The sequence below is a fragment of the Kogia breviceps genome, chromosome 4, assembly GCF_026419965.1.
Source record: "Kogia breviceps isolate mKogBre1 chromosome 4, mKogBre1 haplotype 1, whole genome shotgun sequence".
NCBI lineage: Eukaryota > Metazoa > Chordata > Mammalia > Artiodactyla > Physeteridae > Kogia > Kogia breviceps.
Genome location: NC_081313.1, coordinates 47,121,180 through 47,252,536, shown reverse-complemented (window position 1 = coordinate 47,252,536; position 131,357 = coordinate 47,121,180). Strand labels below are relative to the sequence as shown.

The 131,357-nt window shown below is 38.8% G+C and overlaps 1 protein-coding gene across 1 annotated transcript; it reads left to right on the top strand.

Moving 5' to 3' along the window:
• Positions 1-10,437: 10,437 nt before the first annotated feature.
• Positions 10,438-91,172, top strand: DEPDC1B (DEP domain containing 1B). Its single transcript, XM_059060972.2, has 11 exons — positions 10,438-10,841; positions 20,499-20,764; positions 43,423-43,558; positions 47,671-47,798; positions 49,360-49,490; positions 51,767-51,814; positions 55,896-56,036; positions 72,025-72,191; positions 74,888-75,064; positions 85,557-85,742; positions 90,166-91,172. The coding sequence occupies exons 1-11, from the start codon at positions 10,794-10,796 to the stop codon at positions 90,325-90,327; spliced, it is 1,590 nt and encodes a 529-aa protein (XP_058916955.1). The 5' UTR covers positions 10,438-10,793; the 3' UTR covers positions 90,328-91,172.
• The last annotated feature ends 40,185 nt before the right edge of the window (positions 91,173-131,357 follow it).

Below are 131,357 nucleotides of genomic sequence, written 5' to 3'. Positions count from 1 at the left end.
ACTCACTGTTCAGAGAGGTTTCCAGGCCAGAAATATTCCTGTAGGGCAGTGGTTCTCAAGGTACATTGTACATCAGAATTGGAGATCCTACGTCCAGGCCATACCTCAGTATAATTAAATCACAATCCGTGGAGATGGAACCCGGGCAGCAGGAATTTTCGAAGCTCTGCAAGTGATTCCAGTGTGCAGACAAGTTTGAGAGCCATGGCTCTCAGGAAGTTTCTCCTTGGAGAAATACGATTAAGAAAGGAATAAGTCTTCACTCTCAATATCAGTCAGGGAGGGCCCCCAGGTTGTGATAGGATGCAAGCTCAGAAGGAAAAACAAGCTCCTAGGGGCTTTAGAAAATAAAGATAGAAAACTCTTCCCATCCAGCCATCCAGCTCCTACCCAACCGTAGTGTCTGTCCTTGCCACAGTATTGCAAAACCTTCTTAGTTCTAGCAGCTGTTTTGTAGGTCTCAAAGGATTTTCTACGTAGGCTATCATGCTGTCTGCAAATAAAGATGGTTTTACTTATTCTTTCTGATTTGGATGCTTTTTCTTTCTTTTTTTTGCCTCATTGTACTAGCTAGCCAGTACAATGTTGAATAGAAATGATGAGAGCAGATATCCTTGCCTCGTTGCTGATCTTAGGGAGAAAGTATTCAGTCTTTCATCAGATACGACGTTACCTGAGGATTTTCATAGATTCTTTTTTTAAAAATTAATTAATTTATATTTTTGGCTGCATTGGGTCTTTGTTGCCGTGCATGGGCTTTCTCTAGTTGTGGCGAGTGGGGGCTACTCTTCGTTGTGGTGCGTGGGCTTCTCATTGCGGTGGCTTCTCTTGTTGCGGAGCATGGGTCCTAGGCGCACAGAAGTTGTGGCTTGCAGGCTCTAGAGCACCGGATCAGTAGTTGTGGTGCACGGGCTTAGTTGCTCCGTGGCACGTGGGAGTCTTCCTGGACCAGGGGTCGAACCCGTGTCCCCTGCATTGGCAGGTGGATTCTCAACCACTGTGCCACGAGGGAAGTCCCCTATCTTTGACTTTTCAGAGATAGCTGGATAAGGAAATGTAGTCAAGCGGGTTTGAATGTCTAGAAAGTCTCTCTTTAATTAAAATTTTTTTTTTATTTTGCCATATTACATACAGTAAGATGTATTTTTTTCAATGCTTTTCTTTTTTAAAAAAATTTATTTTATTTATTTATTTTTGGCGGCAATGGGTCTTCGTTGCTGTGCACGGGCTTTCTGTAGTTGAGGAGAGCAGGGGCTACTCTTCATTGCAGTGAGCGGGCTTCTCATTTCGGTGCCTTCTCTTGTTGCGGCGCACGGGCTCTAGAGCACAGGCTCAGTAGTTGTGGTGCACAGGCTTAGTTGCTCTGTGGCATATGGGATCTTCCCAGACCAGGGCTCGAACCTGTGTCCCCTGCATTGGCAGGCAGATTCTTAACCACTGCATCACCAGGGAAGCCCCTCTCTTTCATTTTAAATGAAAACCCACAAAAATCCACAAATGGTATATCAAGCTTGAAACCGAATGCTGTGTTTTTGTTCACTAAATAAAATCCTTTCATCACCTCCCCCCTCCACTTTTTATAGTTGGCTTTTGGGTTACAACGTAGATGGACTAAATTCCTGGTAATTTGTGAGTTGGCTCTTGTTCCCTCTTTAGTCTGGGGTAAACTCTTGCTTGTTTCTTTTTTTTTCTTACATAGTAGAAGATCCATACCAGTTATCTTTAGGCAGGTGGAGACTGGAGGTCTGCTCAGGTCCTGGTCATGTTTTGTTTCTTAATTGGGGTGCTGGATACAAGGATGTGTTCAGTTAGTGAAATTTTCTCAAACCCTATACAGATAATGAGTGCTTTTCTCCATATGTTATAACCCAATAAAAAGTTGAAAGAAAGAAAAGAAAAAGATCTGTGTCAGAAATAAGCAAAGGAAAATATAAAGTGTAAAGTAATCATCAGTAAGGACAAAATGCTTAAAATAACTTTGTTTTTTATATCCAAGCCAGTTTCAATTACTTGCCTCTGAAAGAAAATAAGGGTGGCAGTGTGGTAGGCGAACACAATAACCACTGTTGCCTTTGTTAGCCCTTCAAGATAGCCCAACACATAACAGACACCCTTCCCCAGCTCACAGACCTTCCTTGTTCCCCAACTGCTGTTACCTCACAATCTCATTTTCATCCTGCTCTGGCTTCGTGCTGCCGCCCACTGTCCCACTTCTGACTCTCTGGGCTCTTGTGTTTGTTTGTGGTCCATGGGCCTTGGCTCCCAGGGTCCTCTGCTGCTGCTGCCAGGAGTAGGAGATTCCCTGTTAAGTATCTTACCTCTGCCCTGGGCACCTTACTACTTACAAGTGTCTGGCTGTTAGACCAGGCAGCAGTGTTTTCTAAAAGATCTGCACATTCTTCTCCTCCCCCACTTTTTTTTTTTTTTGTAAATTGAATTCTTTGGGGGCTATCCTAAGTATATTTGCTATTTCAGGGACCATTTGTGATGAATCTTTTAAAAGTGCGGATAATTTGATCCTACCTTTAGATTTTTCTTAAAACTGAGCTTAGGGGCTATGGGTCAGACAACTGATGTACTGATACTAGAATTTATCATTTAACTATTGGTTCGCTACCTGAAAGTTCAATAACATGTAATGATTTGTACTTCTGCTGAGGTGAAAACTTGAATCTTGAGCCTTTGACAGTGAAATAGAGGAGAAAGTCTTTGATGAATGCCCAAAGGTGAAGCCTCTAGGGAGGGAACCAAGAGAGTGGTGTAATCCCCTAACTGAGCTCTCCCTGGCCCAGGCCAGGCTGAGTAATCACAGAAGATGAAGTGCCCAGAGTGGGCAGACAAGCCTAGACTCAGAGGTGAAGCAGCAGGTTTGTTGTTGTTTTTTTTAAGAGCTAGCTAGAACAGTTACTTCTCACTACTATCTTATTCTATTTAACTTTACACACACTTCTTTGTATGGAAACAAGAACTACACATCTAAGAAATATTCTATACCCCGCAACAAAGTGGATATTGTGAAAGTTTATCAAAAAGATAATGTTAATTTTAAGATGTTTGGTGACAACAGGAGGATAGTTCAAAAATAATTTAATTTGTTGTACAACAAATGGCTGCTCTGTTAAAGTGTTTGGTCTTTATAAAGATAAATGAGACATATAATTTTTTAGACTGTCATGGGGCAAGGCAAATTTAAATTTACCTTATAAGAACCAACAGAAGTTTTCTATTGAAGCAGCAGGTTTGAGGGCCAGAGAAACTTGTCAGTCAGGGTAGTAAGCTAAAGGGCTGAAATGGGACAGTGAAGGCCTCTGTTCTTCTCTCTATATTCTTCCTTCCTCAAAGTCCTCATTTATCTGTAGGTCTTCAACTTCCCCAACTCTACCCTGCCCTCTTCATCTAATATTTTCAACGATGGGTCACCTCTATTTGGATGTTTCACTGTTAGTCAAAGGCTGCATATCCAAATTCCAACTTCTTTTGGCTTTTAGCATTTATGAGGAATAAATCCATTGACTTGGGTAATTCTGAAATACAACTATAGCATAATATTGTCCCCATAAGATACATAAACATAAACAGTAGAGAATATAAAAGTCACATTGGACATGAGATCCTAGGGGTTGGCTAGGCTCATGTACAAGCTGGATGACATTCTCTTGCATACCAGCCTCCAGGGTGGGAGTTTTAAAGTTTTGCCTTATCAAAATTAGAAATATGGGGCTTCCCTGGTGGCGCAGTGGTTGAGAGTCCGCCTGCCGATGCAGGGGACATGGGTTCGTGCCCTGGTCTGGGAAGATCCCACATGCCGCGGAGCGGCTGGGCCCGTGAGCCATGGCTGCTGAGCCTGCGCGTCCGGAGCCTGTGCTCCGCAATGGGAGAGGCCGCAACAGTAAGAGGCCCGTGTACCGCAAAAAAAAAAAAAAAAAAAAAAAAAAAAAAAAAAAATTAGAAATATGTACATGGATCTCTGGAGTTGCTAGTAGGGAGTCAAAACCATAAATCACCCGTGGAATCTGTACCCAGGATTTTATTTTATTGCATGCGGGTCTTTCACTGTTGGGGCCTCTCCCGTTGCGGAGCATAGGCTCCAGACACGCAGCCTCAGCGGCCATGGCTCACGGGTCCAGCCGCTCCGCGGCATATGGAATCTTCCCCGACCGGGGTACGAACCCGTGTCCCCTGCATCGGCAGGCGGATTCTCAACCACTGCGCCACCAGGGAAGCCCGGTACCTAGGATTTTAAACAAGCTACCTTGATGATTCTTGTTTCTAGGATCTTCCTCCTCGAATCCTATGTTCCTTGGCCAGACAAATGTTCGTTTAAAAAAATTTTTTTTCTATCATATCTCTTTCTTAGATGTAGAGAATTATACTTAGTCATAGCAACACAGAGGCATGGCTATGATATGCCAGAAACTGAACTTGTGTCCAAATATGAGAAACCATTCAGTTAGGTCCTTGCTAAAGATTTTCTTATGCTAACTTCAAACTATAATGGTGTGATTGTGAGGTGGCAGGAAGTCTGTGTGCATGTGTGTGTGTGTGCACGTGTGTGTGTTTGTATGTGCATGATTATAACACAAGGCATGGGGTATGGATTGTATTGGGTTGGCCAAAAAATTCGTTCGGGTTTTTCTGTAACATCTTATGGAAAAAAACCGAACAAACTTTTTGGCCAACCCAATATCTTCCCAGACTCAAACGGGAGAAGCAAGAATGGATAATCCTTTAACAATAAGACCTACCAGAATAGTAGGTTCGGCAGCAAATTGTATAGGTTAAATTGAAAATATAAAAGTTAGCTATTATATTGTAGAGTACATACCTATAAGAAATACACATAGATAAAATGAATTGAATCGAACTTTAGGAGATGAATAACTTTTTTTTTTTTTTTTCGGTTGATCTGGGTCTTAGTTGCGGCAGGTGGGCTCCTTAGTTGTAGCACGAGGGCTCCCCAGTTGTGACATGTGAACTCTTAGTTGAAGCATGCATGTGGGAGCTAGTTCCCGGACCAGGGATTGAACCCGGGCCCCCTGCAGTGGGAGCATGGAGTCTTATCCACTGCGCCACCACGGAAGTCCCGAGATAACTTTTTGAAACTTAGTTTCACTTGCTCATTCATTTATTCATTCAACAAATATTTGTGAAATGTCACTATGTGCCAAGCACTGTACCAACCAAATTTATTTATTTTTCCTGCAAGTGTATTGCAACAATATCCTTAACTGGTTTTCCTGCTTCCACTCCATACCTACACCCATTCCAGTCCATTATCCACACAATGGCAAGAGTGCTTCTTAAAAAACCCTATTTAAGATCTTGACACACTCAAAACTTTTTAATACATTTGCAACAAATGCAGAGTAAAATCCAAATCCTGTGGCTCATAATGTGGCCTCAGAAGCCCCTTTCCACTCTGTATTCAACCCCATCTCCTCCTCTCTCCCTTTCACGCACCCCATTCCAGTAACACTGGCCCCCTTCCCGTATTCCCTGGACGTGGCAAGTATGTGTCCACCTCAGGCTTTCACATGGGCTGTTGCTCCACTGGCTTGGAAGTTCCTCCCTTCGACAGCTACCCCTCTATTCCACTCAGATTGTCTACCCAATGTCACTTCATCAGAGAGAACTTTCCTGACCACGTGAGCCAAAATAGCATCCACTCCCTCCACCCTCCTCTCTTTCTTCTACTTTTCTTCCCAGCACCCAATTACCACCTGATATATTATATATATTTTTATGTATAGTTAGCGTGTCATCCCTTTCCCCACTAGGATGTCAGCTTCTGGAAATGAGAACTTTGTTTTATTTACTTCAGTATTTCAGTGATTGAAACAGTGCCTGGAACATAGTCGGTACTCATACATACTTGTTGAATAAATTAATGAATGAATATAAATTCTCCATTTCTTTGGGACATTTATTTTTTAAATACTGAAATAAAAATATTATTCAACAGTTTCAATGAAATAGTATGGTTTTATGTTTTCCATATATATTTTGTTGTTGTTGTGGTTTTCCATATATTTTTATCATTTCTTCTTCACCCATACCCCAAAGAATATGATGTCCCTATTAGTGAATAGGGTTAATACAAGCTCTGGGGGAACATATCCTAATAGAACAGTGACAGTACAGACCAATAGCCATGGAAATCAAGTCACAGATATTAAAACTTTTAAGAACCTTGGCAAATAGTCTTGATGGCTTAAATGCCAACAAACACAACTGAATGTAGTTGTACTACAATCTGAAAGGCTCAAGGTGAATGTAGGAACTCAGTGACTTGGGTTTCAGCAGAGGAGTTCTTTCAAAATTACCCATCCAACCGGCTGGGAGACCCTTCAGGCAGCAGCGGAACTGCATGTAGCAGTCAGGAATCCTCTGGGGAGTGAGGGCACCAGTCCTAACTGTTCCCTACTGGGCATGATTGAGAAACACAGCTTCCAACCCCACAATATACTTGAGGCCTATGGTGCTTTCTTGCACCATAGCTTGGAATTTCCTAATATCAGTGACAAGTCAGGTGGTGATGGTGAAACTGCCCATTCTCAATGTGCTAACACTCACTTTATAAAGATGTTCTGAGGCTGAGGCAAAGCTTCTACAGGATCCTGATGGCCTTACACTTATATATGCCAAGAAGAGTGTGAACAGCAATCTATTAAAATTGCTTCCATTGTGAATGTGGAAATAAATTTGAATTATTTAATTGAGACATAACTGAGAGTTCAACTTTCTTGGGGGGTAGTAATCTGAGTAAATACGTATTTCATATGAAATCAATCCCAATGAATACAAACATAGTAACAAGCCAAACTATAATCAGAGGGTTGAAGAGAACTCAAGCGTTTTGTGAAACTCAAGTTTTGTGTTTTGTTTTTTTTTTTGCGGTATGCGGGCCTCTCACTGTTGTGGCCTCTCCCGTTGTGGAGCACTGGCTCCGGACACGCAGGCTCAGCGGCCATGGCTCACGGACCCAGCTGCTCCGCGGCATGTGGGATCTTCCCAGACCGGGGCACGAATCCGTGTCCCCTGCATTGGCAGGCAGACTCTCAACCACTGCGCCACCAGGGAAGCCCGAAACTCAAGTTTTTTACTCAGGTTTTTATGAAACTCATTCCTAGGAATGATCATTTGGATAAACTTATGAAAGGTTTCTATCCTTCTCCCCCCTCCTGAAATGTGACTTTGCATAAATATAAATGTGAAATTCTACTTTACATTTGGAAGTTATCCTTTTTGATTTGTGAAGGCATTAGTAAAAACCAACCAACCAAGCAATCAAACCAAAGCAAACCAAACTCCACAGGCTTTGGCAGCAGAAGGTATAGGTTCAGTTCCAAGTTGTCAATTACTGGCTGTGGGACACTTAACCTCTCTAGTTAAGCAAGTCACTTAGTCTCTGAAGTTTAGCTTCCTCAACAGTAGGATGGGATTATCCATATTTGCATATCCATATGGTTCGGAGGATCAAATGAGATAATGTGACAAAGCTTTGCAAGCAGCTTTACTACTGTAAGGATTGTAATTTATTTCTTAGAAGTGGTGGGTAACTCTTTCCAAAAAGGAACTAAGTCAACTTATGATGTATTTATATAATACCATAGAATACATAGAAAATAAATGTAGAAAAATGAAATAATGCACCATTATATTCTATATAGTTGTGAATCTATCAAACAAAAAGAATAAACTAGCATTTTTTTGTGCTTATTCAACTGGGGTGCCTATGGATTTGGAAGGAAGATTGTGGTATGCTCAGGCATGGAAAGCCAGAGGATAAACTGTGGAATCTCCCTCCTGCTTCAATTTTACTTAAGTAAGTTAAAACATTTTTACATTAAAGCAGTTATATATTAATTTTTTAAATTGAGTGTTTACTATGTATCAGATACTGTTTTTGGAACTGGGGTACAGTGGGAAACAAGAGGTCCTTGATCTCATGGAGTTCATAGTCTAGACAGATTCACAACTGGTTCACAACTGGATCAGGGCCAATACTCTTTATTCTGCTGAAATGAAATTCATAGGTAACCAACCTACACATAATTAAAATTAACATTTTTTTAATATAATGGTGAAATAAAAAGGACATAATTCATAAAAAAGCAATATTCATTTCAAAATTTAAATAAATACCTAAGCATGATTAAGTCAGCTAGATATAATGAGATAGGCAAGTACTTGCATCTACTTATAAAAATTAATTTAGGGGACTTCCCTGGTGGCACAGTGGTTAAGAATCCGCCTGCCAATGCAGGGAACACGGGTTCGAGCCCTGATCCAGGAAGATCCCACATGGTGCAGAGCAACTAAGCCCGTGAGCCACAACTACTGAGCCTGTGCTCTACAGCCCACGTGCCGCAACTACTGAAGCCCGCACACCTAGAGCCTATGCTCTGCAACAAAAGCCACCGCAATGAAAAGCCTGCACACCACAACGAAGAGTAGCCCCCACTCGCCACAACTAGAGAAAGGCCGCGCGCAGCAACGAAGCCCCAACACAGCCAAAAGTAAATAAATAAATAAAATAAATTAAAAAAAATTAATTTGGATTAAAGAGAAGTAAAGATAAAGTTAACTGAATATTCTTGTCATTCTTCCTTTATATTTGATATTTTGAAATAAAGACTAAATAAGTATACAGCACCTTTATGCATAATTCCCATGAATTCAAGAGTTGCAGATACAGAATGACACAGATACATGTCTCAAATACCATTAGTTGCGTTGCCATTACTGATGCTCTTGTGACATGGCGAGCAACTTTTGGTACAATCCCAAATGGGACAGGGTATGATATTCCTGGAAACTTCAGTGCGTACTCTAGCCTGCCAAAACTACTTTTTATTTTACATGTAAAACAGAGTTAGGTTCTAGGCTCAGATAATAACAAACAGGTTATTCACTTACCTGAACGTCCAGTGGACAATAAAAAGGCATGTAGAACATGGGCCAATTGTAGGTTGTGTGGCCTGACTTAAGCACCAGAAGACATCTAGCTCCCCTGGCCCCTGCCCACAGAATACCAGTACTGGCCTTCCCACCTTTTAGAAGATCAGAAAACAACCTCAATGCCCAAATGCCCCAAATGCTCCCAGAAGCTGGAACCCCTTCATTTGACAACCATCATTGTAGAAGTAGAAGAGAAGAAAATAAGTAATTCTAGTTACAGGTAAGTGCTCAGAAGGAAATAAAACAGTGCAAGAGTAGGGTGGGCGTGTCAGGCTTCTCTATACAGGAAGGTCAAGGAAGGCTTTTCCAAGGTTGGCAGCATTATGAACTGAGACCTGAATGGTGAGATGGAGATGGCCTTGCAAAGAGCTGAGGAAAGAACATTCCCAGCAGGGGGAACCAAGCGGACTGTGAGGTTTGAATGGAAAGAGGACCACTGTGGCTGAAACATAGGTCAGAAAGGTAGAAAGCACTGGCATTTTAGGGCAGAGAGAAGGTGAGAAATTTCCCAGTTGATTTTTGTGATGCTGAAAGACTGGTAGATGATCAGCTGTCTAATTTAAACTACATTTACAAAGACTGTCTTTGTGGCCTCTGATATGTAAATTATTGGGAGATATGCCTTTCCAGAAAAAGGAACTATCTTGTCTTTGGCTCATGACCAACTCTTGGGAGAATGCTCAGGAAGCAGGGCATGATGTCTTGTATCAGATCACAGTTCTACCACTGTGGCAGGTGCTGACAATTCCCAGATGGACAAGGCTCTGAAATTTCTCCTTCTGTCTCTTGTGCCCCATTGGTCCCTTGCCAAGGACAAGCAATATTTCTTCCATGGAGTTTAGAGGTCCAAAAAAGAGAAAAAGTTCTGATAAGGATTGGAAGTAAAAAAATATCTTTATTGCTTTTTTCTGATTACAAAAGTAATACATATGTATCATCTCAGGAATTTTTGGGGCTTTCTAAAATGCAGCTAAATATATATCTAAGGCAGCAAATGCAGGAAGAGTATTAACAAGGGGTGGGAATCTAATCCTTTCCTTATCTCTTACTTATGATATCTCATCCTGAATGATTGTTGAGGTGATGAGATTTGAGCTTTGAACTTGTAGGCGTAGAGTGGTGACCTCATTTATCCTTTTGAACAATGGCAAATCAGACCATCAATTCCTAGGGGTAAAATTCTGAGCAGCAAAATGAACTCAGAGCCCTGTGGCATAGGACTGAAAATTTCAGATCCAAAAAACAAAGAACTCAAATTCCAGGAAAAGACTACTCTATCAAAAGAACAACACAGGAAGCTGAATGGGGCTCTTTTCCAGCTCTTTATTGTTCTTACACGCTGTCGACACTCCTGTGGCCAAGGGCTCTTATCTAGTTTTTACATGTCCCACCACTTGAAGAGGCTGTCCCCTCGCTTCCTTTCACTACCCACTTCTCCCAGTCTTCGCCGCACCACCAGGTTCACGGTGCACTTGGAAGGGCGGACAGGGATTTGCCTCTCCAGTCCAACCGGCTTTCGGTCACTGAATTACACACGTTCATCGACCCTTCTGCGGAGACTGCTTGCGTGTGCGCGGGGTGGGCGAGGATGGACCGCGGACTCTACCCCTGATGGTTGTGAACCTATTGCCGCTCCGCAGCAGGAGGTCTCGGAGGAGACATTCACCGCCCGCTCCGTGGGGCCCCGGCGGCCCCGCCCCGCAGTTCCCGTCACGTGCCGCCGCACCGCCCAATCAGCGCCTGCAGCGCGTGGGCTCGGGATTCAAACTGCGGCGCCTCGGACTCTCCGAGTTCAGCGTTGGTGTGGCCGCGGCCGCCGCTGCGTGCGGGCCATGGAGCACCGCATCGTGGGGCCCGGGCCATACCGGGCCACCAAGCTGGTGAGTGTGCATGCCGGGATCTGGGCGAAGCGAGGCCCCGGCCTGAGTGCCGACTGCGTACTCGTCAGTCCTTGCTTCTCCAGGGCAGGCCGGGCCCGGGTCTGGAGGCGGGACGTGTTTCGGGTCGGGCGGCGGTATTCTGGACGACGCTCAAAGAAAGGCTAACCGGGCCTGGGGCCCAGCCCGTCCAGGGTGGGCGCAGCTTCTATCCCGAGACTTTGTTTGGGTTCTCGCCAATCAACGGCGCTTCCCTGTTTAAAGCGCCCGGAAGACCAGGGTGACACCCCTCTCTCCTGTACTCCGGAATCCAACGCCCCAGTCCGTAACTTTAGGGCCACCCGCTGCCTGGAGCGTGTCTCCGTCTCGAGTGTCACTTGTGGTGACACTTGAGGTTCTTTCTAACGGTGCCCAGAACAGAGGTGGATCGCCCTGGCCACGTTTCAGGCTCCTGACGTTTCTTTTTCTGTGAGCACCGACCTAAATGAGGAGAGTGGGCCCGGACTTACGGTTTGAAAGAGCATTTGCAGACCGTGGTCCAGGGTGCTGCCTGTTTTCCTGGGAGAAGAGCTTTGGTAATCCGAGTTCTGAGGCGTACTTGATTTCTTTGTGACCTGGAGCAAGTGATTTTAGCGATTTCGTAATGGAGTAAGTGGCGATAATTTGGTAATGTCTAGAGCAAGTTTTAGACAACTTTCTATGAAAGCTTAAAGGTGATTTGGGAGGAAAGGACTGCTCTCCTTGTTCTGTCAACACTTCTGGCCACAGCTAACTTGGGAATTAGGCTCATTGTTCTATGCACCCTAAGGGATATCCAGGAAAAGATGAGAACAGGATGGAAGGAGTTATTGCACTAATCTTTGCAAACAATGCCCTACAGACACCCATAATGATTCAGTCATTGAAAAAAAATTCAACACATATAAATTTAGGTTTTCCTTTGGACCTGCCTCTAAGAGGTATGGATGCTGGTAGCAGGGAACAAATGGGATTTTAAAAAACCTCTTTTCATATCTGCTTCCACTTCACAGTTGCCTCTACCACTTGAAACCATCTGGGGTCAAGGCTATTGGTAGGTACATCTTTAAGGATGAGATACAGTTGTGCTTTATCAGGGACTTTCAAAAACTTTACTATTCTTTGTGGAGGGAAAATAACACTCCCCTACTGCCAATTTATTCACAGCACTAATGCAGGGGAAATAGAGAGAGACTCTGGATCTTGGGGTAACCAGTTCTCATTCTTCCAGCTTTAGACTAAAAAAATAAATTACATGATAATTGGAACTGTTTTTTAATCTCACTCACAGAATTGTGTGAAGTACCACTTTTTTATAGATGTACAGTGCCTATGTGAAAGGCATTCTTGATTCTGAGTCACATTAAAATATTATCAAAGGAATTTACAAAGAAAAGTACCCTGTTCTTCAGAAGTCTTCAGTCCCCAAGAAGTGATATTCAAGTCAGATTTAGCCAAGACGGATCAAGTTAAGTAGGAAATTAAATATGTGAATAATTAATGAAAATACCTAAATATCACCAGAATTTCCTATGTAGTCAATTCAGTTCTCAACTTTATTCTATTTGAGAATCTTGATCGTAAACTAAGATTTTTGAAAACACAGAAAACAATAGCCTTTTTTTTTTTTAAGTGAGTATTACTGATTTAGCAGTGATCTCCGTAGTCATTACAGGTACTTTCCCCTCATTGTAAAATCTGTTTCGCTGAACATAATTCAGTTGTGCTTTACAGCTTTCATCAGTTAAATCATACAGTTTGTGATTAGTCCTCTCTTTACTTACCTGCCTCAGCTCACCTTTCCTCCCTGGCTCCCAGCTTAGCATTTCCATCTTCTCCCAACATCATCCTCAACCTAATCTTCAGTAAAAGCTTGGGAAAAACCTATTGGTACACAAAGAGCAGGCGTTTACTTCCTTCTTTCATGGCTCACTATACTTTCTCAAACCATGTACAGCTCCATTTTCTAAGACACCAAAGTCTTATCTGAAAATAGCATTTTATGGACTAGGTAAATTTCTATGCCCAAAATAAAATGACAGACTCTGTAAGTCAATTCATGGTGAATATGGAAGCTAATTAGCAACTAATTAGCAGCCAAAAATAAATAAATTAATTAATTAAAAAAAAGAAATAATGAGGAGAAAGAAAATTGCTTTTTCTGAAAACTGCTTAAATCTACTGATCCTTTCTTTGAACTTAATTCTGAGTTGTCTGTATCTTCTGATGCAACTAGTAAACTTTAAGACTTACAGCCATCATTGAATCTGAGAGTTTGAATGGACTCTAAAGATTATCTAGTCCAATTCCCTCATTTTATTGAGGCGTAAAGGGGTGAACTGACTTGATCAAGTTCACACTGCCAGTATGTGGCAAGTACATCTAGATCTAGCATTTGTTAGCCTCTGAAGTCCCTGGCCAGGTGCTATATTATAGCACTACTATCATAATATTTTTGATATTAAGAAGTAAAGAAATGAAATAAATATTCAAGAGAAAAGAATAGGAAGCACATTTCAACACTCAGTATTTGTCATGTTGTTAAGCAAAAAACAGTTGTATGTTTTTTAAATATAAATTTATTTTTATTTATTTTTATCTTTGGCTGTGTTGGGTCTTTGTTGCTGCATGCAGACTTTCTCTAGTTGCAACGAGCGGGGGCTCCTCTTCCTTGAGGTGCGTGGGCTTCTCATTCTCTTGTTGCGGAGCACCGACTCTAGGTGCACGGGCTTCAGTAGTTGTGGCACGTGGACTCGGCAGTTGTGACTTGCGGGCTTTAGAGGGCAGGCTCAGTAGTTGTGGAGCACAGGCTTAGTTGCTCCACGGCATGTGGGATCTTCCTGGACTAGGGCTCGAACCCGTGTCCCCTGCATTGGCAGGCGGATTCTTAACTACTGTGCCACCAGGGAAGCCCCGGTTGTATGATTCTTTATGCCTTAAACTAGGGGTTTGAAATAAACAAAAAATGTTTTTTAATCACAAAACAAATCTGTTTTGTCCCTTTGCTATAAAGATTCTCTCGTAATATGTCATTGAAACAATCACATTCTCAAGCTCTATCTAGTTCTTTGTTGACGTAGGATATTTTCTTTCTAAATGTTACTGAGGATAATGAGTTATTTTAAAGATAATTTTTTCTTTCTTGGCAGAGTAGCCAAATAACCACTGAATTATATTTGGAAATACATGGGAACAGAGATCACGGTCCTTGCTAGGTTTTGAAAATCTAAAGTGTCTCATGGATTGAGTAAATATCCTAATGTTAAATGCTATTAAAAATCAAAATAAATAAATTCAAAATTCTTTTTATGAGTTTTTCTAAAAAAGAGATATGAGTCTTTGATAAGGATGTCTTCTTAGAAAATTTCTGGGTAAAATGAAAACTAGCTATCACCAGAATAGCTAAAAAACCAATCAGAATCCTAATAGATTTTTTTCCCCCCGTGTGGGGATGCATTGAGTAGAAAGCTCATACAGAAGAGTAAAAATGGAGGAATTAAAAGGTTTTTAAAAAGATGACTATAGATGACTTTGACCTACCAGAAATTTAAATTTATTATTAATAGACTGTAATCACACCATTGTATTATTGTTCAGGAATAGACAAATAGCTCAGTGGGATTAAAAAAAAAAAAGAGTTTCAAAACAGAATCAAGGACTTCCCTGGTGGTGCAGTGGTTAAGAATTTGCCTGCCAGTGCAGGCGAGCCCGGGTTTGAGCCCTGGTCTGGGAAGATACCACATGCCGCAGAGCAACTAAGCCTGTGCGCCACAACTGCTGAGCCTGCGCTCTAGAGCTCATGAGCCACAGCTACTGAACCCGCGTGCCACAACTACTGAAGCCTGCGCACCTAGAGCCTGTGCTCTGCAACAAGAGAAGCCACCACAATGAGAAGCCCATACACCACAACAAAGAATAGCCCCTGCTCACCACAACTAGAGAAATCCCGTGTGCAACAATGAAGACCCAATGCAGCCAAAATAAAAAAATTAATTAAAAAAACAAAAAAACCAAAATAAAAAGTTAAAAAATTAAAAAAAATAATACAGTAAAACATTAACAGTTTCAAAGTTTGTTCATAGCTGGCTATTAAAAAAAAAAAGAAACAGAATCAAGAAAGGTAGTATGTAAGGTAGCTTACTATTACAGTTTAGTGAGAGAAGGGTAGCATAATTGACTCCATTTGGGAGAAAATAGAGTTGGAGATCTCCCCACAACATAAAAAATTTCAGTTGAAGGGGCTTTCCTGGTGGCGCAGTGGTTGACAGTCTGCCTGCCGATGCAGGGGACACGGGTTTGTGCCCCGGTCCGGGAAGATCCCACATGCCGCGGAGCGGCTAGGCCTGTGAGCCATGGCCGCTGAGCCTGCGCGTCCGGAGCCTGTGCTCCGCAACAGGAGAGGCCACAACAGTGAGAGGCCACAACAGTGAGAGGCCCGTGTACCGCAAAAAAAAAAGAAAAAAAAAAAATTCGGTTGAAGATTCAAATATTAAAATCCCTATAAAATATTAAAAGAAAAATTTGATAAATATTTTTAATATCTCAGGATAGGGAAACTTTCCTAATTGAGGAAGTAAACCCTGAAGCTATAAAGATAAGAAGATATATTTGTTTTCTTAAAACAATATAATCATCAGCAAAACCTTTATATAGCTAGAGACCAAATAAACAAATTGATAAGTCAGGGGAAAACATTTCTAATATATTTGAAAAAGGATTAATATTCCCTATTTATATTCATTCAATACATATTTATTAAATACATGTACTGTATGTCAGGCACTGTCCTCAGTTGTGGGGATGCTGAACTGAGCAAAATAGAGTAACTTTCCTGACTTCTATGCACTTAGATTCAAATTCTAGATTTTTTTTTTTTTTTTTTTTGCGGTACGCGGGCCTCTCACTCTTGTGGCCTCTCCCATTGCCCATCGCGGAGCACAGGCTCAGAGTTCATGGCTCACGGGCCTAAACGCTCCTCGGCATGTGGGATCTTCTTGGACCAGGGAACGAACCCGTGTCCCTTGCATCGGCAGGCAGACTCTCAACCACTGCGCCACCAGGGAAGCCCCAAATTCTAGATTTAAACAGTTCTTAAAATTAAGTAAAAGATAGAGAAAGATAACCCAGAAGAAAAATGGCAAGTCTCAAATGAAGAAATAAAAATGACTGAAGATAAAGTCAGGAAAATACAAACAAAATATAAAGATACCATTTCTTGTATATAGATTGGCAGACAAAAGAATGATAATATCTAGGAATGGCCAGAGATAAGGCAGCAGGCACATACAGCATTGCTGGGAGTGTGAATTGCTACAACTGGTTTAAATAAGCTGATACCCTTTAGAAATTTGTTCTATCAAAAATAAATAAAAGGATTGATACGGTAGGTTATCTAAACAAGGATATACTTGTGAAAGAACAAACTGGAAACAGCTGCATGCCCATTAGTTGGAAAATGGTTGAAAAAATTATGGAACTCATTCATTCATAAAATGGGCTATATCTATAGGTACTGACACAAAGATATCCTGGTATGTTTAATGCAAAAGCAAGTTGTAGGATAATATGTACAATATGGTTGATCTCATTTCTTCCAAAAGGAAGCAAACAGCGACAGTGATAATAAACAATATGTACATACAAAGGGAAGGATTCTATATATGTGTGTGTATGATTAATAGATATGTGGGATTGGAGAGAGACAGGGAAGACTCTTTTGTATATATTTCTGCATTTAATTTGTTACAGTGTGCATTCTGTAATTAAAGTGACAGTAGAGGAACTGCTAACCAGCTTGAGTCAAATAACAGGCATATTTACTTATATTTTGAAATATTGGGTCCCAGAGAGCCATATCTTCATTCTTTTATTAAGTAATGCATAAAGTACTATGCATTAAGTTTATCAATCAACCTAAAATAAATAAAACTCTTTTTTATTAACTCTTCTTTCCTCCCCATCTCCCAACATATATTAATCAGGACTGAAATGCAAGCTTGGTGTCAGCAGAGAATTGAAAAAAAGACCCAAACAACCAATGTTTAAAAATATGTGGAAATTGCTTAAAGCTGTGTTGAAGTTCGTAGGTTCTTGTTATAATGAAATGACCACTCGAGAAGGAGAGCATAGAGCAGGTTTCCAGATCTTATTATGAGACTAAATACCTGAGTGACATGTGCCAACTTGCCTGTCCTCTTTGGATCTTGATTTTGCCCCAAAGTTTCCTTCTAGCTCCAGAATAGATTGAACCTGTAATTTGTTTTAAGAGATTATCCTGGGAATTTTATCAACGTTCATGGGCTCTTCCTGGGCTCTCTTTCTGCTGTTCATTATTTCATTCTAGCTAGTTGGCCCTGCTTCTCCTCTGTTTACATTCAAGTCCCTCTTTCATCCACTCACTTCATTTCTTCTTCGGCTACCCTCCTTAATCTCTTCCACATTCAGTTTACCAGCACAATCAGCTAGTTCATATTTATCAACTTTCAGGTTGGTAATTTAAAATTGTGGATTGTTCTCAGGAGGATTTTAATATATGAGCGTGTGTGTGTGTATGTATATGTGTGTTTTGTTTTTAGCCCTTTATTCTGCATAACATGTACAGAAAACACACAAATTATAGGTGTACAACTCAATGCATTTTTACAATGTGAGTGCCCTATTTAACCAATGCCCAGATCAAGAAATATGACATTACCAGCAGCCCAGATGTCTCTCTGCCCCTCCCAGTCTCTACCTCCATACAAATTAACCACTATTTTGATTTCTAATACCAGGGATTAGCTTTTGTCTGCTTTTAAACTTTATGTAAATACAATCATATAGTACTTTTCATATCTGGCCTTCTTATATCAATTATATTTTACCGATGTTATTCATCTATGTTATTGCATGTAGCAGTAGTTCATTCTCATTGCTGTGCAGCATTCCACTGCATGAATCAATTTGTTTATCTGTTCTTATGTTGATGGATATTTGGGTTATTTTTGTCTATTAAGATAGTGCTATTATTGGGCTTCCCTGGTGGTGCAGTGGTTAAGAATCTGCCTGCCAATGCAGGGGACATGGGTTCGAGCCCTGGTCTGGGAAGATCCCACGTGCCGCGGAGCGGCTAGGCCCGTGAGCCACAACTACTGAGCCTGCGCATCTGGAGCCTGTGCTCCGCAACGGGAGAGGCCACGACAGTGAGAGGCCCGCGCACCGCCATGAAGAGTGGCCCCTGCTTGCCGCAACTGGAGAAAGCCCTCGCACAGAAACGAAGACCCAACACAGCCAAAAATAAATAAATAAATAAATAAATAAATAGTGCTATTAACAAATAGGGTGGCTTTTGGTGAACATATTTCTGTGGTGGCATATATACTTAAGAATGGAATTGCTGGGTTATACAGTGTGCATATAATTTCCAGTTGTTCCACATTCCCTTGGTAACAGTATTGCTTGTCTTTTTCATTTTAGCCATTCTGTTGGCATGTAGTGGTGTTGCATTATAGATTTCTTTTGCATTTCACTGCTAATTAATGAGATTGAATATCTGCATACGTTATGGTAAATTTGGAGGTTCTTTTATGTGAAGTGCCTGTTTAAGTGTTTTTCCATTTTTCTGTGGAGTGTCTGTCCTTTCTTGATTTGAATTTTTTGTTTTGTTTTAGAAATTCTGGTTATAGGTTATCTTACTCTACAGCTTGTATTGTTTTTGTGTGTGGTTTTAAGAAAGTTAAAAAAAAAAGTTTAAATCTGCACCAACTTAATTTGGGGCATGGCTTATAGTAGTGTCAAATGAAGTAGAAAGATTGATATGCATAGGACAAAAAGACGTTTGAGTTTGGCCAGGAGAAAGACATGACTGGGAGTCAAAGTTGAATTAAGCTTCATGAAGTTAGGGGGTAGTTAAAAAAAAAAATAATAAGGAAAGTGAAAGACCAGTTAGGCGTTTGCCTGTTGAGTACCAACTGTGTGTTTGTTGTGCCTGGTGCTGCACATCCAGGGTGCCTGCTGGCACAGACCCTACCTGGGCACTTGAAGCACCTGGTGTTGTATACTCAGGAATGATTACTGTGGCTGAGAAAGTTAGCCATCAAAGGGAGAAGAGAAATGGGACAAGAGGTGCAGAGGTGATTGGGCAGTAGAGCATATGAAGAGAAAACTAGAAGAAGAGGCCTGGTTGGAAGAGAAGACAAGGAACCAGTGTTGGGAAAAATAAAAAGAATATGCTGAGGTCAGAACTATCACTGAAAGAAAAAGGTGAAATCAGAAGAGCTGATTTCAGTAGGAAAGTAGGTGAAAAATAAGGTTCAGAGTCTGTAAAGTGATAGACTTGAAAGAGGAGCATGAGAGGAGAGAGAATGGTTATGAGAGTAAGACTGAGTTTTGGGGACTTTTAGGAGGAATGATGGGAAGATGAGGGTCTAAGAAAATGTTGGAGTAATTATGCAGGAAGAGCACCATATGTGAACATTTCATTTAATTTAGGGATGGCTGATGATGGCTTGGATGTCTAGATTTTTTTAAAAAAATTAATTAATTTACTTATTTTTGGCTGTGTTGGGTCTTCGTTGCTGCGCGCTGGCTTTCTCTGGTTGCGGTGAGCGGGAGCTACTCTTTGTTGTGGTGCACGGACTTCTCATTCGGTGGCTTCTCTTGTTGTGGAGCACGGGCTCTAGGCACGAGGGCTTCAGTAGTTGCAGCATGCAGGCTCAGTAGTTGTGGTTCCTGGGCTCTAGAGCACAGGCTCAGGAGTTGTGGCACAAGGGCTTAGTTGCTCTGCAGCATGTGGGATCTTCCCGGACCAGTTAGATTTTTTTAAAATAGGAAAATATAATGCAGAATTTTAAAACATGCTTTGACACCAGACACTGTATTTTGTGCATCTCCCTTTTCCTCTCCCCATACAGTGCCTTTCGTGTAACGAACAGTAAATACTTTCTGAATGAGATAAACTCGTATTATACATAGGGCTGTAAGAAGTGAATTATGCATATTGAGCTCAGTTTTACCATTATTTTTGTTCATGTTTCTCATTAATGTAAAAATCCGTTAAGTTCACATCATTGGACAACTTAATGGCAACATCTCCAGTAAATATTTATTGCATGAATAAATGCATTTGTAAAAGTTACTTTCTCTTTAGTGTGTAAAGGTTGCAAATACAAAAAAATTTCAAGGCTTCGTCTGTTATTAAGGCAGTCTTTTATTTATTTATTTTTATTTTAAAAATTTTATTTATTTTTGGCTGTGTTGGGTCTTCATTGCTGCACATGGGCTTTCTCTAGTTGCGGCGAGAGGGGGCTACTCTTTGTTGCGATGCACGGGCTTCTCGTTGCGGTGGCTTCTCATTGCCGAGCATGGGCTCTAGGCACGCGGGCTTCAGTAGCTGTGGCTCGTGGGCTCTAGACAACAGGCTCAGTAGTTGTGGTGCATGGGCTTAGTTGCTCTGCAGCATGTGGGATCTTCCCCGACCAGAGCTCGAACCTGTGTCCCCTGCATTGGCAGACGGATTCTTAACCATTGTGCTACCAGGGAAGTCCCCTTAAGGCAGTCTTTTAAATGGAAAAAATGCATTCATTGCCTTAAATATTTGGGGTGTAATAACCTTGTAAAAAACTCAATTGATCACTAAATGCATTCCTCTCTTTTTGCCCCTAGTGGAATGAAACAGTCGAGCTTTTTCGCACCAAGATGCCGTTACGGAAACATCGCTGTCGTTTCAAAAGTTATGAACGTTGCTTCACAGCGGCTGAAGCTGTGGATTGGCTACACGAGCTGTTGAGGCACAGCCAAAACTTTGGCCCCGAAGTGACCCGCAAACAGACGGTCCAGCTGCTAAAAAAATTCCTGAAGAATCACGTTATTGAAGACATCAAGGGAAAATGGGGCCAGGAAGACTTTGAAGACAACCGTCACTTGTACAGGTAATGGCAACAAGTCAGCCCTGAAGGGGAGGAGTTTGGGGAGGACCAGTGGATCTGGTCAGTCTATTGAAACTTCCTCATGTGAAAGAACTTACTTGTCCGTGGGCATGATGCTTCTACTTGTGATTTGTTGGGTGGAGAACTGAATCTGCTGCTACAGTAAAATTGATTGCAGTTTTTCTTGGTGCTCTTTTCTTCATAGAGCACCCCTTAAGTAGTCTTTTGTTGCAGTGGCTTTTCAGTAAGGAAGACTTCTTGTGCCTTTTGCACACTGGGAGGATGGCTATAGTAGCTTAGTCCGTCTCCTGAGGAACCTGAAAGGGTGAAACAGTAGTTCTGGCTTGCACCTTTCTGAGCAGTGTGAAGGTGTGTGTTGTTCAGGGAGTTAGTGGCAGAGGCGTCTGATCTTTAAGTGGAGCTCAGGTCTATAATGAAGAGTTGTACTAGAATTCCCCGATGTCTCAGATTAACCCTGCAGTGCATGTCTGCTTTTCCCTAAACATTTTTGCTCATGTTTTAGTGCTGTTTTATGATTGCTCACTTACTACCCAATAATCTGAGGGCAAGGATGTCTCTCTGCTGACACTTCTGTCCTCACTGCATGCTAGACTGTTTCATTGCTGGAGGTGGAGGAGACCTGCCTAGCATTCAGGGAATGGGAGAATACTAAAGAGGAATGAAGTCACACGAGTCCAGAAAAGAGGAATTGTTGAGCTATCTACAGAGAGGGCTACCAAAGTGCTAAAACCTGAGAGGTATTAAATGAAGAAACAAAGATGATGGGCCCTTAATAATTGCTGCCTTTTACTCCAACAGAAGAATAAGGAATTCTCTTACAGCACATTCAGTGAGGCATTTTGGGGCCACTGGGACCCCTGGGTTTGAGCAGAGAAAACGTGGCTGTTTCCTATCTGAGTCATTTCTTTGGTTCCTTTGGGGACTAGCAGCTGAGAAAGTCTGCAGAGCAAGGTGAGGGTGGTCACCAGCACCAAGGCTAAGGCCAGACAACTTTGTATGTTTAGGATCTAACTTCGTCATGGAATTTCATCAGCAACCTCCCTCTTCTAGATGTCAAGATTGTCAGCTGGGCAATTAATTGTCTCTCCATTTGGCAGTTATTTCTGGCTTGCTGATCCAACTTTTAATTAGGATCTTGGGTGATTTTAGTGTGTTCTGAGACCATAGTGCTTATTAGTATCAGGTAGTGGAAACTCTATCCTTTGTTCCACATGCCATACTTCATTGGGGATTCTTTTTTTTTTTTTTTTTTTTTTAAATTGCCTATGTTTTTTTAATTGAAGTATAAGTTGATTTACAATATTATATTAGTTTCAGATGTACAGCATCTTACTAAGTTCTTACTTAGAGTTTTCTTAGACCTTAGTTGTAAGGTCTAAGAAAGGAACTGATGCCAACAACACCTGTGATGTGCCAGACTCATTGCATAGTCGTCATTGAACTCAGCACCTGTAGATAGATGTTGGCGGTATTATCTTGATCTTAAAGATTAGGAAATTAATGAGGCCAAAGTTACTGACTTGTCCAAAGTTACTCAGGTAGTAAGAGTCAGGATTTAAACTGAGGTCTCTATCTCTGAAGCCTGTGTTTTTGTGGCGTGTCAGACTGCCTCCATTGCCACGGCATGAGGTTGACTAGCTTATTAAATAAACTAATGACTGAATGAGTAAACAGAATCATAAACAAGAAATATTTAGTGTAGTCAACACACGTTCATATATTCACAGAATTCCAGTAATGTATTAAGTACTATGTAATAAATATTAAATGATCAGCTGTCTTCTCAAATAAAGGAGGTAAGGTAAACATAAGCAGCTTAAACACTTACATAAATATAGCAGGGGATAGGTGGTCTTCTGGGTCTGTGAATTACAGAAAGGCATAGTTAGAGAAAGCAACATGAAATATAAAGACTCTTAGAGTATTTTTTTTTCTTTTTCTTTTTTTTTTTTTGCGGTACGCGGGCCTCTCACTGTTGTGGCCTCTCCCGTTGTGGAGCACAGGCTCCAGACGCGCAGGCTCAGCGGTCATGGCTCATAGGCCCAGCTGCTCCGCGGCATGTGGGATCCTCCCGGACCAGGGCACGAAGCCGTGTCCTCTGCATCGGCAAGAGGACTCTCAACCACTGCGCCACCAGGGAAGCCCGAGTATTTTTTAAAGACAGAAATTACACGCACACACACACACACACACACACACACACACACACACACACAGGAGAATTTTATAACAGAAATGATGAGTGAAGCTTTTATTTTGGAATGTGTCAAATCTTATTTTTAGTTTAAAACCATGTCATATTTGCTGTGTGACTGCATTTACATTTGTTAACTATGATTTTATTTTTCAAGAATCCAAGAGTTAAGTATAGAAAGTAGGGGGAAATAGTGAATTTTTGTGTGTAAGAAAGGAAAGTAAGATCCTAATATCTGAATGTCCCTAACAGAGGAGATTTTGTAGAGAAGGTCCCAGAGCTATTTACTGAACCACTCTTTGCTGTTAGTAACATGGGTGACTAGAAAGAGAGCTGGACTGGCTGCTGGTGGAGACAATTTTAGATTTCACTAAAGGGTCCTCATAGTCGAGCCATATGCTGTCATCTGTGTCTAACAAAGCTTCGTGGCCCCAGACTTTGGATGAAGAGAACCAGTGATACTACCTTGTATTTTTATAAGAAATTTCAGTTTATGAAGCAATTCTTTATGTTCTCATTTGATCTTTGTGACAACCCCATACGGTAGACAGGGTGGATAGTTCATCCTCAGAGAACTAGACAGTTGTCTCTTTGAAACCTCTAAACAAAACATCAGTAAATTCCATGGTGATCATTGAATCAGCCCATTTATATATGGGAACAGACAGTTACATAGGATTATTTAAACCTAATGAAGTGGGTTATATAGAAATAGAAGTGTGTATTATGATCTTTGCTTGTTTTGGACTATTAAATGAGGAAAGTGTTTGGCCTATTTTAGATCTTTAGCAGGACGGGTCCTTGGTCTGGAGCCTCCACTGGGCCCTTGCCCTGTTCTTACTACTGATGCTAGCTCTGGTATGCAGTTGTAACCAAGGTGTTCATGGCTTACAGATAGAAATTCACTGGCTCAGGTGTAGTGCTTGTGATCTAATGTGCAGGGAACCATTTTCTTTTTATTTTCCTACTCCCTTCCTTTTTTTCTTTCCTTCTCTATTTCTTTCTCTGTTTATACCACTTTATGTGTATGACTGGCATGTTCCCACTTCTTTCCCCTTTTCTTTTTCTTCTACTTCATTTCTCTCTCCTTTTCTTTCTGTCTTTTCCCTCATATTTGCTTTTTTTCTGGCTTAATTCCAGAATGTTTAATTTGAACCTAAAATTTGTTATGTAGATTTTGTCAGCTTTCTTGAAAGTGACTTTCACTGTTCTTTGTTTAAAAAGCAGGAGTCATGCTACCCAGTTTTAAGACTTACTCTATAAAATCACAGTAATGAAGACGGGTGTTGGTGAAGGGCTCTATGGACGCTTGGGTCAGTGGAACAGAACAGAGTCCAGAAACACACACAAACATGGCCAGTTGGTTTTTTTTTTTTTTTTTTTTTTTTTTTTTTTCGGTACACGGGCCTCTCACTGTTGTGGCCTCTCCCGTTGTGGAGCACAGGCTCCGGGTGCACAGGCTCAGTGGCCATGGCTCACGGGCCCAGCCGCTCCGCGGCATGTGGGATCTTCCCGGACCGGGGCACGAACCCGTGTCCCCTGCATCGGCAGGCGGACTCTCAACCACTGCGCCACCAGGGAAACCCTGGCCAGTTGATTTTTGATGAAGATGTAAAGGTAACTTAAAGGAAAAAGATTAGTCTTTTTGGCAAATGATGTTGGAACAATTGGAAGGCAGCTATGCTTGCCACTATACCACCAGCGCTCACAATGTCGGTACAGTTGGACATCTATTTATCTACATACCAAAAAATGAACCTCAACCTCAACCTAATTTTTTTAATACAGAAATTCATTCATTCATTCAATTCAATATAAATTGAATTCAATATAAAACTAAAATTTTTAGAAAAACAGGAGAAAATATGCCCTGGGGTTAGGCAAGGAGATTTTAGACATGACACCAAAAGCATGATTAATAAAAGAAAAACATTATAAATTGGACTTCATCAAAATTAAAAACTTTTTGCTGTGTGAAAGGCACTGTTAAGAGGATGAGAGGACAAGCGAATGTTGGGGAGAAAATATTTGTAAATCACATATATGACAGTGAACTGGTATCAAGAATATATCAAGAATTCACAAAACTCAACTGTAAGAAAACAAACTCAACAAATAATAGATTTGAAAAGACACTTCGTCAAAGATATAAAGATGCTTCATCAAAGATATACAGACAGCAGATAAGCACTTGAAAAGATGTTTAACATCATTAGCAGTAGGGAAATGCAAATTAAAACCATGGTGAGATACCACTACATATCTAGTAGAATGGCTAAAATAAGAATACTAATGATGCCAAAATCAAGAGAGGATGCAGAGCAATTGGAAATCTCCTCTATTGATGGTGGGAAGCCTAGATTGGTAGTCATTTTGGAAAACAGTTTGGCAGTCTCTTTTAAAATTAAACATGTACTTACATATGACTTCGTATTCCTGCTCCTGGGCTTTTACCCTGGAGAAATGAAAACTTATGTTCACACAAAAACTTGTATGTGAATATATATTTTTTAACATCTTTATTGGAGTATAATTGCTTTACACTGTTGTGTTAGTTTCTGCTGTATAACAAAGTGAATCAGCCATATGTATACATATATCACCATATCCCCTCCCTCTTGCATCTCCCTCCCACTCTCCCTATCCCACCCCTCTAGGTGGTCACAAAGCACCGAGCTGATCTCCCTGTGCTATGTGGCTGCTTCCCACTAGCTAGCTATTTTACATTTGGTAGTGTATATATATGTAAATGCTATCATCTCACTTCGTCCCAGCTTACCCTTCCGTACCTGAATATTTATAGCAGCTCTGTTAATTCAAATGTTCCTATGGGTGAATGGATAAACACTGAACGTGTATATGGAACGCTTCTGTGCGTATCCAGTGCAGTGGGAGGTGTGACTAAGAGCAGGAGGGAGGTTTTTTGTGAATAATTGAACTGTTCTGTTTGCTGATTGTGATGGTGGTTTTAAAAAGTGTATATGTGTGTAAAAATTGATAGAGCAGTACACACACACACACACACACACTCACACACAAAAGAAATAAAGAATCAATTTTACTATATGCTAATAACATTTTTTTAATGCTGGAGATTTGAAAAGTCTCTATTTGTACCTCTAGTGAAAGAAATCCAAATTTACATTGATTGAGGTATATGGCCCTTTAGTCATTTTTTGTGGCTCTGGGAAAAAGTCTTTATTATTAATTACCCTATAGGTCTTTTGAAGGGGCCAATAGGAACTTCTTCAAGTTAATGGACTATTGGCTCCCTCTAGTGGACACCTTTTGTTTTTATAGTAAAGCTTAAAATTGTGATTGTGAGTTTTGTTTTTCTTTTCTGTACATATAGTTATGCATTCAGGACATACCTAACTTTTTCTTAATTTTTTTGATAGTTCTAGTGTACATCATTTGTCTGCTAGTTTTTTTCAAATTGTTGCAGATCTCCAAAAAAATTTCCAATGTGTTTATTGAAAAAAATCCGTGTGTAAGTGGACCCACGCAGTTCAAACCCATGTTGTTCAAGGGTCAACTGTGATATAGATCATGTGGGCATCAATCAGTTCTTCTCAGTTAATCCTAAAACTGTAACTTTCTGAGAAGAGTGGGAACTTGCCTTGAGTTGCAGTTTATAAGACTAGACTTATAAAAGTCGTTGAAAGATGCCTGATACATAGCATGCACTTACATTGTTTGAATTGATTTGAAGTCATCACACAGAAAGGAGTACAAATTAATAGAAGATTCTGTTAGTTCCGGTCCTCTGAGAAGAGAAGGAGATGCCAGGAAGGGACTAGATGTGCAGGCATTATAATGCCAGGGTTGGTCAGGGGAGTGGGGCACCTGGAAAGGATAACGGAAGGCAAGAGGAGTTGAGGTGAGCCTTCAGACTGTGATGCAGATCTGACCTCTGTGGAAAGCAGAGAAGGAAAGAGGAATCGGGAAGGAAGAGCCTAAGCCCACAGGGTGCAATTCTGAGAAGGTCTTGGCCGGGCCGATGTGATGGGGAAGCCTTGGGCAAAGGTTGCCAGCTGGAGGAGTCCTGTGTCTTCTGGTGAGATTGGCCTGGCTCCATACCCGCACTGTGCTCACTGATGTGCTGGAAGCATCCTGGGAGAAGCGTGAAATGTGCGGCAGCTAGAGGCTGGAGGCTGTCCTGGAGGCTGCTGCTCTTGAAGGGAGATATGAGCCGTGCACCTCCATGGCTGGCACTGTCCATTTCTGGTGCTGCACAGATCTGCCTCTCCACATGTGTTTATAGGCCTTTCTTCCTGGGGCAAAATCTAGGAGATGGAAATTACTAGGAAGAATACGTTCTCTGCTGCTATAGCTGATCTCATGGATGCAACTGGTGCTGATTCTTTCCCTTCTCCACTCTCCATTGTAGATTCTCCCACCATCAGCTGTCATGTTGGCAGACTTTGGGTGTATTACCTAGCAGTGTGACCCAGAAGTTCATTCTGAGAATCTGGACCCTTGATAAACGTGCACTTCTCAGGTGTGATGTTTGTGCACATGCCCATTCACGGTACAGTAGGGCAAGGGAGTACAAGAGGTGTGTGGGTATTCATTCCTTCCTGCCCCCGGGGGCTGAGAGCAGCCCTGCCTTGTCCTGCTGGTCAGGATCAGTTACCCCTGCTATGACAGGGGTTCCTATTCTTGCCTGTTGCTCCCTGCTATGACTCCTGGCAAGAGTACTTACTTCTCTTTGGGGGACAGAACTTCTAACTGCAGAGCTCAGGGTTGTAGGGATGGGAAGCACAAAGTCCCCCAGTGGGTCACTGGGAGGGATGGTAAGAAGGGCTACTCCTACTTCCACCCCTTGGTCCCAGGATGTGTATTCATGTGTATATTGGACCCAGCACTGCATAAAGCCCTCTGACTTAATTCATACAGTATTCCATTGTCCTCTATGTCCACCTTGTCTCCAGTACCGTCTCAATTATAGTAGGTTTATAATAAATCTTGAATTCAGATAATGACCCCTAACTTCTTTTTTTTTTTCCAAAATTGTTTTGGCTATTCTAGTTCTTTGGCCTTTTCATATAAATTTTAGAATCAACTTGTTTATTTCTATAAAAATTTCTTTTGAGATTTGGAATGAAATTGTGTGGAATCCATAGATCAGCTTGGGAATATTTGAAAACAAAATTGAACCTTCCAAATCATCATGGTGTATCTCTCAGTTAATTTAGGTTTTAAATCTCTCAGCAGTGTTTGTAGCTTTAAGTATAAAGATTCTGCACAAGTTTTGGAGATTTAGGTCTAAGTAGTTCATGTTTTTGGCGCTATTGTAAATGGTGGTAGTTTTCCCTATAGATCTTGTGCATTTCTTTTATTTTTTTGTCATAGGTATTTAATATATTTTATTTTGTTGTAAATGGAATTTATTTTCTAAGTAGTTATTCCTGATCTAAAGTAGGAAGTCTTTCAGATCAGATCATACATATCTCTCCCCTTCTTGAAAATACTCATTTGATTCTTTACTCATAGAGGAATCTTTATTCATACAGAATACAGAATGATTCTGAGCTTGTAGTTCAAAGAGTTCCTTAGTTTATCAAGTAACTTTTTCCAGTTTCATCTATCATTGTCCTTCCCTCAAATACTTTTAGTTCCTGATACACCCTTAAGCAGTATTGTGAGATGTAATCATTGGCAGTTTTTCAGCACTTAAGTGACACAGTACTATATACCACTATTGGGCTCGAAAAATATGTTGAATGGGTTTACAGAGCATACTGAAACCCAGAAAAATACTATAAATTTGCCTAACCCATGGGTTTCTGGGAAACAGTGGTCTCAGAGAGATCAGCTCCTATAATAATCACTACTGGATTGCTTTTTTTAATACAAAGGCTTTAGGCTACTAAGGCAAAGAGGCAGGGTGGTAAAAGCTGTAGATGCTGCAAATTTCTACAGATGCTAAAGGAAAAATTTAAGTATATATTGTGGAAAGGACTTTAAGTCATTCCGTCCTCTGTCATTTATGAGTGAAATTTATTAAGATTTATAAACTTTGTTTTCCTAGGGATTTAGATGCCCTAGAATATTTTTATTGATTGATTAGGTAATGAATTCTGGTTTGTTTCAAGTATATTCATCAAAGGATAGTAGCTTCGGTATGGATTATTATTTTTTTTTATTTTTTTAAATATTTTTGCGGTACGCGGGCCTCTCACTGTTGTGGCCTCTCCCGTTGCGGAGCACAGGCTCCGGACGCGCAGGCTCAGCGGCCATGGCTCACGGGCCCAGCCGCTCCACGGCATGTGGGATCCTCCCAGACCGGGGCACAAACCCGCGTCCCCTGCATCGGCAGGCGGACTCTCAACCACTGCGCCACCAGGGAAGCCCTGGATTATTTTTTAATTGCTTTTTTCCAACCAGTATTTTGCAACAGAGGTGGCAGTAGGAGACCTGGGTTGTTTTGTTGAATGATTAGCTGTGGCCAATTCCTTTACTGGCCTCAGATTTTTCAGTGTGCAAATGTGGAGTTTGTGCTAGATCATTCAAAGGGGACTTTATAATTTTGGAATTCATGATCATGTTGGGATTAAATGTATAGTTGGTGTTTATTTATTTATTTTTTGGCCATGCCTTGCATCCTGAAGGATCCCAGCTCCCCAATTAGGGCAGCGAACCCGGGCCCTTGGCAATGAAAGCAAGGAGTCCCAACCACTGGGCCGCCGGGGAATTCCCTATAGTTTTTAAAGACAAATGTTGCCCACTAGAGAGAGCTCTGCTCTATTTGAATGTCCTCAATCTTGAGAAATACATTTTTCATGCAAGAGTGTATAAACTATATTTGAACAATTTATATAGGAATAATAAAGCAAACACTTTACCCACAATTTATTTCTTCTCTGGAGAGGTCATCAATATCCTGACCTCATTTGTTAATGTGTTAATTATTTCCTTGCTTTTCTTTATTGTTTTAACACTTAGATTTGTATCCTTAAACAATATACTAGGGCTTCCCTGGTGGCGTGGTGGTTGAGAGTCCGCCTGCCGATGCAGGGGACACGGGTTTGTGCCCCGGTCCGGGAGGATCCCACGTGCTGCGGAGCGGCTGGGCCCGTGCATTCGGAGCCTGTGCTCCGCAATGGAAGAGGCCACAGCAGTGAGAGGCCCGCGTACCACAAACAAAAAAAAAACCACAATATGCTATTTTTGTTTGAAATATTTTTCTTTGTTTTGAACTTTATATTAAAGATATCAGGGCTTCCCTGGTGGCGCAGTGGTTGGGAATCTGCCTGCCGATGCAGGGGACACCGGTTCGTGACCCGGTCCGGGAAGATCCCACATGCTGCGGAGCGGCTGGGCCCGTGAGCCATGGCCGCTGAGCCTGCGCGTCCGGAGCCTGTGCTCTGCAACGGGAGGGGCCACAAAAGTGAGAGGCCCACGTACCATTAAAAAAAATTAAAAAAAAAAAAAAAAAGATATCAAAGAGTGTATGTTCTCTGACTTATTCTTTTGTTGCTCGTGATTTTTGAGATTTCATCCGTGTTGGTGTGTTTAATTATAGTCGTGGAATTTCCTCAGCTATATTATGTTCTATTATATTGATATAATCTCTGTAATCTGTCTCTTCTCCTGTCAGTAGAGATTTGGGTTGCTTTCAGTTTTTTGCTATTATAAACAATGCTGCCATCCATTTATGAACATGAATCCTTTGCACATGTGTGTTTCTTTAGGTTACCCAAAGTTAACCGAGGAATGGAATTAGTATACAGGATATGCGTATGTTCATACGTGCATGTTCAACTTTACTAGGTCATGCCAGCTGTTTTCCGTAGTGAATATGCAAATTTTTATTTCAGTAATAGAAAATATTTGATATTGACTGACTATACCTTTTGCCGATCTGTGAAATGATCTTTTATTGTGATGTTATTTTGAATTTCTTTGATTGCTAATGAGATTAAGTATCTTTTTTTTTAAATTGAAGTATAGTTGATTTACAATATTGTGTTAGTATCAGGTGTACAACAAAATGACTTGGTTTCATATATTCTTTATTTTTTGATTCTTTTCCATTATAGGTTATTTCAAGATATTGAATGTAGTTCCCTGTCCTATACAGTAAATTCCTGTTGTTTATTTTGTACGTGGTCATGTGTATCTGTTAATCCCACACTCCTAATTTATCCTCCCCCACTCCGAGATTAAGTATCTTTTTATATGTTTATTTATCATTCCTGATTCCACACCTGGAAGTGCCTGCTTCATGTCTTTGTCTTCTCTATAGGATTTTTTTTCTTATAAATCCTTAGCAGTTTTAAAAAATATTCTGGATATTAATTCTTTGTCAATTATATAGATTACAAAATCTCACTTTTTTTTCCACCTTATGGTGTCTTGATGAACAGAAAAGTTTTTAATTGTGATGTAAGTGAATGTATCAGGCTTTCTTTTTATACCATGTGGTTTTTATGTCTTGCTTAAAAAAATTCCTTTATTGCCCAAGGTCAGAGAGATATTTTCTTATATTGTGCCCTGAGTTTTATGGTTTTCCCATGATTCTTATTCATAGTGTGATTTTGGGATTGTTCTGGTTTTCTACTGCTGAAAAACAATTTACCCCAAACTTTAGTGGCTGAAAGCAACCATTTTATTTAGCTCATGGTTTTTGTGTCAAGAATTTAGAAAAAGCTCAGCTGGCAGTTTGCCCCTTACCCACAAGGCATTAGTTGGGCTAGAAAATTCACTTCCAAGACGGCTTCTTTCTCTGCTCACAATAGTGGTGTCTTTGTGCTTCCTGGCTCCTTTCTCTTTCTACCTGAGCTTTTATCCTCTAGGGCATCTCCCATGGCTTGTGCTTCTTGCAGCATGATGGGCTTAGGGTAGTTGCTATTCTTATGGGGTTGTTGGCTTCTAAGAGATATGTTCCAAGAATGAACATCCCAAGAGCAAGTATTTACAATAGGCAAGAAGAGGAAACTGCCAGGCAGCTAAGATCTATGCCTGGAGTTGGCAAAGTGTCCCTTCCGCTTATTCTATTTATTCAAAAGAATCACGGAGCTCACTCACGTTCAAAGGAGTAGAGATATAATCTCGTCCTGTTGATGGGGAGTGTTAAAGTCACATTGTGGAAGAGGCATAAAGAATGGGAGATACTGTTGTGGCCATCCTTGAAAAATACAATCTGACCACAATAACATTCGTTTGCAAACTATATTCACCCCCTTCCTCAAGACTCCCAAAATTCATCCTGTTATGGCATCACATACAGGAATCAGTAGCCCATACATTTCACTTCTGAAATGCAGTTGTGGGACTTCCCTGGTGGCGCAGTGGTTAAGAATCCTCCTGCCAATGCAGGGGACACAGGTTCAAGCCCTGGTCTGGGAAGATCCCACATGTTGTGGAGCAGCTAAGCCCATGCGCCACAACTACTGAGCCTGCGCTCTAGAGCCCGCGAGCCATCGCTAGTGAGCCCACGCCCCACAACTACTGAAGCCCGTGCACCTAGAGCCCGTGCTCCGCAACAAAGAGAAGCCACTGCAATGAGAAGCCTGCACACTGCAACGAAGAGTAGCCTCCACGCAGCAACGAAGACCCAACGCAGCCAAAAAGGAATAAATAAATAAATTTAATAAATTAGGCGGAAGCCATTTGATGCCTAAAAAAAAAAAAAGTAAATTAAAAAAAATGCAGTTGAACATACGTCTGCCATTCCTTGATTAGGTCACAGTTCTGCTTCCTGGGAGTGATTCTATGTGTTTCCTGCCTACACCCTCGTACTCTTAGCTCTAATTTCTGAGTCATTCTGGCCCATGACTGCAGTGGAAAGCTTTTTCAGATGCTTCCTGATTATAGAAGCTTGAGATTCTTGACTGTTCTTTTAATTTTGAATTGTTTCTTTTTTAGTCCAAGTGGCTGGTGATTCTGTTAGTACTATTATCTTTTAAATGCTGTAGCTTTTCTATGAATTTCATTCTGCTTTAATCCATTAGATAAAAGTCACACTCATAAATCTCTTTGAGATAGACTCTCCCCTGCCTTGGGCTGTTGTAAATATGCTGTGGTAAAACACTCTTAAGATTCTTAAAGTACTGCTCTATAAGGTACTACCTTAAATCTTCCTGAAGTTATAGCAAAAGTTTTATAGCCACACACTTGTGACTACTCTGAGACAGTAGTTTACTAGAAACATCTTGAATTTGATATTTGTTATAAGACCATTTTTACTTTGAGAACCTTTTGCTGGGAGAGATCAAGGATGAGAAATAGCTTTGTTTTCGAATCATTCAAGTCACGACTCCTTTATATTGCCTCTAAATTCTGCTTAAAAACTAAAATGTTCCTTCTTCAGTTTCTCTCTCTCTGTCTGTATCTTGTTATCAAGGCTAAAATAAACAAGTCAGCACTTTGAACATTCATCCTGGAAAACTCCTTAGATCCACCTTTTGTATTTTCCTTGTTACTGAAGGTGCCAGTTTTAACTGAACTTTATGCCACTATGTAACATGGGTCTTTCTCCGTCTTTCCGTAACAACTTCCTCTCTGTTCTTCCAGCCTCCACTAACAGGTCTCTCTGAGCTCCTTCAGACCTCCACTCACTGCCTGGCCCTGATGCCACACACTTCTGTTCCGGTTATCTACTGTTGTGTAACAAAGCTATGCCCAAACCTAGTAGCCTAAAACAATCATTGTAATTGTTACATAATTTTTTGGGTTGGGAATTTGGAAGGACTTAGCTGGGCATCAGCTGAGGCTGCTGAGGCTGAGGAATTCACCTCCATGATAACTTCTTCATCCACAAGTCTGGAACTTTGGTGCTCCTTGACCTCAATTTCTTTCCACACACTAGGGCCTCTTCCTGTTGCTTAGGCATCTCACAGCATGCTGGGCTCTGGGTAGTCGCACTTCTTACATGATGACTGGTTTCCAAGAGGGAGCTTTGCAAGAATGAATGACACAAGAGCAAGAGTTCCAAGAGGCAGGAAGAAAGTTTCAGGCTAGTTAAAGGCTAGTGCCCAGAGCTGCCACACTGTCACTTCTGCCATCTTCTGTTTATCAAATCAGTTAGAGAGGGCTCACCCTAACTCAGCACGTGTAGGTGGGAGGTAATGTTGCAAAACATCTTTGGAAGTGCAGTCTGCCACAGGGATGCAATATCACCATTCCCAAATGGATAACCAATTGGATCAGAATTCTTCAATGAACAGTCTGTACTTTTTCATTGATCTGTAATGTCTGTTCTGTCATAAATCAGGTTTCTAAACGTGTGTATTTGTTTTAGATTGCCTGTTTTTTACTCATGGTTTACAACTGGGGGCCATTCTGCAGGGGACAATATTTGGAGACATTTTTGGTTGTCACGCTTGGGAGAACATGCTGCTAGCATCTAGTGGATCTGCAGAATGTGCAGAACTGCCTCCCATGACAAAGAATTATACAGCCCAAATGTCAATAATTCTGAGTTGAGAAATCATGGTCCATGCCACCAGTATCATCCTACCGTATTATCTTAGCTTAATATCTGGTACAGTAAGTCACCTCACTTTGCTTTTCTTCTTTAAGAATATCTTGATTATATTTGGTCCCTTGCATTTCCGTATAAATTTTAGAAACAGTTTATCATGTGTCATGGAAAACCTTACATTTTGACTGGAATTTCGTTGTAACTGTATATCTTCATGATGAAAATTGACATTTTATGATATTGAATCTTCTTATTCACTAACATGATATCTCTATCAATTTAGTTCTTTGATGCCTTTTAATAAAACTTTATAATTTTCTTTTTAAAGGGCTTGCAAATCTTTTGTGCAAGATTTGCTCCCTTGGCCAGGTAGCTGCTGGGCTTTTAATAAGATGTGTTCCTCTTTTGGGCCTTAATTCCCCTAAGTGAAAAATATGATATTTGGAATAGAGATGACATGATTAAAATGTTAGAAATTGAAAACTGTCAATGCACAAAAATACAGGTAGTCCTCTAGAGGGCGCTCTTCTGCATTTCATCGCAGGTCAGGTTGCCAGTAGGCTGTGAAGATACCGCATCAGTACTGACAGCTGCAGGTGTTATAGCACAGACCTCATCTTATCAGGGCAGAGGAAAAAAGTGACTCCCTAGTATCTCATTAATCACAGTTCTCTACATAAGAAATTCTGCTTTGGTCTTTGGAAGATATTACTTGTTTCTGGGTATGGGAATACAAGAAACATATTTTGAAGCTAGGAGGAAATTTATGGATCATCCAATTTAGTCCCTTCATTTAACAAGTAAAAAAGCTATGATTTAGAGACGCTTTCAATTTCCAAAGGACAAACAGTTTGTGAGAGAGCCAAGGCTGGAACTCAGGTCCATACTTTTCACACTATAGTTGAAGGAATAGGGAAAAGAAGTAAGCAGTGGGTATTAGTGATGGGGTGGGGGTAGGGATTATGTTTAATTTTTAAAGGATTGAGAGATGGGTGGTCTATGAATTCATGAAATTATATGCAATATTGTATATGTGAATGTGAGAGTGCATGTGTGTATGCGAGTGAGTGTGTATGTGTGTGCATACACTTGCTATACTTTGGCTGGAAATAGGACTTTTGCTGTGATTGTTGGCTTCTAAGAAATAGGATTGGATTTTGGTAAGCCAGCCTTTACTTACAAAATAGAATAACTTTCACTGACTTCAGAGATGCATTTAATTTATAGTTTGGAATCATTTGGAAATACCTGCATTGGTAACTTGAGTACCAGAAATTTAAGCTGTCTTTCAGTTTATTTATCCTTAATTTGATTTAATGATTTCAAGACCTCTTTTTTTTCTTACTGACTCAAAACTGACTTTTCAAGTAGAGTGCAGTTATTGAGTGTTCTTTTCAGAGAAGATGAAACTGAACTTCTCTGTTAGTCATCCTTTTTGAAGTGTATTGTGACTGTTTTTGCAATGTTTCTCCATAGTTCTCTTATTATTTATGATTCTTCTGATTCACCTCAATACAAACTTTCCTTGTAAACAGTAGACATTTTAAAATTCTTTATTTCTGCAGTTGCCTTATGAATAAGATCTTTATAGTTTATTTGGATTATTTTTTTATGGATATCATGGACAAGATTTTAAGCCTTTATTTCGGCTTAAATAAATAAAAAATGAAGATAAAAAGTCATTACCTACTAACTTCTATGTCTACTTTTTAATTTATTTTATTTTATTTTTGGCTGCATTGGGTCTTAGTTGCAGCACTCAGGATCTTTGTTGTGACATGTGGGATCTTTCATTGCGATGCCTGGGCTCTCAGTTGTGGTGTACGGGCATCTCTCTAGTTGTGGTGCGCGGGCTCAGTAGTTGCAGTGCACGGGCACTCTAGTTGTGGCGTGAGGGTTCTGTAGTTGCAGAATGCAGGCTTTCTAGTTGTGGCTTGTATGCCTCAGTAGTTGTGGTGTGTGGGCTTAGTTGCCCCACAGCATGTGGGATCTTAGTTCCCTGACCGGGGATCGAACTTGCATCCCCTGTATTGGAAGGCGGATTCTTAACCACTGGACCACCAGGGAAGTCCCTATGTCAACCTTAAGAACTAGAGTTCTTGCATTACTTTTTCAGTGCAATGCAATATATGCTTCTCTAGCAAGCTAACAGAAAAAGATGCTCTGAGAAAAATATGTATTTAATTGCCTCTATTGTTCTTTAGACTTCTATGTATTCATCCAAGGAATGATGATGTTGATTCCCAGGGGGAATAAAAACAGAAAGGAGTAAAAGGGCAGAATAAGGATATTGGGAAGCTTTATATCTCCTCCAAGAAGGATTTTTAGACCGAAGCTTCAGTCTCATTGTGAGGTGTTGGATATTCAAGGAAAGGAGGATTAATCTTTATTAGAAATAGTTATGAAAATGAATTTTAGGCCAAATGATTTTTGTGCTAATGTTAGTTTCCACAACAAGTATTAGTGAAGATTCATCTGTCAGTAATTTCCATTTGCATACTTACCACCTAAAAATTTCAGCAGGAGTTATGAGGCAGTAAGGATTTTGAGCTGGGTGAAAGAAATGGCTTACCCTAGCATCCCATTAAGAGCATGTTTAATCATGAAAATCAAGTGACAGACCAAGGTTTATTTATTTATTTATTTAAAAATGCATCACATGCTTGATTCCTGTTTTTCTTCATAAGTATTATTTAATGGGCATAATGAATGCATGTTTTTATTAAAAAATTTTTTTGAAGTTTTTTACTTCTTTAACATCTTTATTGCAGTATAATTGCTTTAAAATGGTGTGTTAGTTTCTGCTGTATAAAAAAGTGAATCAGCTACACATATACATATATCCCCATATCTCTTCCCTCTTGTGTCTCCCTCCCACCCTCCCTATCCCACCCCTCTAGGTGGACACAAAGCACTGAGCTGATCTCCCTGTGCTATGCAGCTGCTTCCCACTAGCTATCTATTTTACATTTGGTAGTGTATATATGTCATGTCACTCTCTCACTTCGTCCTAGCTTACCCTCCCCCCCACTGTGTCCTCAAGTCCATTCTCTATATCTGCATCTTTATTCCTGTCCTGCCCTTAGATTCTTCAGAACCCTTTTTTTTTTTTTTTTTTTAGATTCCATATATATGTGTTAGAATATGGTATTTGTTTTTCTCTTTCTGATTTACTTCACTCTGCATGACAGTCTCATGGTCCATCCACCTCACTACAAATAACTCAATTTCGTTTCTTTTTATGGCTGAGTAACATTCCATTGTATATATGTGCCACATCTTTATCCATTCATCTGTTGATGGACACTTAGGTTGCTTCCATGTCATGGCTATTGTAAATAGAGCTGCAGTGAACATTGTGGTACATGACTCTTTTTGAATTATGGTTTTCTCAGGATATATGCCCAGTAGTGGGATTGCTGGGTCATATGGTAGTTCTATTTTTAGTTTTTTGAGAAACCTCCATACTCTTCTCCATAGTGGCTGCATCAATTTACATTCCCACCAACAGTGCAAGAGGGTTCCCCTTTCTCCACACCGTCTCCAGCATTTCTTGTTTATAGACTTTTTCATGATGGCCGTTTTGACCAGTGTGAGGTGATCCTCACTGTAGTTTTGATTTGCATTTGTCTAATGATTAGTGATGTTGAGCATCCTTTCATGTGTTTGTTGGCCATCTGTATATCTTCTTTGGAGAAATTGCTATTTAGGTCTTCTGCCCATTTTTGGATTGGGTTGTTTGTTTTTCTGATATTGAGCTGCACGAGCTGCTTGTATATTTTGGAGATTAATCCTTTGTCAGTTGCTTCGTTTGCAAATATTTTCTCTCATTCTGAGGGTTATCTTTTCGTCTCGTTTATGGTTTCCTTTGCTGTGCAAAAGCTTTTAAGTTTCATTAGGTCCCATTTTTTAATTTTTGTTTTTATTTCCATTTCTCTAGGAGGTGGGTCAAAAAGGATCTTGCTGTGATTTATGTCACAGAGTGTTCTGCCTATGTTTTCCTCTAAGACTTTTATAGTATCTGGCTTTACATTTAGGTCTTTAATCCATTTTGAGTTTATTTTCATGTATGGTGTTAGGGAGTGCTCTAATTTCATTCTTTTGCATGTAGCTGCCCAGTTTTCCCAGCACCACTTATAGAAGAGGCTGTCTTCTCCATTGTATATTCTTGCCTCCTTTATCAAAGATAAGGTGACCATATGTGTGTGGGCTTATCGCTGGGCTTTCTATTCTGTTCCATTGGTCTATATTTCTGTTTTTCTGCCAATACCCTACTGTCTTGATTACTGTGGCTTTGTAGTATAGCCTGAAGTCCGGGAGCCTAATTCCTCCATCTCTGTTTTTCTTTCTCAAGATTGCTTTGGCTCTTCAGGGTCTTTAGTATTTCCATACAAATTGTGAATTTTTTTTGTTCTAGTTGTGTGAAAAATGCCATTGGTAATTTGATAGGGATTGCATTGAATCTGTAGATTGCTTTGGATAGTATAGTCATTTTCACAATGTTGATTCTTCCAATCCAAGAACATGGTACATCTCTCCATCTGTTTGTATCATCTTTAATTTCTTTCATCAGTGTCTCATAGTTTTTTGCAGACAGATCTTTTGTCTCCTTAGGTAGGTTTATTCATAGGTATTTTATTCTTTTTGTTGTAATGGTAAATGAGAGTGTTTCCTAAATTTCTCTTTCAAAAATTTTATCATTAGTGTATAGGAATGCAAGAGGTTTCGGTGCATTAATTTTGTATCCTGCTACTTTACCAAATTCATTGATTAACTCTAATAGTTTTCTGGTAGCATCTTTAGGATTCTCTATGTATAATATCATGTCATCTGCAAAGAGTGACAGTTTTAATTCTTCTTTTCCAATTTGGATTCCTTTTATTTCTTTTTCTTCTCGGATTGCTGTGGCTAAAACTTCCAAAACTATGTTGAATAAGAGTGGTGAGAGTGGGCAACCTTGTCTTGTTCCTGATCTTAGTGGAAATGGTTTCAGTTTTTCACCATTGAGAATGGTGTTGGCTGTGGGTTTGTCATATATGGCCTTTATTATATTGAAGTAACTTCCCTCTATGCCTACTTTCTGGAGGGTTTTTATCATAACTGGGTGTTGGCTTTGTCGAACGCTTTTTCTACATCTATTGAGATGATCATATGGTTTTTCTCCTTCAATTTGTTAGTATGGTTTAAAACATTGATTGATTTGCGTATGTTGAGAATGCTTGCATTCCTGGGATAAACCCCACTTGATCATGGTGTATGATCCTTTTAATATGCTGTTTGATTCTGTTGTATAGTATTGTTTTGAGGATTTTTGCATCTATGTTCATCAGTGATATTGGCCTGTAGTTTTCTTTTTTTTGTGACATATTTGTCTGGTTCTGGTATCAGGGTGATGGTGGCCTCGCAGGTTGAGTTTGGGAGTGTTTCTCCCTCTGCTATATTTTGGAAGACTTTGGGAAGGATAGGTGTTAGCTCTTCTCTAAATGTTTGATATTATTCTCCAGTGAAGCCATCTGGTCCTGGGCTTTTGTTTGTTGGAAGATTTTTTTTTTTTTTTTTTTTTGTGGTACGTGGGCCTCTCACTGTTGTGGCCTCTCCCGTTGCGGGGCACAGGCTCCGGACGCGCAGGCTCAGCGGCCATGGCTCATGGGCCCAGCCGCTCCGCGGCATGTGGGATCTTCCCGGACCGGGGCACGAACCCGTATCCCCTGCATCGGCAGGCGGATTCTCAACCACTGCGCCACCAGGGAAGCCCTGTTGGAAGATTTTTAATCATAGTTACAACTTTAGGTCTTGTGATTGGTCTGTATATATTTTATATTTCTTCCTGGTTCAGTCTCGGAAGGTTGTGCTTTTCTAAGAATTTTTCCATTTCTTCCAGGTTGTGCATTTTGTTGGCATATAGTAATTTATGGGCTTGTAATAATCTCTTATGGTCCTTTGTATTTCTGCAGTGTCAGTTGTTACTTCTCCTTTTCTATTTCTAATTCTATTGATTTGAGTCTTCTCCCTTTTTTTCTTGATGAATCTGGCTAATGGTTTATCCATTTTTTTTTTATGTGCTCAAAGAACCAGCTTTTAGTTTTATTGATCTTTGCTATTGTTTCCTTCATTTCATTTTTGTTTGTTTCTGATCTGATCTTTATGCTTTCTTTCCTTCTGCTAACTTTGGGGTTTTTTTGTTCTTCTTTCTCTAATTGCTTCAGGTGTAAGGTTAGGTTATTTATTTGAGATGTTTCTTGTTTCTTCAGGTAGGAGTGTATTGCTTTCAACTTCCCTCTTAGAACTACTTTTGCATCATCCCATAGGTTTTGGGTTGTCATGTTTTTATTGTCATTTGTTTCTGGGTATTTTTTGATTTCCTCTTTGATTTCTTCAGTGATCTCTTGGTTATTAAGTAGTGTATTGTTTAGCCTCCATGTTTGTATATTTTACAGAATTTTTCCTGTAACTGATATCTAGTCTCATAGCGTTGTGGTTCAAAAAGATACTTGATATGATTTCAATTTTCTTAAATTTACCAAGGCTTTTTTGTGACCCAAGATATCATCTATCCTGGAGAATGTTCCATGAGCACTTGAGAAGAAAGTGTAATCTGCTGTTTTTGGATGGAGCGTCCTATAAATATCAATTAAGTCCATCTTGTTTAATGTATCATTTAAAGCTTGTGTTTCCTTATTTAGTTTCATTTTGGATGATCTGTCCATTGGTGAAAGTGGGGTGTTAAAGTCCCCTCTTCCTATAGTGTTATTGTTGATTTCCCCTCTTATGGCTGTTAGCATTTGCCTTGCGTATTGAGGTGCTCCTATGTTGGGTGCATAAATATTTACAATTGTTATATCTTTTTTGTTGAATTGATCCCTTGATCATTATGTAGTGTCCTTCTTTGTCTCTTGTACTAGTCTTTATTTTAAAGTCTGTTTTGTCTGATATGAGAATTGCTACTCCAGCTTTCTTTTGATTTACATTTGCATGGAATATCTTTCCATTCCCTCACTTTCAGTCTGTATGTGTCCCTAGGTCTGAAGTGGGTCTCTTGTAGACAGCATATTTATGGATCTTGTTTATGTATCTATTCAGCCAGTCTGTGTCTTTTGTTTGGAGCATTTACTCCATTTACAATTAAGGTAATTATCAATATATATGTTCCTATTACCATTTCCTTAATTTTTTTGGGTTTGTTCTTGTAGGTCTTTTCCTTCTCTTGTGTTTCCTGCGTAGAGAAGTTCCTTTAACATTTGTTGTAAAGCTGGTTTTGTGTTGCTGAATTCTCTTTGCTTCTGGTTGTCTGTAAAGGTTTTAATTTCTCCATCGAATCTGAATGAGATCCTTGCTGGGTAGAGTAATCTTGGTTGTAGGTTTTTTCCTTTCATCACTTTAATTATGTCCTGCTACTCCCTTCTGGTTTGCAGAGTTTCTGCTGAAAGATCAGCTGTTAGCCTTATGGGGATTCCCTTGTATGTTATTTGTTGCTTTTCCCTTGCTGCTTTTAATATGTTTTCTTTGTATTTAATTTTTGATAGTTGATTAGTATGTGTCTTGGCTTGTTTCTCCTTGGATTTTTCCTGTTTGGGACTGTCTGTACTTCCTGGACTTGATTGACTATTTCCTTTCCCATGTTAAGGAAGTTTTCAACTATAATCTCTTCAAATATTTTCTCAGTCACTTTTTTTTCCTCTTCTTCTTCTGGGACCCCTGTAACTCGAATGTTGGTGCATTTAATGTTGTCCCAGAGGTCTCTGAGATTGTCCTCAATTCTTTTCATTCTTTTTTCTTTATTCTTCTCTGTGGTAATTATTTCCACTATTTTATCTTCCAGGTCACTTATCCGTTCTTCTGCCACAGTTATTCTGCTATTGATTCTTTCTAGAGAATTTTTAATTTCATTTATTGTGTTGTTCATCATTGTTTGTTTGCTCTTTAGTTCTTCTAGGTCCTTGTTAAACGTTTCTTGTATTTTCTCCATTCTATTTCCAAGATTTTGGATCATCTTTACTATCATTACTCTGAATTATTTTTCAGGTAGACTGCCTATTTCCTCTTCATTTGTTTGGTCTGGTGGGTTTTTACCTTGCTCCTTCATCTGCTGTGTGTTTCTCTGTCTTCTCATTTCGCTTAACTTCTTGTGTTTGGAGTCTCTTTTTTGCAGCCTGCAGGTTCATAGTTCCCATTGTTTTTGGTGTCTGCTCTCATTGGGTAAGGTTGGTTCAGTGGGTTGTATAGGCTTCCTGGTGGAGGAGACTGGTGCCTGTGTTTTGGTGGACAAGGCTTGATCTTCTTCCTCTGGTGGGCAGGACCACATCCAGTGGTGTGTTTTGGGGTGTCTGTGAATTTATTATGATTTTAGGCAGCCTCTCTGGTCATGGGTGAGGTTGTGTTCCTGTCTTGCTACATGTTTGGCATAGGGTGTCCAGCACTGTATCTTGCTGGTCATTGAGTGGAGCTGGGTCTTAATGTTGTGATGGAGATCTCTGGGAGAGATTTCTCCATTTGATACTACGTGGGGCCAGGAGGTCTCTGGTGGACCAATGTCCTGAGCTCGGCTCTCCCACGTCAGAGGCTCAGGCCTGACACCTGGCCAGAGCACCAAGACCCTGTCAGCCACAGGGCTCCAGGAGTCATCGTCATAACAGCCCTTCACTCCCCCACAGCAGACTCAGCGGCCGTACAGACAGTACACTTCAAATTGCCAATCTGGCAGACTGCCTGCAGAATCATTCCTCCTCCACCTTGTTCCACTTGCGGGGAGCTGGCAGACCCAACCTGGCCAAGAAGACGAGGAAAAGGTGTGGGGTCTACGTGCCCTGCAAGAGACTCATCAGCTGTGGCCGAATGAATGCTTTTAGAAAATCATACATTGTTGGGTACTATTAGCCGTATGTAATGATTTAAGTATGAATTCATTACCTGAAGTTTGGAATTATATAAACTCTCAGGGATAAAAGAAGTGGGGACTATTGTTAAAATATCTGTGTTTCCCACTGACTGCAATAATATTTTCTTCTTGGTTTTTAGATTTCCTCCTTCCTCACCCCTGAGACCATATCCAAAGAGGCCCCCATATCAAAAGGATGTTATTAAATTTCCAGAATGGAACGATCCCCCACCAGGCACTTCACAAGAGAATATCCCAGTGAGGCCAGTTGTGATGGTAAGTGCCATTATAGAAGCTGGAGGACTAGCAGAGGGAAAGATAAGAAATAGTCTGTGAACCATCAGGCTTAGTCCAGTTTTTCTGTCGGTCCCTTGGAAACAGTGATCTGAAAGCCCTTTGAAACAATATCTTATCCGTTAATAGCTGAGAGACTAGTAACACAGGAAGAGTGGCTTTTGCATTTTTTCACTCTTGCCTGTTGACACTGTGACTGAATATATGGTAGCTGTTTTCATATGTTTAGACTGAGCAGTTTTCTCTTAAAACTCCCTTACCATTTCCTTTTCCTTTCTATTCTATAATTTTCCTCTTCTCCCTCTTTCTCTTCTCTTCCTGAACTTTGTTATAATTATTGCCATTTGAAAGTGTGAAGTTTGGGGCATGGAAGATTGTGGAGTGAGTCCTGAGACAATGTGAGCAAAGGTAGGTTTTGCTAGTTTTGGGAAACCTAAGCACATTGTAGAATAAACTACCTTTTTTGGGGTGTACTTTTTCCTTGAAACATCCTCAGTAGAAAACTATTAAGATTGCCATAATGCTAAAAAAAAATAAAATGCAGACAAAAATTTTATACGGCAGTTTTTAAGAATTGTACTAAGACCAATGTTTTAAGTTAATCTAGTCTTATAGGACTGGATGTTCAGTTCATACGTTTGCAAAGATATGTTGTAAACATTTTTAGGCAATGTGATTGAAAGAGAAAAATTTTTTAAAAATAGGTTATATCGTATCTCAGTTTGGAGAGAATAATTAAGCAGCTTAGGCTTTATCAAAAATAATTCAAGAAGAAGAGTGGCACCAGTGACACAAATGGGGACTCCATATGAACTTGCAGATTTGTCAGGGACAGTGATGAATGTAGTTTTAAATATGTTTGATGAGAAAGGTGGGTTGTATTAAATGGAAGTATCTAACAGGAAGATGGAGATAAAAGCTCTGGCACTTAGATGAGAGTCATATTTGAAAGGCATTAACATTCATTCAACAAAGATTTGTTAATTGTCTACTGTGTGCCATGCATCCTGCCAGGTTCTACAGATGCAGTTGTATGTAATACGGTTTTTCCTCCAAAAGGGCTCATAGTCTAGTGAAGTATTCAATACGATGATAGATTATTAGAAAGCAAAGTGGAACTACTCTGAAAAAGTGAGCACAAAGGGTATTTGAGGACTATTTAATTCATTACTAATGAGGAGAACTTAATTAAGGTCTAGCTGATAGTTCCTGTACTTAAGAAAGTTAAAATATCAGCTCCATGAAATCAGGTTCATTTTTTTTAACATTTGTGTTTAAACACCTAATATGACCCCATCAGTAGAGTGGTTATTCAACAGACGTTTTTTCATTATAATGTCATCCGGTATTGTTTATACAAAAGAGGTAAAAATCCCATATTAAACTAATGTGTATTTATGTCATCGATATAATAACTTCCCTTTTTTGTTCTTTTTGGTTCTGTGAACCTTTAGGAAGACCAGCTGCTCATTAGCACACTTTCATGCACCAATGAAGAAGACAGTGTCGTCTCTCTTCTCTCTTCTGTTTTCAGTTTCTAATTTTTCATCAGCCCTGAAGTGGTGGTATACCAGTGTGTCAGATTCATCAAACATTTCCCCCACAGCTTGTCATGTCGCTGGTCGTCTGTATGTATATTTCTGATAATGTTGCTCTTGCCTTTTCTTGTACTTCCCCCTAAATCAAGTGGTGGAGGTTTGAGCTCCTCACTTGCTACAGTTCCTCTAAAGCTTGGGCTGTCCAGAGGAAGAGGACTGTCCAGAGGAAGAATGGCAGAGCAGGATCTGTTTCCCCAGTTAGGCCTTATGCAGGTTTTAGGTTGATGAGGTTCGTAGTCAATAGAGAAACAGTCCATCTTTCTTAAAGGACCTGAGCTCGTATTCATTTCTTCTATTTTACTTGCCCTCTTTGTATCTCTGCCTCCACTTTGCTTGTTCGTTTTTGTTTTTGTTCTGTCCTATCCTCTCTGTTGCATAGCCGTTTTATAGAATAAAATGAAGTGAGGCAAATAAAATGATTTGTTGTGTTTGCTGAGGGGCAGTGTAATGTGGAGAGTACAAGTGTGAGCTCTGGAGACAGACTGCTGGATTTGAATCTTGGCTCCTTCATTTACTAGCTGTGCGATCTTGTTTCTCTGTTTTATTCACGTGTCTGTGTCTAAGTTTTCTTTTTGGTGAAAGTGGAATGAAAACACTCCCCTGGGGTAAGGTCATAATGAGAGTCAAGTGACTTCCTATCTATAAAGTGTTTAGAAGGTGCCTGACACACAGGTTTTCAGAAACTGTTAACTGCTATTGCTGTTATTAACAGAATTGTTCATAGGTAGAGACAAAAGAAAAAACAGTTACTCATAATATCATCCAGAGAGAATTAAAATTAACATTTTTGTTGTGTTTTATTTTTTTCACGTATGTTTTTAACAACAAAATGAGATCGTGCCGTTTTGTTTTGGTAGTCTATATTCTTCACTTAGAACAGTGTATTGTGTCCATTTCTTCATGTTATTCAACATTCAACATCATTTTTAATATCTTCATCATGTCTATAAAGGATTATGGTTTATTTATCCAGTTCTTTACTGTTAGATATGTACCACGTTTTCAGCTTTTTCAGTATGCGTGTAAACAATGCAATGAACAGTATCTTTACAGATAAATAGTTCTTTCTTTCTTTTTTTTTTTTTTCTTGTTCTGGAGAGCTCACAATCTTCTCCACCTATAATCTTCAAAAGCCTTCTGAATACAAAGATAAAGGGCTCAAGGGATTCCCTCTGGATTCAAAGGAAGAGTCTCTTCTTCTTCCTGCTTTGATTGAAGACAAGCAGTTCACAGCCCAACCACAGTCCAAACACAACCGGTCTTGCAAAGCAATCTGCGGTAGATACCTTTTCCCCTGCCAGTTCTCGTGGAAAAGGAAGAAGCTGGGCTTCAGGAGCGCTGGCTGAAGCACTAGCGGGGGCAGGAAGCTCTAGGGCATGCTCATCAGCTGACTCGGGGTGACCCGTGCCATGGTGGGGGGGGGGTCTCAACCTCCCCGCGAGGCTCCTTTCCCGAATCTGACAAGTCTTTTTGCTCTGCAGAGGACTTCGTTCGCCAGGTCCGCCATTTTCTAGTTATTTCTTTAAGATAACTTTTAGAAGTGAATTTGCTAGGCAAATGCAACAACTGATATTCCTGCCTGTAAAAGAGAACACCAAATTTGGATACTTAAAAAAAAAAAGTCACAAATCCATGTGACCTTCAAGTTTCTTTTGTAGTTCAGTAATTCTCCAAAAACGAAACCAAAACCACATGAAAAAACAACTTTCCAGTTCATTTTTTCCAATTAATAAGATTTTTTTATGACACTTCTGCAAAAAACTATTATAAAAACCCTTTGTAGGTGATTTCTTATATGTTTTGCCTTTAAAAGTTAATACTTCCTCCCTGTGATTACCAAAAGGAAGTTTTAAGATTTCTGTCTAGTAGCCTAAATGTGAGAAGGGAAGTGCTAAGAATGTTGAAGCGCTAAAACTGTGTGACTTTGAGCAAATTACTTAACCTCTCTGGGCTTTAGTTTTTCTTCCTGGCCATCTCCAGCTGTCCTTGTGGAGCCCTTTATTTCCTGCCTTCTTCAGATGCCTAAGATCTGGGGCCTTCTATCTAACATTGTACTTATTTGATCTTTCCTTATAAAAAACAGAGAATTCTTGAAAGTAATAGACTTTAATGTTATTTTAAACAATCACTTAATTTGGGCAGTGTGTGAATTTGGATAGATATTCCTCAATATTAATTAATTTGAATTAATGAAATTTTATTTTACTGCTACTTCACTGATTAGTTGGAACTTCCACAGGGAAAAATGGCTAATGTCATGCTTATTGCCATAGTTCTTTTACAATTCTTGAATATTCATTTATGATATGACCTGATCTTTGAGTCATACTTTATTACTCTGCAGTCCATGCAAATAAAGTTAATGTTTCAAATTATTATTTTAAAACAAGTTTAAAATAACCAAATCAAATAAATTTCTCATAAAATCATACCTCTGTCTATTGAAATACTTATTCTCTCTCTTTCTGTCTTACTCTCCTCCCCCACCCCAATTAGAATTCTGAGATGTGGTACAAGCGTCACAGCATTGCTATTGGAGAGGTGCCGGCTTGCCGACTTGTCTACCGCAGACAGCTGACAGAGGCCAATGTAGAAGAGATATGGAAGACTATGACATTATCATAGTACGTGCATTTGGTATTAATGAGAACTTTAAGTATTTTTCTTTTTTTTTTTTTCTGTTTTGCTTCTCTACTACTCTCTGCATATTTAATTTTCTGAAACTGTATAAAACTCAAATTTGATTGCATTATTTGCAGCTATCCTGCTTAGCAAACATAATTTAACTGAATTCTGGGAATTTTCTATTGTCATTTATATACTAGTTAAGAATAGAACTTTAAAAGTTCTTTTTTTTTTTTGCCACTGGTCCAAAATTACCTGATGGTTAATTATTTTTATTTTTGTTTTTTTAAATTTAACTATAGTTGATTTACAATATTGTGTTAGTTTCAGGTGTACAGCTTCAGATTCTTTTCCATTATAGGTTATTACAAGATATTGAATATAGTTCCATGTGCTGTACAGTAAATCCTTGCTGGTTATCTATTTTATATATAGTGGTGTGTATCTGTTAATCTCATACTCCTAATTTATCCCTCCCCCTCCCCTTTACCCTTTGGTAACCATAAATTTGTTTCTATGTCTGTGAGTCTATTTCTGTTCTGTAAATAAGTTGATTTCTATTATTTTTTTAGATTCCACATATAAGTGATATCATATAATATTTGTCTTTTTCTGTCTCACTCACTTCACTTAGTATGATAAACTCTAGGTCCATCCATGTTGCTGCAGATGGCAATATTTCATTCTTTCTTATGGCTGAGTAATATTCCATTGTGTATATGTACCATATCTTTATCCATTCATCTGTCGATGGACACTTAGGTTGCTTGCATGTCTGGGCTATTGTAAATAGTGCTGCAGTGAACCTTGGGGTGCATATATCTTTTTGAATTAGAGTTTTCATCTTTTCCGGATATATGCCCAGGAGTAGGATTGCTGGATCATATGGTAGCTCTATTTCTATTTTTTTAAGGAACTTCCAGACTGTTTTCCATAGTGGCTGCACCAATTTATATTCCCACTAACCGTGTAGGAGGGCTCCCTTTTCTCCACACCCTCTCCAGCATTTATTATTTGCAGACTTTTTGATGATAGACATTCTGACCGGTGTGAGGTGGTAACTCATAGTTTTGATTTGTATTTCTCTAATATTTAGTGATGTAAAAGTCTAAACTTTCTAGTTACACTGAAATCTTAAGCTTAATGAAACATGTAATGGAAAATTTGGTCTCCTAGATATTTGATGTACAATAGGTAATTAAAGTTAACAGTGTCATAGCAAGTTTTTTTTTTTTAATTCGTATAAAGATGTACTCACAGCAGTTTCTCATCATTGGGTAAGCTAGTTTTTGTTACTATAATATTTTACTTAGAAAGTAATTTTCTTGACGTTCAGTGTGTTGTGTTTTTAAATTAGTGAAGTACTATGTTAATAACAAAATGATCTCTTTTAAGTTTGTTTTATATATGCAATGTCTAGCCTTTTTGCCCCACAAAGATTGTGTGAAATGTACGAAAACAGCACATTCTAAAGATTGATCTTTTACAGTGCCAGTTCTTGGGCAGGTAATGTCTTTTAAGAAGTAACTAATTAATTTAATCATTATTTATCTTTTTTAGTTTACAGAAAATCCTTGGCCTGGATTCCTTAGAAGAAGTTTTAGACGTTACACTTGTCAACTCCAAGTTCATCATCCATAATGTATATAGTGTGAGCAAGCAGGGAGTTGTTATCCTTGATGACAAGTCAAGTAAGTGCATAAAAGCCATTTTGTTCCCGGTTGACCCAGTACATTGGCTGTACAGGTCCATCAGCTTCTATTTGACCCTTTCCTAAACCTTACATATGTTTACCCCCTCATTACATATAGCCTTAGCTCACTTCCAAAGACCTTTAAACTAATTGTTTGGAGTCAGGAAATGTCATAGAAAGATGAATACCCCGGAGTGAAAGCCTCAGCAAGATCCATCCAGATGCTAGTTCAGTGTTAGCCACACAGGGCATTAAGTGGTTCTTTATCATCCCCAGAAAATCCCTGAGAAGTGAGTAAGTTTAATGCCTAACAGAAAGCTTGAGTCAGTTTTTACGTGAGTTCTAGGGTCTGACTGATTTTTTTAGAGCTCTCACTGACCTTTTCGTTATGGTGTCTCTGTGTCAGATTTTCTGGGATAGTCTTGGTTTATATCATTTTTGTTTCCTTTTTAATAAAGGTAGCTTTCCAGATGTTGAAGGTGATTTAATTTTTTAATACTTTTTCCTCCAAACCAGTTTAAAAAAAATTGGGAAAAAAGACATTTAGCAGCCACCTATCCTGGTTTTTATTAGGAAAAATAAGGTCCTAGTAACTGTAGTGAGCCAGAATCCCCAAACTGATTTAAAAACTTCCCCTGGATAAAGGATAGACCAGAATTGGATGGACTCTTCTTTTACTTCAAACACTTGATCCTAGGAATTAGCTGGAGCTAGAATGACATTTCGATGTGGGAAGATGGTATAGTACTTTTGTAAATTATTATTAAATGTAGGGCTGGAGGCTCCTGGGCAGCAAACAAACCTGGCCTAGAAGGAGCCTGAGCAGTGAGAGAGGAAGAGGTTTTTCTAGGCCATGTTTCCTGACATGAGCAGAATGTGTCTTTGAAACCTGAAACACTTCCCCTTTAAAGCCCCTCTATCAGGAATGAAGAACATTAGGAAACAGAAATAAACAGATTTGTGACTTCATGAGTTGTCAGGTTAATATCAACATATAAAATTAAATTACATAGAATGAGGGGGGTATTGTTGCCTTTGAAGTACATCTAAAATCCTTCCACATTCTCTGAGTACGGCAAACAGGAATACTTTCAGCTACCAGTTGGATGATCAGTTGTCTTTTTAAAAAAAAAAATTATTTATTTAATTAATTTTTAACTTTTGGCTGTGTTGGGTCTTCGTTGCTGCACGCCGGCTTTCTCTAGTTGTGGTGAGCGGGGCCTACTCTTCATTGCGGTGTGCATGCTTCTCATTGCAGTGGCTTCTCTTGTTGCAGAGCATGGGCTCTAGGTGTGCAGGCTTCAGTAGTTGTGGCACGTGGACTCAGTAGTTGTGGCTCACGAGCTCTAGAGCGCAGGCTCAGTAGTTGTGAAGCACAGGCTTAGTTGCTCTGCGGCATGTGGGATCTTCCCCGACCAGGGCTTAAACCTGTGTCCCCTGCATTGGCAGGCAGATTCTTAACCACTGCACCACCAGGGAAGCCCTGATCAGTTGTCTTTTATTTTATTAAGTACATTCTTCAGAAAGAAGAGAGCACTTTACAAGCCTCAGGTTCATTAGCTCTAATACAAGTCAACCAACCAGTGTCTTTGCAGTTTCACAGACAGTGGAGAAGGTGAGAAGTGGAAGCATGAGTGATGGCCTCGCTCATCAGATGTCTGTGGCAGGGCCAGGGGAAGAGACCCTGTACCAAATGGCTCAGCTGGGTTTTTTTGTAGCAATGCTAGTGATTATTATTTTAAGGCTGTCCTAATAACCTATATTGATATGTCAGTGGAACTTTCTTACCTTAAAACATTTTGAAAATTGAAACATGTAAAATGATACTTATATTGGACATCGGACATACAGAGTTTAACTTGTTTTTTTTAAGTTATCTGGTGAACTGGTTTCATAAATGCATTTGATGACTCATACTTTTGCTTTTTATGTTTTTTTCTTCTCTTTCTAAAATTCTTAGGATTATTGATTTGTTTGTTAGTGTGTTTCTTTGGAACAAACTATCAAATTTCTTCTTTTCCCTAAAACTTATACAAGTGCATCTTGTCTTTAGATAAATTTATAGTTATGGTTTATATAATCACGTGCTGTAACATCGCTGCTAAGGAAAAATTATCTTTTAAATGTTCTGATACATAAGCAGGTGATTTGTGATTAGCAGGTATGTTTCATATTACTTGGGCAAGTATCATTCTTATGATACCAAGTGTGTATATAATCCCTTGAGTTATATGTAATGGAATAAAACATCTTTTTATTTTCCTTTTTCTGCAGAAGAACTTCCTCACTGGGTACTGTCAGCTATGAAGTGTTTGGCAAATTGTAAGTACTAAGTACCTGCCATTTTTATGAAATTAACAGAAATTCGTGCCCTAAATTTGAAAATTTTTTTGCTCAATGCCCTGAACATTGATTTGAGACCTTTGAGACTGGCAGTTAATTGTTTGGGGATTACTGTGCTTTTAATGATAAATTTGTGACTTAGTGAAAGGGCTGAGTTACAGAGTATTTTTAAAGGGGTTTTGTGCTTCCATTTGCTTGTGGATATAATCACACTAAAGATAAGGTCCATACTGCTGCTTCTGAATGCTTCATCACAGGAAAGAATAATTAGTAATATTGAATGCAATATTGTAATAGATAAACGCCTGTTAACAGTTTATAGGTTTTTATTCCTAAAACCTAAATTTTTATTCCAAAACATGTATTCCTAAGTATGCCTTATATTTACCTCATCAGTTTACTCAGCAGATCCTGTTTCCCATTGGCTTTTTATAGGGCAGTGGTTTAAGTTGGAGAGAAATGTTTTAGAAAACTAATCTAACTGGTATGCAGCATGGTTTGGAAGGAGAAGAACATGCATGCAGAGAAACAGAAAAGGCCATTTCAGCAATTTGGCTGTAAAATGAGGGGTCTGGACCACGGCGGTCCCTCTGAAGTTTTTCATAGGCATATGAAATCTCCTTCACTGGATATCACAGGCACTGTGAAGAAATGTTATTATGGTATCTCATTAACACTACTATTTTTCTGGGATTTTCAGAAGGCTTAACCCAAAGAAGGGATTCTAATGGTTAATGGCTTAACCCAAACAAGTGATTTTAATGAGAAAAATTCTGGTTATTTTAGCTGACTGATAATGGTGATATTTGTTCTATAGGGTCTTCTGAATCTCAAAGATCACCTCAGAGAGGTGGTCTCTTTCTTCCCTTTTGGGTAAGACTAGCATGTACAGAGATGCGTGTATAAATTCTTGAATTAGTAGCCTCTGAATTATTAATTCCGCTGAAGTTAGTTTTGTTTGATTATAGAATGAAACTAAAATAACTGTTCAGCTCACTGTGGGTGATCTCAGTGGTAATATATAGAAAATGATTATATACTACATCCTAAATATAAATAGCAATGTTAGTTTGTGAGAAGCCCAAAGTTCTCTGTGTTTAACTATTAAGATTTTCATAGGTTTTTGGTTCATGTTTTGGAACCCTCTGAGATGTAGAGTCCTTTGGTTTTTAGTTTGGGGGAGTGCTTTTTATTCTTGCTCAGTCATTTGAGGTAAATTAATCTAAATTATATCTTTGGCCAGAATGACGAAATAGAAGGTATAAATGGGTTAAATGACCCATTTATGAATTTTTGGAAAACCAAGGATTTTGGAAATTGATCGACTGGGAATGAACAGAGGAAGCCAGTATAACAAGTCTAGGCTATAATACGTTGTAAAGTGTATATTAATGTGTGGTTATGATGTTGAATTCTCAATGGTGATCAAAATGTAATGAAGAGTATAATTTTCCCTCAAGCAAGATATTTATACATAATGCCACAAAACTTCTGCAGAAAGGTTAGAGTAACTGGAATTATCAGTGGAGAGGAAAGATGTGAGGATCGACTAAGTAATGTTCTCCACATTAATATTATGTTAGGTGGAAACTCTTGGGAACAGGGATACCTCTCACATGTACCAAGTGCAGTGCTTTACAGATGGCTGGCACAATCAAAACGTGCTTGTTTACATGTTAAAGAAAAAAAGGTGGCCAAAGGGCGAGGTCAACCTTTTGAATAGTTTTATAAAATTATTAGTTTTTCCAAATTCTCATTGGCCTCCCCAAATCTACTTTGAGTCTTATCAAAGTCATGGTCTGTTCCTTATCCTTCTTATCCTTAATGAGTCTAGGTTCCTATTATAGTCCTCTAATAGGGAACAGAAAGGATAGGCTGGTTATATGAGATTTTGAAGGCCCTGTGCCTCTTTTTCTGTAGTTTTACTGCTCATCTCTTCCCTTTGGGCCCATCTGCATTTATTGCAGACCATTGTCCTGGGTGCTTTCATTTTTGGCCAGCCTCATGGTGGGCCACAGAATGAGGGACTGATGCTAAATAAGTACAAAACCAGGTTAACTGTTTTTCTTCCTTGTGCACGTAGATTGCAAGAATCCAATAAAAAGTGGATGTAAACAGTTCTTTTCCAAAGTCTTTCAGGAATAACATTTATAAAAACTAGATTAAAAAAATATTCTGAAATACAACATGATAGAGAAACAAAAGATCTTAGAACTATGGCCTCCTCTCATGGGGCTTGCCATGCACTGGCATTTTTAGGGAAACCTTTTTTGGGCTTGTTTTTGCATATTTTTACCAAGAATGATGAAGTGTTCACAAAGGGGTACAACTGCTTAGAATGAACTGCATATTATTCTGGGAGGGAGTAATTCAAGGCAATGTGTATTGCTTGCTGAGACATATCCCACTATTTCAACTGACTAAGCTTGGGATATTATAGAGGAGGAAGCAAGTAAAAATGGCTATGTTTGCTGCTAGATTAACGAGGTACCACACATATAGATATTTAATAATTTTCATTATTTTAGTCAATTTTAGAACATTAAAAGGTAAGAGAATTTTAAAGGAGACCAACGAAAAGCTGTTTCCACAATGTCCCAATGGCCTTGAAATGTGAAGACCCACAATACTTAACTGTTCTTTTTTTGTTTGATACTTTCTCTTTAGTTACAGTGATTCTGTAGGAAGAATTTCCTTTCAATTTTTACTGGCTTCTCCGGCTGTCCTGAGAGTAGAGATCTGTTCCGGCACAGTTGTTAGTCTTGTGTTCTGCTGGCCCAGAAATGGCCAATCCATTTGCGTCCCTTTCTTCCACACTGTGATGGAAATAGACAAGGCTGGCCAAGCAGCTCCTCATGGACCACTTACCATTTCCCTCAGGCATGGGCAGATCCAGTTCTTCTCTCCACTTGGCGATGTAAATCTTGCCATCTGTGTATGGATTGTTGGGGGCATTTGCTGCCAGCTCTATAGAGAGCTAAGAGTTTCTTGTTTCTCTTTGGTCCCTGATACAAGGGGATCTCTGCCTCACTTGTTCCAGGCTTCTTGGTTCCTAGGTTGTTCCACGTTTCTTAGAGTTACTTTGCAATATGACTCTGCTTGATAAACTATCTTTTTTATTTTTAAACTTGTTTTTAGCAGAAACATCAGTTTTTTTCTGCTTTGGTGTTATTTTCTATTATAATTTTGTTTAATAAAAATTCATTCAATGCCACTAATCACTCAAAAGCATTGTTGGGTAAATAAAACCTAGCCTCTTAGATCAAAGAATTCAATAGGAATTTAGAGGTCATTTTATCCAGTCTCCCATAGTCTTTGTTTGAGCAGCTTAAAAATTTTTTATAAACTGTCTTTTGATGGTTGGTGATCAAATGGAGAGTTTTATAATCAGAATGAATTTAAGCCACAATGTAAAATCTCCTTTTCAGAATATCTTCAGGAAAAAGTATACATTCTTATTAGTCTAAAATAGTTTAGAGGCAGAAATTATTTCATTCAACTCTGAATCTTGAATTTTATAATATAGCAATGATGAAATAATGAAAAGATCAAAAAATTGCATTATAGCTTATCTATTACATATATGAGGTAATTACTGTGTTGGTTAACTGTGTCAAGACTAGGAAAATATCTGGACTTCCCTGGTGGTACAGCGGTTAGGACTGCATGCTTTCACTGCAGGGAGCATGGGTTCCATCCCTGGTCGGGGAACTAAGATCCCATATTCCGTGTGGCGAAAAAAGACTAGGAGAAATATTGACTATTTCGAAGAGAATTATCACTATTTACATTTAATAAAAATGCCTTTCAGAAGGTCATAAAAGAGTTGGTTTCTTTGAAAATGGAAATAAGCCAGTGATTTTCCTCATTGTTTTATAATAGATTTCAATTTAGACATAAAGTATATTTGTATAAGCAAAATGTATCGTATCAGTTTTCTCCTTGAAAACTTTTCTGATCTTAAGTATCTGTACACACCACACCTGTGCACAGAGACTAATACTTAGAGATGATTGCCCCATTAATGTTTCTCTTTCTTTCTCTTTCCCTTTTTTAACAGGGCCTAATTGTTCAGATTTGAAGCAGCCTATGTATTTAGGATTTGAAAAAGATGTCTTTAAAACTATAGCTGATTACTATGGTCACTTGAAAGAGCCTTTGCTTACGTTTCACCTTTTTGATGCCTTTGTCAGTGTATTAGGTAAGTTGGAATATAATGAGCGTATATCTTCACTACTGATATGGAATCATTTCATTTTTCACTATCTTGAGACTTCCATTAGCCCAACTTCCATAGCTCTTTTGAAATAAAAACAGATGGGATGCTTGCTTAGTTGGAGTCCTGCTCTATAAAGGAGGAAAAGAAAATAGTTAAGCTCTGTTATGAAACCTAAACAAGGACCAATAGTTTTTATTTCTTAGGGAGGAATAATATGTTCTATGTCATTTCTGTACAAAAAAGTATGACTTTATTGGTAGAGAAGAATGTAAATTTGACGTTTACTCTTCATGAGTAATCTACTACTCTGGATATGACTTCATGAATAGTCAAGTGTGAGAGAGATATTTTCATATAGAAATCTTATTTCTTTTTATAGAAGGAATAGGTTTTTGTAGGACTATTATCTGTGACATGTAAAATATAGTAACTACTGTTTTCTAAAACTTGTTGCTACTTCTTACATAGATTTATATTTCAGAATTTACACTGTCAAAGAAACATGGTAAAAAGGAAAAAGAAATCAATATTATTGGTATAGGTTTTTCTGATATTGTTCCTTTCTTCTTGGAAATCAGAGTTTTCTGTTGATGTTGTGATTGTTCAATAAGTATTATTGTTTTCTGGTCCAGAAGTTTGCTTTAGTGACCAAATCACTGTGTGGGTATCATACTCTGTTATGTAAATTTGTAGGAATTAGCATCCTCTTGGTTTTGAGTGTTGTGGGCTTAGCAGTCTTCGCCTTCCCATTCCTCCTTCCCAGTCTCTTCCCTTTCTACTATCTTATTTTCTTGTTGGAAAGTAGGGATGCAGCCATAGTATCCTAACAAGATAAAGTATCAGCAATATGTGAATAATGTACCTGATCTCTTAGCACAATACTTCAATTTTAAGATTTCATAGCATTTCTCATAATAAGAAGCAAAATGGAACAATTATAAATCATGTACATAAGAGTGAGTTTGTTCTCAGAGAGACCAATATTGAGAACAGATGAAGGGATTAGACCTAGTACTATGTTTTGAGACCACTGGGTCTTCTTGGTATTTTGTTTTCCACCAAGGAGAATTGGGGGCATATGTGCTTGTGAATATCATGCCTAATGATGACTACTTGCTGTTATTCAAGATGCATGAAGACTAATTGAGTAGATTCTCATTATAGCCACTTAATGCCATTATGTGACTGGTAAAAGACAAATTCTCAAGACAGGATTAAAAACCACTTCTTAGATTTTCTTCTCATTTTCCATTTTCATAATGTTTTATGGTAGAATTTAGAAACAAAAGAACTTGGAACTTAAAAAAATGAATTCCAATTTTTAAAAAATTTTAATTTTTTATTGGAGTATAGTTGATTAACAATGTTGTGTTAGTTTCCGGTGAACAGCAAAGTGATTTAGTTATACATGTATCTATTCTTTTTCCCATTTAGGTTATTACAGAGAACTGAGCAGAGTTCCCTGTGCTGTACAGTAGATCCTTGTTGGTTATCTATTTTAAATATAGCAGTGTGTACATGTCAATCCCCAACTCCCTATCTGTCCCTCCCTCCCAACCTTCCCCTCTGGTAACCATAAGTTCATTCTCTAAGTCTGTGAGTCTGTTTCTGTTTTGTAATAAGTTCATTTGTATCAATTTTTTTTAGATTCCACATATAAGCGATATCATATGTTATTATGTCTTTCTCTGACTTACTTCACTTAGTCTGATAATCTCCAGGTCCATCCATGTTGCTGCAAATGACATTATTTCATTTATTTTGATGGCTGAGTAATATTCTTTTGTACATATGTACCAGTTCTTTATCCATTCATCTGTTGGTGGACATGTATGTTGCTTCCATGTTTTGGCTATTGTAAACAGCGCTGCAGTGAACATTGGGGTGCATGTATCCTTTTGATCTATGTTTTGTTCTGGATATATGCCCAGGAGTGGAATTGTTGAATCGTGAGGTAGGTCTATTTTTACTTTCTTAAGGAACCTCCATACTGTTCTCCACAGTGGCTGTATCAATTTACATTCCCACCACCAGTGTAGGAGGGTTCCCTTTTCTCCACACCCTCTCCAGCATTTATTGTTTGTAGAGTTTTTGATGATGACCATTCTGACTGGTGTGAGGTGATACCTCATTGTAGTTTTGATTTGCATTTCTCTAATGATTAATGATGTTGAGCATTCTTTCATGTGTTTGTTGGCAATCTGTATATCTTCTTTGGAGAAATGTCTGTTTAGGTCTTCTGTCCATTTTTGTATTGGGTTCTTTGTTTTTTTGTTATTGAGCTGCATGAGCTGCTTGTAAATTTTGGAGATTAACCCTTTGTCAGTTGCTTCATTTGCAAATATTTTCTCCCATTCCGAGGGATGTCTTTTGGTCTTGTTTATGGTATCCTTTTATGTGCAAAAGCTTTTAAGTTTCATTAGGTCCCATTTGTTTATTTTTGTTTTTATTTCCATTTCTCTAGGAGGTGGGTCAAAAAGGATCTTGCTGTGAATTATGTCATAGAGTGTTCTGCCTATGTTTTCCTCTAAGAGTTTGATAGTGTCTGGCATTACATGTAGGTCTTTAACCCATTTTGAGTTTATTTTTGTGTATGGTGTTAGGGAGTGTTCTAATTTCATACTTTTACATGTACCTGTACAGTTTTCCCAGCACGACTTATTGAAGAGGCTTTCTTTTCTCCACTGTATATTGTTGCCTCCTTTATCAAAAATAAGGTGACCATATGTTCATGGGTTTATCTCTGGGCTTTCTATCCTGTTCCATTGATCTATATTTCTGTTTTTGTGCCAGTACCATCCTGTCTTGATTACTGTAGCTTTGTATTATAGTCTGAAGTCAGGGAGCCTGTTTCCTCCAGCTCCATTTTTCGTTCTCAAGATTGCTTTGGCTATTCGAGGTCTATTGTGTTTCCATACAAATTGTGAAATTTTTTGTTCTAGTTCTGTAAAAAATGCCAGTGGTAGTTTGATAGGGATTACATTGACTCTGTAGATTGCTTTAGGCAGTAGAGTCATTTTCACAATGTTAATTCTTCCATCCAAGAACATGGTATATCTCTCCATCTATTTGTATCATCTTTAATTTCTTTCATTAGTGTCTTATAATTTTCTGCATACAGGTCTTTTGTCTCCCTAGGTAGGTTTATTCCTAGATATTTAATTCTTTTTGTTGCAGTGGTAAATGGGGGTGTTTTCTTAATTTCACTCTCAGATTTTTCATCATTAGCGTATAAGAATGCCAGAGATTTCTGTGCATTAATTTTGTATCCTGCTACTTTACCAAATTCATTGATTAGCTCTAGTAGTTTTCTGGTAACATCTTTAGGATTCTCTATGTGTAGTATCATGTCATCTGCAAACAGTGACAGCTTTACTTCTTCTTTTCTGATTTGGATTCCTTTTATTTCTTTTTCTTCTCTGATTGCTGTGGCTAGAACTTCCAAAACTATGTTGAATAAGAGTGGTGAGAGTGGGCAACCTTGTCTTGTTCCTGATCTTAGTGGAAATGGTTTCAGTTTTTCATCACTGAGGACGATGTTGGCTGTGGGTTTGTCATATATGTCCTTTATTATGTTGAGGAAAGTTCCCTCTGTGCCTACTTTCTGCAGGGTTTTTATCATAAAGGGGTGTTGCATTTTGTCAAAAGCTTTCTCTGCATCTATTGAGATAAGCATATGGTTTTTCTCCTTCGGTTTGTTGATATGGTGTATCAAATTGATTGATTTGCGTATATTGAAGAATCCTTGCATTCCTGGAATAAACTCCACTTGATCATGGTGTTTGATCCTTTTAATGTGCTGTTGGATTCTGTTTGCTAGTATTTTGTTGAGGATTTTTGCATCTATGTTCATCAGTGATATTGGCCTGTAGTTTTCTTTCTTTGTGACGTCTTTGTCTGGTTTTGGTATCAAGGTGATGGTGGCCTTACAGAATGAGTTTGGGAGGGTTCCTCCCTCTGCTGTCTTTTGGAAGAGTTTGAGAAGAATATGTGTTAGCTCTTCTCTAAATGTTAGAATTCACCTGTGAAGCCATCTGGTCCTGGACTTTTGTTTTTTGGAAGATTCTTAATCATGTTTCAATTTCAGTGCTTGTGATTGGTCTGTTCATATTTTCTATTTCTTCCTGGTTCAGTCTTGGCAGGTTGTGCATTTCTAAGAATTTGTCCATTTCTTCCAGGTTGTCCATTTTATTGGCATATAGTTGCTTGTAGTAATCACTCATAATCTTTTGTATTTCTGCAGTGTCAGTTGTTACTTCTCCGTTTTCATTTATAATTCTATTGATTTGAGTCTTCTCTCTTTTTTCTTGATGAGTCTGGCTAATGGTTTATCAATTTTGTTTATCTTCTCAAAGAACCAGCTTTTAGTTTTATTGATCTTTGCTATCATTGCCTTCATTTCTTTTTCATTTATTTCTGCTCTGATGTTTATGATTTCTATCCTTCTGCTAAATTTGGGGTGTTTTTGTTTTTCTTTCTGTAATTGCTTTAGGTGCAAGGTTAGGTTGTTTATTTGAAATGTTTCCTGTTTCTTAAGGTAGGATTGTATTCCTATAAACTTCCCTCTTAGAATTGCTTTTGCTTCATCCCATAGGTTTTGGGTCATCGTGTCTCCATTGTCATTTGTTTCTAGGTATTTTTTGATTTCCTCTTTGATTTCTTCAGTGATCACTTCGTTTTTAAGTCATGTATTGTTTAGCCTCCATGTGTTTGTATTTTTTACAGATCTTCCTGTAATTGATATCTAGTCTCATAGCATTGTGGTCGGAAAAGATACTTGATATGATTTCAATTTTCTTAAATTTACCAAGTCTAGATTTGTGACCCAAGATATGATCTATCCTGGAGATGTTCCATGAGCACTTGAGAAAAATGTGTATTCTTTCGTTTTTGGATGGAAAGTCCTATAAATATCAACTAAGTCCACCTTGTTTAATGTATCATTTAAAGCTTCTGTTTCCTTATTTATTTTCATTTTGGATGATCTGTCCATTGGTGAAAATGGGTTGTTACCAAAGTCCCGTACTATGATTGTATTACTGTAGATTTCCCCTTTTATGGCTGTTAGTATTTGCCTTAATGTATCGAGGTACTCCTATGTTGGGTGCGTAAATATTTACAATTGTTATATTTTCTTGATGGATCTGTCCCTTGATCATTATGTAGTGTCCTTCTTTGTCTTTTGTAATAGTCTTTATTTTAAAGTCTATTTTGTCTGATAGGAGAATTGCTACTCCAGCTTTCTTCTGATTTCCATTTGCATCGAATATCTTTTTCCATCCCCTCACTTTCAGTCTGTGTGTGTCCCTAGGTCTGAAGTGGGTCTCTTGTAGACAGCATATATACGGGTCTTGTTTTTGTATCCATTCAGCCAGTCTGTGTCTTTTGGTGGTAGCATTTAATCCATTTACGTTTAAGGTAATTATCAATATGTATGTTCCTATTACCATTTACTTAATTGTTTTGGGTTTGTTCTTGTAGGTCTTTTCCTTCTCTTGTGTTTCTTGCCTAGAGAAGTTCCTTTAACATTTGTTGTAAAGCTGGTTTGATGGTGCTGAACTCTCTCAGGTTTTGCTTGTCTGTAAAGGTTTTAATTTCTCCATCGAATCTGAATGAGATCCTTGCTGGATAGGTTTTCTTTATAAGAGTTTCTTACAAGTGGAATACATACAGTGTTTACTTATCTGGCTTCTTTTGCTCTGTAATGTTTTTGAGATTTTTATTCATGCTTTCGCAGGTACCAGTAGTTTGTTACATTTTATTGCTGAATATTCTTTTATATCGATATGCCACAGTTTATTTATCCATTCATCTGTTGGGATGCGAAGCTTTTTCATCTTGAGCTATTATGAATATACCTGTTTTGAATATTCGTGTACAAGACTTTGTGTGAATATATGTCTTTCTTCTTTTGGGTAAGTATCTAGAAATGGAATTGCTGGATCATGTGGTAAATGTATGTTCACTTTTATATGAAAGTGACCATCTATTTTCCAAAACAATTTTATTTTTACATTCCCATCAGTGATGCATGAGAATTCCAGTAGCTTTTCTTTCTTGTCAACACATCACATTGTTAGTCTTCTAAATTTTAGCCAGTCTAGTGGGTGCAAATTGGTATATATTTTTGGTTTTAATTTGCATTTTTCTCATGACTACTAACATTGGGCATCTATTTATTTGCTCAGTGGCCATTCATATATATTCTTTTGTAAGGTGTCTATTGAAATCTTCATTTCTGTCATTATTTTAACTGGCTTGTTTGTTCTCTTATTACTGAGTTATTGGTATGTTTGAAAACAGAAATAGACTTACAGATATGGAAAACAAACTTATGGTTTCCAAAGGGAATGGGGGGGAGATAAATTAGGAGTTTGGGATTAACATATACACAGTACTATATATAAAATAGATAAGCAACAAAAACCTTCTGTATAGCACAGGGAACTATATTCAATATCTTATAATAACCTATAATGGAAAAGAATCTGAAAAAGAATTATATAAATAAATAAATAAATAAATCTATATGATATAGTAAATATATATATAACTGAATCACTTTGCTGTACACCTGAAACTAACACAACATTGTAAATTAATTCTTCAATAAAAATGATTATTAAAAAAGAGTTATTGGTATGTTCTTCATGTAAATCATTTGTTAGATATACTTATTGCAAATATTTTCTCCTGGAGTGTGGTTCATTCCCCCCCTTTCCTTAACAATGTCTTTCAAAAAGCAGAAGTTTTCAGTTTTGAAGTCTATTTTATTTTCTTTTATGGTTCATGCTTTTTGTATCTCAAGAAAATTTTGCCTACCTTTAAATATTGTACTATTTCATTTATATTGTTACTACCGTACAACAACATTCTTTCATTTTTTTCCACTGCCCTTTGTGTTATTGTTATCATACATTTTAGTGCTACATATATATATATATATATATATATATATTTTTTTTTTTTTTTTTTTTTTTCTTTGTGGTATGCGGGCCTCTCACTGTTGTGGCCCCTCCCGTTGCGGAGCACAGGCTCCGGTTGCGCAGGCTCAGCGGCCATGGCTCATGGGCCCAGCCACTCCGCGGCATGTGGGATCCTCTCAGACTGGGGCACGAACCTGTGTCCCCTGCATCGGCGGGCAGACTCCCAACCACTGAGCCACCAGAGAAGCTCCAGTGCTACATATAGTTTTAATAACGTGTTATAACCCTACTATATATTGTTGTTATTTTTTCTTTAAACAGATGATTTTCTTTCTTTTGTTTGTTTTCTTTCTTTTTAAATATTTTTTCTTCCAGTTTTATTGAGATATTATTGACATACAACACCTTATAAGTTTAACATAAACAGCATAATGTTTTGACTTGCATACATCCTGAAATTATTACCAGAATAAGTTTAGTGAACATCCATCATGTCATTATAGATGCAGAATTAAAGAAATAGAAAAAAAATTTTTTTTCCTTGTGATGAGAACTCTTAGTGTATACTCTGTTAACAATTTTCATATATAACATACAGCAGTGTTGATTATATTTATTTTGTTGTACATCACATTCCTAGTACTTATTTACCTTATAGCTGGACATTTGTACCTTTGATTGCCTTCATCCAATCCCCCACCCCTGCCTCTGGCAACCAGAAATCTGGTCTCTTTTTCTATGAGTTTGTCTATTTGTTTGTTTTTGATGTATAATTGACCTGCAATGTTATGTTAATTCCTGTTATACAACATAGTGATTTGATATTTCTGTACATTTTAAACTGATCACCAAGATGAGTCTTTTTACAGTATATCACCATATAAGATATTACACAGTTATTCACTATATTCCCCTAATGTACTAAATGTATATATATGTAATTTCATACCTGTGATGCATTTATTTTGCAACTGGAAGTTTGTACCTCTTAGTCTCCCTCACTTTTTCTTTCCTCTCCCCACACATCTCCCCTCTGGCAACCACCTGTTCATTCTACGTATCTATAGCTCTGTTTTTTGTTTTGTTATGTTTGTTCATTTCTTTGGTTTTTTAGATTGCACATGTAAGTGAAATCATACAGTATTTGTCTTTCTTTGACTTATTTTAGTTAGAATAATACCCTCTAGTTCCATCCATGTTGTTGCAGTGGCAAGATTTCATTCTTTTTAATGGCTGAGTAATATTCCATTGTGTGTGTGTGATATATACATACATACACAGACACCCCCCCCACACACACAAACACACACACCTTCTTTATCCATTTATCTATTGATGGTCACTTTGGTTGCTTCCATATCTTGGCTATTGTAAATAATGTTGGAATGAAATAGGGGTGCATGTATCTTTTATAATTAGTGTTTTTGTTTTCTTCAGATATATACCTAAGAGTGGAATTGCTAGATCATATGGTAGTTTTTTTTTTTTCATTTAGTGCAAGTAACAAGTTTATTTTCTTTGATATAGAATTAACAGAGTTAATTTCATACCCCCAATGAGGTAAAATTATAACATTTGCATAGGAAAGCTTTCCTTGAAACACTTCAGAACTTTGTTAAAGTTATTGATTGTCAGATCAGAGAATCTGCGATTTCATGTTTGTTCACAGAAATTAAAAAATTCCTTAATTGGGAAGTTTCAAAATGGCAATTCGATCCTAGAGTCATAATTACCAGGCGGGGGCGGGGTGGCGCAGGGGGGAGGGAATGTTCTCCCACCTAAGAGTTTCCGCAGCACTGTAATACATGTACATCCACTTTATACAAAGACATGTACATTTTGCAAAGAGAGAACTTATATTCCTATTTATCATTTTTGGAAATGTGTTCAATTGCTGTATAGTCTCCTACAGGGTCTAATTAACATGAATTCAAAAGTAAAAATTACAGTGACTTGGGAAGATGGTATTTTCTTAAGGACACACTGCTGAACACATGGCCACCTACCTGCTCTCTAAAGCATTATATAAAAATTCAACCACCAAATACAGAACACATGAACACCAGGAGACAAAAAAAGCATTAAAGCCCATTACAATCTTGAATAAGCCATGACCTCAAGTACATAGGAAAAGTACTGCAATCATGTATTGAGTTTTATTTTTCTAATATATACCATAATTTAAAACCATATAAAGTTACTTATATAAGAAACAATTTTTTCAAAGTGGTATAGCTTAAAGCATGGCTTTATATTTGGCTTAATCATTTTTACCACTTTAATTTATAAAGCTCGTAATCTTGCCAGCAGGGCTCCAACTTCAGGAATGGATTCGTTTTTAGAAACAGAGCCAAGAAGTTCCATTTCCTTTTTTCTGTTGCTTTCTACATTACAGGCTTCCTTCTTCTCAGCTGCCTTGATTCTCTTCCTAGACATGTGAGTGTCTAGATTATAATTAAGCTCCTTGGTGACTGCAGTCCTTGTTGAGCTGCAATTGATATTGTAGTGTGAATGTAACCCTTCTGTCAACTGCAACTTTTGATTTTCTGCTAGTGTTGGAGGGTCTCCTGCAGAGACAGAGGTTGACTGTGGCTCACTGTGGAGACAAGGTCACTGGCAGCAGAAGTTCTCAGTTATGTTTTTTAATTTTTGAAGAATCTCTATAATGTTTTCCATAATGGCTGCACCAATTTGCATTCCCATTAGCAGTGCACAAGAGTTCCCTTTTCTCCACATCTTCGCCAACCCTTACTTGTTGTCTTTTTGGTAACAACCATTTTGACACGTGTGAGGTGGTATCTCACTGTGGTTTTGATTTGCATTTCCCTGATTATGAGTGATGTTGAACATCTTTCCATGTTCCTGTAGGCCACTTGTATGTTTTCTTTGGAAAAATGTCTGTTCAGATCCTCTGTCCCCTTTTTAATCAGGTTGTTTGTTTTTCTGATGTTGAATAGTATGAGTTCTGTTTTTTTGGGGGGGCGTATTAACCCCTTATTGGATACATTGTTTGTAAATATCCTCTCCCGTTCAGTAATTGGCTTTTTCCTTTTGTTCATAGTTTCCTTCACCATTCAAAAAGCTTTTTAGTTTGATGTTGTACCATTTGTTTACTTTTGCTTTTTTGTGTGTGTGTGTGTGTGTGTGTGTGTGTGTGTGTGTGTGTGTGTGTATGTGTGTGGTATGCGGGCCTCTCACTGTTGTGGCCTCTCCCTTTGCGGAGCACAGGCTCCGGACGTGCAGGCTCAGCGGCCATGGCTCATGGGCCCAGCCGCTCCATGGCATGTGAGATCTTCCCAGACCAGGGCATGAACCTGCGTCCCCTGCATCGTCAGGTGGATTCTCAACCACCGTGCCACCAGGGAAGCCTGCTTTTGTTTTTTTGGATACATATCCAAAAAGTATTATAAGACCAGTGTCAGAGCACACTGCCTGTTTTCTTCTAGAAGTTTTATGGTTTCAGGTCTTACATTTAAGTCTTTAATCCATTTTGAATTTATTTTTGTGCATGGTGTGAGAGAGTACTCCAGTTGGATTCTTTTGCATGTAGTTTTCCAGTTTTCCCAGCACCAGTTATTGAAGTGGCTGTCTTATCCTTATTGTATATTCTTGCTTCCTTTATTGGAGATTAATCACTCATATTAGTGTAGTTCACTTCTGAGCTGTCTGTTCTGTTCCATTGATCTGTGTGTCTGTTATTGTACCAGTACCATACTGTTTTGATAACTGAAGCTTTGTAGTATAGTTTTAAATCAGGGAGTATGCTACCTTCAGCATTGTTTTTCCTTCTCAAGATTGTTTTGCCTATTCAGGGTCTTTTGTGTTTCCATAAAAATTATTTAGAATTATTTATTCTTGTTCTGTAGAAAATGCCAGTGGTGTTTTGCTAGGGATTACATTGAATTTATAGATTGCCTTGGGTAGTATGGCCATTTTCACAATGAGCACGAATGCATGAGCACTGCACATCTGTCCAGTTGTTTTTGTCATCTTTGAATTCTTTCATTAATGTCTCATTGTTTTCAGAGTACAAGTTTTTTATATCCTTCATTAGATTTATCCCTAGGTATTTCATTCTTTCTGATGCAATTGTAAATGTGATTTTCTAATTTCTTTTTCTGGTAGTTCATTACTAGTGTATAGTAATGAAACAGATTTTTGTATATTGATTTTGTGTCCTGCAACTTTACTGAATTTTTTTATTAGTTCTAACAGTTTTCTGGTCCTGTTTGTTTGGGGTTTTTTGATACTGGTTCAATTTCATTATTGGTAATTGGTTTGTTCAAGTTTTCTATTTCTTTCAGATTTAGTCTTGGGAGACTGTACATTTCTAGGAAGTTATCCATTTCTTTTGGGTTGTCCAATTTATTGGCTAATATAATTTTTGTTTTGTGGTAATCTCTTATGATCCTTGTATTTTTGTGGTATTTGTTTAACTTCTCTTTCATTTCTGATTTTATTGATTTGGGCCCTCTCTTTTCTTGATGAATCTAACGATTTATCAATTTTATTTATCTTTTCAAAGAACCAGCCTTTAGTGTAATTGGTGTTTTTTATTTTTTGGTTTTTGTTTTTAGTATTTTTTCCATTTGTTTCTTCTCTGATATTTATTTCTTTCCTTCTACTAACTTTGGGTTTTTTTGTTCTTCTTTTTCTAGTTCCTTTAGGTGTAAGTTTAGGTTGTTTGAGATTTTCTTGTTTCCTGAAGTAAGCTTGTGTCACTTCTCTCTCAGAACTACTTTTGCTTCATCCCATCAATTTTGGATCATTGTATTTCCACTCTGATTTGCCTCCAGGTATTTTTTGATTTCTTCATCTTTTTGTTTTGTGTATCCTTTGACTACTTGTTGTGGATATAGGTGAATTTTACTACTTTTGCCTTTTAAACTTCCTGTTAGTTTTATAACTGGTTGATCCACTACCTTTACTGTATGTTTGCCTTTACCAGTGAGATTTTTCCTTTCATAATTTTTACATTTCTAGTTGAGGCCTTTTCTTTTTTGCTTTGAGAAGTCCCTTAACATTTTTTGTAAGGCCAGTTTGGTGGTGCTGAAGTCTTTCTAGCTTTTGCTTATCTGTAAAACTCTTTATCTCTCCTTCAAATCTGAGTAATAACCTTGTTGGGTAGAGTATTCTTGGTTGTAGGTATTTTTCCTTTCATCTCTTTGGGTATATTGATCCACTCCCTTCTGGCCCACAAAGTTTCTGCTGAAAAATCAGCTTGTGGTTTTATGGGATTTCCCTCATACCTAACTAGTTGACTTTCTCTTGCTGCTTTTAGGATTCTCTCTTTACATTTACTTTTTGCCATTTTAATTATAATGTGTTTTGTTGTGGACCTTTTGGGGTTAATCTTGTTTGGGACTCTCTCTACTTCCTGGACCTGGATGTCATTTTCCTTTGCCAGGTTAGGGATATTTTCAGCTGTCATTTCTTCAAATAAGTTCTCTTCCCCCTTCTCTCTATGATCTCCTTCTGGGACCTCTATAGCTCAAATGTTAGTATACTTAATGCTGTTCCAGAGGTCTCTTAAACTATCCTCATTTAAAAAAAATTCTTTTTCTGTTTTTTTTTTGTTGTTGTTCAGCAGGATGAATTTCCACTACTCTGTCTTCCAGATTGCTGATTTGTTCCTCTGGGTTTACTATATCTAGTCTACTATTGATTCCTTCTAGTGTATTTCAATTATTGTATTCTTCTACTTTGTTTGGTTCTTTACGTTTTCTAACTCTTTGTTGAAATTCTCACTGTGTTTGTCCATTCCTCTCCTGAGTTCGGTGAGTATCTTTATTGTCATTACCCAGAACTCTTTATTGGGTAGATTGCTGATCTCCACTTTAAGTTTTTTCCCTGAGGTTTTGTATTGTTCCTTTTTTTTTTTTTTTTTTGGTATGGGGGCCTCTCACTGTTGTGGCCTCTCCCGTTGCGGAGTGCAGGCTCCGGACGCGCAGGCTCAGAGGCCATGGCTCATGGGCCCAGCCGCTCCGCGGTATGTGGGATCTTCCCGGACCGGGGCACGAACCTGCGTCCCCTGCATCGGCAGGCGGACTCTCAACCACTGCGCCACCAGGGAAGCCCTGTTCCTTCTTTTGAAATATATTGCTTCTTATCCTCATTTTGTGTAATTCTCTGTTTTTGTGTCTATGTATTAGTAGGTTGGTTATGTTTCCTGATCTTGGAAAAGTAGCCCTATATAGGAGATGTATTGTGGGACCCAGCATCACATCACCCCCTTCTGGTCACCAGAGCTATATGCCCTGTGAGTGCTCCCTATGTAGGCTGTGTTTGCCCTTTTGTTGTGGTGAGGCCACCTACTGTGGGTGCACTGGGAGGTGGGGCTGCTCCCCTTCACCCAAAGCCCAATTGACTGCAAGGCCTTGAGTTGTGTGGTGGATGTGGGCTTGCTGGAGGGCAGGGTAGGCTTCACACATGGCTGGCTCTGTGATCTGGTGGTCCATGGCTGCTGTGGACCTGCTGGTGGGTGGGGCAGGCCCCCTGGCACTAATAGATTAGAGGGAGGATTCCAAAATGGTGCTTGCCAATACTGGTTCATCACGGTAGAATGAGCTCCCCAAAATGGCTGCTGCCAGTGTCTCCACCCCCAGGGAGAATCCCAGTCTCCTCCTCCCTCTCTAGGAGACTCTCCAAGATGAGCAAGTTGGTTTGACCCAGGCTCCTTTCAAACTACTGCTTCTGTGCTGGGACTCAGAGTACATGAGATTTTTGTTCATGCCCTTTAAGAGTGGAGTCTCTGTTTCTTCCAGCCCTCCAGCCCTCCTGAATGTAAGCCCCACTTGGCTTCAAAGCCAAATGTCCTGGGTGCTTGTCCTTCTGGTGCAGGAACCCCAAGCTGGGGAGCCCCATGTGGGATCTGACCCCTTACTTTCTGGGGAGGACCTCTGCAGTTGTGATATTCCTACCATTTGTGGGTTGCCCATTCATTTATGTGGGTCCTTAAATATTGAATCTCTGCTCCTCCTACCTGTTTCATTGTGACTCTTTCTTTATATCTTTAGTTGTGGAAAATCTTTTCTGCTAGTCTTCAAGTCATTTTCATAGCTCTGTAAGTAGTTGCAACTTTGGAGTGCCCATGGGAGAAGGTGAGTTCAGGGTCTTTCTACTCTACCATTTTGTCCCTCCCCCAACCCTTGAATGTTTACTTTTATGCTTTGTACCATATACTAGGAAATAGGGCTTGCCAAAAGGAATGCATTTTGATTTCAATTATCTTGAAGTCTTATATTCATATATATATATATATATATATATATATATATATATATGAAATATATAAAGTTAAGGTGAAATTTGATTCTCCACAGGTGTTTATAATTTGGCAAAAGAAGGGATTTATGGCCTAATGTGATATAAGTCTTTGTGGCAAAAGTAAAAAACTTCGTGGAGAAATATATCTAGAATTTAATTGGTCTTTACCAGATCCAGCTGCTACCAGTTCCAACCTCATGCAGACTGTAATCATGCTTGAATCTTCCTTCCTCCTGCCCTGTTACCCCTTTACAGTCTATTCTTTATATAGCTGCCAGAGTAAAAATAATTCAAATCAAATGGCTCTCATGCCCAGAATCCTTCAATGGCTTCTTGGGTCATTTACAGTAAAACCCAGAGTCCTTAATGATAGTCTAAAAGGTTCTACATGTTCTGGCTCTTGGGTTCCTCTCTAACCTCATTTCTGACTTGAATATTCCTTGCATACTCCTCTCTCTTCACACTGCCCTCATTGCTGTTCCTCAAACATTCCAGACATACTCCCTTGTCACAATCTTTGTAATCGCTATTTCCTTTACCTTGAAAATTTGTCTCTGTGATACTTGTCAGGCTTACTCTCATTTTCTTCAGATTTCTGCTCAAATGTCCTCCTTAGTGAGTAACTTTCCCCAAAACTCTAGGAGTATTTTCTCATCATTCCCCAGCTCCTTTCCGTTTTTTTCTTCAAACCCAAAGTCCTTAGTCTGGCATTCAAGGCCTTCTAAGATCTCACCTCTGCTAACCTTTTTAGCTTCATTTCTATTGGGCACTCACAGCCTATGCTATAGTCTTGAGTGACTTACAGGTTCCCTAATATGCCTGTGGCACATGTCTCTTGCAGCACCTCTCACATTTTGCTACTTACTTTTGTATGGGCCTCTCCTTCTCACAGTGCATAAGCTCTTTAAAGGAAGGGACCTGGCATATTTTTATATTTCTGAGACCTAGCATTGTTCCTGGCATATTGTACATGGCCAGTAAATATTTACTAAATATAAAAGATGGTTTTGTCTCCAAGCAGAGACTAGTTGGAACTTGAAAAAGTTGGATATGAACCAATAAATCAGTGAAAGCAATTTCATCTCTTCAGAAGGCTTGGAGGTGTGTGTGTCCAGAGACAAATATGGTTGAAGAGAGCACAATATTAGAATACCCTAATTTTTAGCAAAATCATATTGGGTGAGGAGGGATGACATGTAACACGATTGAATCATCACACTTAGCTAGAAAAAATAGCTTAAGTGGGAGGAAGGTGTTATTTAGAAAGAAGCAGAGCCATTAGGCACTGGAATGACTCTAACAGCATTAGTCCTATTATTTAGTCTATGAGAGTCATGCAGGATGGTGACCATGCTCCTCATGAGGAAATAGTGCAAAAGGGAAAACTTCAGGGCAGTGATAGCACATTCATGTTCTTGCTCATGCTGTCTTGGACCTCTTACAGAGTGTTGAGAGTTAAGTTAGGCTTAACCTGACAGCTCTTGGTTCAGAGGGAAAGAATGCTATGAAAATTTAGTTTTATCTGTCAAGGGTGTGGGAGGGGGAAATGGCTGTATTTGTGTTATATATTTGCCAACGCTGATTGGTGGTTCGTGTTTTCTATGCAGATTTGTGACAGTGGATCTCTGCCAGTTAGCCCAGTATAATTGCACGTGCAAACATGCTTTATATAATTTTAGTAATACATGTTTTGTAAAAATGTGAACATAATAGAGTCAGGTAGGCTATAGGTTTTTAAAGGATTAAAACCTTTTTTTTTTTTTTTTTTCCTAAATCAGGTTTGTTACAGAAAGAGAATATGGCCATTGAAGCATTTCAAATTTGCTGCCTCCTCCTGCCTCCTGAAAATAGAAGAATGTTACAGCTGTTGATGAGGATGATGGCAAGGATCTGCTTAAATAAGGAGATGCCACCACTGTGTGATGGCTTTGGTGCCCGAACACTGGTAGGTTGATTTCTAACATCTACGAGGACTGGAGTTTTGGGGTTAAAATTCACTTGAGTAAAGTTTACTAGCTTGGCAACCAGAGGAAGGTACAAGGCAGGCTCATTTAAAGAGCCATGGCTTGGAAACCACCAAGACTGGTATTGTGCTTTTGGTCTTAGTGACTTAAAGAACATAATGAAAAGTAAAGAGTGAGTAGGGGTAGACTCTGAGTGTAGAGATAGCTGCTGCATCCTGCCTGCTGTCAACACAAAGAGAAGCAAGCGTGGACAGGAAGGATTACTGGCCTGTCAAGAAACAGCATTCTCTCCTCTAGGACAAAAAGGGTTGCAAAGCCTTTGTTACTATAACCAGTAGGAGAAGATGCAGCATATATCATGCATTAAAGAGGGCAGAAGTAAAATATAGAGTTAGACCAGACAACTTGGAAGGAAAGAATGTGTATCTTTCAGGGTATGATCTAAGCGTCCACGAGTGAGGATATTTCTTAATATATTCTCAGTTTTGCTTAAAAACATAGGCTAATTTTGAATTCTTCTTTGTCATGTCAGCATGTGTTTTAAAATAGGGTCTAGGTTTAGAATTATTTACTAGCAAAATTTATTAATTTTCCTCAAAAAATATCTTAGAGCAAAATTGATGTTTCATTGGGATGTACATCCTTTCCATATGTTGGTGAACCATTGTGTATGCCCTGAGGGTCCACTGTTCGACTTTTAGAGGTGTGGCATAAGATCAGAGGACAAATCAGCACCCAGTAGAGTGATTCTTGACCTTTTTGGGGGGGTGGGTAGGTAGGCTAATGGACCTTTTTGAAAAGCTGAAGAAAACTTTGCACCTATTCCCCAGAAGAATGCATGTGTAAAATTTTCTATACAATTTCAAGGCACTCACAGATCCCCTGGGGTCCCTAGTCTCCAGATAAAGAGTTTCTGTGTGTGTCTCTCCCTCTGTAAATATATGTGAGTGAAGAAGATAAAGTATCATCTGAAGTATGTTGATGAAATGAAGTCTTATTAAACAGAATTACATGATGTCATGCTTATAGATTTTTTAAAATTGTAGTTGATGTACAATATTATATAAATTGCAGGTATATAATATAGTGATTTACAATTTTTAAATGTTATGTTCCATTTATAGTTGTTATAAAATATTGGCTATATTTCTTGTGCTGTATCATATATCCTTGTAGCTTATTTTATACATAATAATTTGTAATTCTTTTTTTTTTAATTGGAGTATAGTTGATTTACAATGTTGTGTTAGTTTCTGCTGTACAGAAAAGTGAGTCAGTTATGCATGTACATATATCTACTCTTTTTTAGGTTCTATTTCCATATAGGTCATTACAGAGCGTTGACTAGATACAGTAGGTGCTATACAGTAGGTTCTTATTAGTTATCTATTGTATATATAGTAATGTGTGTATGTCAGTCCCAGTCTCCCAGTTTATCCCTCTGCCCTTTTCCCCCTTGGTAGCTATAAGTTTGTTTTCTACATCTGTGACTCTACTTCTGCTTTGTAAATAGGTTCATTTGTACCATTTTTTTAGATTCCACATATTGTGCCTCCCCTCTTCACTCTCCCCACTGGTAACCACTTGTTTGTTCACTATATCTGTGAGTCTGTTTCTTTTTTGTTATATTCACTAGTTTCGTGTATTTTTTAGTTTACATATATAAATGATATAATATAGTATTTGTCTTTCTGTGCCTGACTTGTTTCATTTACATGCTTATAGATTTTGAAATAAGATTGTCAACAATAAAATTAGTAGGAAAAGGAAAAAAAAGTCCATCCAAAGGATTCCATTAAGAATGGATTAGTTAAAATGAATTCTATGGAAACAACTGCTATAATATTTTTTGTATTTCATCACCGAATGCTCTTCTGATGGTTTTGTTCAAAGGTGATTGTCAAACGTACATACAAAATCCTGAAGAAAATAACAATTAACTAGGAAAAACTAATCATTGAGGCACATAGATTGTGCTAGCAAATTTTGTTTTAAAAAAACAACAAAATAAGACAATAATGAAATTAGGATATTATTAGACTAAATGGCTATAAAGTACTTTTTTTTTTTTTTTTTTTTTTTTTGTGGTACGCGGGCCTCTCACTGCTGTGGCCTCTCCCGTTGCGGAGCACAGGCTCCGGACGCGCAGGCCCAGCGGCCATGGCTCACGGGCCCAGCCGCTCCGCGGCACGTGGGATCCTCCTGGACCGGGGCACAAACCCGCGTCCCCTGCATCGGCAGGCGGACTCTCAACCACTGCGCCACCAGGGAAGCCCTATAAAGTACTTTTAACTTAAAAGTGCTACATGATCCAAGTTGTGATGGTGATAATAATTTTCAGAATTTGTTTAAATATATTCATTTAAAGCCATCTATGAAAGGGGATGCCTTTAAAAACTGCTCAGACAAGCATCTCTGCTAAGTCTCTGTGAGAAGTGATGCACATTCTGTTCATGCTGGTTGATGAGAAGATCAGCCCATCTGAGATGACCAGGTGTGGCCAGGTGCCAGGTGAGATGTACACCCTGTGCTGTGGGCCATTTCTCACTGACTAGTCACATTTGCTTTTTGCAAATTAGATGGCACTCAGTTCAGAGTAGGGAAAAAACCTCATCTGTGTTTATTTAAAAATTCACCCTCCCTCCCTACTATGTTGTTGTTGTTATTGTTTTTTTAGATGGTTCAGACGTTTTCCCATTGCATCTTGTGTTCCAAAGATGAGGTGGACTTGGATGACTTACTAGCTGCTAGGTTGGTGACGTTTCTGATGGACAATTACCAAGAGATTCTGAAAGTCCCTTTGGCCTTGCAGACCTCCATAGAGGAGCGTGTGGCCCATCTACGAAGAGTTCAGGTAAAGGAAGGGATATTACCAGTACTATAAAATTGCCAGTAGAAAGTTATGTAAGTTTGCTAGGCTTCTTGGCATTTTTTCTTTTGAAGATTGAGTGAGTTAATTTGTACAAAGTGATTATAACCGGGCGTGGCACACAGTAGGCACTGCACATGTTTGTTATTATCTTTGAAAATTTGTGTAATGCCCACTAGGTTTTGTTGTGTTGATCAGTGCTGCATACTTTTGGTTGCAAATTCCTAAAATGGGTTTGTTCAGAATCTACATATACTTCCTGATGGAAGTGATTTATGTGCAATAAAGTCTTGATTCATAATAGCCCTGCCACCTAGGTACTATTTTTTGAATGAGAAAACTGAGACACAGAGAGCATAAGTAATTTGTCCAAGGTCACAGAGCTAGCATTCAAACTGATAAAATCGTTTTCCAGAATCAGTGCTCTTAACTACTATGCCATACTGCCTCACTGTAAAGCCATGGTATGGTAGAAGAACCCGGCTTCAGAGCCATAAGGACCTGGGCCAAACTCCTGGCTCCCCACTTGCCTGGTTATGTGGCTTTGGGCAAGTCCCTTAAGCCCTCTGGATTTTAGTTTCTGCAAGTGTTAAAATGGTCAATACCTACTCGATGAAGTTGTTGTAAAGAGTAGACACTACATTGTAAAACGCCTGGCACCAATGTCTGTCATATGGCAGATACCTTTTGAAAGGTATTTATTGTTTTTGTCGTTGCAGTCATTATATTAAAATGATGCAAAAGAAATGTAATGTATTACTATCACATGGGCCCCCCAGAGGGGTTTGTATGGCAGCCTGCAGGAGCAGAAACGTTGGGTAAAGGCAGGCAGGTCTGCTTGTCTTCTTCTGAATGACTGGCCCTCTTTTCCCTTAAGCATTTTTTGAGGCTCCACAATTAAGGACCAGTGAGCTGCTACCTCCCAAAGTATCATTAAAGTAAATAACCATCTATTTTCAGTGTGCAGTTTAAAAATTAAAATAAAAAATTTTCCCATTGAAGGAATTTGGAAAATAGAGAAAACACACACTAAAAAATATCAGAGTAACTCTAAATGTTCAGTGTTGAGTCTTTTCTATTTCCCCCTCTCCCTGTCTTCCTTCCTTCTTTCCCTCCCTTTGTTCCTCTTTTATAACTTACTTTCTCTTAACAGTACAACAAGAAGAAGTTTCCACATCATTAAATATTCTTGATTGACCCAGAATGGCCAGGAGCACAGACTAAATGGTGTTTGAATTTCTTATGTGCCCTTTATTAGCCATGTGACCTTGGCATGTTGTATAACAACTCTCTGCTTTAGCATCTGCCCCAACTTCTCTTTTTTTCATCAGTAAAATGGGATAACAATAGTTAATAGCTACCTCCTAAGTCTATCTTGGGGATTGAATGGCTTAAGACATGTAAAGTGCTTAGAATAATGTTTGTCACATACTAAGTACCTCATTTGGTATTGCTGCTGTTATTATCAACATTATTGTTATATATTCCACAATATCATTATGCTTGGTAACATAATATTCCGTAATATGAATATACCATAATTTATTTAAATGATTTTCTTTGGTTGATATTTATGTTGTTTCCATTTTTTTCTGTGTTACAAGCATTATAACAGTAAATATTTATATAGTTAGATTTTTTTTTTGGTCGATCTGTGATTACTTTCTAAGAATAAATTCCTAGGAGTGGCATTTCACGGTCAAAGACCATGAATGTGTGTTAAACATTGATTGCATATTGTCAAATTTCCATTTAGAGTGATTGTTCCAAGTTACATTCCCATTGTTGGTATAAGAAAGTGTTCATTTCTTTACAACCTTGCCTACTTTGGGTATTATTATTAACATACATACCTTTGCCATTTAAATGGGTGAAAAGTGTAATATTACTGTTGTTTTAAACTCCCACCTCTCCTTTATATTTTATGAGCCAAACTTTAAAAAAAACGTAAAAATGAAAAGAAATACTTTCACTGAATTTCTGTAAGGAAAAGTGATAGCAGTGACTCCGTTGCTCTGCATCCTTGCTGGGCTTGTGTATTCACATGGCACAGGCTTGTACTGCAGGAACGTAACCCTGTGAGCCCTTCATTGTCAGCTGAAGATCAGAAGGCTGAGTGATGATTAACTTAACCGCAGAGTAGCATGACCTGTGAAGGGGCGCTGTGCTGGCCCTGAATAAAATCAGTAACTACTGAATTGTCCAGTTACATTTTCTCTCTTAGAAGTACACACTCATTAGAATTGCCAAACAATTGTTTGTTTTAGTGCTCAAACCTTATAGATCTCTCTTCTCTCGCACAGGGTGCTCAGCCCCTCTGTCATAACACATTTAGGGTGGTACCTTTCTGAAAACGAAGTGTAACTTGGACTGTTCTGGTGAATTGTTTTGGAGCAGTTTCAGGGCTGACCCTGGGATAGATAAACAGTGAGGTCAGCATTGCTTTTGACACCAGCCTTCTGTTGACCTTGTCTGTAACCCTCTTCTTCCTCTTGTACCCTTTACTCATAGATATCATGTGTTTTTCTCATGTCCTAGGCTTCGGATGTCACATTTTACCTGGGCCTCACCCTTTTATTCTGGCCCTTTTCTACTTTTTCCAGAATTCTTGGTTCAAATACAAATTAAGTGTTGTGTGTGTCCTCCTTCCTTATGGTTCTGGTCTGTTTCTCTTGGGTTGTCCCTAAATGACCTGGTAAACTGATGCTGAGGCATGGAATGGTCTTCATGGAATAACCCTTCCTGGCAACACATTTATTTATTTAAAAAAATTTATTTTGAATTTTATTTTATTTTTTATTCAGCAGGTTCTTATTAGTCATCCATTTTATACACATCAGTGTATACATGTCAATCCCAATTGCCCAATTCATCACACCCCCACCCCCACCCCCACCCCCTGCCGCTTTCCCCCCTTGGTGTCCATACGTTTGTTCTCTACAACTGTGTCTCAACTTCTGCCCTGCAAACAGATTCATCTGTACCATTTTTCTAGGTGCCACATACATGCATTAATATATGATATTTGTTTTTCTCTTTCTGACTTACTCTGTATAACAGTCTCTAGATCCATCCACGTCTCAACAAATGACCCCATTTCGTTCCTTTTTATGGCTGAGTAATATTCCATTGTATGTATGTACCACAACTTCTTTATCCATTTGTCTGTCGATGGGCATTTAGCTTGCTTCCATGATCTGACTATTGTAAATAGTGCTGCAATGAACATTGGGGTGCATGTGTCTTTTAGAATTATGGTTTTCTCTGGGTATATGCCCAGTAGTGGGATTGCTGGATCATACGGTAATTCTATTTTTAGTTTTTTAAGGAACCCCCATAGTGTTCTCCATAGTGGCTGTGTCAATTTACATTCCCACCAACAGTGCAAGAGGGTTCCCTTTTCTCCACACCATCTCCAGCATTTCTTGTTTGTAGATTTTCTGATGATGCCCATTCTAACTGGTGTGAGGTGATACCTCACTGTAGTTTTGATTTTCATTTCTCTAATAATTAGTGATGTTGAGCAGCTTTTCATGTGCTTCCTGGCCATCTGTATATCTTCTTTGGAGAAATGTCTATTTAGGTCTTCTGCCCATTTTTGGATTGGGTTGTTTGTTTTTTTGATATTGAGCTGCATGAGCTGCTTGTATATTTTGGAGATTAACCTTTTGTCAGTTGCTTCGTTTGCAGATATTTTCTCTCATTCTGAGGGTTGTCTTTTTGTCTTGTTTATGGTTTCCTTTGCTGTGCAAAAGCTTTTAAGTTTCATTAGGTCCCATTTGTTTATTTTTGTTTTTATTTCCATTACTCTAGGAGGTGGACCAAAAAAGATCTTGCTGTGATTTATGTCAAAGAGTGTTCTTCCTATGTTTTCCCCTAAGAGTTTTATACTGTCCGGTCTTAAATTTAGGTCTCGAATCTATTTTGAGTTTGTTTTTGTGTATGGTGTTAGGAAATGTTCTAATTTCATTATTTTACATGTAGCTGTCTATTTTTCCCAACACCACTTATTGAAGAGACTGTCTTTTGTCCATTGTATATCTTTGCCTCTTTTGTCATAGATTAGTTGACCATAGGTGTGTGGCTTTATCTCTGGGCTTTCTATCTTGTTCCATTCATCTAAGTTTCTGTTTTTGTGCCAGTACCATATTGCCTTGTTTCTGTTTTTGTGCCAGTACCATATTGTCTTGTAGCTTTGTATTATAGTCTGAAGTCTGATTCCTCCTGCTGCATTTTTTTCCCTCAAGACTTCTTTGGCTATTCGGGGTCTTTTGTGTCTCCATACAAATTTTAAGATTTTTTGTTCTAGTTCTGTAAAAAATGCCATTGGTAATTTGATAGGGATTGCATTGAATCTGTAGATTGCTTTTGGTAATAGAGTCATTTTCACAATATTGATTCTTCCAATCCAAGAACATGGTATATCTCTCCATCTGTTGGTATCATCTTTAATTTCTTTCATCAGTGTCTCATAGTGTTCTGCATACAGGTCTTTTGTCTCCCTGGGTAGGTTTATTCCGAGGTATTTTATTCTTCTTGTTGCAGTGGTAAATGGAGTGTTCCCTTAATTTCTCTTTCATATTTTTCATCATTAGTGTATAGGAATGCAAGAGATTTCTGTGCATTAATTTTGTATCCTGCAATTTTACCAAATTCATTGATGAGCTCTAGTAGTTTTCTGGTGGCATCTTTAGGATTCTCTATGTATAGTATCATGTCATCTGCAAACAAAAAAAATCATGTCATTTACTTCTTCTTTTCCAATTTGGATTCATTTTATTTCTTATTGTTCTCTGATTGCTGTGGCTATGACTTCCAAAACTATGTTGAATAGTAGTAGCAAGACTGGACATCTTTGTCTTATTCCTGATCTTAGAGGAATTGCTTTCAGGTTTTTACCATTGACAGTGATGTTTGCTGTGGGTGTGTCGTATATGGACTTTATTATGTTGAGGTAGGTTCCCTCTATGCCCACTTACTGGAGAGTTTTTTTTATCATAAATGGGTGTTGAATTTTGTCAAAAGCTTTCTCTGCATCTATTGAAATGATCATATGGTTTTTATTCTTCAATTTGTTCATATGGTATATCACATTTATTGATTTGCATATATTGAAGAATCCTTGCATCCCTGGGATAAATCCCACTTGATCGTGGTGTATGATCTTTTTAATGTGTTGTTGGATTCTGTTTGCTTGTATTTTGTTGAGGATTTTGGCATCTATCTTCATGAGTGATATTGGTCTGTAATTTTCTTTTTTTGTAGTATCTTTGGTTTTGGTATCAGAGTGATGGTGGCCTCATAGAATGAGTTTGGGAGTGTTCCTTCTAATTTTATTGATTTGAGTCGTCTTCCTCTTTTTCTTGATGAGTCTGGCTAATGGTTTATCAGTTTTGTTTATCTTCTCAAAGAACCAGCTTTTAGGTTTCTTGATCTTTGTTGTTGTTTTCTTTGTTTCTATTTCTTTTATTTGTGCTCTGATCTTTATGATTTCTTTCCTTCTGCTAACTTTGGGTTTTGTTTGTTCTTCTTTCTCTAGTTCCTTTAGGTGTAAGGTTACATTGTTTATTTGAGATTTTTCTTGTTTCTTATGGTAGGCTTGTATAGCTATAAAATTTCCTCTTAGAACTGCTTTTGCTGCATTCCATAGGTTTTGGAATGTCGTGTTTTCATTTCATTTGTCTCTAGGTATTTTTTTATCTTCTCTTTGATATCTTCAGTGATCTCTTGGTTATTTAGTAACGTATTGTTTAGCCTCCATGTGTTTGTGTTTTTTATGTTTTTTCCCCTGTAATTCATATCTAATCTCATAGCGTTGTGGTCAGAAAAGATGCTTGATATGATTTCAATTTTCTTAAATTTACTGAAGCTTGATTTGTGACCCAAGATGTGATCTATCCTGGAGAATGTTCCGTGTGCATTTGAGAAGAAAGTGTAATCTGCTGTTTTTGGATGGAATGTCCTATAAATATCAATTAAATCTATCTGGTCTGTTGTGTCATTTAAAACTTCTGTTTCCTTATTTATTTTCACTTTGGATGATCTGTCCACTGGTGTAAGTGAGGTATTAAAGTCCCCCACTATTATTCTGTTACTGTCAATTTCCTCTTTTAGAGCTGTTAGCAGTTGCCTTATGTATTGAGGTGCTCCTTTGTTGGTTGCATAAATATTTACAGTTGTTATATCTTCTTCTTGGATTGATTCCTTGATCATTATGTAGTGTCTGTCCTTGTCTCTTGTAATATTCTTTATTTTAAAGTCTACTTTATCTGATATGAGTATTGCTATGCTAGGTTTCTTTTGATTTCCACTTTCATGGAATATCTTTTTCCATCCCTTCACTTTCAGTCTGTATGTGTCCCTAGGTCTGAAGTGGGTCTCTTGTAGACAGCATATATATGGGTCTTGTTTTTGTATCAATTCAGCAAGCCTGTGTCTTTTGGTTGGAGCACTTAATCCATTCACATTTAAGGTAATTATCGATATGTATGTTCCTCTTAACATTTTCTTAATTGTTTTGACTTCGTTTTTGTAGGACCTTTTCTTCTCTTGTGTTTCCCATTTAGAGAAAGAAGTTCCTTTAGTATTTGTTGTAGATCTGGTTTGCTGGTGCTGAATTCTCTTAGCTTTTGCTTGTCTGTAAAGCTTTTGATTTCTCCATCAAATCTGAATGAGATCCTTGCCGTGTAGAGTAATCTTGGTTGTAGTTGTAGGTTCTTCCCTTTCATCACTTTAAGGATATCATGCCACTGCCTTCTGGCTTGTAGAGTTTCTGCTGAGAAATCAGCTGTTAACCTTATGGGAGTTTCCTTGTATGTTGTCATTTTTCCCTTGCTGCTTTCAATAATTTTTCTTTGTCTTTAGTTTTTGCCAATTTGATTACTATGTGTCTTGCTGTGTTTCTCCTTGGGGTTATCCTGTATGGGACTCTCTGCGCTTCCTGAACTTGGGTGGCTCTTTCCTTTCCCATGTTAGGGAAGTTTTTGACTATAATCTCTTCAGATATTTTCTCTGGTCATTTCTCTGTCTCTTCTCCTTCTGGGACTCCTATAATGCGAATGTTGTTGCGTTTAATGTTGTCCCAGAAGTCTCTTAGGCTGTCTTCATTTCTTTTCATTATTTTTCCTTTATTCTGTTCTGTGGCAGTGAATTCTACCATTCTGTTCCAGGTCACTTATCCTTTCTTCTGCCTCAGTTATTCTGCTGTTGATTCCTTCTAGTGTAGTTTTCATTTCAGTTATTGTATTGTTCATCTCTGTTTGTTCTTTAATTCTTCTAGGTCTTTTAAAAACATTTCTTGCATTTTCTCGATCTTTGCCTCCATTGTTTTTCTGAGGTCCTGGATCATCTTCACTATCATTCTGAATTCTTTTTCTGGAAGGTTGCCTATCTCCACTTCATTTAGTTGTTTTTCTGGGGTTTTATCTTATTCCTTCACCTGGTACATAGCCCTCTGCCTTTTCATCTTGTCTGTCTTTCTGTGAACGTGGTTTTTGTTCCACAGCCTCCAGGATTGTGGTTCTTCTTGCTTCTGCTGTCTGCCCTCTGGTGGATGAGGCTATCTAAAAGGTTTGTGTAAGTTTCCTGATGGGAGGGACTGGTGGTGGGTAGAGCTGACTGTTGCTCTGGTGGGCAGAGTTCAGTAAAACTTTAATCTGCTTGACTTCTGTTGGGTGGTTCTGGGTTCCCTCCCTGTTGTTTGTTTGGCCTGAGGTGACCCAACACTGGAGCCTTCCTGGGCTCTTTGGTGGGGCTAATGGCAGACTCTGGGAGGGCTCATGCCAAGGGGCACGTCCCAGAACTTCTGCTGCCCGTTTCCTTGTCCCCACGGTGAGCCACAGCCACCCCCTGCCTCTGCAGGAGACCCTCCAACACTAGCAGGTAGGTATGGTTCAGTCTCCCCTGGGATCACTGCTCCCTCCCCTGGGTCCTGATGCGTACACTACTTTGTGTGTGCCCTCCAAGAGTGGAGTGTCTGTTTCTCTCAGTCCTGTCGAAGTCCTGCAATCAAATCCCACTAGGCTTCAAAGTCTGATTCTCTAGGAATTCCTTCTCCCGTTGCCGGACCCCCAGGTTGGGAAGCCTGATGTGGGTGGGGCTCAGAACCTTCACTCCAGTGGCTGGACTTCTGTGGTATAAGTGTTCTCCAGTCTGTGAGTCACCCACCCAGCAGTTATGGGATTTGATTTTACTGTGATTGCTCCCCTCCTACTGTCTCATTGTGGCTTCTCCTTTGTCTTTGGATATGGAGTATCTTTTTTGCTGAGTTCCGGTGTCTTCCTATCATTGCTTGTCCAGCAGCTAGTTGTGATTCTGGTGTCCTCACAAGAGGGAGTGAGAGCACGTCCTTCTACTCTGCCATCTTGGTTCCTCTTCTGTATTCTCTTAACACATTTATTTGTAACTGTGGCTTCTGGGGAAAAAAAAAATCTTAAATCAAAGACATGAATATAATGGTAGGAATTTTATCCACTGCAGAAGAACAGTAGATGCTATATTTTTGAGAAGATGAACTTTTGGACTCTGAACAATTTTTTTAACTTTTTAATTTATATTGGAATATAGCGATTAACACTGTTGTGACAGTTTCAGGTACACAGCAAAGCGACTCAGCCATACATATGCAGGTATCCATTCTCCCCCAAACTCCCCTCCTATCCAGGCTGCACATAACATTGAGCAGAGTTCCCTGTGCTGTACAGTGGGTCCTTGTTGGTTATCCTTTTCAAATATGGCAGTGTGTATACGTCAATCTGAAACTCCCTAATTATTCCTTCCCCCCACACTTGCCCCTTGGTAACCGTAAGTTCATTCTCAAGTCTTTGAGTCTGTTTCTGTTTTGTTAATAAGTTCATTTGTATCATTTCTTTTAGATTACACATATTAAGCCATATCATATGATATTTCTTTCTGTGTCTGACTTCACTCAGTATGACAATCTCTAGGTCCATCCATGTTGCTGCAGATGGCATTATTTCATTCTTTTTAGTGGCTGAGTAATATTTCATTGTATATATGTACCATATCTTCTTTATCCATTCCTCTGTCGATGGACATTTAGGTTGTTTCCATGTCTTGCCTATTGTAAACAGTACTGCAGTGAATATTGGTGTGCATGTATCCTGTTGGACTGTGTTTTTCTCCGGATATATGCCCAGGAGTGGGATTGCATGGTCATATGGTAGCTCTATTTTTAGTTTTTTGAGGAACCTTCATGCTGTGAAGGTGGCTGTACTAATTTACATTCCCACTAAGAGTGTAGGAGGGTTCCCTTCTTTCCACACCCTCTCCAGCATTTATTGTTTGTGGATTTTTTTTTTTTTTTTTTTGGTATGTCTTATTTTTTATTTTTTTTATTTTTTATTTTTTATTTATTTTTTATTATTATTTTTTTTATCAGTTATACATACACACATGCTCCCACATCTCCTCCCTCTTGCATCACCCTCTCTCCCACCCTCCCTATCCCACCCCCCCAGGCGGTCACACAGCACAGAGGTGATCTCCCTGTGCTATGCAGCAGCTTCCCACCAGCTATCTAATTTACATTTGATAGTGTATATATGTCCCTGCCACTCCCCCACTTCGTCACAGCCCACCCCTCCCCCTCCCCATATCCTCAAGTCCATGCTCGAGTAAGTCTGTGTTTTATTCCCGTCCTACCACTAACCTCTTCATGACATTTTTTTCCCTTAGAGTCCATATATATGTGTTAGCATACGGTATTTGTTTTTCTCCTTCTGACTTACTTCACTCTGTATGACAGACTCCAGGTCCATCCACCTCATTATAAATAACTCAGTTTCATTTCTTTTTATGGCTGAGTAATATTCCATTGTATATTGTTTGTGGATTTTTTTGATGATAGCCATTCTGACTGGTGTGAGGTGATACCTCATTGTAGTTTTGATTTGGATGAAATTAAGTATTTTTAATGGATGCTTTTATTTATAGATCTTGGTACCTTTTTCCCTCTTATTTCACCCTTCTGCCTTTTGCCCTGTAGTGTGTGCACATTTGTTTTCACTAGTTTCATGCTATGAACATGTTTGGAGATGGGTGCAGTACTTCCCTCTACACAGCAGCTGAGCTAAACTTGTACTTTTGTCAGTGCCCAAGGGAGGGAGGAACAGACTCTCCAGATGTGGGAAGAACCTACATAGTTCATCATGTGTGTTTGGAATCGTTCTAGTCAATATGTTCAGTTTGTGTGTAAATTTCAGATCTTATTAGAAGAGAGCACAAGGTTTTTTGTTTATGAAAATGGCTTTGGGGTTTTAAAAGGCAAAAACTCATATGCGACACTGTGGCTTTACGTGAATGTTTTTTGCAGTTATGGAAACACTTTTTACTTTTCATTATAGTTTTTCCCAGTCAAATTGAATGTCATATCATTCCTACTAGGAGATCTATGATCTGAATTAATTTTCGAAATTTATTTGAAAATGCACTTTCACTAATAATACCTTTGCCTCAGATAAAATACCCAGGAGCTGATATGGATATCACTTTGTCTGCTCCATCATTTTGCCGTCAAATTAGCCCAGAGGAATTTGAATACCAAAGAGTATATGGCTCTCAGGAACCTCTGGCAGCATTGTTGGAGGAAGTCATCACAGATGCCAAACTCTCCAGTAAAGAAAAGAAGAAAAAATTGAAGCAGGTAAAAAGGATATTCTTCATAAGTCATTTCTTCTCCCTACCGTTCTTATGTTGTTCTTTTTCCTTTTTATTCTCTATTTTAATAGGTTTCATACGAATCTCATCTTCTGAGACAGAGCAGTTTTGAAAGTAAATTATTCATTTCATATATTAATTTACACAATTATGGTCAGTTTTCCAGGTCTTTATTCTCCAATGTAGATCTTTTACCATTATTGAGCTCTTCATTTATGAAGCTATTCTCTAATATTTGTTCTTGGTTTTGATATGTGGTATGATGTGAGTTAGTGGAGCAATTACTTTAAATTCAGAGAAGCTGTCAAATGAGGACAGTTTCTTTGGATTTTTTTGAAAGGCAAATCAGACTGAATTCACAAGTGTAGAATGTCCAGAATTTAAGAGTCTTTGGTTTTACATAGCCACTATCAAATTGGTTTCTTGCTGCAGGCATCACTAAAAGTTTTTAGTTCTTGTTAAACAACACAGCTTAGGGTTTCAGAGAAGAGTTTTCAACTCAGCATAGGTTTAACGTGATCTTTTTTAAAACTTGAAGTGTAATTGATTTACAATGTTATGTTAGTTTCAGGTATATATACCTTGATCTATTGTTTTGTTTGTTTGCTTTTGTTTTTGTCTCATAAATCTCTTTTATTCAACACACTCCCCAGCTTTCTTTTTTTAAAATTGTTTTTAACATCTTTTTTTTTTAACGTCTTTATTGGAGTGTAATTGCTTTAAAATGGTGTGTTGATTTCTGCTGTATAACAAAGTGAATCAGCTATCCATATACATATATCCCCATATCCCCTCCCTCTTGCATCTCCCTCCCACCCCTCTAGGTGGTCACAAAGCACTGAGCTGATCTCCCTGTGCTATGCGGCTGCTTCCCACTAGCTATTGATTTTACATTTGGTAGTGTATGTATGTCCATGCTACTCTCTCACTTCCTCCCAGCTTACCCTTCCCCCTCCTTGTATCCTCAAGTCCATGCTCTACATCTGCCCCTTTATTCCTGTCCCGCCTCTAGGTTCTTCAGAAAAATTTTTTTTTTTTTTAGATTCCATGTGTATGTATTGGCATGCGGTATTTGTTTTTCTCTTTCTGAGTTACCACTCTGTATGACAGAGTCTTGATCCACCCACCTCACTACAAATAACTCAATTTCCTTTTGTTTTATGGCTGAGTGATATTCCATTGTATATATGTGCCACATCTTCTTTATCCATTCATCTGTCGATGGACACTTAGGTTGCTTCCATGTCCTGGCAGTTGTAAGTAGAGCTGCAATGAACGTTGTGGTACATGACTCTTTGAACTATGGTTTTCTCAGGGTATATGCCCAGTAGTGGGATTGCTGGATCATATGGTAGTTCTATTTCAGTTTTTTAAGGAACCTCCATACTGCTCTCCATAGAGGCTGTATCAATTTACATTGCTACCAACAATGCAAGAGGGTTGCATTTTCTCCACACCCTCTCTAGCATTTATTGCTTGTAGATTTTTTGATGATAGCCATTCTGGCTGGTGTGAGGTGATACCTCATTGTAGTTTTGATTTGTGGTTCTCTAATGATTAGTGACATTGAGCATCCTTTCATGTGTTTGTTGGCAATTTGTATATCTTAGAAGAAAGTGTATTCTGTTGTTCTTGGATGGAATGCCCTATAAATATCAATTAAGTCCGTCTTGTTTAATGTATCATTTAAAGCTTGTGTTTCCTATTTATTTTCATTTTGGATGATCTTTCCATTGGTGAAAGTGGGGTGTTAAAGTCCCCTAGTATGATTGTGTTACTGTCGATTTCCCCTTATATGGCTGTTAGCATTTGCCTTATGTATTGAGGTGCTCCTATGATGGTTGCATAAATATTTACAGTTGTTATATCTTCTTCTTGGATTGATTCCTTGATCATTATGTAGTGTCCTTCTTTGTCTCTTGTAATAGTCTTTATTTTAAAATCTGTCTTGTCTGATATGAGAATTACTACTCCAGCTTTCTTTTGATTTCCAATTGCATGGAATATTTTTTTCCATCCCCTCACTTTCAGTCTATGTGTCCCTAGGTCTGAAGTGGCTCTCTTGTAGACAGCCCTATATATTGGTCTTGCTTTTGTATACATTCAGCCAGTCTATGTCTTTTGGTTGGAGCATTTAATCCATTTACATTTAAGGTAATTATTGATATGTATGTTCCTATTACCATTTACTTAATTGTTTTGGGTTTGTTATTGTAGGTCTTTTCCTTTTCTTGTGTTTACTGCCTAGAGAAGTTCCTTTAGCATTTGTTGTAAAGCTGGCTTGGTGGTGCTGAACTCTGTCAGCTTTTGCTTGTCTGTAAAGGTTTTAATTTCTCCGTCGAATCTGAACGAGATCCTTGCTGGGTAGAGTAATCTTGCTTGTAGGTTTTTCCCTTTCATCACTTTAAATATGTCCTGCCACTCCCTTCTGGCTTGCAGAGTTTCTGCTGAAAGATCAGCTGTTAGCCTTATGGGGATTCCCTTGTATGTTATTTGTTGCTTTTCCCTTGCTGCTTTTAATATGTTTTCTTTGTATTTAATTTTTGATAGTTTGGTTAATATGTGTCTTGGCGTGTTTCTCCTTGAATTTATCCTATATGGTACTCTCTGCAATTCCTGGACTTGATTATTTCCTTTCCCATATTAGGATAGTTTTCAACTATAATCTCTTCAAATATTTTCTCAGTCCCTTTTTTTTCTCCTCTTCTTCTGGGACCCCTATAATTCAAATGTTGGTGTGTTTAATGTTGTCCCAGAGGTCTCTGAGACTGTCCTCAGTTCTTTTCATTCTTTTTTCTTTATTCTGCTCTGCAGTAGTTATTTCCACTATTTTATCTTCCAGGTCACTTATCCGTTCTTCTGCCTCAGTTATTCTGCTATTGATTCCCTCTAGAGAACTTTAAATTTCATTTACTGTATTGTTCATCATTGTTTGTGTGCTCTTTAGTTCTTCTAGGTCCTTGTTAAATGTTTCTTGTATTTTCTCCATTCTATTTCCAAGATTTTGGATCATCTTTACTATCATTACTCTGGATTCTTTTTCAGGTAGACTGCCTATTTCCTCTTAATTTGTTTAGTCTGGTGGGTTTTTACCTTGCTCCTTCATCTGGAGCATCTGTGTATTTCTCTGTCTTCTCATTTTGTGTAACTTACTATGTTTGGGGTCTCCTTTTCGCAGGCTGCACGTTCTTATTTCCTGTTGTTTTTGGTGTCTGCTCTCATTGGGTAAGGTTGGTTCAGTGGGTTGTGTAGGCTTCCTGGTGGAGGGGACTGGTGCCTGTGTTCTGGTGGATGAGGCTGAATCTTGTCTTTCTGGTGGGCAGGACTGTGTCTGGTTGTGTGTTTTGTGGTGTCTGTGACCTTATTATGATTTTAAGCAGCCTCTCTGCTAATGAGTGGGGTTGTGTTCCTTTCTTGCTAGTTGTTTGGAATGGGTTGTCCAGCACTGTAGCTTGCTGGTCATTGAGTGGAGCTGGGTCTTAACATTGAGATGGAGAACTCTGGGAGAGCTTTCGCCATTTGATATTATGTGGGGCTGGGAGGTCTCTGGTAGACCAATGTCCTGAACTCAGCTCTTCTACCTCAGAGGCTCAGGCCTGACACCCGACCAGAGCACCAAGACCTTGTCAGCCACACGGCTCTGAACTCCAGAACTCCACGCTCCAGAGGCCCTCCTTTGGAGGTACTGCCTCTCCCCTTCCGCACAGGTCCTACCTTGATCATTTTAAAAGTATTGATTCAAGAACAAGTGAATGGTGTTTATTTTTAAAGACTGAATCCTGCATAGTTTGATTTCTGATCACACCACCTAAGATTATACACAAAGCACAGGGGTTCTAGATTCCCATCCTGTTCTTCTCAGAGTAATTTTGGATAAGAGTTTAGTGGTGACGATCAAAGGGAAAACATTGCTTCTCTGTAAGCTTTCTGTAAAGTAATGTATACCAGCATGTTTTCCCTTCCATTTGGGTAGAAGCAGGTGGGGCTAAGCTGGAGAAGCAGGGAGATGGGGAAATGTTGCTGGGCCCAGATTTTCTTTGACTGTGTAGAACATAAGTCAGAATTACTTGTGAATATTTTAGAAGGGAGGTGTGTTTTTAGTTGGCAGAAGAGAAATTTTAAGAAGTATGACTAAAGCAAGTTTATTGCAAGATTAGATCAAATTAAAGATGAATCCAATCTATTGAAAGTGCAAGCCAATGATTTAACAAAAAGAAATGGATTTGTGTTGAAGTGAACTTGTGATGTTTTCTTCTTATTTTCTTTTCTGATGGAAAACAGTAAACATTAAAACAAAACAAAAATAGGGAAGTATTGCATCAGAAACTTATTTTAAAATTACAGTGCCCAATTTTATTGACTTTTGTTTGTTTTTTTGACACTTCTTGGATCTTTTTTTTTTTTTTTAGTTTCAAAAGTCCTATCCTGAAGTCTACCAAGAACGATTTCCTACACCAGAAAGTGAAGCACTTCTGTTTCCTGAAAAACCTAAAGCAAAACCACAGCTGCTGATGTGGGCACTAAAAAACCCCTTCCAACCATTTCAAAGAACTAGAAGTTTTCGAATGTAATACTTGGATAGCTGTTAAAGACCTCTGTTGTTGCTGTTGTTTTTGAGTAAATAGGTGGTTAGAGGACTATGGTTATGGAGGAAACAAGCACATAAACCACAGAATACTGAATTATAAAGATTTCCTGACTTCAAAAATTGTTGAGCCATTATCAGTATTTTTATAAAACTCAGTGCTGTTTTTAAAGTGTACAAACCAATTAAATATGAGACAAATATATAGTGGTAAAGTTAACGTTTTTAATTTGTTACAAAATGTAAGGGTATTTTCATTTTTTAATTTGTTGTTTCCTATAGTGTTTATAAAATATTTGTGTGTACATCCTAGTTACTGATGTCTTTGTGCTAGCCAAGACTGAAAAATAGTGTATATGTTTGAATAAGAATGACACTGGATACTGTTACTGTGATGCTATTGACCTAATAGCCAATTGTGATTTCTGCTGTGTAAATTGTTTTTCACTGTTGCACAAAGATTCTTAATGTTCTTTATTACAATGGCTGTGTCTTTTATTGCAGATCTGTTGGGTGCTATGACAGATTTTATGAAAGCTAGTTCTTTTATGATGTATGTATTAGTTGATGTTTACTTGTAAGTGAAGTAGATTTTCATCTGCCTGCACTGGTATAATTTCAGTCTTGGCTAAAGATGGAAAATTGAACTGGATAAATTCTTTTGGTCTCATTAGCCCTGTGATTCTAAGTCAAATCTTTGTTGTTTCATTAAAAACACAAATGGGTTAAGTAAAATGAGACTAATTCCTTTATAAGTATCAATATATTTTCCCCAGCTTCCTCATCCTTTTGAAAATGAATGTAAATAAATACTGTTCTTTTTAATACTGTACATGGTGTTTCTTTTTTGCCATTTATTTAGGTCAGGGAGTTCCCTGGTGGTCCATTGATAAAGAATCCGCCTTACAATGCAGGGGACGTGGGTTTAATCCCTGGTCAGGGAACTAAGATCCCACATGCCGCGGGGAAACTAAGCCCACATGCCACAACTACAGAGACCACACGCTCTAGAACCTGTGTGCCACAACTAGAGAGAAGCCCGCGCACCACAATGAAGAGAATGCATGCCACAATGAAAGATCCCACATGCCTCAACGAAGATCCCGCGTGTGGCAACTCAGACCCAATGCGGCCAAAAATAAATAGATAAAATTTAAAAAAAAGAATATATATATTTAGGTTGGTCAGAGAGAGCATCTTTTAGGTTGGTCAGAGAGAGCATCTTCAGATGCTAAACGTCATCACCTTAGCTAATGTTCTCACATCAATCATTTATTTCTGTGATAAAATAAGAAGCGAGTTTTGGGCTTTTGTACTAGACTTTAGGAGGTGCTTTGTCCATTTCTTTTGCTTTGCTTTGCCCTCTTGCAAATAGTGGTACACTTAAATTATGGAGCAGCTGGAATGCTTCTTTTGAGACTGATTACCCAAAAAGCTAAGAGCAGCACTTACTAATTGGCTTGCTCTGCTCTTTGGACTGAATTTTCCTTGCACTTGACACCCCCCTCTGTTCTTTCATAGCAGAATGCCTCCTGCAGTGGACTTCCTCTTCGAAGATGGAAAGAAGTATTCCTGTTGGTTTGAGTACCCCTTATCATGCAAGTATGGAAAGTAATGGGAGATTTCTAGTGTTTTAGGATTTTATTCTTAGACCTTGGAATTCTGTTTAGAGCAAATAATAAATCTACTTTTTGCTCTATTTGTTCCCTGAGGTAGAATTTACTTTCCAGAGTCTCCTCTTCTGTTACTTATCTTTGGGAATATATGTTACTGTTTTCTCTTTTTTCCCTTAAGTTTACTTTTTTTTTTTCTTTTTTTTTTTTGGCGGTACGTGGGCCCCTCACTGTTGTGGCCTCTCCCGTTGCAGAGCACAGGCTCCGGACGCACAGGCTCAGCGACCATGGCTCACGGGCCCAGCCGCCCGGCAGCATGTGGTATCTTCCCAGACTGGGGCACGAACCCATGTCCCCTGCATTGGCAGGTGGACTCTCAACTACTGCGCCACCAGGGAAGCCCAAGTTTACTTTTTTTTATTGTTAAATATCACATACTTATGGAGAGATCATAAAACATAATCACCACCTAGATGTGAAATTGAGGAGTGGATAAAATCAGTTTTTCAAAGTGGATGTGCCAATTAACAGCCCATCAGCAGTGTATAAGAGTTCCTGTTACTTAGTATCCTCACCAAAACTTGCTATTGGCAGTTTGAATTGTCAGTGTGGTGGATGTATAATGGCATCTCATTATGGTTTTACTTTGTGTTATTAATATGGCTGAAGACTTTCCCCACATTTTTTTGGACTTTTTTCACATTTGTTCAAATTTTAATATCAGCTTGTCAGGCTACACACACACACACACACACACACACACAGAGTTGAGATTTTGATTTCGATTGTATTGAACTTATAACTCTATGTGGAGAGAATTGCAGTCTTTATGATATTGAGTCTTCTAGTCCATGAACATGCTTTATCCCTCCATTTGTTTAGAATAAATGAGAAAAAAATTTAAATTTCTCTGTAAATGTTTGCAAATCTTTTATTAGATTTGTTTCCAGATATTTGATACTTTAAAAAAAAAGTTAATATCCAATTTCTCTTTTTTTTTTGGCTGTGCTGCGCGGCATGTGGAACTTCCCCAACCAGAGATTGAACCTGTTCTCCTTGCAGTGGAAGCGCAGAGTCTTCACCACAGGACCACCAGGGAAGTCCCCAAATTTTCAAATATATGAAAAAGTAAAGATAATAGTATTCATCCCCAGCTTCAACAGTTATTATTTAACTGTTTGCTCCTATGGTAAATGGGGTTATTTATTTTTTTCTATATTTCTTTATTTTTAAAAATCTTTATTTATTTAAGTTTTGGCTGCATTGGGTCTTCATTGCAGTGTGCGGGCTTCTCATTGTGGTGGCTTCTCTTGTTGCGGAGCGTGGGCTCTAGGCGCACAGGCTTCAGTAGTTGTGGCATGCTGGCTCAGTAGCTGTGGCTCATGGGCTCTAGAGCACAGGCTCAGTTGTTGTGTCACACAGGCTTAGTTGCTCCATGGCATGTGGGGTCTTCCCGGACCAGGGCTCGAACCTGTGTCCCCTGCACTGGCAGGCAGATTCTTAACTACTGTGCCACCAGGGAAGTCCAATGGGGTTATTTTTAAATTTCCATTTTCTGTTTGTTGCTTATATATAGTATAAACTGATTTTTGTGTCCAGATTTTTGTACCCAACAAGCTTGCTAGACTTCCCCATTCACTAAATATCTAGTGTGATTCTTCTGGATTTTCTGCATTCACCACATAATAAGCAAGCAGTGACACTTTTTGTTTTTCATTTCTGTGGTTGACAGCATCTAAAATGTCCCCAGTGATCCCTGCCTTTTGGTGTTTATTCCCTTGTGTAATCTCCTCTCCTTGAGTGTGTGACCTTGGATCTCATGACACACTTTTAACAAGTAGAATATGGCAAAAGGGATGGGATATCACTTTTGAGATTAGATCACAAAGACTCTGGCTTCCATCTTGCTGGCCCTCTCTCTTGTTCTCTCCCGGGCTTCCTCTGAGGGAAGCCAGCTTCCCTCTTGTGAGCTGCCCTATGGAGAGGCCCCTCAGGCAAGGAACTGACATCTGCTGAATAGCCAGTGAGGACAGAAGGCCTGCCAACAGCTGTATGAGTGATCTTGGAAGTGGATCTACTGACGCCTGCCAACAGCCATGTGAGTGATGTTGTTTTGGTTTGGATTTTTGGGGGCTGCACCACGCAGCATGCGGGATTCTTAGTTCTCTGAGCAGGGATCCAAACTGCGCCCCCTTGAGTAGAAGCATGGAGTCTTAACCACTGGACCACCAGGGAAGTCCCCATGTGAGTGATGTTGGAAGTGGATTCTCCCTTAGTTAAGCCTTAAGATGAAGGCAGCCTTAGCTGACGCCTTGATTGTAGCCTGTGAGAGATTCAGCAAAACTGTTTCTGGATTCTGGACCCACAGAAAATATGAGATAATGTTTGTTGCTTTAAGCCATTTAATCTAGGGTGATTTGTTATGAAGCAATAGATACAATATAGTTTATACTTCTTTCTTCCCTACATCCCTGCATCCTTCCCTCTTTTGCTTTTTTTAAAACCATTGTGAAAAGTCACTCCTTATCTTTAGTGATGCATTTGTTTGCAATCTTTGTGCATTCTTATATTTTAGTTTTGTACCTTATAAATAGTATACAGTTAGAATATTTTTTTAAGAAGCCAACTTGATAATCTTTATTTTTAATTGTAACATTTAGACAAATTGTAGTTAATATAATTACTTTATATTTTGGTAAATCTTTGTTGAATTTTCTAACACTTAGTCTCCACTTTCTTGCCTTTGTTTGGAGTTAAAAAATAATTTCATGTTTTCTTCTACTAATTTGAAACTTAAACGCTCTGTTTCTAATCTTATTGGATCCCTAGAAATTACATCTTGCATACTAATTTATCAAAGTTTAAAGTTAGTCATTACCTTTTAACCCTCCTCAGACTCTTCAGGGACTTGAAAGCACTAAGAACACCCTCCCAAATTAGATATTATTGTTGTAAAATATTTTAATTTTGTTATTTTTAAGCCTCATAACGTGTTATTACATACAGTCCTTGTTTAATAGGCGTATCTACATACTTTACCACTTTTTTTCCTTCTGAAAGTACATTCTTTAAAGTTTATCTTTAGTAAGAGGGTTTGTTGGCTTTTGTTAGTCTGCAAACATTTTATTTTGCTATTATTCTTTTTTAAAACAGCTTTATTGTGATAGAATTCACACACCATACAATTAACCCCTTTAAAGTGTGGTTAGCACCATAATTAAATGGTTTTTGGTATGTGACATTTAAAATTTTTTAAAGTTGTGGTAAAATATATATAACATAAAATTGTCCATTTTAACCATTTTTAAGTGTACATTCAGTATAAGGAATGCCCTCGTTCTTTAAAGGTATTTCTGCTAAATGTAGAATTCTAGGTTGATAGTTATTTTGTTTCAGTACATTGTAGTTATTATTCCTTTGTTAGCTGGTTTCTATTGTTACATGAGCAGTCAACTGTCACTCTAATTGTCATTCCTCTGCAGATAATGTATCTTTTTTTGGCAGGCTGCTTTTTCAGATTTTCTCATTGTCTTTGGTGGTCTGCAGTTTATGATGCTGTATCTAATTTACATGATGTGCTTTTTAAACAATTATTCTACTTGGGATTTGTGGGGCCTCTTAAGAGGATTGAAGTCTTTTGTCACTTTAAATATTGCCTTTGTCACAATCTCAACTCTGCTTTTGAATCTCTAATTAAACTATTTTAGATCTTTTCTATCCTCTGTTTTAACCTCTAGCTTCCATAGTTTTGTCTTTCTGTGCTGCATTATGGATAATTTCTTCAGTCTTTCTTCCTTTTCAGCACTTTTCCCTTTAGGTATGTCTAGTTTCCTATTAAATGCTTATATCTGCTATTATGGAATTTATATCCATTTACAGCTCAGGAAACAGAGACTCAGTTAAGACTGGGTAACTTCCCCAAGACTACCCATCTTGTACATAGTAACATAATAGGCAGTTACAACCTGCTCTTTCTGACTGCACAGCCCAGGCTCCTTGCTAAGATGTCTTATTGTCTCCCATGAGCACTGTTTTATATTTTTATGTGCACTTTTTAGATCTTACTTATAAGCTCATGTTATTTTTCAGCCTATATTTTAATTTGATTTGCAGTGTTTTTATTGTCTTGACCTAGCATTTTGCAGAGTTCACTTCCAGTTTCTTCTGGTCACTGTCTACAGATAATCTGCTGAAGCTTTTTTCATTGCATTTCCCACAAATTCCCACAAAAAATTTGCAGCAGTGATGAAAACAAAGTATTTCTTTGAAGCTCTGTGGATGCAATCATGTATTTGCTTTACTTGTAGGTATGATTTTTAAGGTATTTTTAATTTTTATGTGTAATTGCTATTATTTTTAGGTATGATAAGTAGAAAATATCCTATAGATTATCATTGCTCTGAGAGACTATGATAAGGAATTTATCAAATGATTGTTCCATATAGAAAATCTGAGAGCAATACAGCAGTTTTTTAAGGTTGAATATACCACATGTATGAGCATGGTGATGAAATTCAGTCATTCATCACTCTGATTTCTCACACATCTTTGTGTTCCTGCATCTGCCTTCGGGGAAGTCATATCTGGGGTCTAGCAAATGTAATAGACATATGGGTCATGACTTAACATTTGTGTTATCCAGGAACTTGATTCTGATTCCCACCTCTACAAGAGAGATTCTGTACCTTTTTATAGGATATATAACTTAAAAAGAGCCAGTATTTGTGAACTGTTTATGTACAAGAAGAGGAAACTAAATATTCCCATGTTTGGAATGTCACAAAAATCTTTTATCATGATTAAAAGAGGAATCAGTTAAAATGGCTCTTTACTAAATGGACATGGCTGTATCAACTTATATGTTTATTTTTACCCTCAAGAACAAAACCCTGCAAATGTTAAAATCCTGGAGTAAAGTAAGAGCCTTATTACCTGCTAAAGTCAGTATTAAGAGGCAATTCAGCTGTGTGTCTAACCATCATCATAGTATTTGCCTAAATTTGAAGTATTCACTTCAGAATGAGACATAGGATATTCTAATTTTATGGCATTTGGAAACATTCTTGCATTTCCTTTCTTCTTAAAACTGTATACCTGCAAAAAAGTATAATACCTTGACATCATTGAGTATCGGGTCTTCCACATGAACAAATTACTGCAAAATATAAACTATGATTATCAAGCTTTAGAGAAATTATTTGCTCCTGGGTATTCAAGTAATTTGAAATTTGGGATCTGGTACCACATTCATAAACAGAGAATTTGCTTATTTGTATCAACTTGGGAATACATTTATTATTGAATTTCATAGAAAAAATACACTGCCTGGAATAAGTGGAGGATATATTCACTAATTTAACGATGTAATGAGTAACTTCTGATGGACTTTTCTGTGTTTCACTTAACCTTAATGCTCAAACTTCCAATTTGAGGAAATAAAATGGGAAGAATAATGGGATAAAAGGGTATTAAAAAAATGTCACTTTCAGTTGTTTAGTGCATGTTTGTGTTGCTACATAAGTTCCATCATTTCTAGTGAATTTAAGATTTAGTTAAAAATCTATTTTCAGTTTTTGTAAATTCCATCTTGGAGAAATGTTATGTGAATCGTTTGCTTCAAGGATCTAGAATATATTACATTTTCCATAAACTGTGCCTATTTCGAAATAAAAAATAATATATGTATTTGGCTAGGTCTCCTCACTTTATAATACCTCTTTTGGGGCTCCTGGCCAGAACTGAGAACGCTCATAGCATTCGGAGCCTCTTGTAGAGAATGTAACAGAAGTTATTCCTTGCTCTCCCAGCCCCCACAAGTTTTACATATTACTGCCAGCATCTCTCTGATGGTAATAACATGGTGGTCTTCTTGAGTAGTCTAGTAAAACAAAGACTTACTTAATTAAAAAAAAAAAGAGGACTAAAGATTATTTTCATAAGAAATAAGTAAATTGTAATTGATTTTTTTTAATTGAAGTAGTTTTATTTTGTAAGGCTAATCCAACATGGGATTAAAGTTGTAAGGCTAATCCAACATGGGAATAAAGAGGCCTTTTGCTTAACTGTTTCCACTAAGAACTTGTGACCAATTATACTCCAATAAAGATATTAAAAAAAAAACAACTAAAAATAGAATTACCATATGATCCAGCAATCCCACTACTGGGCATATACCCAGAGAAAACCATAATTCAAAAAAACACATGCACACCAATGTTCATTGCAGCACTATTTACAAATAGCCAGGTCATGGAAGCAACTTAAATGCCCACTGACAGACAAACGGATAAAGAAGATGTGGCACATATATAGAATGGAATATTACTCAGCCATAAAAAGGAACGAAATTGAGTCATTTGTTGAGACGTAGATGGATCTAGAGACTGTCATACAGAGTGAAGTAAGTCAGAAAGAGCAAAACATATATCTTATATTAACGCATGTATGTGGAACCTAGAAAAATGGTACAGATGAATGGGTTTGCAGGGCAGAATTTGAGACACAGATGTAGAGAACAAATGTATGGACACCAAGGGGGGAAAGCCATGGGGGGGGGGATGGTGGTGTGCTGAATTGGGCGATTGGGATTGACATGTATACAGTGATGTGTATAAAATTGATGACTAATAAGAACCTGCTGTATGAAAAAATAAATAAAATAAAATTCCAAAAAGTAAAAAAAAAAGAACTTGTGACCTTTTGAAGGATCTTGACAACAGTGATAACTTACCATGATAGCAGAGCAGTTTATTGCTAAAAATAGTTAGGCTGGGATGAAATGCAATCTCTGACTTTCTGAGAGCCCATGAGTCCAGTTTATCTCTAGTTAACTGGTATCTTTATTTATGGATGTATGTTTTAGAATCAGGTGTATTTGACTCAGTTATTAAGAAAAAGAAAACAACTAAGTCAAACCATGGAAAGCTGTTTTGAAGATTAGAATCAGGTGACTGAAAACTACTTCACATGAGACCTGAAAACAGATCATACTATGAGGCACAGAGGAAAATATAAAATGAAATCAGCCTTCTTGCTTACTGATTCTGCATAATTTATTAAACCTGGGTTTTTGTCCATATGGAAGTTTGGCCTAAAAGACTCCACTCTTCTAAAAGTTTTTTGTTACTTAGAAAAGATTTTAAGACTTTTCTAAAGAATGTACAGGATGGTCAAGTCTGAGTGGGTAATATTGCTTCAGTGTTTGAACTCTTAATAATTATCTGAAGCAATAATTAACATTTACTGACAAATTAACATTTAACATTTACTAATAAAAAATATACTGACATCATTTGTAAATTTCTTAAAACTTTCTACTATTAAAATACCAAGTATAATTAGATACAATAACTGCTTAAAGACGATTTTTATTTCAAAAAGTTTTTTTTTTTTTTTTTTTTTTTTTTGTGGTATGCGGGCCTCTCACTGTTGTGGCCTCTCTCGTTGCGGGGCACAGGCTCCGGATGCGCAGGCTCAGCGGCCATGGCTCACGGGCCCAGCTGCTCCGCGGCATGTGGGATCTTCCCGGACCGGGGCACGAACCCGTATCCCCTGCATCGGCAGGCAGATTCTCAACCACTGCGCCACCAGGGAAGCCCTCAAAAAGTTTTGATTTCAAAAAGTTCTCCCTCTTACCTTTTCACAGAGAATTGAATTCAATAATCTACTAAGGCCCTAGAAGTGTCCGGTTTAGGCTGTTTCACTTTTCCCATCATGATCCATGGAACAAGGACAGATATTCCCAGTAGGGGTCAGTCTTGTGTTGGTAATTATTGTACCAAAAGGAAAAACTAAGGATTTTATTTAAAAGTAAACTATATTTTGTATAATTAGTAAGCCATTAATCGTGGGAAGAAGAAACTTAAAAATCAGTCATCTCTGCTGCAACAAAAGTATCTGTGGGTAATATTTTGGCTCTTCTATTACCATATTTACCCCCCAAAGCTTCAGAAGGCTTCTGTTCAGAAGGCTTGCTAAATACTCTCCCAAAGTGAGCTATAAATGGTAAAAATGAGAAGTTATCTAAATGCAGCAGCAGATAATTTGGGATTTATTAGACTTTAAAGTGAAAAAAAAAATTGCCTGCAAAATTGAGGTTGAGAAAACTCACAGAGGTAGGATAATTTTGTGCATGTCAGTTGCTTGCCTTAGCTGCCTTCTGCAGTGTGGGGATAACTGTGCCTGTCCTCTTTCCTTGAAATAAATCTTGTTTTACTCTCATTACTGAGATTAAGCTAATCTTTTGATCTCTACACCAAGCTCTTCATAATAAATTCAGAGATGGAGATCTGGGATAAAACATGTGTTTTCAATAATGTCTTTGGAATTGTTGATGTCAACATACTATAAGCAGCCAAACAAGCATAGCCCAGAAAACATCTTAGAGGTTACTGAGTTAATCAGTGTGTTGGCAACAGCAGTGGTGGCACAGGATAGCTTGGGGAGACTTTCATTTCCCTCACGTGAAACAAAAGTGATTAAGCAAGATGCTTAGTCCCCTCTTTCCAACTAAATTATTACCCAAGGGTCCTTCCTGCTAGAATTTGTAGCACCAGTATTGGTTAGAAATGAGAATATTTGGATTTTAAATTCTAGCACTACCAGTAAACAGCTGGGCAAGTGGCCTTGAGCAAGTCACAACCTTTCTAGGCTTGGGTTTGCTCCTCAGTGAAGGGAAGGGATTACATTTTGGAGGTCATAGACTCCAGCGTCTTCCAGGGACAGGAAGATATCAGCTGCTGAGAGTGGAGGAGCCAGTGGAGTGTGCAGGTCCTACAACTAAGTATTGGATAACCAAAAAAAAAAAAAAAAATGTTGAATGACCCATGTTAGTGAAACTGATCCTATGGGTAGAGATGACAGGTCTTTGGATTAGTTGATTTTGTAATAGGGAAGAAACTTTGTATTCTATTACAAGTTAATCACTAAAGGGATGTTGCCTATAAGCTTAAACTATACATACTGGCCCATCTCTGGGAACACTGCCTCCCAGGTAATAAAGCATTAAGCTAAAATACCTTTGTTTAGCTCACAGGAAACACCAGGATCACCTGTGAAAGAATGCAGGAAGAAAGAAATTAACACATCCCCTTCGGAGGCTGTCCTGAACCAGGAAATGTTTGACTTGACTCCCTCCCCTTTTAGTATAATAGAAGCCTGAATTCTAACTCAGGCAAGATGGTTCTTTGGGACATGAGTCCACTATCTTCTAGGTCTGCTGGCTTTCCAAATAAAGTCACTATTCCTTGCCCCCAACAACTTGTCCCTTGGTTTATTGGCCTGTAATGTGGTGGGCAGTATGAGCTTGGACTCAGTAACAATTTGTAAGGTCGCTTCCATTTCTAGTGTTTTGTGATTTTTTTAAAAACCATTTTCCACACTTGGCCCCTTATTGCCTTGTGCTTATTTTCGTATCTACATCTCTTCTCTTTTTCTTCTGAGTGGAACAGCTTCTCATATCGGCAAGCTCAGTTCTGTATCAAATAGGATAAAGCTGATCAGGGTGGATTTAAAGTTAATGCTAATGCATCATGAAACGCTTTCTTTTGAAAAATGTTATCCTCATCCTTAGGCTTATCATAATGTGCCTAACTTAACTTGAACTGCCTTCTGCCTGTGATTATATTATTATGCCAGTTGGTTTAATCCACAATAGCTAACGAAAGTTTTCCTTCATTAGTGTCAGTATTTGTGTGTTATATGTCTGTACCTATTTCATCAAAGTTGTTGGTAAAATACTCAAGAAATTTTGGTAGGCATTGTGCCAACTAAATTGCTGGAGCCAACCTTCAGTTTCCTTACATATGTTTATTGTCACTAGCAGGTGGCTTTTCACCTATGTTGTCTTACTGGTTAGACCAAAACAAATAATACTTTTCATTCCATGAGCACTTTGTACAGTGATTTCACTTGTATTATCTGACTAAATCCTTTCAAATCCCAGTGAGCAGACAGATGCAGATGAGGAAACTGAAGTTCAGAGTGGTACCCAGTTACAAATGCAAAACCTTAACTCTGGTCTTCTTTGATGATCTGGTACTTTTCCACTTTACCACACTGTCACTGTGAAATCCTATCACTGTCAGGCAAGGTATGTGGGCTGGATCCAAGCAAATCTATAAAAGACAGGGCTTATTTTGGTTCCTCATATCCTCCATCTGTGCCTCTTCTTTCTTATTGGGGTCCTTTTCTTTTCATCCCCCACCTCCTCGGCTGTGCTCATATGCTTATTGAGCATTGGTTTTGTATGAAACACCTTTTAGGAGTTGGTGAAACAGCGTAGTGCCTGCATGGTACTGCCCTCTCACTTCAGGGTCACCACTATGATGCTGATCTTTGCCCTCAGCATAACTTATCCAGGCTGCACTACATTTCTTTATGAAGACTGGTTAGCTATCCAAATAGTTTGAGCTCTTTGACTTAGTCATTTTTTTTAGAGCCTTAATATGCCAGGCCTTAGGCTGGGCAACAATGGAGGAAGAAAGACGGCTCCAACTCTGAAGGGACCTTAGCCCAGTGAGGAAGATGAACTTGCCTACATGTAACTCTAGATGATGACCTCAGTGCCACAGAGCCTGGTAGAGTGCAAGGGGCACAGAGGAGAGAAAGGCAATTTTCCCAGGGCAGTTGGAGGGATATGGAAAGTGTCACACGGCAGCTGATATTTAAGCTGAGTCCTGAAGAATGTGCCCACCAGTAAGGAAGGCAGGGCAGAAGGCACTTCCTCCGCAGGACCAGCGTGAAATAAGTCTCTAGTGGCAGCTAGAAGTAATTCCACATTGTCCAGATAATAATAGTATTTTAACAGAGCATCTTAAATGTCCTTATCTAAAGGCATGAGCAATAAGGAGATTTCATGAATGTGGCAGAGTGGGCAGGGGAATTATTTTATGTGAGAAGTTTTATGGCATCTCTCAAATAACATCTCCAAAGTAGCTTCCTCTTCCTATTTCAGCCCAGTAGATCCGGATACCAGTGCTTTTTGGAATTAATTTTTGAATCCTTTTTAGGTTGCTACCACGCCATGGCTTCTCTTTCTCAGTTCACAGGGCATGCCAGTGTTCATTTGTACCAATGCATTTCCAAAGGTTGCAAAAAATCATTGGTGTTGATGAACCTTCTTTGTGCTTTATTTACAAGAGTGATCCTTTCTATTTGTCCATTTCTATTTTTCCATCAACAGCCTGATATTCCATGCCTCTGGGTCTATACTGTTCCATTTCATAAAATTTAATGAATGTTAGAACTGGCTCTGCAAATGCATTGCCTTAATCTTGTTGCCTGCAGTGAGATGCTTTTAATATTTTCTCCACATGTGAACTCAGTGTTTTCCTTTAGCTTTTCTTTAATTTCCATGTGGTTAATCCCCTTCTACTCCAGGGAGCCTGGATATTTATAGGTTTCTCCCTTTCACGCTATCTTCAATAATTTGCTTTTTACATTCAGTGAACACATCCATCACAATGAGTTGCCCTTTCCCTATTTGTATTGACTTGCATTTATATAAACCAGACTCCCTTTTCACATCATTATTAATGTTCATGGTAATTTTCAGTAGCTTGGGAAGCTGGGTATTAGAGTTGGCCAGAGCTTCAAGTTGTCCTATTGGATGCTTGTTTTCAAATTTTATCATTAAGTCAAAACCAAGGTTATGTGTTTTTTTTCTTAATTGACTCAATATAAAATGAGAGTATTAAATAAGCATCTCTAAATTATTCCTCATTTCATTAAAATATTCTTGACTTGATTAGCCCTGTATGAACCAAAAAATGCAGAATATTCCCATTATCAATGTGGAGTATTTTCAAAATCAAAAACCCAATTTTATAAACTTTTATAATACCTAGTAGACATAAATAGGGGGCGTGAGTTATAAGCAGCTAACATTGGTCATACTTAAATGCTGTGGCTTTCTGATTGCTCAATTTATCTTGACAGAGTCTAGAATGATGTAGTTTTAAAATTCTCATATTCTTTTTATGCTTCATTTATATTCTTTTAATTAAAGGTAATTTTTTTCTATCATTTATGCATGTCCTGAGTTTGCAGATGGTAGGGAAAGATAATTGACAGGACTTAGATTGCTGTTCTTTAGGCAAAACCAAAGATTATCAAAGTTTCCATAGCTTGTGCACGTTTCCCAGGAAATATCTTTCAGAGTAGCTCTGTGTTTCTGAGAACCTCTTGAACCAGTCATTCTGCTGTAAGACAGTCCTATGCTTTCCTGTTAACTGAACATTTTGATTGTTCAGCATCCTCTTCAGGTATCAGTAGAATTTCCATGATTCAGTTTCTCTGAAACTAGGATACGTCTTTTTTAAAATAAATAAAAAATAAATTTATTTTGACAAATAAATTCATTGCGGTGGCTTCTCTTGTCATGGAGCATGGGCTTTAGACTCACAGGCTTCAGTAGTTGTGGCACGCAGGCTCAGTAGTTGTGGTGCATGCGCCTAGTTGCTCCACAGCATGTGGGATCTTCCCGGACCAGGGCTCAAACCCATGTTCCCTGCATTGGCAGGTGGATTCTTAACTACTGTGCCACCAGGGAAGTCCCAGGATATGTCTTTCAATTGATTATGTGTCACAGTTTAATTGGTAGCATTAAAAAATAATTTTAGTGGCACAAAAATTAATGGTATTCTAGATTTTATAAAATGTGGCATTTTATTTTTTTCTCTCTCTCCTTTAAACCACTTTGTTGAGTTATGATTGACATTAAAAAAAGCTGTACGATTTTAATGTATACAACTTTACGGGTTAGGAGATAAGTGTACATTCATGAAACGAGCACCACATCTATTCCATAAACATCTATCACCTCCAAAAGTTTCCTCCTGCCCTCTTTATTTAATATTATTTTTTTGGTGTGTGATAAGAACACTTAACATAAGATCTGCACTCTTAGCAAATATTTAAGTATAGAATTAAGTTACCATTGGCACTGTGCTACACAGTAGCTCTCTAGGACTTGTCCATCTTGCATAACTGAAACTTTGTACCCTTTGACTAATACCTCTCTGTTTTCTCCTCCCCTAAGCTCCTGGTAACCACCATTCTACTCCCTGCTTCTTTGAGTTTGACTATTGTAGATTTCCCATATAAGTGGTTATCTTGTATTTGTGCTTCTGTGTCTGGTTTATTTCCTATCATGTCCTCCAGGTTTATCCATGTTGTCACAAATGGCAAATTTCCTTCTTTTCTTAAGGCTAAATACTATTCCATTGTATATACCACAGTTTCTTCATCCATTTGTCCATCAATGGACACTTATGTTGCTTCCATATCTTGGCTATTGTGAATAATGCTTCAATGAACATGGGAGTGCAGATATCTCTTTAAGATCCTGATTTCAATTCCTTTGGATATATTTTTATTTTCTAAGGCTAGATATTCATGGTCTCAGTGACTTTATGTATTGAGTAAGCATTCCTGAATGTCCTCTGAGCTTGCTTCTTTTCCATTCTAATCTTTCTTCACAAGTTTATCTTCCAACTTGTTCATTTATTCATTCATTCTCTTCAATTAATGAAAGTTAAGAATTTAACAGAAGGTAAAGTTTTTTGAAATATGCTATGTACTTTCTTCTCTGGAACTTCTACGTACTGGTCAGGCCAAGACACCTTTCTGTAGCTGTGGGTGGGGAAATGAGAAATTCTAGAACTAAGAGTAGGACTAGGACTTTTATAATAAGAATGTAAAGAACAAGGTCAGTGTTCAGCTTTTAATTACAATAGGACGTTTTTCAATAGTGCTGGCAGCATGAAAATCTTGATTTTGTCAAGAGAAAAAGAATTTTCTAAATTTTTTTAAAGCTCTGCAACGTATTAAAAGAAAAATTTGGTAGGGCTAGATCATAGACTATCTTTCAGAGTCCAGCAGGTTTAGTTCCTCTAGGAAGATGGATTTGGATTAGAGCAAGTAGAGGCTTTACCCTTTTGGTCCCATGAGGTAATGGTTCCTGTTTTTTCCTTAAGGTCCTTAATTTGCCCCTTCTTAGGACCGTGAGTCAAATGGAGAGAGTATAGAAACGTCAGGAAAGGCATGGAGGAGTCTGAGAATGTTTGATCTAGTACTCTGCTCCCTGTCAAAGCATGAGGGAGATCAAGGACTCTAGTTATTGGTCAGTGTAAGCCTGTCACTCTGGGGCATTACCAATGCAGTATGAGAGCAATATCATGGAGTTACCTTGGAGGGAGCTGGATAGGTGAGACTGAGGCTGTGCTCCTGGCCCCCCAGGGCCTGTGCTTGGTTTACAGGAGATCATACCTAAAGTTTTCCACAGCCTCAGAGGTGCTGTAAGGGCCAGTGGACCAGAATGGGCCAGCTCAGAATGAAGAGACTGTAGTGTGAGGAGCCTTTAAGAGCAGAGACCAGGATTACACTTTCCGGCATAGAAACTGCCTGCTTACAGGAAGAACTGAGTAGTTGCATGGTGATCAAATGGCTCACAAGGCCTAACATATTTACAGTCTGTTCCTTCACAGAAAAAATTTGCCAATTCCTACTGTAGGAAATTCTGAATTTTAAGACTATAATCATAAATATAGTTCAGTAATTGATCTCAGACAATCAAAGGTACTAATGACTTTATAGGAAGATATAAAAGAATGGATTATTTAATTTGATGATTTACTGGAAAATAAAATTATGAATTGTCCTAATTTGGCTGCTGTATAACAAATTACCATAGACTCAGTTGGCTTAAAGAGCAAACATTTATTTCTCATAGTTCTGGAGGCCGGAAGGTCCAAGATCAAGGTGCTGGCAGATCTGGTGTCTGGTGAGAGCCCACTTCCAGGCTTGCAAATGGCCAGCTTCTCATTGTGTCCTTACATGGCAAAAAGAAAGCTAGCAGTTGCCTCTTCTTATAAGGGCACTAATGCCATTCATGAGGGTGGAGCCTTCCCAAGTTAATTACCTTCCAAAGGCCCATCTCTTAAGACAATCAGATTGAAATTAGGGTTTCAGCATATGAATATTTGGGGGGGACACAAACATTCAGGCCATAACATGAATAATGAAGAAATCATATATACTGTGAATTGAACTGATTGACCTCAATTTGGAAAAGAGGAGAAGCAAAGAGAATCAAATCCAGAGCTAACAGTGGCAAGTAAAGCCCCACATTTTACCGTTTATTAAGTTCCAGACTGAATCAATATTATTTTAATGAAAAAGTGGAAGGACTATGTGATGAAAAAGCATATATCATCTTGACAGGTTAAAAGGACTCATTTTATTAAATGTATAAATATGTATGGTTTAAATGAAAATGACCGTGATAGGTATTTGTTATATATTTCATGACTCCTCACTTTGACTTTCAAATCAAATATCAGTCTTGATTTTGTCAGTTAAGAAGGCATCTGATATATTTAAATTTCCATCCTTTTAAAGAGTGAGATTAAGAAATGTTAAAATGCACTCATTTTAACAATGATTCCATTGTTCAAAATATTTTTGGCACAGTTTTCTTTGTCTTTTTTCAGGCAGGAAATGTCAAAGCTTTATAATCATATCTCATTTGTGTGTGTTTGTCTATATATAGTATGAGTTAGTATCATCACTTGTTTCCAAATGCCTTTCGGTCGTTTCAAAAGTCTAATCTACCCTTAAAGGGGGAAAAAAAAATTGCCGCTATTGAGAATATTCCAAAGTATGGGCTGAATGGGGCTCACAGAACTGGTTGGAAGATTGAGACTGAAGAATTAGGCTCAGGAATTCGGCAGGTACCTTGGCAGCGACGTCACAGCAAAGGTCACACCACAAAGCAATGTGGTTTCACATCTCCCTACTAGCAAGTGCACCATTAGACTTTCACCTCCACTGGTGCCAACTGGCCATGGAGCCTTATATCACTTCCTTTAGATGTAATAGTCCCAGTAGGAGTGTTGGTGCAAGCTGAGCTTATGTCGGGGGCTGGAAGGTGGCCGTGGGGGGATGTGTGAACGCTTTGTCTTGCTCTTTGAATCTGTTGCCACCTAAATTCACACAAAGGAAGATTTCCCCACAAACGTTCATTACAAATTTGTTTAAACATTACTGATATTATAGATGCAACTTTGGATTCTTTTATTAGTTAAAATGAGCATGTATTACATTCATAATTTTAAAAGTAGAATACAAAATAATTATAAAAAAGAGAGAGATGTTTTTCAAGTCTAGGCAGAGTTAGCACCTGTGCCATGATTTGGGGGAGACATGAGAGAGGGCTGCTACACTCGCAGCTCACTGTCTGAAGGGAGGATAGAGTCTTGACCTGTAGAAAATTATACTTAGTGGTGCAATCACCTGGACACAGTGTGAGTAATCAGGTAAAAAGGAGAGAGAAGTCGTGTTCCTTTATCAAGCTTCCCCCTTTCAATTATCAATGGAATTTCACTCAGAACTTCAGTTTAATCTCTTGTCTGACTTGGAAGGGAGAAAGTACATTAAAAAATAAATAAATAGAACAAAACAGAACAATAAACAGAACAATAAACTCCCGAGGAGACTCTCCTAGCTGTTGTGACCACTTTTTTTAGTTGAAAAAGTGTGAGCTTAGGGAAACTCAGGGGAAACATTTTTCTTCATTTTCTTCTCAAAACAGAGGCAGAAGTAAGGCGGGGGAAGGTATAGATGAGTAAATATAGGATAATTGGTGATAAAGTGCTGGTGCATCTTATTTTCATTCTATTGAGTCATTTTTTAATCGGCTGTCCTTGAAATAGTGGGTGTTTTTCAGCTGGCTTCTTCACTTCTATTTTCCTGTTAATGTCCTTTTTTAGGGGTGGGGCAACTCTACTCTGGTGAATGATCAAATGTTCAGGCAAGTATTTCTTGGTGTTATAAGCTCATTAAATTTCTTGTTATTTCTTGCAGTATGCTGGGAAGTGCTGTTTACAGCCCCTTTTTGCAGTGTATAACCTGTCTTCTGTTGCAAACCGCAGAAGCTCCTTCTTTGATAGTTCATCTCCTCCTTTATCAGCGCCATTAAGAACGCTGCATAAACTGCCAGCACTTGTGGATGTGCAGAGCCCTATGAGCTTCCTAAAGTTAGTACTGCAGGTGGCGTTTTGAGATGCTTCTGGAAACCTTTCTCAACTTAGATCAGTGGTTCTCAAATGTCAGCATGCATTAGGATCACTTGGTGGGCTTGTTAAAACCAATTGCGGGTTCTGCTAGGAGAGGTGGATTCAGCAGGTCTGGGATGCAGCCTGAGAGTTTGCATATCTAACAATTTCAGGTGATGCTGCTGCTGGTCCTGAGACCACACTCCAAGATCCACGGAGATTTATGGCTCAAATGGGTATGTAAACACCCTTGCTAAAATGGAGGAACCAGTGCAGTGAATTTTTGAATTAATATATGTGGAATATCACAGAGTGCAGAGTATTACATGAGCAGTTTGGGGAATGTTTCAGGTAAGTGTATACAATTCCTGTGGCCTAGGATCTAAACAGTAACTCTAAGACAGGGTTTCTGTTTTCCAAGTAACTTTATTAATCTCATAGAGAATGTTATTTAACAAAATTCTTCTCCTTTCAGTATAAAATAGTAATCTAATAGTTTCTTGTTTGATGTAAAATGAAATATTATTTCACATAAGCAGCAATTTACCATTTTTTTCAGGTTTTCTTCCCTAGAAAATAATAACTTGAGAGTACTTTAACATAGAAAAGATGTGGACTTCAAAAAAATTTGCAAATATGTTGCAACGACAAGAATGATTTCACGGTTGAATGCATTTGTAAAAGCTGACTTCACTTACATTTCTGGTTCCATCTTCTAGAAATAGTCAGAGTTGCTTTTATTAAGATCATGTGCTTCAAGGGACTCAGGACCAGATGGTGGTTATGGGTTGGTCTGTAGACCACAGCCTGAGAGCTTCGCTTAGGGAGTCAAAGAGCTTTGGGCTGGTATCTAGCTCTTAATTAGGCAAATTATGTATCCCCTCGTGAAGAAGCAATCCTAGTCTTTGCTGACCTCTCTATTGTGTATTTGTTTTCTATTTCTTTACCTCGTGTTCCTGTCTTTATTTCTTTCACTCTATTTCTTTGACTTTAATTTGCTGTTCTTTCAACTTTGTGAGATTAAATGCTTAGATCTTTGATTATCAGATTTTTGTCTTTTCTACTCTATGCATAAAAGGGTATAAATTTTCCTATAAGCACAGCTTTAGTAGCTCCAATGAGCTATGGCTGTGATTTAAACAATCATGCCTATGTAATGAAGCCTCCATAGAAACCCAAAATGAGATGGTTTGGAGAGCTTCTAGGTTGGTGAGCATGTGGAGGTTTGGGGAGCGTGGCATACTCAGAAAGGCCATGGAAGCCTCTGCCCCTCCCCCATAGCTTGTCCTACATGTCTCTTTCATCTGGCTGTTCCTGAGCTATATTCTTTTTTTTTTTTGCTATATTCTTTTATAATAAGCTGGTCATCTAGTAAGGAAAATGCTTCTTAGAGTTCTGCAAACCACTCTAGCAAATTAATTGAACTAAAGGAGGGGGGTTGTTTGAAACTTTAGTCTGTAGTCAGCAGCACAGGTGAAAACCTGGGCTTGAGATTGGTGTCTGAAGTGGTGGGTAGCAATCTTGTAGGACCAAGCCCTTGACCTGTGGAATCTGATGGTATCTCCAGGTAGATAGTGTCATAATTGAATTGCATTATAGGATAACCAACTGGTGTAGAATTACTTGATGGTGTGGGGAAAAAAACACAGACACATGGAATTGGGTGCAGAACCCTTACAAATGTTCATAACAGCATTATTCACAGTAGCCAAAAGGTGGAAAGAATTCAAATGTCTGATGAATGGATAAACAAATGTAGTATATCCATACAAGGGAATATTATTCAGCCATAAAAAGGAATGAAGTGATATATGATACAACGTGGATGAACCTTGAAAACATTATGCTAAGTGAAAGAAGCCAAACACAAAAGGTCACTTAGTATATGATTCCATTTATATAAAATATCCAGAATAGGTAAATCCATAGAAGTAGAAAACAGATTAGTAGTTTCCAGGGGAGTATGGAGAATGACTTTTTAATGAAGTCACTTTCTTTTAGGGTGATGAAAATGTTTTGGAACTAGAGGTGGTGTTTACATAACTCTGTGACTGTGCTGAAAGGGACTAAACTATGTGGGTTCAAATGGTTAATTTTAGGGCTTCCCTGGTGATGCATTGGTTGAGAGTCCTGCCGATGCAGGGGACACAGGTTCATGCCCTGGTCCGGGAAGATCCCACATGCTGCGAAGCGGCTAGGCCCGTGAGCCATGGCCACTGAGCCTGTGCGTCCAGAGCCTGTGCTCCAGCTCCACAATGGGAGAGGCCACAACAGTGAGAGGCCCGCGTACCGCAAAAAAAAAAAAAAAAAAAAAAAAGGTTAATTTTAGGTTATATGAATTTTACCTCAATGTAAAAAAGTAAAGCAAACAAACCAAAATAAACAAGTTGGTACTGGAAAATCTGCATAGAGGTGCCTTTGACTACAAATAGAGTCTCTCTTATTTACTACCAAGAACACAGAAACCAAAACAAAACCCTGGGAGAGGTAAATAGTATGCTTGAGCCTGATTTACCTGAAACTTCTGAAGCTTTAGTCAGAGGGTCCCTTGTGTGCATGGTCCCATTTTAAGTTCCTGTTTGGGGCACTGCACTGCCTTTGAAACTAAGGTACTTCCTTTGTAAAACCTAAGAGAGTTGTGAGGATTGAGCTGATATAACAAAGTCCTAGATTTTGTAAAAATTACAAAAATAATATATTCTAACCTCAATTGGTAGAGACTACTCTTTCTACTCTGACTTTTAGGTCATATTTCCCTTCAGATTATAGTGGTAAAGGGGCCACAGGCACTTTTGGAATCAAGCTGATGGGAGGTTGAATTGGACATACATTTAGTTTGGGTTATGTGTGAGGCATATATGTTATATATATAAAACTTAGTGTGGTAGGCTGCATAGTGGCCCCCAGAGATAACTAGGTCCTAATCCCTGGAACTTGTGAATGTTACCTTACATGACAATGGAGACTGCATATATGATTAAGTTAAGAGTCTTGAGATGGGGAAATTATCTGGGGAGGCCCTAAAAGCAATCACAAGTTTTCCTATGAGAAGGGGGCAGAGGAAGATTTGATGCAAAAAGAAGGCAAAGTGACCACTGAAGCAAGATGCTACACTGCTGGCTTTGAAGATGGAGGAAAGGTCCCCCAAGCCAAGGAATGCTGGAAAAGGCAAGGAAACAGATTCTTCCCTATAGCCTCTGGAGGGAGTATGGCCTGGTGACACCTTGATCTTGGCCCAGTGAAATTGATTTCACATTTCTCACCTCTGGAACTGTAAGAGAATATATATATATATATATACATATATATATATATATATATATATATATATATATATGTTGTTATAAGCCACCATGTGTGTATCACACACACACAGTTTGTTACAGCAGCCATAGGAAACTAATATAGAGAGCTAAGTTACTGCTAGCTACACGGGTGTTGGAATGGCTTCCAATAGTGTTCCTGCTGTCCACTGTGTCAATCCACTCAGCACAGCAACAGGTAAGGACAGAGCCAGAGTTTTATCATGATACGATTGTGTCACATGGAGTCTAACACCAGAAGCATGTATGCCCAGTAGCAAGGTTTGCAGTGTAGAGATCTGAAAGTTATCCTGGGAAAACTCTTCCAATTACCAGGTTTGTAAAATTGTTTTCATTGATTTTTAGTCAAAGAGGAAATTCCTTATAATATAAAATAAAATTTTTATTTTATATTAATAAAATATTTATTAATAATTTATTATTAATAAATATTTTATTAATTAATTAAAATATCATATATTTTTCTGGATTTTGTAACATGTGATCTTTATCACTTTTTAAAAGTTTGTACTTTGTTGTAATTTCTTTTTTCATTTTAAATAAGTATTTACTTTGTATTTAATATTTTATTTTTATTTATTTATTTTTTTTAAACTTTTTTTTTTTTTTTTTTGCGGTACGCGGGCCTCTCGCTGTTGTGGCCTCTCCCGTTGCGGAGCACGGGCTCCGGACGCGCAGGCTCAGCAGCCATGGCTCACGGGACCAGCCGCTCCGCGGCATGTGGGATCCTCGCAGACCGGGGCACGAACCTGTGTCCCCTGCATCGGCAGGCGGACTCTCAACCACTGCGCCACCAGGGAAGCCCCTATTTTTATTTTTTAAAATAAATTTATTTATTTTTGGCTGCATTGGGTCTTTGTTGCTGCATGCGGGCTTTCTCTAGTTGCAGAAAGCCCGCACGCAGCAATGTGCACGGGCTTTTTTTGCGGTGTGTGCGCTTCTCATTGTGGTAGCTTATCTTTGTTGAGGAGCACGGGCGCTAGGCGTGCCAGCTTCAGTAGCTGTGGCACGTGGGCTCTGCAGTTGTGGCTCGTGGGCTCTAGAGTGCAGGCTCAGTAGTTGTGGCGCACAGGCTTTGTTGCTCTGCGGCATGTGGAATCTTCCCGGACCAGGGCTCGAACCCATGTCCCCTGCATTGGCAGGTGGATTCTTAACCACTATGCCACCAGGGAAGTCCCATATTTAATATTTTATATCTGTACCTAATAGCATCTAATACTCTGTCCCTGTATCAAATATTCTATATATACTTTTATGGTCACTTTATTTATAAAAATACATATTCATATTTTATAATTTTATTCATTTATATTTTAAGTTACTGAGATATAGGCTAAGTGTCTAGTTTCGGTTTTATTTTGTGGCTAGAAGATTTTCATTCACTGAACATCTGACCAATGTACATACCTAGTAAAATAAGTGAGGTGAAATTTGAAGGAGTAAACCTGAATTTTAAAAATCATTGAGCAACATCTAGCTTACAATTCAGTCAAGTAAACAGATATTTCTTAAGCAATTTTCAAAGCCTTGATAAGATACCATCAACATGATTTTAAAGTGAGATTAGCTAATGTAGGGAGCAATTAGATTTAGCTCATACATTTGGAGTTATGATGGAAAGCTCCTGTGGGTACTCTTTTATTGCACACAAAAAGAAATATGAGAAAGAAAAAGGAATTGTGTTCTCCTGTATTTTTCCTGAGGTGCATTGCTTTGCAAGATCCTCAGGGAGCAAAAGGAGATATGAGTTACATGAAAAAAAGAAACTATATAGAGGATTTAATTATTTCAAAATTACCCATTTTTTTCAACCAAGAATAACTACAGAAGCCTTTATTAAAAAAAAAAAAAAAAGGAATGGCTACTTTTCCCTGGGAAAATGTCAATAGATATAGTGCATAATTATAATAAATAATTTTGTAACCTCCTTCAAAGGTCTTCATTCTGAAGAGTCAGGTTATTTTTTAATTCCCATCTAGCCTCTAATTTGCTGTTTGACTGATTCCCTAAAGTATAGTAGTATTGGTGACCTCGAGGAGCTGTGCTCCCAGGCATATTTGATGGTCATTTAGGCCATCACATTTCAGCGTTCGACATCAAAAATTTACCTCCACTTGCCAAATTTGCTTAGATTTCACCCACATTTGCCTTTGCCTCCTATCCTTGATAGAAGAATATTTACAACTGCATAGCAATCTCAGACACCCAGAATGTCAGAGACGCAAAGACCCTAAGAGACCATCTCTTTCAGCGCCCTCATTTTACAGATGAGAAGGGAGGCCCAGGGTGGTGGAGGTGCCTTCTGATACCCTGGACTCTATTTGTAGAGGTGGAACCAGAAGGATACCCTGTAGCATTTCCCATCACACTTTCCTGTTTATTACCTTTTATGAGCTGGGCAGTAACATGCATTTAGAATCATTACACATGAAATCACACTCAAAAAACATATCCTTCAGACCCTCTGATGAAACAGCCTAGGGGGGTGGTGGTGGTGGGATGAATTGGGAGATTGGGACTGAAATATATACACTAATATGTATAAAATAGGTAACTAATAAGAACTGTCCTATTTAAAATAAAATTCAAAAAAAGGAAAGCCTATTATAAAACAGCCAAGAAAATGGCATCCAATATTCTCTCAAATGTTTCTCAAAATAATTTTTATTAAAAGCAAATAAAATGAAACAAATACCTAGATATACCTTTTATTATCCTTGCTCAAAGGAGTTAACTTTTTTTACAACATCTTTATTGGAGTATAATTGCTTTACAATATTGTGTTATTTTCTGCTTTATAACAAAGTGAATCATCTATACATATACATGTATCCCCATATCTCCTCCCTCTTGTGTCTCCCTCCCTCCCACCCTCCCTATCCACCCCTCTAGGTGGTCACAAAGCACTTAGCTGACCTCCTTGTGCTATGTGGCTTCTTCCCAATAGCTATCTATTTTACATTTGGTAGTATATATAAGTCCATGCCACTTTCTCACTTCATCCCAGCTTACCCTTCCCCCTCCCAGTGTCCTCAAGTTCATTCAATACATCTGCGTCTTTATTCCTGTCCTGCCTCTAGGTTCTTCAGAACCATTTTTAAAATTAGATTTCATGGGCTTCCCTGGTGGCGCAGTGGCTGAGAGTCCGTCTGCCGATGCAGGGGACACGGGTTCGTGCCCCGGTCTGGGAAGATCCCACATGCCGCGGAGCGGCTGGGCCCGTGAGCCACGGCCACTGAACCTGCATGTCCGGAGCCTGTGCTCTGCAACGGGAGAGGCCACAACAGTGGAGGCCCGCGTACCAAAAAAAAATTAGATTTCATATATATGTGTTAGCATACGGTATTTGTTTTTCTCTTTCTGACTTACTACACTCTATGACAGACTCTAGGTCCATCCATCTCACTACAAATAACTCAATTTCATTTCTTTTTATGGCTGAGTAATATTCCATTGTATATATATATGTCACATCTTCTTTATCCATTCAACTGTCGATGGATACTTAGGTTGCTTCCATGTCCTGGCTATCGTAAATAGAGCTGCAATAAACATTTTGGTACATGACTCTTTTTGAATTATGGTTTTCTCAGGGTATATGCCTGGTAGTGGGATTGCAGGGTCGTATGGTAGTTCTATTTGTAGTTTTTTAAGGAACCTCCATATGGTTCTCCACAGTGGCTGTATCAATTTACATTCCCACCAACAGTGCAAGAGGGTTCCCTTTTCTCCACACCCTCTCCAGCATTTATTGTTTCTAGAGTTTTTGATGATGGCCAATCTGACCGGTGTGAGATGATATCTCATTGTAGTTTTGATTTGCATTTCTCTAATGATTAATGATGTTGAGCATTCTTTCATGTGTTTGTTGGCAATCTGTATATCTTCTTTGGAGAAATGTCTATTTAGGTCTTCTGCCCATTTTTGGATTGGGTTGTTTGTTTTTTTGTTATTGAGCTGCCTGAGTTGCTTATAAATTTTGGATATTAATCCTTTGTCAGTTGCTTTATTTGCAAATATTTTCTCCCATTCTGAGGGTTGTCTTTTGGTCTTGTTTATGGTATCCTTTGCTGTGCAAAAGCTTTTAAGTTTCATTAGATCCCATTTGTTTATTTTTGTTTTTATTTCCATTTCTCTAGGAGATGGGTCAAAAAGGATCTTGCTGTGATTGATGTCATAGAGTGTTCTGCCGATGTTTTCCTCTAAGAGTTTGATAGTGTCTAGCCTTACATTTAGGTCTTTAACCCATTTTGAGTTTATTTTTGTGTGTGGTGTTAGGGAGTGTTCTAATTTCATACTTTTACATGTACCTGTCCAGTTTTCCCAGCACCACTTATTGAAGAGGCTGTCTTTTCTCCACTGTATATCCTTCCCTCGTTCATCAAAGATAAGGTGACCATATGTGTGTGGGTTTATCTCTGGGCTTTCTATCCTGTTCCATTGATCTATATTTCTCTTTTTGTGCCAGTACCATACTGTCTTGATTACTGTGGCCTTGTAGTATAGTCTGAAGTCAGGGAGCTGGATTCCTCCAGCTCCATTTTTCGTTCTCAAGATTGCTTTGGCTATTCAGGGTCTTTTGTGTTTCCATACAAATTGTGAAATTTTTTGTTCTAGTTCTGTAAAAAATGCCAGTGGTAATTTGATAGGGATTGCATTGAATCTGTAGATTGCTTTGGGTAATAGAGTCATTTTCACAATGTTGATTCTTCCAATCCAAGAACATGGTATATTTCTCCACCTTTTTGTATCATCTTTAATTTCTTTCATCAGTGTCTTATAGTTTTCTGCATAGAACTCTTTTGTCTCCTTAGGTAGGTTTATTCCTAGATATTTTATTCTTTTTGTTTCAATGGTAAATGGGAGTGTTTCCTTAATTTCACTCAGATTTTTCATCATTAGTGTATAAGAATGCCAGAGAATGCTGTGCATTAATTTTGTATCCTGCTACTTTACCAAATTCATTGATTAGTTCTAATAGTTTTCTGGTAGCATCCTTAGTATTCTCTATGTATAGTACCATGTCATCTGCAAACAGTGACAGCGTTACTTCTTTTCCTATTTGGATTCCTTTTATTTCTTTTTCTTCTCTGATTGCTGTGGCTAAACTTCCAAAACTATGTTGAATAAGAGTGGTGAGAATGGGCAACGTTGTCTTGTTCCTGATCTTAGTGGAAATGGTTTCAGTTTTTCACCATTGAGAACAATGCTGGCTGTGGGTTTGTCATATATGGCCTTTATTATGTTGAGGAAAGTTCCCTCTATGCCTACTTTCTGCAGGGTTTTTATCATAAATGGGTGTTGAATTTTGTCAAAAGCTTTCTCTGCATCTATTGAGATGATCATATGGTTTTTCTCCTTCAGTTTGTTGATATGGTGTATCACGTTGATTGATTTGCGTATATTGAAGAATCCTTGCATTCCTGGAATAAACCCCACTTGATCATGGTGTATGATCCTTTTAATGTGCTGTTGGATTCTGTTTGCTGGTATTTTGTTGAGGATTTTTGCATCTATGTTCATCAGTGATATTGGCCTGTAGTTTTCTTTCTTTGTGACGTCTTTGTCTGGTTTTGGTATCAGGGTGATGGTGGCCTCATAGAATGAATTTGAGAGTGTTCCTCCCTCTGCTATCTTTTGGAAGAGTTTGAGAAGGATAGGTGTTAGCTCTTCTCTAAATGTTTGATAGAATTCACCTGTGATGCTATCTGGTCCTGGGCTTTTGTTTGTTGGAAGATTTTTAATCACAGTTTCAAGTTCAGTGCTTGTGATTTGTCTGTTCATATTTTCTATTTCTTCCTGGTTCAGTCTCGGCAGCTTGTGCATTTCTAAGAATTTGTCCATTTCTTCCAGGTTGTGCATTTTATTGGCATAGAGTTGCTTGTAGTAATCTCTAATAATCTTGTATTTCTGCAGTGTCAGTTGTTACATCTCCTTTTTCATTTCTAATTCTATTGATTTGAGTCTTTTCCCTTTTTTTCTTGATGAGTCTGGCTAATGGTTTATCAATTTTGTTTATCCTCTCAAAGAACCAGCTTTTACTTTTATTGATCTTTGCAATTGTTTCCTTCATTTCTTTTTCATTTATTTCTGATCTGATCTTTATGATTTCTTTCCTTCTGCTAAATTTGGGGTTTTTTTGTTCTTTCTTCTCTAATTGCTTTAGGTGCAAAGTTAGGTTGTTTATTTGAGATGTTTCCTGTTCTTAAGGTATGATTGTATTGTTATAAACTTCCCTCTTAGAACTGCTTTTGCTCTATCCCATAGGTTTTGGGTCATCGAGTCTCCATTGTCATTTGTTTCTAAGTACTTTTTGATTTCCTCTTTGATTTCTTCAGTGATCACTTCGTTATTAAGTAGTGTATTGTTTAGCCTCCATGTGTTTGTATTTTTTTACAGATCTTTTCCTGTAATTGATATCTAGTCTCATAGCGTTGTGGTCAGAAAAGATAACTTGATACGATTTCAATTTTCTTAAATTTGCGATGGCTAGATTTGTGACCCAATATATGATCTATCCTGGAGAATGTTCCATGAGCACTTGAGAAAAATGTGTATTCTGTTGTTTTTGGATGGAATGTCCTATAAATATCAAGTAAATCCATCTTGTGTAATGTATCATTTAAAGCTTGTGTTTCCTTATTTATTTTCATTTTGGATGACCTGTCCATTGGTGACAGTGAGGTGTTAAAGTCCCCTACTATGATTGTGTTACTGTAGATTTCCCCTTTTATGGCTGTTAGTATTTGCCTTATGTATTGAGGTGCTCCTATGTTGGGTGCATAAATATTTACAATTGTTATATCTTCTTCATGGATCAGTCCCTTGATCATTATGTAGTGTCCTTCTTTGTCTCTTGTAATAGTTTTTATTTTAAAGTCTAATTTGTCTGATATGAGAATTGCTACTCCAGCTTTCTTCTGATTTCCATTTGCATGGAATATCGTTTTCCATCCCCTCACTTTCAGTCTGTAAGTGTCCCTAGGTCTGAAGTGGGTCTCTTGTAGACAGCATATATATGGGTCCTATTTTTGTATCCATTCAGCCAGTCTGTGTCTTTTGGTGGTGCATTTAATCCATTTACATTTAAGGTAATTATTGATATGTGTATTCCTATTACCATTTACTTAATTGTTTTGAGTTGTTCTTGTAGGTCTTTTCCTTCTCTTGTGTTTCTTTCTTAGAGAAGTTCCTTTAGCATTTGTTGTAAAGCTGGTTTGGTGGTTCTGAACTCTCTCAGCTTTTGCTTGTCTGTAAAGGTTTTAATTTCTCCATCGAATCTGAATGAGATCCTTGCTGGGTAGAGTAATGTTGGTTGTAGGTTTTTTTCCTTCATCACTTTAAATATGTCCTGCCACTCCCTTCTGGCTTGTAGAGTTTCTGCTGAAAGATCAGATGTGAACCTTATGGGGATTCCCTTGTGTGTTATTTGTTGTTTTTCCCTTGCTGCTTTTAATATGTTTTCTTTGTATTTAATTTTTGACAGTTTGATTATTATGTGTCTTGGCATGTTTATCCTTGGGTTTATCCTGTATGGGACTCTCTGTGCTTCCTGGACTTGATTGACTATTTCCTTACCTATATTAGGGAAGTTTTCAACTGTAATCTCTTCAAATATTTTCTCAGTCCCTTTCTTTTTCTCTTCTTCTTCTGGGACCCCAATAATTCGAATGTTGGTGCGTTTAATGTTGTCCCAGAGGTCTCTGAGACTGTCCTCAGTTCTTTTCATTACTTTTTCTTTATTCTGCTCTGCCCTAGTTATTTCCACTATTTTATCTTCCAGGTCACTTATCTGTCCTTCTGCCTCAGTTATTCTGCTATTGATCCCATCTAGAGTATTTTTCATTTCATTTATTGTGTTGCTCATCATTACTTGCTTCCTCTTTATTTCTTCTAGGTCCTTGTTACCTGTTTCTTGCAATTTGTCTATTCTATTTCCAAGATTTTGAATCATCTTTGCTATCATTATTCTGAATTCTTTTTCAGGTAGACTGGCTATTACCTCTTCATTTGTTAGGTCTGGTGTGTTTTTATCTTGCTCCTTCATCTGCTGTGTGTTTTTCTGTCTTCTCATTTTGCTTATCTTACTGTGTTTGGGGTCCTCTTTTGCAGGCTGCAGGTTCGTAGTTCCCTCTGTTTTTGGTGGCTGTCCCCAGTGGCTGTGGTTTGTTCAGTGGGTTGAGCAGGTTTCCTGGTTGGGGGGATTGGTGCCTCTGTTCTGGTGGATGAGGCTGGATCTTGTCTTTCTGTTGGGCAGGTCCACATCTGGTGGTGTGTATGGGGATGTTGGTAGCCTTATTATGATTTTAGGCAGCCTCTCGGCTAATGGGTGGGGCTGTGGTCCTGTCTTGCTCTTTGTTGGGCATAGGGTGTCCCGCACTGTTCATTGCTGGTCCTTGAGTGAAGCTGGGTCTTGGTGTTGAGATGGAGATCTCTGGGAGATTTTCGCCATTTGATATTACGTGGAGCTGGGAGGTCTCTTGTGGACCAGTGTCCTGAGGTTGGTTCTCCCACCTCAGAGACAGAACCTTGACACCTGGCTGGAGTGACAAGAGCCTTTAATCCACACGGCTCAAAATAAAAGGGAGGAAAAAAATAGAAAGGAAAGAAAGGAAGGAAGGAAGGAAGGAAGGAAGGAAGGAAGGAAGGAAGGAAGGAAGGAAGGAAGGAGGAAAGGAGGGAAGGAAGAAAGGAAGGGAGGGAGGAAGAAAGGAAGGGAGGGAAGGAAGAAAGGAAGGGAGGGAGGAAGAAAGGAAGGGAGGAAGGAAGGAGGGAAGTAGGAAAGAAAGGAGGGAAGAAAGGAAGAGAGAAAGGGAGAAGACAAAATAAAGTAGGATAAAATATAGTTATTAAAATAAAAAATAATTATTAAGAAGAAAAATTTCTATTAAAGAAAAAAAAACCAACAACAAAAAAAGCGGGTCCGTCTAACCCTAGGACAAATGGTGAAAACAAAGCTATACAGACAAAATCTCACACAGCAGCACACACATACACACTCACAAAAAGAAAAAAGGGGAAAATAATAATATATCTTGCTCCCAAAGTCCACCTCCTCAACTTGGGATATTTCACTGTCTATTCAGGTTTTCCACAGATGCAGGGCACTTCAAGTTGATTGTGGAGGTTTAATCCGCTGCTTCGGAGGCTGCTGGGAGACACCTCGCCCTCTCCTCTTTGTTTGCACAGCTCCTGGGGTTCAGCTTTGGAGTTGGCCCCGCCTCTGCGTGTAGGTCGTCCGAGGGCGTCTGCCCTTCGCTCAGATAGGACGGGGTTAAAGGAGCAGCTGATTCGGGGGCTCTGGCACAGGCCGGGGTGGGGGGGCGAGAGGGACACGGATGCGGGGCGAGCCTGCGATGTCAGAGGCCGGCGTGACGCTGCACCGGCCCGAGGTGCACCGTGCGTTTTCCCGGGGAGGCTGTCCCTGGATCCCGGGACCCCGGCAGCGGCGGGCTGCACAGGCTCCCGGGAGGGGCGGTGTGGAGAGTGACCTGTGCTTGCACAGAGGCCTCTTGGTGGCGGCAGTAGCAACCCTAGCGTCCCACACCCGTCTCTGTTGTCCATGCTGACAGGCGCGGCTCGCGCCCGTTTCTGGAGCTCCTTTACGCGGTGCCCTTAATCCCCTCTCCTCGCGCCCCAGGAAGCGAAGAGGCAAGAAAAAGTCTCTTGTCCCTTCGGTAGCTCCGTGCCCGTTTCTAGAGCTCCTTTAAGCGGCGCGCTTAAACTCCTCTCCTCGCGCACCAGGAGGCAAAGAGGGAAGAAAAAGTCTCTTGTCTCTTCGGCGGCTCCAGACTTCTCCCGGACTCCCTCCCGGCCAGCCATGGCGCACTAACCCCATCAGGCTGTGTTCACGCAGCCAACCCCAGTCCTCTCCTGGCTTCTGACTGAAGCCCGAGCCTCAGCTCCCAGCCCCCATCCGCTCCGGCGGGGGAGCAGACAAGCCTCTCGGTCTGGTGAGTGCGGGTCAGCACCGACCCTCTGTGCGGGAATTTCTCCGCTTTGCCCTCCGCACCCTGTGGCTGAGCTGTCCTCTGCGGCTCCGAAGCTTCCCCCTCCGCCACCCGCAGTCTCCGCCCGTGAAGGGGCTTCCTAGTGTGTGGGAACCTTTCCTCCTTCACGGCTCCCTCCCACTGGTGCAGGTCCTGTCCCTATTCTTTTGTCTCTGTTTTTTCTTTTTTCTTTTGCCCTACCCAGGTATGTGGGGAGTTTCTTGCCGTTTGGGAGGTCTGAGGTCTTATGCCAGCGTTCAGTAGGTGTTCTGTAGGAGTTGTTCCACGTGTAGATGTATTTCTGATGTATTTGTGGGGAGGAAGGTGATCTCCACATCTTACTCCTCCGCCATCTTGAAGGTCTCCCCAGATATACCTTTTAAAATAAGGATTTTGTGATTTATTTGGTTTAATTCTTCATTTTATTTTAGCCACACTTTGATATATTTCATGAAGTATAACGGTAGAACGAAAGCCAGTTTTAAAAGGCAAATTTTCAAAACAGCTTTCTTAAATAATTCACATAAATTTAAATTTAAAGTGTACAGTTCACCTTTTTTAAAGCATATTCACAGAATTGAACAAACAGCACCACAATCTAATTTTAGAACATTTTCATCACCCCCAAAAGAAATCCCATATCCATTAGCAATCCTTTCCATTCCTGCCCATCCCCTCCCCGCAGCCTGAGGCAACTGCTAATGAACTTTCTCTCTGTATAGATTTGTCTGTTCTAGACATTTCACACAAATGGAATCATACAATATGTGGTATTTTATGACTGGCTCTGGTTTCTTTCACATAGCATAACACTTTCAAGTTTCATTCATGTTATGACATGTAAATACATCATTCCCTTCTCTGGCTAAATAATATTCTATTGTGTGCATATACCACTTTTTATACATTCGTCAGTTGATGAGTATCTGGACGGTTTCCACTCTTGGGCTCCTATGAATAATGCTGCTATGAACATTTGTGAACGTGTTTTTGGGTGGCATATATTTTCATTTCTCTTGGGTATATACCTACAAGTGGAATTGCTGGATCACATGATAACTGTATGTTTAATATTTTGAGAAACTGCCAGACTGTTTTCCAAAGTGACTGTGCTGTTTTCCAATTTCTCCAGCAGTGTATGGAGGTTCCAATTTTTCCCCATCTTGTAAAAGGCAAATTGTACAATTTTAACTGGTAAACGTTCAATTATTTATTGAGCATCTCCTAGGTGAAAGGTCCTGTTTGAGGTGCTGTAATTTAAAAAATTCTATCAATTCATTTGTGGAGAAACTTAGAACTTTTCTTAAGGGGATTCCTCCCTGAAGGGGACTATGTCAGTCAGTGACCAGTGAGGAGACAGAAATTACACCAGTAATTTGAACAGGAAAATTTCATATAAATAATTATTAACTGGTAAAATATAATTAACTGCAAAAGGGGTAAATTAAATGCTAAAGAACACAGGAACAGTAAATGTAGGAAGCAGCTCTGACATTTCGGGCTGAAAAAGAGTAGTACTCAAGGAAGGAATAAACTTGGGAGAGCATCACCTTCCACTCGAGGCTGAGATCCAGACCTTGTTGGAGGGGGAGAGGCTGTGGTCCACTGGATGGCGATGTTTCTTGAGGTGCCCCGAGCCAGGGCTGGCAAGCAGTGAACTGGGAAAGTGTCTACTAGGACCTGGCAAAACCTGCAGGAAGGTGGGTACCTCTGGATCTTCCACATACTGCTGACAAGCAAGCTGCCTACTGGGCTGATAGGGAAACTCAATAGAAAGCCCTTACTCGAGGGTGATGCCTCTGGGTCTCCCACATACCACTGATGGCATGCCACAGGAACAAGAAGGACCAGAAAGAATGAAGAAGGACCATGCCTTCCTCTGCTGTACCTTGCAGTATCCCTCCTGCACTCTACCAACAAAACATAACATGGCACCAGCTGGCAAAGGAGAAGTGTTTACAAAGTCCAGATTAGGGCAAAGCAGGGTGGATATGGAGTTGAGAGGCAATAAACCAGTAACTAGCAGTCACCTCCTTTGACTACTTACTTCCGCATGCGCCCTCTTAAACATATTTGAACTTTTGTACAACACAGAGCTAACACTTTTCTTCATAGAAGTGCAGAGGTTCTCACCCTTTCCCCCAATGAGGAGACACACAGTTTCAGCAGTCATTTATATAGCCCACTGGCGTTGTTACTTACTCTCCAAATTTAGTCCCAGTCCCACTGAGCATTCTCTTATCTAAAGGCTAAGTTGCAGAATTTACATTCAACGACTTCTATGTAAAATAATGAAGGGAAGAAAGAGAGAAAAAAAGAAAATGGTTAATATATACAAATGTACTCATACATGTAACATACAAAGAGAAAATATGTAAAACTACTGCAGTTCTCATTTCTGTAATTGATAAAGAGGCCGTAGTTGATAGCTATGACTTCCTCCTTCTTCTACTGTCTATTCTATGTACCATTGCCCTTAGATGGTCAGGGCTCTCTGCCTGATGGGGTGATCCACAGCTTCATTTCCAGGGGTCTGAGTTCTCAATAATCCTGCCTTTTAAAAGTTTTGATTCCTATGGTTGTTTTATTAAGCGCTACTGTTGGTGCCCCTGGAAGATCCCCTGCCTTCACAGTCTTCCTTGACCCCCTTGTGCAACAGTACCCCAAATTCCCCTTGGTAACCAGGATCAACCACTCCAGCCAATAGAGTTGCCCCTTTCTCTGTCTGTTGGTTCAGTAGCCTAAAGAGTGCAAAATGGCTTGGTGGCATTCTCACCCTATGACTTGATGGAACCATTTTACATCCCTTGGTGGAAGTCTTGCCTCCTGAGAACTTAGAACCCCAAGTCAGCCAGCAGTGGTTAACGTTGCTGGGAAGGGAGGCAAAATTTTTGCAAATAGCTTGTTATTTTATATAGTGAGAATAGCCACTTTTATTTCCGCACTTGTATTGTATTGTAGATACATGTATTCTGGTTATGAGGGAGATAGCACCGTATAAAATCTCTGATTCTCGGCATACACTTTATTCTATAAAAGAGAACCCCATCCTCTCAGAGTCTTGTCTCTCAATTGGTGGTGTAACTGAGTCTTCAGTAAGCCATTCAACATTTCAATCAGACCAGTTGCTTCTGGGGTATGGGATATGTAATAAAATCTGTTAATTAGTTGGGCATAAGTGCATTTGCTGTGAATTAGTCCCTTGATCAGAAACACTGCTGTGTGGAATATCATACACAAAAAATGCTTTTCTCTGGGCTTCAAGGAGAATTCGAAGTACATAGGTCAGATTTATGTAGGTCAGTACATAGGTGGTTCTGACAGAAGCATTATGGGCAGAAAGACTAATCCATACCCAGAGTATATGTCTAGTATGATGGAGACAAATCTCCACCCCTTCCACAAGGCAACCAGGCCCAACATAATCAAACTGCTACTGGGTGGCTGTCTGGGTCCCCCTGGTAAAGGGCACCATGTCAGGGTCTCAGTGTTGGTCTCTGCTGTTGGCTATTAGAAAATCGGCAGTAGTAGTAGCCAGGTCAGCCTTCGTAAGGAGAAATCGATGTTGTCGAACCTATGCACAGTCTCTATCCCTGACACTGTGATCATTTTGAGTAGCACTGGGGTAGCTGGGGAAAGGGTCTGACTGACATCAGATAGCATGATTTTAAAGAGCCTCTTCTGTAGTGGATGCCTTTTGATAATAAGCATTCACATGCAACACACATACCTTCATACTGTGCTCATTCTGAGAAGTCTATGCACATACCTTTTCTCATTCTTTGTTGAAACTCAAGAGAGGTATTTGGTCACCAGACCTAGAGTTTTTTTCCTATTACTGTTTCCAGATCAACATAAGATCCCTGGCACCTGTTTTTTGTTTTTTTTTTTTGCTGTCCGCGGGCCTCTCACTGCTGTGGCCTCTCCCGTTGCGGAGCGCAGGCTCTGGACGCGCAGGCTCAGCGGCCATGGCTCACGGGCCCAGCTGCTGCGTGGCATGTGGGATCTTCCCGGACTGGGGCACAAACCTGTGTGCCCTGCATTGGCAGCCGGACTCTCAACCACTGCGCCACCAGGGAAGCCCCCTGGCACCTTTTATGGTAAATGGTCCATCTGGTCTTTGGTGGTAAGTTGCTGCCTCATGGCTTCTGTTCCTCTGGAATCCCATCATCGCATGAAATCAGGGGTCGTCATTTCAGCGGAAGCGTCCTTCATTGTCATGCTTGGCCAACAAAGCAAATACAGAGATTTTTAATTTCCCTTTATTTTATTCTTTAATTTAATTTTAAGTGTCTCAAAAATTGAAGTATGGTTGATTTACCATGTTTTGTTAATTTCAGGTGTACAGCAAAATGATTCAGTTATACATATAAGTATCTATTCTTCAGATTCGTTTCCATTATAGGTTATTACAAGATATTGAATATAGTTCCCTGTGCTACACAGTAGGACCTTGTTTTTTATCTATTTTATATATAGTAGTGTATATCTGTTAATCCCAAACTCCTAATTTATCCCTCCCCCACCTTTCCCTTCTGGTAACTATAAGTTTGTTTTCTATGTCTGTGAGTCTCTTTCTGTATTGTAAATAAGTTCACTTGTATCATTTTTTAAGATTCCACATATAAGTGGTATCATATGATATGTTTTTGTTTGACTTACTTCACTTAGTATGATAATCTCTAGGTCCATCCATGTTGCCGCAAATGGCATGATTTCGTTCTTTTTATATGGCTGAGTAGTATTCCATTGTATATATGTACCACATCTTCTTTATCCATTCATCTGTAGATGAACAATTTTTAGGTTGCTTCCATGTCTTAGCTATCGTAAAATAGTGCTGCTGCAAACACTGAGGTTCATCTATCTTTTCTTTTCTTTTTTTTTTTTTGGCGGTACGCAGGCCTCTCCTTCTTGTGGTCTCTCCCGTTGCGGAGCGCAGGCTCTGGATGCGCATCTATCTTTTCAAATTAGAGTTTCGTCTTTTCCAGATATACCCAGGAGTGGGATTGCTGGATGATATGGTAACTCTATTTTTAGAGTTGCCAACATTCCTACCTCCCTGAGCTTTTGTATTCCCCTGCATCTCATCCTCACTGAATGTAGATCACTCTTGAGACCACATTTCAGTCAATCAGCCACATAAATTTTTAGAGCCACTTCTAGCTGCACGAGCTAACACGTTAAATCCAGAAGCACTAGTAAATATATCCATATCAATGAATTTGGCTCTATCTAATTAGAGCCAAATTAATTATCTTCCTTGTTCTCACACCCTTAGAATTGACTTCCACATGTATTCTCCAGGTTTATGCCAATATATTTAGCAAAATCTTGCAAGTGCTTTGGAGAGTGAGCTATTTCCTTCTGTGTTATAGTGTGTGCCCAACTCCCGGGGGCATGCTGAGAATCAGCCCTAGTTATGGGTTGAGTGACTACAAGAGGTAGTTATAATTGTGGTGGGTCTTGAAGAGAATGATCATCTCTTTTCAAGTCATCTTCTCCAGGTGATGTTATAATAGGCTTTTCAATCAAAGAAAGGCTAGTGTCCTCAAACAAAAGAGGGCAAGCTTCTTCCACTGGTAAGGAAGACTCAGGGCAACTTGGGGTTTCAGGATTGTCAGTTTCATTTCAATACAACCAGATGTCCTTATCCCACATTTTAGGGTTCCATTTTTCCAAATGAGTGCCCTCACTTTTACATGAGAAACTTAGTGAGATGGTGAATTCAAATGATGTTAAAAATTCAACAACCCACACGACTAAATGTTTTGATTTTTAGCAATATCAGCCCATTGGCTACAATAAATAAGAGACAGCAAATGTCTCCGGGTTTTATGATGCTGTATAGTGAAATAATACTTATTTTGGCCATTTTGATGTCTTATGGTATCGTGGTTAGATTGCTTTCTGAGGGCCACAGGATTCATTAAAAAATAAAACTACATTCAGTTCTGTCATCAGTAACCCTCTCTATTTTGATTTTTATGACTTAGTATTATTAAATGCACTTTGCAGATAAACTTTTCCTCCTGACTTCCAAGTAGGGACACTGCGATTGTGTAAACATTTGTAGATTTTAAGCATCCTCGCAATGCACTGGTTTCATAATGCAATAAAAATAGATAAGTTCAATGAAATAAAGACCACAAATGTCTGTCTGCTTAGTTGAAAAGCATACTGTGAAGATTAAACATTTCTCTCATAGTGGGTATAAATCTCAGTCCACAAATATTGGTGTTTTCCCTATACTCCATCATAGTTTTTTTAATCAACCCCTATTCTGCTAGCGTAGAGGGAACAATCTCAGCAAGGCCTGGGTCTGCCTTTTCTCTCATTTTGCACTTTGAGTCCAGGCTCTAGGGAATTTGCTCACATTGAAGATGCCTCTTTCACTCCTGTGCAGCTGTTTGTGAGTGACTGTTCTCCCAGGTGGTCCTGGGTCCTTGGGCCTCCTAGGTTGCTGCCGCCTCATTCCTGGTACCTGTCTGCAGGGCAGGTTTACTTCAGGTGGTTTGTCCCACTGTGTTCATGTCGTACATTGGGGGATTGTGTCATTACAGTTTCCTGCTTCTCTGAAGTGCCAGGGGATCCAGAATCCCTGCATGGTGCTGGATGCAGCCACTCTTTTAATGGAGACTTACCACGCAGGGCCCTTCTTTTTTAGGATATCCCTCCTCCAATCTCTGTTCCCCTCTGATCTGGGGAAACCTCTTTTTCTTCTGGGGTGGTGGAGGGTGAGGAAAGAAATTATTTTCCTTTTTTGTTTATTTCAGACACTTGGATGGCCTTGGTTCTCATTTTCTTAGCTTTAAGGACTTAGTTCTTACACTCCCCCTTGCCCCCTCCCAGAAATCACTTCCAGGAAATCTCACAGGACTTGTCTGCTTTCTGCCTCAATTTACCCCTAATGAACAAAGAGCTAACATTCTGCTTGTAAGGGGGGAATATAGTAAAAAATGAACAAAATGTAATATCTCACGACTCTTTTCTCACCTTTTAATAACTATTGATAAATTCTAAAAATAACTGCCTAGTTGAAAGTTCAGTAAATAATTATAGCAATTATAAATTTTTATTTATTAAGTAAGATAATGCATATATTATAAATGTAATTATCTGTGGTATAAATATACGTTGTAAGCACCTCCTTTTAAGCATTTTCTCTCGAACTTTCAACATTTGAATTGGATTCAGAATACAGAACAAACACATCTCTTAAAAGTGTCAGACATGCTAGATTTCTTTCTTGGCTCTACGGAAAAAGTAAACACAACATAAAACACCCACTAAATTTTAGAGATTAAGAATGTGCTTTATGTAATTTATGCTGAAAAAATTCCTGAGTTATATAAACTTGTAGATTAAAAACAAGTTATAGTCATTTGGAAATTGCAGCAGAACAATTGGCAGATTAAAGGATTTATACACAAAGGTGAAGTCTTGAAACAACCAGAGTCTTCTTGCAAGTCGAACTCCCAGAGCAATTTATTTCAAAAATCTTGAAATATCATGCAGGAAGATGTTCAGGATATGCAAAATTATTCAATCTGCTTTGATTATGTTGAATCGGAGGACAGGTCAAGAGTGCAACAAAAGCTAAAACAGGAGGAAATGAAGTGAGCTTATTGTGAACATGGCCTTTTCCCGTTTAAAAAAAGAGGATAGTTTATGTTATTTTGAGGATTGTGAAGTGGGAGAAGCAGATCAGCCTTTCATGTTTCGGAAATAGAATTTTCCTGGCTGGCCCCACATATCTCGCATTACTTGCCCCCAGTTCTTTAAAAAGAAAAGAAATACCCTTCCTACATTTCTTCTGGAATAATTTCATAGTTGTATTTGCCAAATATTTAAACACAATTGTGATAAGCAGTGCAAATACCTTGCTCTGTGGTGGCATGAAATGATTGAGAAAATAACTGGTTTTTTTCCTAATGTTTGTTCTCCATCCTTATTCTGCATCCCTACTAGTTGAGGGTAGCTGGAGGGAGGGTTCTGTGTGGACATCTGAGCTCCACTTTCTCCAGGGGAGAGTTAAGAGGCTTTTGCCTCATTGACTTGTGCTCCTGGAGCTGTTGCACTGGACACATGCTGAGGGAGCACTGGGAAGCTGAAGGGGGGAGGTTGAACCACAGAGGATGCTGGAATGCTGAGACCCCTGGTGGTCATGAGAGACAGTGGCTTTCAGAGTCAGTGCAAAGACTTCAGTGGTGGGGTGGATCCTGCGAATAACAGAGTCGTCTATCATGAAATGAACCAGTTGGGTGGGACAATATACTTCAAGATTCTGCAACCAGGATAGACAGAGGACCAGACCAGAGACTCTTCCCTAAACGGATTACAAAAGCCCCAGTGTTCTTATGTTGGTGGGTGGGGTATATGGTGGTCTAAAAATGACTGAGATGGGATTTCCTGTCAATCCTAGTGTGAGAAGTCTCATCCAGTTAGAATTAGATTTGGAAAAGTAAAGAAGCATGACATTTCATGGACCTGGGGGTTGTGGAACAAACCTATACCTATTACATTTGTTTCAAAAACATAAGCAGTAGATCCTGCCTTCTCGCTTTATCTACTCTCCACATATAGTCAAGGTAAGACCATTTCAGGTTTCCATTTGGGCCAGAAGATTAATTCTATAAAGAGCTGAGGAATGTCAACGACTTAAAACAAGAAACATTTACTAACTAACTATTTTGTTATCCTGGTAGGTGCTACCTACTAGGTACTATGAATATGAGGAAAAATATGTGATATCTGCCCTTGAGGAAGCAGATTTAAACACTAAATCTACAAAGTGTTAATGACATCAATAAAAGGTCTGTATAATGGATGTGGCCAGGGCTGGGGCCGGGAGGTCCATCTCAGAAAGCAGTGCAAAATGAGTCTTCAGTCATGTTTCATGGAGAGGAAGGGACATATTTAGGCCCAAGGAATTGGAAGAGAATGGATAGAAATCTTATTTCTGCTTATCTGCAATATCAGTTTCCCCATTATAAAACCTGTTCATATAAAATGCAGTTTACCACCTAGAGGGGTG

Bases quoted from the DNA above. Each gene is read 5' to 3' on its own strand.
- DEPDC1B (XM_059060972.2), top strand. From the start codon at position 10,794: ATGGAGCACCGCATCGTGGGGCCCGGGCCATACCGGGCCACCAAGCTG. The intron at 49,491-51,766 runs GTAAGTGCATAA...CTTTTTCTGCAG, and splicing joins TATCCTTGATGACAAGTCAA to AAGAACTTCCTCACTGGGTA. The intron at 51,815-55,895 runs GTAAGTACTAAG...CTTTTTTAACAG, and splicing joins TATGAAGTGTTTGGCAAATT to GGCCTAATTGTTCAGATTTG.